We start from the raw sequence: 144,179 nt of genomic DNA, 5'->3' as shown, positions 1-144,179 counted from the left end.
AGCTATAAATATGTCTTTGAATTTTCTTTTCTGGAAGGTCACTTTCCCTGTCCATCCTTTGTAGCATTACCATGCCAAAAAATGGATTGTCAGAAAGGTCAGCCTGTACTGCGTTGGGAAAGCTGTGTTTTAAATCAGAGGCACATGTAGGCCTGTAGCATCAGATGGTCTTTCTGGCTGATTTCTTGAATTCACTTAGCTTTGTTACTTATTATAACTAATAAGCCTTTCAAGTAAAACTGGTCACATACATAATGGCTTCTATGGTCCCTTTCAGTTATAAATATATAATCCTATGAAACACATGAATAGACATCTTCTCTCACATACGTCTCACATGAGTCCATATGTTTTAGTCCGGAATCTTGGGAGGATAGGAGAAGGGGTTACATATATATTTTTTATGTTTGTACACATTTGGATTTATTTATCTGTTGCAGGTTGAAACCCATGACCCTCATGCCCATGCCCAACCTCTACCCCTTACCCGTTGTACTGCAGGCTTTATGAAGGTAGTGACTGTTTTCATTTTGTCCAGTGCCCAGCACAATGCCTGGCACAGAGAAGATGTTTAATAAATTAATGCTATTGAGTGATCGTTATTAGGATATGGTCTTGCTATCCTGGTATTTCTTTATATGTTTCCTTTTCTTCCAGTAATGTTTAATTTCAAGACACATTTTTCAGGATTTGTAGTTTCCATATCTGAAATGGTTCTCAGCATTTGTGCTGCATGAACAGCAGAGTTCTACTGGATTTTGCTATTTGCACATATACGTACAATGAAAAAAAATTCATAAAGAAAATAATAAGTTAATTTGGTATTTTAATAGAATACCAGCTATGAGCACTGGCTTGGCAGCTGTGATTAGATGGCAAGACGTTTGTTGGATTGAAAGTTAATTAGACTCTTAAAATGTTTTGTGTAGCACTTAATGCTGCCAATAATATGTCCTTTGCAGTCATTGCTATACTGGAAGATGGTACAGTCTACAGTTTAAAGGAGTTGTGGGTTGGAGTGTAGAATTATGATGGTTATTATCAAAATGTGTATTTAAAACTTAACAAAACCCAAATAAAATTTTCATTTCCATATACACAGTTGAACAGAAAAAAAAAAAGAGATTTGTGCCTGAAATCACAAATCACTTTGATGTACAACTTGCTTTGCTTTTAAAATTATATAATAAACTCAATGTGTAACTTTCAATGCTGGCCTGCTGGCTTATCAGTTTGCTTTTATTTTAAAATATGCAATAAATTTAACATGTAATTTTTAAAGCTGCTCTGCTGATATGTCATTCTTCTTGTCTTTCCTTCTGTTCTCTTCTGTGCATTTAAAATTCTTCAGTGATTCTTTTTTCTTTCTTTTTTCTCCTTCCTTCCTTCCTTCCTTCCTTCCTTCCTTCCTTCCTTCCTTCCTTCCTTCCTTCTTCCTTCCTTTCTTTTCTCCTTCCTTCCTTTTCTCCTTCCTTCATCTCAGAGTCACTTTAATTTGTATTTCTCTAATTATTAGTGATGTGGAATACATTTCATATGACTGTTAATATTATTGATCCATATAATTGAATTTCATCCTTTGAAAACTACTTATTCATATATCTTGGCCACCTATTTATCGGGGAATGTCTCTTCTTATATATTTGAATCAGTTCCTTGTATGTCTTGAATGTGACACGTTTATTAGAGAAATATGTTGGGAATTTTTTCTGGTCAGCTTTTAATTTTAAATATACTAATTTTATTTATGTAAAACCTGTTAAATTTTATGTAATTAAAATTGCCCATTTTATTTTCAGTGACCCTCTCTATCCCTTGTTTGGTCATCTACTCTTTCCTTGTCAATAATTATGAAAAGCATTTTCTCCCTTGCTAGTTTATTATGCTTTTAAATTTTAATTTATAGAATAAAGCAAGCATTTCTATATCGTAATATAATAAAAATGATTGCACATGGAACTGCAAATCTATTATGTTCAACTTTCTATTCCTTTTAAATATATAATAAAGTTGTTGTGGAAATTTCTTTTTCCTTCCCCCTCCCCTTTTTTCTCATCTCGTCCTGCCCTAAAAATGACAACCATTAGACACAAATGTGTATATATGTAAAATCATTCTAGACATACTTCTGTTTATCAGTTCGTTCTCTGGATATAGATAGCACCTTCCTTCTTATGGCTTTTGTAGTTAATTTGGGTATTTGTAATGGTCAATATGACAGTTGCTCAAAGTTGTTTTTAAAACAATATTGCTGTTACTGTATACAGCATTTTCTTTGCTTTGCTCACTTCACTCCTCATTATTTCATGGAGGTCTAGCCATGTTTTTCCAAGATAAATGAGATCATCATTTCTTATAGCATCACAATTGCATACTACAACTTTTTTATCCATTCCTTAATTGATTGGCATCCCTGAAATTTCGAGTTCTTTGTTGGAACAAAGAGAATTGCTGTAAGTATTTTAGAACATATAGGTTCTTTTCATTTTTTCCCTAGTCAAGTAGTGGTATTGTTGGGTCAAAGGATATAAGGAGTTTAATAATTCTTTGAGCATAATTCCAGATTGTTCTCTAACATGGTTGGATCCATGAATAGTTCCACCAACATTGAATTAGTATCCCCATTTTTTCCATATCTCTTCCAACATTTGTCACTTTCTCAATCAATTATTTTAGCTAATCTAATAGGTATAAAAGGATATCTCAAGGTTTTACTAAAATTTCCATTTCTCTAATCAATAATAATTTAGAGCATTTTTATATAACCGTAAATTGTTTTGATTTCTTTATCTAAAAATTGCCTATTCATATTCTTTGACCATTTAGGAATTACACATTCTTATAGATTTTGCAAAATTCTTTATATATTTGAGATATGACATCTTTATCTGAGAAATTGTCTACAAATTTCCCCCCAAAATTTTGTTTTCTTCTGATCTTGATGACATTTGTTTCATTTGTATAAAACTTTTAAAAATTTAATGTAATTGAAATTGTCCATTTTACACCTCGCTCTGCTATTTCTTGTTTGTTCATAAATTGTTTGCCTATTCATAAGTCTGATAAGTAACATGTTTCATGGTCTTCTGATTTTCTTGTAATACCTCTCTTTACATCATGTATCCATTTTGGCCTTATCTTGGTAAATGGTGTAAGATATTAGACATTATATTTTAACTTCTAAGTCGTGCATCTTTTTGGTGCTTACCTTAGTATACGATGTGGGGTGTTTACGTTTAATGTCAGCCAGGATGCTTTCCAATTCTCCTAGCAGTTTTTTGTGGGATAGTGATTCCTCACCTCAGTACTTGAGGTCTTTTTGGTTTATTAAACATAATATATAAATATAATACAATAAAACATTATATTCGCTTCCTGCCATCTGTTGTATATCTATTTTTTTTTCCATTGACGGACCTCTATTTTAAGTAAAACCAAATCTTTTGGTGGTTACTGCTTTTTTGTGTATATAGCTCATGATCTGCTGTTGTGAGGTCCCTATCTTTACTATTTTTTCATTATTTTCCTTGAGATTCTTGACCTTTTATTACTTATCTTTAGCTCTATAAAGTAATCCTTTGGTAATTTGATTGGTGTGGCACTGAATTAGTAAACTAACATAAGGAGCATCACAATTTTTATTATATTGACATAGCCTGCCCAGGAGATATTAATATTCTCTAATTTAGATCAATCTTTATTTTTGTAAAATATATTTTGTATCTGTAAATCTATTTTGTATGTGTCTTAGTAGGTAGACATCCAAGTAGACTCCATTTTAAATGGAATTTCTCTATCTCTAGAGAGTGTGTGTGTGTGTGTGCGTGCGTGCGTGCGTGTGAGAGAGAGAGAGAGAGAGAGAGAGAGAGAGTTATATAAGATTTTACATTGATTTATTTTACATCTTGCAACCTTGCTGAAATTAATATATCAAATAATTTTTTTTGTTGACTCTCTGGGATTCCCTACATAAACTATCATAATGCCTAAAAAAAGGTGATTGTATTTCTTCTTTGTTTATATTCTCGATTTTTTTTTTGTATAGAGAGCACTTCTATCACCGTGTTAAATAATAATGGTAATAAATAATGTCTTTGCTTTATATCTGATTTAATTGGAAAGGCCTCTAGTCTTTCTCTTTTACATAAAATGTTGACTTAATGTATAATGTTGGGTTTTAGGTAGATCCTACTTACCATATTAAGAAAAAGTCATTTTATTTCTATCCTTTCTAGTATTCTTTTTTTAAAAAAAACCAGAATATTAAATTAGATTCTATCAAGTTTATTTTAGGATCTATTGATTGATATATTATAATTTCTTGATAATATAGCATACAATGTTGTCAGATATCATATGCTGATAATCATGTAGTTAAAATTTTTTTGTTAATATGTTCTATTAGCTTATGGGGAGCTAGGCAATGCAACATATAGAGTGCTGGTCCTGGAGTTAGGAAGACACATCTTCCTGAGTTCAGATCTGTCCTCAGACATTAGCTGAGTGACCCTGGGCAAGTCACTTAATTCTGTTTGTCTTAGTTCCTCTTGTGTAAAATGAGCTAGAGAAGGGGATGGCAAACCATTCTACTGTCTTTGCCAAGAAAACCCCAAATGGGTCATGAAGAGTCAGATGCAACTGCAAAATGACTAAGCAACAGCAAAACTATGTTTATAGTTTTCCTTATACTGAACCAACCTTACATTCCTGATATAAATCCAACCTTATGTTATGGATAATCTATTTGACGTGTTATTGTAGTCTCTTTGCTAATATTTTACTTGATATTTTGAATCACTGTTGCATTCACTGGCATATATAATTGTTATTTCTCTGCTTTGCCCCTTATTTAGGTATCAAGACTATATTTCTATCATAGAAGGATTTTGAAAGTATCTGTTCTCTTCCTATTTTTGCAAGTATTTACATAATTTTGAAATTAATTGTTTTTGGAATGATTGGTAGGCATCACTTCAAATTCCATCTGGTTCTGAGGTTTCTTTTCTCTGTTTTTTTGGAGTGGGGCAATTTATTTATGGCTTGTTAAATTTCTTTTTCTGATGTCAGATTATTTAAATAATCTTTTTTATTCTGTAAATCTGTGTATATTTTTATAAACATTCATCCATTTCACCTGTTATAATTTTTTGCTGACAAATTGCCAAAATATTGTGATTATTTTCTTTATTTCATCTTCAATTATTTTGAATTCTCCTTGAAAATTTTTTATATAAATAATTTAATTTTCTTATCTATTTTAACCAATCTAGTTAACTATTTCCCCCCATCTTATATTCCCCCATCTTTTCCCCCATCTCAGTCATTTTAAATGGAAAAAAGGGTCCTTATTTTATTTACCAATTAATTGTTAAAGTTTTATTAGTTCCTTCTTTGGTTTTCAGAATTTCTATATTGGTATTTAGTTAGGTTTTTTAATGTGCTGATTTTCTATTTTTAAATTGCATGCCCAATTTGTTAATTTTTTTCTGTCTTTTCTTGATAAAAGCATTTAGAGATATGTATTTTCTCCTACATATTTTGAAGGTATAATACAATATGCACACATGACATATACATTTATAATTTAAATACATAGATCATACTATTACATGGCATCTTTAAGAATAATCTAGTTTCCTTCCTTATCTTCTCTTACTGTGTTCATTTTTTACCACTGTCTTGTCTCAAACAATGATTGCTAATACTCCTGATTTTTTTAATTCACTTGAAACATAGTGGATTTTTCTCCAGCTCCTTATTTTAACTTTGTGAGTCTTAATATTTCAAATGTATATTTCTTTACACAATATCATTGAATTCTGCTTTCTCATCCATTTGGATATCTTTTTCTGTTTTATGGGCAAACTCATCTCATTTACATTCATAGTTAAAATGATTAATGCCATACCTCCACCCATCCTATACTATACCTTTTTTTCTCCTTTTATTGAAGATGATGAAAGAGGAGTTTGCTTAACATAATGTAATCCAAGACAGTTCCAAGAGACTTGTGATGGAAAGTGTTAACCACATCCAGAGAAAAGAACTATGGAGTCTGGATGCAGAGCGAAGCACATTATTTTCACTTTTGTTTTTTGTTTCTTATGGTTTTTTCCCACTTATTTTGGCTCTTCTTTCACAACATGACTGATGTGGAAATACGTTTAACATGATTGTACATGTATCACATATCTGATTTCTTGCTGCCTTGGGGAGGGTGGAGGAAAGGAGAAAAATTTGTTACTCAAGCCTTACAAAAATGAATGTTGAAAACTATCTTTACATATAATTAGAAAAAATAAAATACTATTAAGAAAAAGAAAACACTAGTGATCTGTAACTGAAGTGATCTGCTTCCACTTTGTTGAATGTCTTATCTTCTCCTTGCACAGGCTTTTTACTTTTTCTTTATTTCCTTTTAATTCCTAATTTAAATTCCTCCTTCTAATATGAGTCTCTTTTAATTATAGTTATATGATACTTGAAACTTCAGCTAGGGAGGGATTGACTTCAATTTGAGGTAAATTAATACCAAGAATACACAGGAGTTCCATCAGCCATCACCATACCATTCATATATGGAATCATTGATTATAGCAAATGGAGAAGTTTTGAATGCTATGGATAAGTACACTTACCTTGGTAAGGTGCTTTCCAGGGATGTACACATTGATAATGAAGTTGACGCATGCATTGCCAGAGCTAGCTCAGCCTTTGGGAGGAAAGTGTGGGAGAAGAGGTATTACACTGAACACCAGACTGAAAGTCTACAGAACTTTTGTGTTGACCTCGTCAGTGCATGCCTATGAAACCTGGACGGTATACTAATACCATGTCAGAAAACTGAATCACTTCCATTTGAATCATTTTAGGAAGATTCTGAAGATCACTTGGCAGGAGAAGATACCAGACACTGAGGTCCTTTCTTGAACTAAATTGCCGATCATTCAGATTCGACTGCAGAAAGTACAACTCCAATGGGCTGCCCATGTTTTTCCATTGCCAAATGTATACTTGCCCAAATGATTATTTTATCAAGAACTCACACAGTGCAAGCACTCACAAGGTGATCAGAAAAAGAGATACAAGGACACTCTCAAGGTCTCTTTTAAGAATTTTGAAATTGATTTGTGGCATGGAAGATAGTGGTGCAGGATCACCATGAATGGTGTGCCCTTATCAGAGAAGGTATTGTGCTTGATGACCAAGGCAAAATTGAAGTAGCTCAAAAGAAATATGAGATGTACAAATTTAGAGAATCCACCCCAAATATTCACATGGACTATATTTGTGCCTGACTTGAGGTAAAGCATTCTGAGCTTGTATTGGTTTGATCAGCCACAGTCAGACACATTGTGACTTGACTCTAATATAGTGATGTCACTTTAGTCCTCTGAGAAAGGACAGCAACCAACCATATGGTTCTTACTGTTTTTTCCTTTTTGGTTGTTTGTAGTATTTTTTTCCTTTAAATTGGAAGATTTGGATTTTTTCCAATATCCTTTGGACATTTCATTTTGAGGTTTCATTCATGAGGTGGACAGTGGATACTTGCTATTTACACTTTGCCCTCTAGCACTCTATCCACTACACCATCTAGCAGCACAAAAAAGTTTATTATGCACATTTAATTTAGTTATCCTATCTACCTAGCCAATACATAAAATATTTGCATTTAAATGTAGAATTGTGTGGTGAAGGTGTACACATTTAAGAATGCTAAAGTCAAAAGAAGAAAAAGTTGACATCTCTTTGCAATGTTAACCTATCCCTATTTTGTATATTATGCAATAAAGTTGCAGAGTTAGAAAACAAACAATAACTTACATTTCTGCATTAGATGAATCAAAATAGTTATGAAAATCTTAATTTAAAATTTCCTGACTCTTCCGTGTTTAAGTTTACAATATGGACGTTATGTTATTAGGGATCTTATTCTTAATTTCCTGGGATTTGTTAGACAAAGGAGGGACAAAAAAGAATATAACATAAAACTCGGTGTTCTCTGCTGGTTAGGAAGTCTTAATAATTATATAGTCTGGAACAGATATAGATTCAAAACCTTCAAAATAGTTTATTGTGCTTCAACAGTGCTTAAGATGCTTATAACTTTCAAATGCTTTTTTTCCTCTTCAGAGTTGAATAAAACTCAGCCAGCTACACTTGGTTTGAGGTTTTTGAATTCACCTGTTTTGTGAGTTTTGAGAAACACTAAAATGCCTGAGGGGAAACTGGGAAAAAAAGTAATTTTTAGGGATGTTTTGCAAGGTGGAAGTGCCCATCAGGGCAACTGTGCCCATCCTTTGTCCACATTTTTGAAATGTGTGCACTCAAGGTGCCAAAGGCAAAAGATATAAATAACGTACATGTATGTTTCCCTAGAGGTCCAGAGCAAGGGCAGGAAATTATTATGGGGCTGATGGAGAGGCCAGGGAGTGAGTCCTGAATCTAGTCTTTGCCATTAGTAACTGTCTGACATGTATAAAATGCTCTTAATAGTGAGATGCGGTCCACTTTTCACTGCTTGCTCTGTGTTTCTACAACTTGAGTAGTTCGGTTTTTAAGCCAAAACTTTTTTTTTAAAAAAATAAGAATATCAATTCTTTAATAAGAAAGCTTCCATTCAGGGTAAAAGCAAATGGAAATAGAAAAAGAACTCAGAAATGCAAAGATGAATGAAAGTCAGGTTTTATTATTGAAGCACCATTTTATCCTTACCTGTTGTACAAGACTTGCTTTCATAAATACAACAAACATAGAAGTAATAGAATATGAAAATATTTAAGATACTGGCAAGTTTAGCAAATATTTTCTAACCATATTTTCCCAGAGGAATCGCCTGCCAGGATTCTAGGGTATCCTGAAAATATTGGGGTATCTCTTCTTTATGCTATCATCTCAAGCCCCTACTTGTTTTTAAGTGTTTCCCCTCACTGTTTAATCATCAATGAATAGCACACATTTCATTTACAATTAACTTTTACAAAGGATATTTATTTTGAAAATAGAGCAAGAGCACACAAGTCTTTCTCCAGCACTTCAGAGGCACACTCTCACCTCTTCCACCTTGATCTCTGGGCAGAGTGAGCTCAGGCTGAGCACAGTTTCTACATAGCATTAGTCTCACAAAGTTCATGTCCAAATGCAACAATTCTCCTGGATGAGTCCTTGTCTCAGCTACCACTGGACTGGGTATTAGAAGTCATTTCTCCTTTTTGTTTCCCAGGGCATCAATCCCGGGCTAACTGAAAAAAAAAAAAACCCCAAAAACTATAAAGGACTTTATTTCTGGATTCCTGGTTATCCAAATGGCAGGATGACTTGCCCTCCTGATCTTTCTAAATTATCATGAGTTTGCCCAGGTAGAGTACTTCTGGTCTAGTCTTTACAAGACCCTGTATTGATAATGCATTTTTGTTTATTGTTATTGTAATTTTTCTTCTTAATGGGAATATCTTTCCCATCCACGAATTGGAAGCCTGAGTCACATGAGTCAAGTCACAGGGAACAGGAAGGGTTGGAGCAGGAAGGGTTGAATATGAAGAGGCAGAGCTAGAGAGGAAGCTAGTGACAAAGCAATCAGAGCTGGGAAAGGCAGCGACTAGTGTGAGTGGGAGAGCTTGTTTCTGTTTTTAGTTTGCTTGTTTTTGATTTGTGGGAAGCATAACAGAGAGAAGGCTTGGGGATGGTAGTGCCCCCTGTATTGTTATTGTGTATAGATTTTGTTGTTGCTATGATGGATTTGGTTTTCTGATATCTGAATAAATGTTTTGGTTCTGTCTTCCACGTGGAGAGTCTGGTGTGTTTCATGATTCAGAAATGAGCTGGGATATTCATGGCTGCAGTAGGTGCAGCAAATATCACATTGGCACCACAGACCCTGACCAGGTTACTCTATAACCATATTTTCTACCTGTACTTTTTCTCTGGCTTTGATAGGCCTTTCAAGTTCTTACATTTAAATCTACCTGTTTGTAGCTCTTCTACTGATCTTTGTAGTGCCCTGTGGGGGCTAAGAAGAGCAAGATTAATCATTCTCCCATCTGACAGCCTTCAAATACTTGAAGAAAATTAGTATGTCTCCTTCCCCAAGTCTTTCCTTCTTCAAAATCAACACCCCCTAGCCCTCAAATGACTCTTGGATAGTTGTTCCCCAAAGCTGCTCTGGAAATTTTCCAGTTTATCTTTCTAAGAGAGACAAAGATAGAAGTACAATTTGTGTTTATATTGAAGTATGACTTTCTATCTTAGATGGGAAAGGCAGAGTAACATTGATTTAGTTCTTGATAATACTGTTTATGGTGATCTTTCTATAACCTGCCCACTCCCTCTTCCTGTCCTTCCACTAAGTTCCCTGCAATACTCTTGTTCTTGAGCAGAATGAAGGGGAGGATTTAGGTTTATGGTGTGGCAGGTTGTCAACACTCCTTTGCCTCCCTATTTTCCTGTGACACCAAGCTCATTGAGTGGTTATGCATAGCAGGGAAAGGACAAATAGTGGTTGTTCTCTTATAATTCTTCTAATGTCTTTTTCCAAATCTCCAATTTTAGGAGACACAGATAAAGATATTCAGTTTAAAAACACAACTTTAGAAGCAGAATTTATTGGTAACATATTATACTAAATTATATTGTGTATCGTATATATTATATATAATATTACATTATACTAGCAATACAATTTATTAGCTGCATAGTATAGTAGATAGGGACCAGGCCTTGGAGACAGGATGACTGCATTCTAATCCCACTTCTGATATATACTGCTTGTGTGACTGTGGATAAGTCAACCTTTTAATACTCCAGGCAATTCTCCCAAGAATAGAAACTGTGGAGTACTCACTGATTTGCATTGGTAGAGAATGTTTTCTCCTGAGAAGTGAGTTCCTTATAGGTCAGCACCAAAAAAAATTTTATATTGTTATATAAGGATACTGGGTATGTTTATATGCAAGTACATACATATATATTTAAGACTGGATTCACGATTTCAATTGTATAGGGCAAGAAACATCCTTCTACCAATACATATTTCCAAATTTTCTCTAATTTATAGTTTTAGAGAGCTGCCTGGGAATACTCAAAGGCGAAGTCACTTGCTTAGGGTCATACAGATAGTATGTGTCAGAGGTAGGATTTAAAAACAGATTTTCTAGACTCTAAGATCAGCTCTCTATCCATTATTTCAGGGGTAGGGAATTTATGGCCTTCTAGGTCCTTGGGTACAGCCTTTTGACTGAGTTCAAGTTTTACAGAACAAATCCTTTTATTAAGGGAATTTGTTCTGTGAAGTTTGGATTCAGTCAAAGGACCACGCTTGCGGACCTAGAGGGCCATATGTGGTCTCGAGGCAGCAGGTTTCCCACTCTTGCACTATTATAGACTGACACATAATTAATTATGCAATTTATGAATATAATAATTCCCTATAATGATAAAAATTGTCCATAAACATGATTTAATTTATTTTCATATTTTTCCCCTTCTCTTCCACCATCCCAGTTAGGGTGAATAATTTGTAGAAGAGGAATGAAAGACTAACCAATAGACAATGATGGTACATAGTTGTTTGCAAGTTGTCTGACCCATCAGAGAGTGACCAAAGATTTTATTTTTCATTTCTTTGTGTCCCCAGCACTTAACACTATGACTGGTAACAGTAGATGCTTAATATATGTTGATTGATCACATCCTTGGCTAGATGCTCTGTGAGTTTGGTTACAAGGATTACATATAAATAGATATATTTTAGAAGGGAGAGCAAGAAAGAATGCTGATAGAATATTTGTTCTTTGACAGGATTTGTAATACTGCAGAATATTGGAAAATATAAGAATCAAAGGAAGAGATGGGAGGACTAGGGAGTCAAAAGAAGACAGAATGAAGGGATTTAATAATAGAAGCTAAAACCTATTTCCCTTCCTTTTCCACTTTACATGGAAAAAAGTTGAGTCTGTATTTGTTCTTGGAAGAATAGGGAGCCACTGAAGCTTACTGAGTAACAAATTTTCTGCTGTTTGCATGAAAGTTCTGGAAAATGGAATCTTCACTGCAGATAACAGCACCAGTAACCAGAGAAGACCCACTACTTCATCAATGAGTTCCCTTGCAAAAGTGAGGGGGCAATTTGTTCTTCCTGATAATTCTGCCTGTTGACCTTTCTGTGAGCTTGCTAGCCAGGCTACCAATTAGTGCTAATTGCTGTCAACTCTAGTGAAGGATTCTGTGCCAAGCCTCTGTTAAGAAGAGGGCTTATGCCCCTGACGCATCTCATATAGAGGGAATCGGTCAGAAAGGTTGCTTTGGGATAATACAACATTAAGCCTGGTTTTAGAAAAAGGTGACATTACTAAGAGCCGGCATTTTCAGCAGTGTTGTCTCTTTATACTTCAGTCTTGGTCATTGAAATTCATGCATTAAAAAGAAGTTAACGTTTTATTACTTCTTATCAATATCTTATTTGGTTATCAAAGGATGAAAAATTATCCCAGAGCCAGAGCCAATCTAATTATTTCTGGAGCAAAAATACGTGGCCTCTACTCTGTCTGATGAGCAGCAGAAGCTCTTTTTATACAATGACATATTTTTTTAATAGACTTGCTACATATGTTGAAGGTTCCCATAGAAAGTTAAGCAAGTATATGTTTCCTTTAAGAACTTGTAACTTGGTGGCTGAGAAAATGTTCATTGTTTAAAAATGGGTCTTATCTTGTGTCCTTGTAACTTGTCATATTTGCTGTGAACGAATATGATTTCATAGGGAACAGGTGACCATAGTGTCAGATTTTGGAAATGAATACAGAGTTACTTTGTAAAGGAAAAAACTGAAGGTTTTATAATATAGTTGCTTTAATTTTAAAAATTCCACTTGGCGGTTAAACTAAAATATACTGAAAGTAGATAGACTTTTTTATAACAATTGAAATCAACCAAAGGTAAGTAATTTTTATGTTTCAAGCAAATTCTCTCATCTTTCAAATTATTATTTTTAAGTCAGAACCTTTCATTTCAGGAACACTTCAGCTACTTCCACTCCATAATTCCGGGGTTATATCCAGAGTAGGCACATTTCAGGTCTATAGCGGGGAGGGGGCAGTGTTAGCACCATTTTTTAAAGGAGAGTAGCAAACAATTTATAATAGCTTATATTTACAAAGAATTTTAAGGTTTACAGTGTATTTTATGTATATTACCTTATTTGACACTATATACAACAGTTTTTAATTTAAGTGAATTGTATTACCAATACTCATATTAGATTTGGATTACATTTTCCCATAGAAACAATATAATGAGTCATAGTAAGTTTTCTGGGGTAGCTTAAACAAGCCTCTTTAATATCACTATTTTCTTTTACTTGTAATGAAACAGTAATGGAAAACAATGCTGCTACAAAACTAATAATTAAACAAATATAAAAACAATGAAATTGGATGTTATTTAAATTTCTGTTGCCTGATTCTTTGTCAGTTATTTGTTTAGATTAAGCTGTTTCAATGTTATTCCTTATATTCTCATTACTATTCATTCTTCCTCTTTTTAATTTAATTTAATTTAATTTTTTTTACCAAATCTGATGATAATTCTCACAAGACAATCGTCTGACTGTGCCCATGCTGTTGATTCATATCAACTAATTGTATTCAAAATAAAAAGACATGAAACCTCTGTGTAATTTATAAGTCTTTGGCATCTTCTTATACCTTGTCCCCAAATCCCACTTGCCCATGTATTTCTTCGCAGCCTTAATCTTTCTCTACTATTGGATTGAAGTCACCAAGTATCATGGTTTATTTCGATTTAAGATTTATTAGATCCAAGAAACTGTAGAATGTCCAGTGGTCACTCTCTGGTAAACTGTCTTGGCAGACAGGCTAATCCAGGTTGAGGGTAACTATGTTAGTGGGCTGTCTACCCCCAAGCATATGAAGGCTTCTCCCAGAAGAATGGGCAGATGAGAACAATTTGTTTCAATGGTCATGAAGGCAGCTGAAGCAGGCTTAAAGAAAAGCAGGAGCTTGGTCAGACATCAGAGACAGCCCAGGTCCATTGCCAGTTGTCCTCCCACTGGACTTTGATGACTTTGAAAGAGAGAATGAGGCTGATGACTTTGTGCAACTCTGCCTCACAAATCTAATTCACACATGAGTCAAGACATCCTTCTGTGACATCATTGGCCCTCTCCAAAAATAAAGGACGAACAACAGCGACATCTGCAAGTTGGATGTTTCCTTACTCAGGGTATGCCTGTGTTTAGGTAATGCCTTAGAAAATTAATGGTTTAAAACATCAATTTAATTTATAGGGAATTGGTTAAAACTGAAACTATCTTTCTTTATTGTACTTTGTGCTTCCTGAGAACAGGATCCTCACATTTGGCATATTATTTTCTGCTACTTAGAACTTCAAAGTTAAAGCATGATAATCATCAATATTTTCCATCAGTGTCAGACAAAAGAAATTAAAAATTCAATCAATATTTAGCAGACATTTTATGGACTCTTCTGAATTTATTATCACTATTATTGGCTGGAGCTCTCTCCTTTCAAGTAGGATGCAACTATTTATTGATTCCTTAATGGTAATTACTGCCATATTAAGTCATCCGTTACTGGGCATAATTATGTTCGCCATTTGGAGGACCTGTTGCTATGATGCTACTACGGTTGGTGTGTTAGAAGGGACCAAATCTTACCCTTCATGACATCAGGCGCACTCCACTATGGTGCCTCTTTGGGCTCCAGCCCCTTGTTTTCAGTTTTCCTTTGTTGCTCCACTTGGAAAATTCTAAGTCTTTGTCTTTCCAACTTTGAACTACTGCATTTAGGTACATTTCTTAACCACTCATAAGAGGGAGGGGAGACAAGTAGGAGACATTTTTATGTTGACTTCTTTTCCAGCTTTCCATCTCCTCTATCTTTTCCCCTTCTATTTTTCCTAAGTCATTCAAGAGGTTTTTTCTTATCCAGATTTTCAAATGTAAAATTATCAAGAGCTCTGTATTGTTTGTGAAAGGAATGTTATCAGGCATTGTAGCTTTATAAACTGTGTTCAAATAATATCTAGGTATCGATTTCTTCTGTGTCCAGCACAAAGGAACCCCACTCCAGTTAGCTGCAGTTTTTTCTTCTGAAATCTCTTCTTGTTGGAGAAGAGTCTGTTCAAACTCAGTTTTCAAAGGATAGCAGTTATTTTAATAATACCCTGCATTTGTATATCATGTTGAGCTTTTCAAAACAGTTTCACATCCATCCATTCAAAGTGGTATTGACAGACTGATATAAAGATGTTGAAATAACATGCTAGAATCACTGCAATTATCAAAATCATTAGCAGTAAATAATAGCTAAGAAATGCCAGAGCCTGTGGCACTACTGGGCTAGGTGCTTCCCTAACTAGGTGTTTCTGTGACTCAGTTCGTTCCCTGAAAAAGAATGAATTTTTTGAAATTGGATAAATGTCAAGGTTATGGAGCCCTAGGTACTTGGTAGGGGATCATTTTTATTAAAGAATTCCAGAACTCCTTTCACTAAAGATCTTGAAAAAATACTCCAATTATTCAACAAACATTTATTAATGATATGTACTAACCTGTGCCCTAGGTGCCGGTGATACAAAGGCAAAAATGAAATCCCTCAAGGAGCTTACCTTCTATCAGGGGAGGTAACTTGTACATAAATGTTATCTATCTATCTTACAAAGTGGTTTTTTTTTTTGAGGGTGGTATGTTAGTTTCTGGGAGTACGAGGAAAGGCTTCATGTAGAAGTTATCACTTAAGCAGAGTTTTTGAAGGAATCAAAGGATTTTAAGAGGAAGAGGTGAGGTGGAAGTACATTCAAAGATGAATAGAAGAATGGCCATACCTTCACCAGAAGTAGTAAATTTCAGGAAAGGGGTAGGTTTTTGAGGAAAGTTAATGAGTTCAGTTTTGGACATGTCAGATATATTGTTGAGTTACTTAGCCACACTACAAATTTAGTTTTATTTATTTATTTTTCTGTGTGTAGGATTTCCTCTAGGAAGACTTTCCAGGTTAGAACTTAGGAAATCTAATCTAATGCCTGAGATGGTAATAAAACCCAGATTACCCATAGTACCTAGGTCTACCTATAATAAATACATCTGGGATAGACACCATGCATGAACTATAAGCCAGGAACAAAACTGAACAGGAGGAGGAGAATATTTCAGATTATTTTTGGGTGATTGACCCAAAGTTTTCTCTTGAAACAAAGACCTAACTTTTTTGCATTAGTATTATTCCATATAGTTCTGAGTGATAAAGCACCACAGCTGTTAAAGAATTAAAGGACAGGAACACCCTAATGGCAGTGGAAAGTCTCATGATGACGTGAGTAGATTTTAGGATATTACTGAGGAGGATTCTAACAGGAGAAGTGATATAAACAGTGCCATCCTTGAGATGAATAATTGGAATGAAGGTGGGCCAGTCATAAATGATGAGAATAATGGATAACTTGTGTCTGGTTCAAGAGTTCCACTGGTGAAGATAAAATGCCAAGGAAATTAGAACCCAGCTTTTCAGGGGGACAGCCTTTAGACAATTTGTGGGAAGACATGGACAGGATTTGCAAAAAATAATGAATGAATGTGTTACTCTCTACACCATTCAAGGGACTACACACATTGAGGAAATTACAAATCCATTGCAATATCAGAATATTGAAGTATCACAATTTATTAGAGTTGATTAAGGGGATATATGGATAAAAGAAAATAAGTGGACATAATTTGTTTAGATTTTCAAAAATTTTTGTAGAAGTTCTTATAGCAAAGTATATTAAAATTTAACCCATCTAGGAACAGGCACAAGAGGAGGACTATTTTTTTAAAAAAAATCATGAATAAATGTCTAACTTATGAATAGGAAATAAAGGATAGAGATAAACAGGCTGATTGTATGAATGAAAAGATTTAAAATTTAAGTTCTACTAGAAGCAATACAAGAACTATCCTTATTTAAGATTGTAATAAATGACCTAGAAAAGGGAATACACAATCAAATCACTAAGTTTGCAGACAAAAGAAAACTCTTCCAGGTAGTGAATTGTCCAAACCATATGGATAAACTTTGTTAAGCTCTGTGGAGGCTTATAAAGATATAGATCTGACACAAAAATAATAGTAGATAAGTTTCAGAGTGAACAAAAATACAATGGAAAAGTTATTTAAAAAAAACAATGTGATGATGGACTTGAGAAACATTTATGATCATGGAAGGGGAACTGGAAGTCATTGGAGACTCCTGAAAACAATCATTTACCTTCGATTAAGAAGCAAGAAAGATCAACAAAATGCTGCTATCCTCTGAAAGACGATTGGAAACAACATGGAATAGTTTTTCTACTCTGGTGAAAAATTATTAACCACATATCCCTAGAATATGGAGTGTGGTTCTGGTCATCAAAAATGTTATGATAGAATTGAGGGAGTTTAAAAACATTTAAAAAGGGTTGAAAATAGTTTTAGATAAGTATAAACTTAAAAGATGGCTACTTTTCAGGCTGAAAAGACAAAGGCTGAGAAAGGAAAAGACGACAGTATAAATTCCAACATTTAAATGATCCCACTGATTTGTTAAAAAGGTGCAGCAAACTCACTGAAAAAAAATGATCTTCTCTGAATAGAAAATATACCTTTATTTTTACAAAAAAGCATTTTAGATGTTGTAAAAGATTAAAAAAACAAATAAACCAATAAATAAACAAATATATGAGGTCACTGCTAAATTTTTTCAGACTAACCGATCACTTAGGAAAGTGCAGGAAAAAAGGATTGGGAAGTTAAATCTACTTGAACATGAAATTATGTAGCTTTTCTTTTTCCCCTCAGTTCTTCATAGCTAACAATTCTAATCCAGAGTTCAGGGTATTGTAGAAAGATTTTTTTTCTCAGTCTTTATTCTAAACCATCAAACTGCTGCTATTCACAGGAGCAAATTTTAACTATCTTTCTTTTCTATGAACTTAATTCAAAGTTTCAGGTTAGTTGTTTAATTCGTACAACAATCATTTTTGCTTTTGCATACAAAAAAGTCTACTTATAAGAATAACTTGAAGGAGGCATTGAAAGACAGTGGTTGCTGTGAAAAAATCTGAGGGTTTTAGTGGCTTGCAAGTTTAATATGTGTTAGCAGCATTTGTGGCCAACTTAAAAAAATAATACAATTTTTTGCTGTGTTAAGAGGAGGTATAACTTCCAAGAATAGGGAGAGCATATCTCTATTGTGATCTACCCTCATCAAGCCTCTTCTGGAGAATTATGTCCAGTTTTTGACTATACAGTTTAAGAAGGACATTGAAAAGCTGTAGAGTGCTCGAGGGGGAGGCCACTGGTAAGGTAAGTGGCCTTGAATCTAAATCCTATGAGGATTAGTTAAAGGAAATGGACATATTTAGTCTGAATGATAGAAGAACCAGGGGAGAGGGGGCATCAGAGCTCTCTTCATGTGGAGGAGAGATTAAGCTTGACTTGCCTTCAGAGTTCATTCTGTATTGTGTATTTTCTCTATATAGACACACATCCATATAGACACAGATATAGTATATACAGATATGGATACATAGTCCATCCCTGGAAGATAGACATTCATCTACTGTGCATATTTATTTTTAAATGGAGTGGCAGCTAGGTGGTACAGTGGATAGAGCACCAGTGCAGGAGTCAGGAGGATCTGAGTTCAAATCTCACCTCCTACACTTGACACTCACTAGCTGTGTGACATTGGGCAAGTCACTTAACCCTAATTGCCTCATCCTGGGTCATCTCCAGTCATCCCAATGAGTATCTGGTCACTGGATCCAAATGGCTCTGGAGGAGAAGTGAGGCTGGTGACCTGCACAGCCCTTCCTCACTCAAAACAAAGTCAAGTGCAAGTTATGTCATTATTTCTCTGATGACATGGTCTTCTTTGGCAACAAAGGATGAGCACACACACATAAAATCACGAACAGAGTAGATGTTTACAGAAAGTTTTGCCCAGTGCCAAACACAATATCTGGACCTAAGTAGGTACTTAATAAGTGTTTGTTGACTTGTTCATGAAATTCTGGAATATTCGAAATAGACCTCAACCTTGAAAACAAAGAGATATACATTTAGGTGAAGTAAAAGGAAATAATGCTTCCCACAGTGGATAGTGGCATCCTCTAAAATGCTACAAATGGATATATGTAACAGGGAATTTCTCACTTCATCCTGGGAGGTCTCACACAGCATTACATTTAGTTTCATTGCAGGAGAAGGGGAATATAGTCTTGGCTCAAGTCCTTATCTAGTATAGATGCTACTCACAGACTGAGGAAATTACTAGAAATCAAATAAAATATTTAATAGGATTCTATGGGAAAAATTCTTTAAATAGAATTGTTTAGAATCCCTCATAAATTAATAGAAATCAATTCCTTACTTCATAAATCAATGCAAAATAGTCCTTCCTCTACCTTCCACAGATTTCCATGCTAGTGAGGAAGATGAAATAAATCCATGGGGTAGGAAGCACAATTCAGTTCACTCTACAGATATGGTATAGTATAAGCATTTGACATTCTCCCAAGTCTTACTTGTACCAGCAGCCTCAGTCCTTAGAAGGTGACTCTGGCATCTCCTGTCAGGGTAAGCTCTTAGGGGTTTGGGAATATTTTTCTAATGCTATAGCCCATGAGACTCTACCAGTGCACTTGCTCATTGATTAGTAGTTCTTATCAATTAATCTGATAAGATCTAATTAGCTTCTAGAAAAGGGTCTTTACTAAGGTTCATAGTAAGAATTGTGAGTATAAAACATCCTTCCCAAAGTCTTTGACATACTCTCCCACCAGTATGTACAGAGTCCTAGGGAAAGTGAAGTCAAGCTTAGAGATCACAAGTAGTAATGGGATAGCTCACAGCTCCTGAACTTGGTACAGGACCCGGCTCTTAATAAATGTTTATCAGTCAGTTAAAAGTCTTTTTCTCCCCTTCTGGGGGGTACTTATGAAGTGCCCCATAAGAATAGTCTAGTTTATCATTGGATCCTGATGCAAACACTGTTGCCAGTCACTGTTGTTCCAGGGACACTATTAGGGAGCTTTAAAAAGTTTAATCCTCCCATCTCCAACATTCTCATGGTCATCCTCTGGTTAACTAGGGTAGGGATGGAGAACTGAAACTTTTATCTTACCTTTGAAATGATTCCCTCTTGGGTGGTTGACTAGGATGGGTGTCTTTTCTCAGCTGCCAGATGCTTGAATGATTGGATTCTTTGGCTCGCTATTTCATGCAAAATATGCATCAAATTTTTGCATGTTTATGACCAAGTTCTCTTCAACCAATATCAATATACTTTCTGTATGATGTCACTCCATTTTATTCAATATCTTTCAAGGACTTTTAGCATTTAGGGTAAAGCCTTTGATTGATCAGTACAATAGAGTTGCCTGTGCTTTATTCATATCTCGTTCATACCTTTGATTAATTAATTTACTCAATGGAAGTGCTCACACCTGATAACAGTATTTTAGAGTCCACTTTGATAGTTACTTTAAGTCCGGTGGTAGGATCCAATTGGCTCAATCAAACCTCAACCCTTATACTGGATTGATCATGAGTTCAATCCAATGTGATGTTTCTTATTCCATGATATTAGGAGATGGGGAGAAGCGAAAGCATAAAGACATTGGGAAAGGAGACTGAGAAGTATTGGTCAATTAGATAGAAGGAGAACCAGGAGAGAACAATATTACGCTAGTTAAGAGGGATGAAAATATCCAGGAGATTGGGTGGTCAGTAGCACTGAATCCTCCAAAGTTCAAGGAGAATGAAGATTGAGAAAAGATCCTTAAATTTGGCTTTTATGAGGTGTTTGTTACTAAAAAATATTGTTTCAGTAGACTGGTGGGGTTGATTAGCAAGAAGTTGAAGACTGAATATGTATTGAGGATGCTAGCTTGAGGGGATGGCAATATCAAGAGACTATTTTTAAAAATAATGGAAATCTAGACTTTTGGGAGTCAAGATAGCAGAATAAGTAGGAAATACTTGTAACTCTCTTCTATTCATCTCCAAATGATAATATAGTACCCCAAAACAAATCCTAGAAGAGCAGAACCAGCAAAAAGACAGGGTAAAAAGTCTTTTAGCCCAAGAAACTTGGAAGATTTTCAAGAAAGGTCTGTCTCAGGTAAAAAGGGAACACAGTTTAGAACAAGACACCCTCCAGCAAGCCAGCAGAAAGCCCCACTTCAGTAAACCAGTGGTAGATCCTGAGACCCAGTGTGGTAGAGTAGGCAAACACAAACAGCAGAACCCCCCATGTGCCTCAGTGTAGCAGGAGAATGGGCAGACTCCGGCTCTGAGAACAGCCACATGCTTCAGCATAGCACCAGGCACACAGGTAGCTGCCAAGGGCCCCTGCCATGTATTTTAGCATAGCCCCTGGCAAACAGGGAGCAGCCAGTGGCCATACTACCACATACTTCAGTGTAGCTGTGGGGAAGCACAAGAATATGCCACATGCCAGATATCAGCACCAGGTAAGCTGTCAGACACCTATGGCCTCCAGCAGCACGAGTCACACCCCAACTGCACACCCTCAGCACAGCACCAGACACAGTGGTCCCCTATGTGTCTCAGGTGAACATCAGTACAGCACCAGGTAAATAACCAGGGACTGTAGTCTCTGACATGAGACAGTGACAGTGTTGCTTCTACCCTAGGAGCAAAGCTCAAATTTGAAAGAAGGAAAAAACAGATGAGCAAAAAATAACAACAAAATAATCTGACCATAGGGAGTTATGGTGACAGGGAAGATCAAGACATAAACTCAGAAGGGGACAACAGTGTTAAAAAACCTATGGGTAAAACCCCAAAGAAAAAAGAGAAGTGGTCTCAAGCCCAGAAAAACCCATGTAAGAGCTCAAAAAGGAGGTAAAAATAATATAAAAGAAATAGAAGAAAAATTGGGAAAGGAAATGAGAGCGATGCACGAGAATTATGAAAAAAGAGACAACAGTTTAGGAAAAGAAAACTGCTTAAAAAGTAGAACTGGTCAAATGGAAAAGGAAGTACAAAAGCTAACTCAGGAAAACAACTTTTTAAAAGTTAGAATTGGGAAAGAGGAAGCTAATGACTCCATCACATATCAAGAATCAAACAAATTCCAAAGAATGAAAAAGTAGAAGAAAAGGTAAAATACCTCATGGAAAAAAACCAAATGACCTGGAAAATAGATCCAGGACAGACAATGTCAGAATCATTGGTCTATCTGAAAGCTATAATCAAAAGGAGGATTTGAATAGCATCTTTTAAGAAATTTTCTTTTTTTAAAAATTTAAAAAAAAATTTTTTTTAAATTTTCAACATTAATTTCCACAAAATTTTGAGTTCCAAATTTTCTCCCCATCTCTCTCTCAGTGAATTCTTTTGATATTTATTTTGCCTTCTGCTCCTAGAATATCAGGGCAATTTTCCTTGATAATTTCATGAAAGATGGTGTCTAGGCTCTTTTTTTGATCATGGCTTTCAGGTAGTCCCATAATTTTTAAATTGTCTCTCCTGGATGTATTTTCCAGGTCTGTTGTTTTTCCAATGAGATATTTCAAATTATTTTCCTTTTTTCATTCTTTTGGTTTTGTTTTGTGATTTCTTGGTTTCTCGTAAAGTCATTAGCCTCCATCTGTTCCATTCTAATTTTGAAAGAACTATTTTCTTCAGTGAACTTTTGAACCTCCATTTCCATTTGGCTAATTCTGCTTTTTAAAGCCTTCTTCTCCTCATTGGCTTTTTGGACCTCTTTTGCCAGTTGAGTTAGCCTATTTTTAAAGAGGTTATTTTCTTCAGCATTTTTTTGGGTCTCCTTTAGCAGGCTGTTGACTCACTTTTCATGATTTTCTTGCATCTCTCTCATTTCTCTTGCCAATTTTTCCTCCACCTCTCTTACTTGCTTTCAATATCCTTTTTGAGCTCTTCCATGGCCTGGGATTATTGCATATTTATTTTGGAGGTTTTGGATGCAGAAGCCTTGACCTTTATGTCTTCCCCTGATAGTAAACATTATTCTTCCTCATTGAAAAGGATGAGGGAGAATACCTGTTCACCAAGAAAGTAACCTTCTGTAGTCTTATTTTTTCCCTTTTTTTGCACATTTTCCCAACCAGTTACTTGACTTTTGGGTCCTTTGTCAATAGTAGAGTATACTCTGAGGACCTGTAAGTTCTCAGTGCCTCCAAGGTGGCACCATCAAGGGAGAGGAGTTTCCTCCCTGGCCAGACTGGTGACTGAGGTTCAGATCAACTGCTCAATTCCCTCAGAGGTTTTAAGCTGTGGCTTCAACAATGGAAGCTGGCTGCTGCCTTCCATGGATAGCCACTACTGCCTACTGCTGCTGTTGCTGCTGCCACTGCCTGGGGCTGGGGCTAGGGCTAGGGGAGGACCCTGCTCCCTTGTTAGGGAGGTGAAAAAGCTCTCTCACTGACCTTTGAAGCTGCCTCTGGTATTCGTGGATTGAGGGATCTACAAACCTCTGCTGGTGCTAGGGATTCTGCCCCGGGGCCTGCCCTGGTCCTGCTTCTCCTGGCACCACATGGCCAAGCTGGGCTGTGCTTCAATCCGTGTCTGGTGTGACAGATCTTTCCAGTCAGCCTTCCAGGTCATCCTGGGCTGGCAATCTCCTCCACTCTGTTGTTCTGTGGCTTTTGTTGCTCTGGAATTTGTTGAAAGTCTTTCTTTACAGGTATTTTATGGGCTGTGGGGGAAGAGCTAGAGCATGTGCATCTTTCTCCGCTACCATTTTGGCTCTGCCCCCTTTCAAGAAATTTTCAAGGAAAATGCCCTGATATCCTGGAATCAGAGGGCAAATTTGGCATTGAAAGTATCTACTAATCATCTCAGGAAAGAGATCCCAAAATAAAAACTCCAAGGAACATTATAGCCAAATTTAAGAATGATCAGGAGAAGGAAAAATACTGCAAGTGGCCATAAAGAAACAATTCCAATATTGGAGAATCACAGTCAGGATTATGCAGGATTTAGCAGCTGCAAGATTAAAGGAGCAGAGGTCATAGAACATGATAGGCAAAGGAACTGGGACTATAACCAAGAATCACTTACCTATCAAAATTAAGCATAATTCTTCAAGGGAAAAAATAGTCAGTGAAATGGAAGGATTTCAAGCTTTCATAAGGAGAAGAACATAATGGAACAAAAAATTTTTTCTCCAATATCAAGTCCCAAGAGAAGCCTGAAAAGGTAAAAAGAGAAAAGAAAAATATAAGAGATTCAATGGAACTAAATTGTTTATATCCCTATATGAGAAGAGGATACTTGCAGTTCTTAAAAACTGTACCACTAATAGTAGAGCTAGAAGTAATGTACATAGACAGAAGGTATGAGTATAAGGTGAATTTGAAGGAATGAAATAAAAATAAATGAATGAAATAATAAAAAATAAAAAAAAATTAAGGGTTGAGAACAAGGAGTACACTGGGTACAGAAGGAAGGAAGTAAATTGGAGTAAATTATTTCACCATTACAATGGAGAGAAAGATGGGAAGGTGGGCATCACTTGAACCTTACTCTCATCAGTCTTGGCTCAGAGAGGGAATAATATACACAATCAGTTGAATATGGAAATCTATCTTACCTGACAGGAAAGCAGGAAAGGAAGAGATTAAGTTAAAGGGTAGGGGAGGGGAGAAACCTATCAGAAGAGAGGGCAGACTTGGGGAGATGGTAAACATGAACAAAACACTATCAAGCAAGGAAAGAGTGAAAGGAGAGAGCTTCAGTTGAAGAAATGAAAAGCATGGATAGCAATCCTAGTCTCAGACAAAGCAAAAGCAACAAGAGACTTAATTTAAAGATGTAAGGAAGGAAATTACACCTTGCTAAAAGGTACCATAGACAATGAAATAAAAAATATATATGCACCAAGTGGTATAGTGTCCAAATTCCTAGAGGAGAAGTTAAGTGAGTTATAGTTTCACTACCAAACAAGAGATAGAGAGTATTACAAAATGTAAAGTGGATAATTTTTATTGTGTTAAATTAAAAAAAAAACTTTTGCACAAACAAAACCAATGCAAACAATATTAGAAGGAATTCACAAAGCTGGCAAACAATCTTTATAACAAGAATCTCTGATAAAGGCTCCATTTCTCAAATATGTAGAGAACTGAGCCAAATTTTTAAGAATACAAGTCATTCGCCAATTGAAAAATGGTCAAAGGAAATGATCAGTTTTCAGATGAAGAAATTAAAGTATCTATAGGCATATGAAGAAGTGCTCTAAATCACTTTGGATTAGCGAAATGCAAATTAAAACAACTCTGAGGTACCATATCACACCTATCAGATTGGCTAAAATGACAAAAAGGGAAAATGATTTTGGAGAGGATGTGGGAAGATTGTGGCACTAATGCATTGTTGGTGGAGTTGTGAACTCATCCAACCACTCTGGAGAGTAATTTCAATTATGTCCAAAGGGCAACATTTATGCATACTCTATGATCTAATAATATAACTACTAGATCTGTATCTCAAAGAGATTATAAAAAAAGGGAAAAGGACCTACACGTGCAAAAATATTTATAGCAGCCCTTTTTGTGGTGACAAAATATTGTAAACTGAGGGGATACTCATCAAATGGAGAATGGCTGAACAAGCTGTGGTATATGAATGTAAAGAAATGCTATTCCATTAGAAATAATGAACAGGTAGCTGAAAAGACTTATATGAACTGATGCAAAGTGAAATGAGCAGAACTAGGAAAATATTGTACACAGTAACAGCAACATTGTGTGAAATATATATATATATATAAATAATATATATATATAAATAAAATTTAGCTCTTCTCAGCAACACAATAATCCAAGACAATTACAAAGGATTCATGATGGAAAATGCTATCCACAAGCAGATATAGAACTGAGGGACTCTAAAATGTAGATTGAAACATACTTTTTTCACTTTATCCTTTTTTGTGTTTTTTCCTTTTGTTCTGTTATTTCACAACTGTGACTAATATGGAAATATGTTTTACATGATAGTACATGCATAACCTATATCAAATTGCCTTCCATTTAAGGAGAAGGAGAATGGAGGAAAGGAGGGAGAAAAATTAGGTAAAAATCTTTTAAAACTGAGTGCTAAAAATTGTCTTGACATGTAATGAGGAAAAAAATAAAATACTATTTAATAATGGAAATCTGGGCATGTCATGAAATGTAACATGTTACAACAAAGTACTTTAATCACTGTACAAGACTGAGAGCAGGGACAAAGGAAACACTGATATAGTATTGGAGAGTTACTGAGGATGTCAGTGTTGTTTAGTATTACAAGTTTTATATTTCACTAATGCTAATTTAAAGTATAAGAGATGCTAGTTCTGTTATATAGTTTAGTGGCATGATCTAATTTCAAAGAGAAACCCAGGATTGATAAAATTCATTGCAGACAACTACTCTGACCTTTACTTGAATGTAAATATCCATGACTGCTATTAGATTTTTAAAATTTTTGCTCATTAATATTAAGAATATGGAACCTAATAGTTTTCCTCTCAGATGACCAGAAATACCTGTCCCTTAAACTAGTGGGAAAAGAAAGACTATAATTAATGTGATGATTTCAAATTGTATAACACTAATGAGAAAATTCAATTGGGTTCAATTTAATTTAATTCAAAAGACATTAAGCATCTACCCTATGCAAAGAACTGTCCTAGGTACTGGGGATACAAAGCTAAAAACCAAATAGATCTTGCCCTCAAGGAGCTTATATTTGATTCAGTAAATAATTATTAAGTGCCTAACATGTGTGAACATGTAATTGAAATGCCTAAAGGTATTGTGTAAGCAGTTTTTCAAGATTTTAAAACTACTGTAATGGGGAGATGAGTGCATGTTCTGGTAAAGACATTCTAGTATGAAAGGACCAGTACCCAATTGTGTGGCAAAAGTCAGGTGGGATAGGGTAGGAGCCATTGGAATTGTGTAGGAGACTGGGAGAACACAACCCAGTTCTGACTCACTCCCTTCTCCAATAAGCCTGGTATAGTGGAGACAGAACAGCTCACCCACTTTACTTCCTCCCATTCATTCCTTTTCATAGGATGTTCCCATTTTAACTGCTGAAGAAATAAAGGCATCAACTTAACTTACTGTTCTCTTAACCTTGGGAAGAATCAGTGGTTTTTCACTCTAATTTCATGATTTGAGTTTTTGCCTTAATGAAAGAAATATCTTGACCTTTGGCCCATAATAGTCAGTGCAAGAGAAGCTAAGTGATAAGATGCCAAGAGATCTGCCTGCCATTTTGGAATAGGAGAGGATCAGCACAAGTTTTAAAAGAGTTATAGTGGTCCTATAGCTCCAGAAATCTGTGGTGTTTAGGAGTGGATGCTCTATCTGTTCTATAGTTTGAGGTAGGGGCCTAGAAGAAATATGGAGTCCAGTGAGATATGAATAAACTTTTTACCTTGGCATGTTTCATGATTCAGACTCCTTTTGCCCTGGTTCCTCAGTAACACTATAGTGCTTCTCAGAGACATGACTGAAGTTTTCTGAGGCACCTCTAGAACTCCCAACCTGTTTACATGGGGAGCTGTAGGAGATATGCGCGAAGCCCTTGGCTTCATCATGCTCATCTATGGTTGGTGTATGAATTACACAATTGTGTCAGGCTAACGCTGATCTTACTCTAGGAAAATTTCTCTACTTTGTTACTTTCCTGTGATTGTCATTGATTCACATATACAACATATAGTTTAGGACTTTAATCAGAATATGGAAAATAAATAAAGTAAAAAACACCATCACATCCTGTGTAGGTGTTTCCCAAGACTGAACAGTCCTTGTCCAACCAGAAACCTCATCATCAAGAAGGATCAAATCTGGCAGGTTCTCCCCACTTCCTCAAATACTGTCACAGGGGCAAGGAAGGTGTTTGCCTCTGGGGCTTTTCTTTTCATGGAAAAACCTCTCAGAGGGTCAGCGTTAGTGTCCAGTTTGTTGGAGTGAATTAAGAATTGAGAGTATTTCTGCTGGTCTTTCCCTAGGTCAATCCATTATTCCATCAATTGATCGTTAATTCAGTTCCTATTCTGTGCCAGGCTTTGTGGTAGGCATTGGGGATACAGATACAAAGGTTGGAATAATCCCTATTCTCAAGGGGCTTATATTTTTAATTTAAATAAATATGTAGGTACAAAAATGTGTACTATTTAAATATGTGTATAAATATAAACATGTATAAAAACAGGGTTTTATAACCTTTTCTTTTGAACCTTTGACCCCTTTTTGGCAATCTGTGGGTTCCTCAGAATAATATTTTTAAATAATTGAAGGAACTGCTAAATTTCAGTTAGAGATAAATGAAATAAAGTTGTGTTTTTTTTCCATCCAAGTTCACAGACTCTTTCGAAGCATATCCATGACTGCAAGGTTAAGGACCCTAGTCTTAGCTATCATCCCCAAAGATCCACGCAATGAGTAACCCTGTCTTTGGAATCCTTAGGTATCCAGGTGAGCTCTAAGCACATGCTTCTGTACAAACCCTTGTTACAATCAAATTTAATATGAACATCTCATGGCTTCTACATGTAGACTGCATCTGATGCTGATCTCTCTTTAAATGACCCCATTTCCCTATTTCCACTTGCTATGGTATATTACTTCCTTGGTTCTACTGAATTCATTGCTTAACACCTGGATCTACCTTAGATTCCAAAAACATGTAGACAGGCTGTTAAAATCTTAACAAAGGCCATTGGCTGGAGGGTAAGAACAGATTGACTCTGTTCCCATTTTTATTGTTCTCCATATTTGCTTCTAAAACTCTCTCCCATAGATATGCCCCTCAGGTGGTATTAGGGAGAAAAGGAGGAGTGTTACAAACACAAGGCAGAATGTAATGAGGTCCAAACGCAATGTTATAAGTGATGGGTTTCTGGGACAGCCCAAAGTAGAAAGGAAAATTGGAAAATGAAGGTGATGTAAAAATAGATGATATCAACAAAATTTTTAATTTAAATATGCATATATATGTATATATATGTGTGTGTGTATATATATACACACACACACACACACACACACACATATATATATATATATATATATATATATATATATATATATATATATATATATATATATATATATATATATATATAATATCTAGAAGTTAACTTGGTGGGGATCAGGAAAAGCTTCATTAAGGAAGTGGGGCCTCAACTGATTCCTTAAGTATTTAAAAAAAATCATTGATTCTAAATTAGTAATCATTGATAAAAATGCCATCTTCAAATACAAAAAAAAGAGTGAACACAGATAATATATAAAATCATAAATTCTGTTATTTACATTTTGATAGAAACATGTCTATATGTATAAATCTAGATAGAGCTAAATGCATCACATATGTATTTAACTCTCGTTAAGATAGCAAAAATGTCCCCTTTGTTTCCATTTCTCCTTCTGAGCCCTCTTTCTTCTGTATAATTTTCTGGATTTTGTTGGTATTATCAATATCATTACTCACTTATTTTGCAGAGTTCCAGTGAGTGTACTTATGATTCTTTTTCTTTCTTTTTCATTCTGAATCATTTCACATGTCTTTTAGTATTTCTTTGAATTCTCAATTTGCCTTTTCTTATGACGAAATGATATTTTAGTTTTTACATGTACCAAAATTTGTTTCACAATTTTCCAATTCTTTAACACAAGTTGTTTTTGCTTTTATGAAAAAATGTTGCCATGTATATATACACATATGCATATACATATATACATTGCATATTAATAGGTTTTACAGATAGATTCCCTCCCCCCTTTCAATAACATTCTTAGGACTAGGGTTCTTACAGTTCTCATAGTCCTTCAGACCTGTCATAAGTTCCTTCCTTATTTCACCTTTTAAAAAACTTCTTTTCTTCAAATGCTCAGTTTAGGTATTAATTACTTCCTCTATATGGACAGAGGTCATATCTTTGCTAGTTGACCATAATTTTCTTTAAGCCAGGAAATGTGTCATTTTTCATCTTTCTATTCCCAATGCCTAGCGCAGTGCATTCAATGCAGAAGGCACTGAACTCTTTTTTGCCAAACTGAATTGAATGAATATGATAAAATTCCCCAATAGCTACGTGATCTTAAAAATGGTTATTTAGTTGCATCTGACTCTTCGTGACCCCCATTTGGAGTTTTTTGGCAAAGATATTGAAGCCATTTGTCATTTCCTTCTCCAGCTCATTTTACAGATGAGGAAACTGAGGCAAACAGGGTTAAATGACTTGCTGAGGGTCACGGAGCTAATGAGTGTCTGAGGCCAGATTTGAACTCAGGAAGATGAGTGTTCTTGACTCTACACCTGGCATTATATCCACTGCCACCTAGCTGCCCCATCTTGAGAATACTTCTATTGCTATTTCCCCAGGTGTAAGTTTAGACCAAGGGAGACCTTCCTCTACATGTAAAAAAGACTTGGGGGTTTTCGTTGACAGTATTTTCAATATGAGAAACTAGTATGATAAAGAAACTAATCCAGTCACAAGACAGGGACTTGGTCTATGGGTTCATCAGCATAAGGAAGTCCCAGATGAAGAAACTCCTGCTCCCAATCGAGTTTGGCACCTTCTATGTAATTTAGAATCTTAGAAAGTTGTCTAGAATGTTGAGAGATTAAGTGACTTGCTCTGGATCCCAAAGTCGCCATGTGTCAGATCTACGTATCAAACCTGGGTCTCCTGCTCACAGGCTGGCTCTCTATTCATTATTCCATGCTGCCTCTAGTGAAATGGTTCTCAAATATTTTGGCCTCAGGATCTCTTTACATTTTTAAAAATATTGAGGACCCCAATGAGTTTTTGTTTATATATGTCAATATTTACTGTATTAGAAATTAAAACTGATAAATTTAAAAACATTTATTAGTTCATTTAAATATAGCAATAATGAAGCCAATACATGTTAACATAAATAACACATTTTATGAAAAAATAATTATATTTTTCAAAACAAGAAAGTTAGTGAGAAGAGTGGCCTTGTTTTACATATTTTTGCAGATCTCTTAAATGTCTTGCTTAATAGAAGACAGCTGCTTTGTCATAGCTGTTTTTGCATTCAATCTGTTGCAATGTTGTTTTGACTGAAGTGTATGACAAAAATTCCTGCCTTACCCAGATATGCAGTTGAAAATAGTAGTATTTCAATTGACAAATTAACATCTTAATATGACTATGAAAATAGTTTTTACCTCTTGGACTCCCTGCAAGTGTCTTGCTACCTATCTAGGTCCTTGTACCTTACTTTGAGAACCTCTGCTGTTATACAATTAAGGTTGTATTGATTGAAGCATAGTGTTCAAAAGGTTTCAATTCTATTATCTTCTGTTTTGGTCAGAATACAGCTAGTTAAGTAGTTTTTATTTTTGTTTAGTGTTTCAATGAAGTCTGACTCTTTGAGTCCCCATTTGGGATTTTCTTGGAGAGGATACTGGACTGGTTTGCCATGTCCTTCTCCAGCTCATTTTACTGATGAGGAAACTGAGGCAAAAAGGGTTAAGTGATCTGTCCAGGGTCACATCCCTATCTGAGGTCCAAACTGAACTCAGGAAGATGAGTCTTCCTGACTTCAAGACTGGCACTCTCCCTACTTCGTTCCCTAAATTGCCGTTAAGTACTAGACATTCATATATATATATATCTATATACACACACATACACATATATGTTATATGCATATGTATATACGTATGTACATATGTGTGTATATATGTATGTATACACACATATGCACATGCATAATATACATATGTTTAAAAATATATTTAAATTAAAATTTTTGTTGATATCATCTGTTTTACATCACCTTTATTTTCCAACTTTCCTTTCCACTTTGGGTTATCCCAGAAATCCATCAGTTATAACAAAGACAAATGCCATGTTTTCAAAACAATTGAGGCACATCACTTGAAGGAATAACCATGATGGTGAGGGACCTGGGAGCCTTGTCATATAAAGGAAAGTTGAAGGAAGTAGGGATGCTCAGATTGGAAGAGAAATTCAGTGTGGACGTTATAGCTCTCTTATGAGCATTTGAGGGGCTGTTGTGTGAAAAGGATTCATTCTGGGAAGTAGCAGAGGACAAAAGAGGATCAATGGGCAGAAGTGAGAGGGAGGTAGATTTCAGTACCACCTAAGGAAGAAATTCTAACAGTTAGATCGACCAAAGTGGAATGAATTACTTAATGAAGGAGAGGGCTTCTTATCACTGGAACTGTTCAAGCAGAAGATGAATGATAAACTGCCAGAGCGGCAGTGTGCTTTAGCCAAAATTCAATTCATAGCTTCGATAATTTCAGTAACTGTCTTAGGCATTGTCTTAGAAAGTTAACAGTAAAACATCCCCTGCCTTCAAGAGCCCAGGACTTAGACTTGCTATTTATTGTTGGCTGGACCACTAGGAGGTAGCTCAATCTGGGCTAGCTCATCTGAACCTCAGCTTTCTTATGAAGCTTTAGAAATTATAAAGTACTATGTAATTGGGATGGGGACTGTGTTTGTCAATTCATTGGTATAGGGAACATCATAGGGAAGGAAACTCCCTCAAGTAATGCAGGTCAGTACCTACTTTGTAATTTATGGTTTTAGGAAGTTGCCTAGAGCAGAGGTATCAAATGAGCAATCTGCAGACCACATGTAGTCAACTGTGCTCCCCAGTGCCAACTAAACAGGATTAAAATATAGTGTCTGATTTTAATCTATTGATGTATTGATTATATAAAAAACATTTATATATTATACATATTACATTATATATTATACTATACACACACACATACATACATATATATATATATAATATGAGGTTGTTTTACTGTTGTCCTTATATTCACAATACCTAAAAAGGCACCTTGAATATAGTAGGCTCTTATTAAAGTTATTGAATTGAATTTTGGCTATAGCACACTTCTCCTCTGGTGCTTCGTCATTCATCTTCTGCTAGAACGGTAGTATATGTGATTTTCTAAAACAATTTGCAGCCCTCAGAGATCCTTATGTATGGTTTAGTGGTCCCTGCTTCTATTTAAGTTTGGTCTAGAACACTCAGAGATTAAATGACTTGTCCAGGGGTCACTCACCAATGACTCACTTAGTCAAATGAGGGAAATCTTGAACTTGACTTTGAGGCCAGCTCTCTATCCATTATACCATGCTGCCTTCTATGTGAACTATCATTATTTTGCTATAGAAAATATTCCATTTTGAAGTGGAATATTGGCTTTGATGATCTCTAGAGTTATACTTTATACTCCAAAATTTTGATACTCATTTTTCTTATCTTCTCCAATTTTCCTTTGGAACATTGGTTATTATTATTATTATTGATATGTAATAGTAGAAGTTGTTGTCGATGTTGTTGTTAAATATGGGCCGCTGGGTCATGCAGTGGATAGACCATGGCACTTGGAATTAGGAAGATCTGCGTTACAATTCTGCCTTTGACACTTTTAGTAGCTGTGTGACTCTGGGCAAGTCAACTTCATGTGTAAACGACAATAATTATAGCACAGAGAGCTTACCTCCCAGTGTTGTGAGCATCAAATGAGACAGCATATGTCAAGTGTTTTTGAAACTTTAAGGTGCTATATAAATGCTGTCATTTAAAAAAAATAAAACCTAGAAGTTATAGAATAGCTGAACTGATGTGTTTTTGTATGCCTTGTTTAATTAGCTATCTGAGAACTCATTAAAGGAGCTGGGAACATTTAGCCAGGACAAGGGAAGGCAGAACATCATTTTGTTGCTATTGTCCAGTTTGTTCAACTCTCTATGACCATTGGGGGTTTTCTTGGCAAAGATATTGGAGAGGTTTGCCATTTCCTTCTCTAGCTCATTTTACAGATGAGGAACTGAAGCCACAGGGTTAAGTGACTTGCCCAGGGTCACACAACTAGTAAAGGTCTGAGCCTCCATCTGAACTCAGTAAATGAATGGTCCTGACTCCAGCCTCTGTCCATAGCACCAACTAACTGCCCTAGAGCATAGTAGCTATCCTTAAGCATTTGAAGGGGTATCAATCATATGGAAGAGGGATTAGCTTGTTCTATTTGACCTCCAAGGTCAGAAGTAGGAATAATTGTTGGTCACTGAATAGAAGCTGATTTAGGCTTGAAGGAATGAAAAGTTTCTTAATACTTCGAGATATCCAACAGTGGAATGAGAGGTCTTGGGTGGTAGCAGGTTTCTCTTTCCCTGGAAGTCTTAAAACAAAGGCTGGATGATCACTTGTCTAGAATTTGGTAGAGAGGGTTATTTGGGTATATTCAGTATATTAAATAATATCCTTTCCAACTCTTATATTTTATGATATGATATGATATATTATACATATTGTATATATTTATGATTATCTGATATGATGGCAAAGATACTAGCTAGAATTTGTAAGGTTGCACTGAAAATCTTAGACCATAATTTTTATCATTTCATCTATAATCTTCAAAAGACAGAATCAAAAGAGGAAATCTCTTTTCCAGATCAGCATTTTTTTTCTTTTTGTCTTAGTATATAAGTACAAGTAGTCTCTGAATCTTAATACCTAGATATTACAAGTGATGGATACCATAAAGATATTGATGAAATAATTCCACCAAAATACATCTGAAATCTCATAGTATAGCACTTTGCGAGCACTATCATTGTCCACTGGAATAAACTGGATGCATGATATCCTGTACTATCAAGAGTGCTAGTTTGCAATCAGACAACCTGAATTGAAAACCCTGGTTGGTCAGTTTACTTCTTGTGTGACCTTGGACAAATTACTTAACTTCTCTTGTCTTCAGGCTCCTCATCTGTTAAATGAAAGGGAGACACCACCCAGGGCCTCTCATTTCACTGTTGGATAGCTCTAATTTTTAGGAAACTTTTCATTCCTTCACTATACATTGTGAAAGAGCACTATATTTGGAATCAGAAAAGCTGGATTTGAAACTGCTAATTATGACCTGCATAACCTTGGTAAATCACTTCACCTCTCTAGTCTTCAGTGTTTTCATGTAGACAATAAGGAAGTTGGACTTGATCACCAATAGGTTAATTCTAGCTCTAAATATATGATCCTTTAAACGATGATCTCATTGACTCCATGAAAGATTATTATACTGTATGGTGATGTGACAATGAGATGAATAGTAATATATTAGTAGTATATTACTAGTATATTAGTAATGCAAGAAGAATTGTGTAGAACAGGCTTTCTTAAACTAATTTAATCTCAGAAAACCTTTGGGCTTAAAAATATATTGATATAATTCACAAATATGCATGCGTGTGTATGCATATGTGTGTGTATGTGTGTATATGTGTGTATGTGTGTGTGCATGTGTGTGTGTGTGTGTGTGTATGTAGTCTGTGAGTCCTAAATAGCTCCCTTCAAAGAGGGTGTAAAGGATATTTTAAATAAAAATAGAAGAAATAAATCAAGAAAAATTTCTGCCAGTGAAAAGTATCTTAGTGCAAGCCAGAATGGTGTTTGCCTTCTCAAACACTGGGAGATATCGTTGTCTTGTCCTGTGGGCTGGTAGATTGGTGAATTGGTGATAATAATAAAAATCAGTAATAAAAAATAGCACTTACATAGCACTTTAAAGTTTGCAAAGCAAAGGTTATCTCATTTGATCCTCACAATAACCCTGCCAGGTAGCTACTACCCTATTTCACAAATAAGGAAACTGAGGCTAGGAAAGGGTAAGTGACTTGCCCAGGGTCATGCAGTTCATAAGGATATGAGATAGGGTTCTGAATTCAAGTTTTTTAATTGTAGGGTCAGTCCTTTTCCATCTAGGTTAGGTGCCCAGAGGAGGCATTTTTTCAATGGAGACAAAGGGTTTGATACTTTTTGCGTTCAATACGTTGGAGTCCTTCAGCAGTAGTTTTGCTTGTATTCTGTTCTGTTGATCCTCTCTTTCCAGTCATCTTGATAAAACCTTTTCCCCAGGTTTGGCTACATCTGTGCTTTTGACTTACAAATGAGACCTTTGTGTCATCTACCTTATCATTTTTAAATTTTATGCTTCACTATTCCCCGACTCAAACACGCTGCTTTGACCAGCCTGTCCTCCTTGGCCTTTAAGTACATCAATTACATTTCTGCCTCTGAGATTTGCCCATGCCATTTTCTCCATCTGAAATTATTCCACATTCCTTTCCATCTACCCACATCCTACTCATTTTTTATTGCATCTTTGTTTTGTGATGATTTCCTGATGACTTCAGAGTGAGATTTTGCTCCTGCAAATTTGAGGTGTCTAGGTGGTATGATGGATAGAGCAGACAAGGAAGACCTGAGTTCAAATCTGGTCACAAACATGTACCAGCTGTGTGATCCTAGATAAGTCACTTAACACTTATTTGCCTTAGTTGTCTGTCCTTAAATGGGGCACCCTGGAGAAGGAAATGGCAAACTACTTCAATATCTTTGTCAATAAAACCCCACAGACATACATGGGGTCATGTAGAATTGGACACAACCGAACAACAACAAAATGTTGTATTGTAGTTTCACTTATTTTGTGAAACATTTTCCAGTTACATTTTAATCTGATTCCAGCCATATCTGAGTTCAGTCTGTGGCAGGGCTCAGACTTTGACACCGCTAGACTTGCTGTACTTTGTACAGTTAATTAATGTTTTCTGTGAGTAATTTTTGTTTTCTGAACTAGATGACAAATTCCTTAATGATATTAATAATAGCTTATATTTGTATAGCAGGTTATGTAACATTTTATTCATAGTCCTTTAGTGTAAATAGTAGAATTATTATTATCTCCATTTTACAGTAGATAAAACTGATGCCTAGAAGGCTAGGTGATGTGCCATTGAAATACAGCTAGTAACTGTCTGAGTCCTGACTCAAACCCATGTCTTCTGATTGTAGTTCCAGCTCTCTTTTCCTTTTATCATGCCCTCTGGCTAAAGCAAGGAACCTTTTGCTAACCCTTTTTATACACTTAGCACAATTCTTTTCTAATAGGCTCAATTAATATGTTTTTCTTGCATAATGGGTTCAATCTAAATTAAACATTTAATAAGATCATAGACATCCAGAGTGTCAGGGAGAGAGACAAGGAACCTACAGAATAAAATAGAGATGATGACTACGAAGCAGAAATCTTGTAGGGTTTTGAACTGTATCATTTCTGATGTGTAGAATAAGGGGAAATAAAATGATAGGGATGAGGTGATTGGTGTGGAAGGCATGTTTTTCTCAAAAAGTAGGGAAGACATGGGAGATATGAATAGTAATAATACAAGCATCTTTCCCCCTGCCCTCTTGAGAAACAAAATTCTCCTTCTTTCAACATGGCATTTATTTAAAATTCAGAATTCACAACAGGATTTCTTTTACCCCCTACGCAGTGAACCTTGACAGATTTCAAAGGCCTCATATTTATGTGACAGAACACCAAGTCCGGGGCATTCTCAGTGTCTTGCAGCTATCAGTTTTCTTTCCAAGTTAATAGAAACTGATTATGCAACACTATTCTGAAAGGTATTTCTAGGACACTCAAATGTCTGTGGGATGGACCAATCAGATGCAGGATAACATGACAAAAGTTGGAATAGATCATGCTAAACCACTAGTCCAAGAAGAAAGCAGGGCCTGTGGTGAGTTGGCTGAGGTAGAGACACAAGGAAAGGACCTCATTAAAGCAACATGGACATGGGACTTAGATAGAAAATGTCAGCTTCTGTTCATCTGAATGAAGAGAAATTATATTCAGAAGATTGGCTTTTCTTAGAGGTAAGGAAGATGGAATTCAGTCTGATGGGGTCAAAAGCTTGTAGAGATTGCTGAAGTGCCTAAAAGGCTCTCTAAAAACATCTGTTTTCATCCAACAAGTGTTCCATGGATAGTATGCCTCCAGTTACATCAGATGAAAATGTACCCAACTATTTTTTTTCAGTTCTTTAATACCTTCAAATGCTGTATGTTTAACTCATAAGGATTTTTTTTAGTTTTAATGGAAAGTGCTTCTTAATAGATCATTTGGTATATCCCATAATTCTTACTTGAAACAAACTTTTGAAAAATTCAAATAAGCCTTTTAGAACTTCCCACTAGGGAATCCAGTTGCATTGAAAGGTAATATAATTTGTGACACCAAAAGCCCTTTGCAATTCTCTTTAGAAAATATTCTTTCCCTCCTTTGCCTAGGCCTCTTAATTCTCCTCTTGTTCTGCGTTCCTCTGGTCATTTATTATTTAACAGGATGAAATGTTTTTCCTTTGTTCTTCTTTGAGAAATGATATTCTATCATAGTAATTATGCCTTAGGATATTCACCCACTACAAATTACATTCTGTCCAGGCACTCTCACATACAGATAAAGATACATTATTTTTAAAAAGCAAAAACAAAAGGAGGGTAAGCTGACAACAGAAGATCAAGCCTGAACTTAAACTCATTTTAAGTGTCTAAGTTGTGAACCCTTAAACAAGGGCTTTAAAATAATATGAGTGTTAAGAAAAAAAAAAACTTTCATTAAACTGTAAGTCTGTTATTTTTCTCCATTCCCTGCAGCTGTTACTGGGGAAAAAATCCCTCTGAAACTGAGAGATATTAATGATTTGTTCAAGGTCAAAAGTTAGTCATATAGCTATATAATCTCTCAATTATCACTGAATTTATTATAACTGAATTGACCAGATAGCTTATGTGTTCATCAACCCCCATGCAATAAGGCATCCACACACATGAATATACATATACATATTTAAAACTGGTCATTGGGGCAGTTAGGTGGTGCAGTGACTAGAGTGCCAGCCCTGGAGTCAGAAGGACCTGAGTTCAAATCTTGCCTCAGACGTTTGATACTAGCTATGTGACCTTGGGCAAGTCACTTAATCCCAATTGCCTCATCTTCCTCCCTGAAAAAAAAAGAAAAAAAGAAACTGGTCATTGCTGATTTTACTTTGAGAAAACAGATCTCTTTCACTAGTTCAAGGCATTTGACAGAAATTGGCCCTTCATAATCTAATTTAAAAGTATTTAACAATCAAATTGGTCAGTATGATCCACAACAGTGTAGCAATGAATGAGATTTGACGTCTTATGTCACAGAAGCTTAAAGGGAGATTCCTGCCTTGCAGACAAAGTACAGCAAGCACTCTATGGAGTTTCCCCATAAAATGTTTAATGATCTACTTAGTTCATTGTAGATACCATTTATAAGGAATGTCATCATTTATTTTCTATTTGTTTACAAAGTACTAAAGAATCTGTTTTCTATACAGCCTTCCTCAGTAATCGTGACACAATTGGTCAAATATGTCTGTGCTTCAGGACGTAGAAAATGTTTTTACTTCTTCCCATCTTAAAAAAAAAAGAAGAAATGATTATATGATTAGGGTACAAGATAACCAGAAAGGCCTGAGGAAAAAATGGATTTGTTTCAATTCATTTCATTAAGCATTTAAGTGCCTACTGTGTGACAAGCGCAGTTCTAGGTGCTGTTTGGAATTCATTTATTTGCTAATTGTTCTAACTCTCCCTGAGAAGGAAATCAGTACGGCACAATGAGGAGAACACCACTTTTTGATGTTGGCAGATCTGGGTATGAATCCTGCCTCTGATTCTTTGCAAGGTCCTTAGCCTTTCCCAGGCTTTAAGTCTCAGAGAGGCATGGTGTAATAAAGAATACTGGATTTGGAGTCAGACAAACTGGATTCAAACTCTGCTTCTAACACTACTTGTGTGATTTTGGGCAGGTCACTTAAACACTCTGGGCATCAGGTTCCTCTTGATATGTAAAAAAGAAGAGGTTGAAGAAGGTGACCTATAAGATCCTTCCTACCTCTAAATCTGAGATCACATAAAAACTGTGCTTAGTTCCCATGGGGCAAACCACAAAACATCATGTTGTGGTCAAATGGGCAGTGAACAGACTTAGCTTGAAGCTTGGGTTCCAGTCTCAGCTCTGGCAAAAATTGGCTGTGTGACCTTGACAAGTCAATTAACTTTTCTCAGCAACATTTTTTTTTTCAAATAATAACAGCTGATTTGTTGACCTCATGGAGTTATTTTGAGCCTTAAATGAAATAATAGTTGTAGAATTGTTTTGTAAACGATGAAATGCCTTATAAATGTAAAGAGTTATTACTATTTCTTCAGAATGACTCACTGAATTAACATTGGGAAGCTTGTATTTGTAAAAGGTTGTATCTCCTTGAATTAAACCATTGGTGGGGGCAGAATTCAAAATAGAGAAGTGATTTCAAAGTAGACTTTATGTGCTATGAAATTAAAATCTGTTTTAGAGCAAATTGCTTATGTGCTACCTAGTTCATTTTTGTTTTGGCAGGTTTATGATTCATAATCAATTTTCCTTTCCACTATCTAGTTCCATGCCATTAAGACACCCTTTGGGGACTTAGGGGATTGGGTGCGTTGGTTGTACCCTAGGACAGACTTCAGAGACCTCTCCTAGCATGACTTACCACCTTGCTGAGAAATTCAAGAGAGGGAGTTTTTTTATTGCCTTTCTCTGTGTTCCCACCATATTGACTGTGTTAAGTACTAGGGATACAAAGAAAGATAAAGTTATGCTCATTGACTTCCAGGTAGTTCACATTCTAATGGGAGAGACAACTCATGAACAGGTATTTACATGGAAGACATACGATATAAATGGGAGGTAATCTCACAGAGAAGGTGTTGGGGGTGGGGGTCAGAAAGGAGTATAGCAGGGATAGAGACCAGAAAAAGCTTTTGGTAGAAGGTGGGATTTGAGTTGAGTCTTGAAAGAAACCAGGGAAGTCAGGAGGCGGCAGTGAGGATGGAGAGCATTCCAGGCATAAGAGAGAGACGTCCAGTGAAAAAACATTAAGTAGAGAGACAATATCTTATGTGAGAAATAGCAAGTAGGTTGGCGCAGCTGAATCTTAGAGCAGCACATGAAGGGATAAAATATAAGAAGACTGTAAAGGGAGGAAGGGATCAGGTTGTTATGGGCTTTAAAAGTCAAGCAGGATTTTATATTTGATCTTAGAAGTAATGGGGAGACACTGTAATTTTGTGAGTAGGCAGTGAGACAACATGGTCAGACCTGTGCTTTAGGGAGATCCCTTTGGCAGTTGAAGTGAAGATGGGCTATACTGGGGAGAGACTTGAGGCAGGGACATCAACCAGCAGGCTATTGTGATAATCTAGGCATGAGTTGATGAGGACCTACACCAAAGGGTGTGTTGTGTCAGAGGAAATAAGGGGGCATATATGAGAATTGGTACAAAGATAGAAATGACAGGCTTTGCAACAAATTAGTTATAGGGGGTGAGAGTGAGGAATCAAGGGTAACCCCTAGATCAGGGGTAGGGAAACTGTGGCCTTTAGATGACCCTTTAGGTCCTCAAGTGTGGCCCTTTGACTGAATCTGAACTTCACAGAATAAATACCCTTAATAAAAGGATTTGTTCTGGAAAACTTGGACTCAGTTAAACGGCAACGCTTAGGGACCTAGAGGGTCACATGTGGCTTTGAGGCTGCAGGTTCCCCACCCCTGACCTAGATTGTGAATCTGGAAGACTAGGAATATGATGGTGCCCTAAACAGTAACAGGGAAGCTAGGAAGAGGGAAGAAATTGAGGAAAAAGATGAGTTCTTTTTTGGACTTGTTGAGTTTGAGAATTCTTTGGGATGTCCTACTTGAGATGTATGCTCTAATAAATATCTGTTGATGTGAGACTAGAGGTCAAGAGAGAGGTTAGAGCTGGATAAATAGATCTGTGATTCATCTAAAAAGAGATGATAATTGAAGCTATTGAATTTGATGGTATCTCCAAGCAAGACATTTATTAAGCACCTTCTATATACCAGGCATTGTGCTAAGAGCTGAGGATACAAAGAAAGACAAAAAGCAGTCCTTGCTCTCAAGGAACTCACAGCCTAATGGAGGAGATAACAACAACAGCAAAATTATGTCTAAATAAGATATACACAAGATAAATGGGAGATGGTCCATGGAAGGGAGGCACTAGCATTAGGGGCATCAGAATAGGCTTCTTGTACAAGAAGGGATTTTTTTAAAAGGAAGCCATAAGGCAGAAAGGAGGAAGGAGAGATAATAAAGAGGGAGTACAGAAGGAGCCCAGGATAGACCCTTGTGACCTGAATGGAGATCCAGCAAAGGAGAATGAACCAAGGTCCTTTTGGCTCTAAGTTCAGTGTTCTATCTAGTATGTCTGATACCTCATCTTTTTATTTTGCATTTTATTTTTTTCACTTAGTTGGGTCCTCTCTTACAATCATAATGTTAAAGTGGCCATCATAGTCCTGCTGAAATGAGGTATACAATGTTCAAATTATGTCTAGTCTATGGGAAGAGAGGTGGCATAATGTAGTGGATAGTAAGATGCTCTCAAAGCCAGAAAGTCCCATCCATGACATTTGTTGAGATATTTGACTTTAACCTCTCTGTGCTCTAGGCAACTCTTTAAGACAACACATTGGAGAGAAGGTGGTAGAGGGAGTTTCCTCCTCTGACAGATTTTCTACATTAATGAAATAAAATTCCTATCCTCATGAAAAGAATTGAATTTTCACTTAATTTGTAAGCCAATATACTCACTGGGAATCCAGCTAAAGTGTGCAGATAACTGCATCAAGATTTTTACTTTTCGTATATAAAATATACCCATCATATCCTCTTTGTGGAGAAGGATGAAAACTATCTATTGATTAGACTGTGATAGAACACTGGATTTACAGAACCATAGAGCTGGACTGTTAATGCATGTATCTTGGCTAGACACTGACAACGGTCCAGGAACTAGACCAAAATTATGTAGGAGTAACAGAGCAATCTGGATTTTATTTGGGAAATTGTTCTGTGATTTTAGTGACTGCAAACTTCTCCTTCAAAGAAAATTCCATCTTTTTGGAATATTAATGCTATTCTGGTGGTGTCAAATGGCAGGAAAGAATCAAAATTTCACATTGTGCAAAGGGCAGTGGAAAGGCACATGGTGAGCATAACTTGACTGTAGCACATTAGAAATGATGAATTATGTGCATGATGCAGTACACAATCAATCAGAAACATATCTAGAAGAGGTGGTGGACCAGCTCTTTAGTGAGGAGGAGGAGGGATGGAAAACCCTTATGCTATATTGACATCCTCCTAATGTCAGAGATTTTTAGGAAGGTCCTAAGCACATTGGTTGGACCCCTATGTGAAGGATTAATCAGAGGATATGGATAAGAGGAAAACAGGTTAAAAAAACAATAAGTAAGTTGTTATATCTCTTGAGAGAACATCCATATCAATGAACTCATAGCTCCGTTGAAGGATATTGAAGGATATCATCCTCTTTTTAATATATGGAAATATCATTCCCATATAAACCATAAATATTAGCGAATAGTTTTCTATTTCTATTCTCAGTACTTTGGTTCTTGTGATTCTGTCAATAATTTTTTTAGTACTTTCAGCATAATACAATAATTTATGCTCATAAACATAAAACTCTAATTCCTTTTCACTCAATCTGGTTTTGATATTTAGAAAATGGAAAAATGTATTTCACACACAATTAGATGAGAAGACAATGTCAGATTCAATCCATTTATAAGCAAGAAATTATTATAGACATTGCTATAAAGATGCTAATGTTTTTATAGGTTCTAAGAGTTCCCTGGAGACTATTCAATTTTTGTAAATATAAACAGCATGAACTTTTTTTTTTAAGTACATTTAGTCACTTTCCGTAGAGCCATTTTCTGGGGAGTAACTCATCTCTGTCAATACAAAATGTAGGTGAGGAAACAATTAATTTAAATACATTCATAACATAAATAATTTAATCCAATTCTATTGAATGAGCATTTATTAAGCACCTGATACTTTCCAAACGCTGTGCTAGGTGCTAGTGAAACAAAGACAAAAATGAAATCATTGCTGTGTTTAAGTGATTTATATTCTACTGAATATAATCTGTCATTGTATTGACAGATGTATGACTGCCACAACAAAGAAGGCAGTGACTGTATTGGTAAGGCCACATCTGGAATATTGTGCTGAATTTTGGAATGCTGAATTTAAAGGGAGACATACATTGATGAGGCCTTCACAATTCTTGTGACATGAGGGTTAGTCAAAGTCATTGGGAATGGATAGATTAGAGTAAAGAAATGAATTAAGTGGAAGTGAGAGATGAGTTGTAGCTTTTGTCAAATCCTGGAATAAATCAAAACTGTGAACTGAGGAAGAAAGCGTCTTTAATTGAGATAACAGAGTAGCAAACCTGCCACCCTGGAGGATGTCCAGTGAATTTCCCACCAAAGAGATCCATGAAAAAGTATTTACAGTTTTAAGAGGGGAACTGGGAGACAGTATGAGGTAGCAAGACCTGGTCATGAGACATCAGTGGTCCTTGGCAGTCCAAGCAAGGAAAACCACTTCATTCTGGCTATTTTGCATTTCATGCCATGCAGCCTAATGGAAAGGGGCAGGACCTAGATCCATCTTGACCCAGGTTCTTCCACCAGGCAAGATCTCAGGGTGGAGGGACCTGAATTGTGCTTCAGATTAGCCTAATTCAATTGCAAGTTATTTTTTTTCCTTGTTAAATACTTGTTTATTGGAAAAAAAAATGGTCTGAGGAGGGGTTACTAGATTCACCAGAATGCAACAATACCACGCAAATTAGGAGTGATGGGAGAGGTCAGCACAAAGCTCTGGGATTCCTGGACTGTGAGGGATGGCCTGGAGAGTCAGGGCATACCCAGGTGGAAGGCCTTGATTTAAGGCAGTAGGCATGGTTAGAGATAAAGAGAGACTCGGCTGGCTGCAGCTCCTGACTTTCCACTTGGAGTATACTTGCCTTGAGCAGCTTGATTGTTGGCCATGGCCAGCTTAATATATTCCTCTTGGGCAGCCTTGACATTTTCCTTCTTTCCACTTCAGGTCTTGAGGGCAGATGCCTGCAGGGCTAGGCCATAAGAGAAGGTCAGGGCCCATGGCTTGTGCAAGGGGCAGGTACTGATGGCATTGAGGTTGATGGAGGCATCCTCTTCACTCTGACCCCCAGAGAGGAAGGTGATACCAGTGACTGCAGGAGGGACAGTCCAGCAAAGGGCAGTTACAGTTGTCACTGCAGTCTCTTCATGTGAATATTTCCAGGTACAGGCATGGCCAGGGGTGACCTTGTTAGGCTTCAGCAAGGTCCCTTCCAGATAGACTTGGTGATCACTCAGAGCTTTGTAGACAGCAGCTAGGACCTTCTCACTGATGTACTGAGAACACTTCAGATCATATTCTCCATCAGGGAGGATCTCTGACTCCAGGATGGGTACAATGCCATTCTGCTGGCAAATGCTAGCATATCAGGCCAGCGCATTGGCATGCTCCATGATGGCAAGTGGGGAAAGTGTATCATCCGCAATCTTCAATACACAATACCACTTGGCAAAGTCAGCTCCATCCTTCTTATACAGGGCACAGCGCTCACTCAGCCCATCCAGACCTTGGGTGGTAGTCTTGACATTGGTCCCTGCCAGAGGCACTACACCTTTGTCAGCCTTGATGCCCACAATGCCATCCTTATCCTTTATGACTTTGGGGAAGGAATAACCATCATCAGCTCTCTAGTAGAGTGTCTCGTGGAAAAGGATAACACCTCCAATACAGGAGTTCACTTGGTCATCTGCTGTCAGAGGTAACTGCCTATAGAGGTGTCAATTTTCCTCTGTGTTCTCTGTTCCAATGGACTGCAGCTGCTTTGCAATGCTACCATCTGCTGCAAGATTCCCTTACCTGGAGCAACAATTCAATGAGCTATATCAGACGGTTCTTTCTTTTGCTCTGGTATCAGTGCTGGGTATTGGTAAGGCATGTTTTCCTTGGCTATGCTGGTAGTTTCTGGCAGAAAGCAGACCTCTTATGGTCAAGAACAGAACTTCTGCCTCAATTGCAAGTTATGCCATCATCTCCCTGACATCATGGTCTTCTTCAAGAACAAACCACACACACAATCAAGAGTAAATATCTCAAGAGTAGGAAGGCAAGGACATTACTGAAACTCTGATATTGCAAGGAACATTTAAGGGAGTGGCAGTCCACAATACATCTGATATTAACAATTTCTGTCATTATATTAACAATTTTGTCACTGTTCAAATATTTGAACATCTATGATTAGGTCTATGATAAGAGAGATTAGGCCTTCCTTAGAGGGAAGAACTAGGAACAATAAATTGATGGAAGTTAAGAGAGGGCAGATTTCAGATCAATAGAAGGAACACTTGGGGTTGTCCAGAATTGTCAAGATATTGACTATCCACTCTTGGAAATGATCAGCAGAGGCTGAATGAAAACCTGCTAGAGATGTTACAGATGAGATTCTTGTAGGTACAAGAGGTTGGGCTAGATGGTCTCTAAGGTCTTGTCCATCTCTAAGATTCTATGATGCCATGATTCAGGGCCTGATAATCAAATGTCAGCTTTTGCCTCAATAAATCTAGCCTTTGGAATGCTTCAGTTAGAGAAAGGTTTTTCAGGTGCCATTAAAAATGGTGGGTTAGAGGTGGTAAGTAAGAAATCATGAGAATAAAATATCCAAGTCTGTGTTTACATAGGTCTGTGGAATCATTTCTAAAATGATGACAATATACCTTCTAACTTTCATTCAGTGATTTTAATTTTAAAAATCAATAGGACTCAGTTAATGATTAATTGCAAAGTGCTTTGTAATGTGATTGCAAAATGAAATCTCAGTTTTTTGGAGGGTAATATGCTTTGTGGGAGGATCATAAATCTAGAGGTGACAAGAACCTCGGTTCAAACCCTCCCCTTCATTTTATAGGTGAGCAGACTGAGTCCTAGGGAGGTTAAGTGACTTTCCCCAGACCCCAAAGGAAGAATCTGCCTCCAGAGGTAGAATTTGAACCCAGGTGCTCTGATTCCTGAGTCAGCAATCTTCCTGTGCATACTACCTTGATGGCATTTGATTAGGCTATTGACAGGAGAGTGTGATAAATAGGTCATCATACATTTTTTAGGGGATATTAGGTCAGACACGTTACATCTTTGTCTTCCTGTGCCTTTTCAACTCCCTTTTATGTGTTGTCTTCAGCCATTAGAATATAAGCTCTTTGAGGACAGTGACTTTTTTTGGCTTCTGTTTATATTGGAGGGTGATAAGGAGCTTAATAAATGGTTGTTGATTGATTGACTAAATCAATGACTATTTCAGCCAGAATGAAACTGTAGGTACCTATGGTACCTACAGATTGTGGTAAGTTTTCATGAGGGGATGCTTGGAAAGAAATTGGAAATGTGGAGTAAGTAGAAATGGGTAGGATTCAATCCAATTCAATTAATATTGATTAAGTGCCTACTATGAGCCAGGCATTGCTAAAAGCTGGGAATACAAAAGAGGCAAAAGACAGCCTGAGGGAGACAACATGTAAACACACATATATCAAGCAACCTATATTCAGTATAAATAGGAAATAATTGATGAAGAAAGACTCTAAGAATTAAGGGAGGCTTCCTCTAGGAAGTATGATTTTAGTTGGGCCTTAAAGGAAGCCAGGGAGGTCAGTATTTGGAGTGGAGGAAGAAGAGAATTCCAGACATGGTGGACTGCCAGAGACATATTTAATTATTTACATGCTAAGGCTTGTATATCTGTTATCACTTGGAGTCATTTTGGTTTTACATGGACTGAGAGCTTCTTTTCCCCAGCAGCAGCAAGAATTCAAACGAAGTGCCTAAGATGTTAGAGATTCTGTGAAATACAATTCTTCTTAAGAAGAAAGGAGAACCTTGAACAAGGGCAGGAATAATCTTAAATAATTGGCAATTCTTGAAAACCCATTCATTAAGACTCTCGAAAATAAAACCTATTTAGGACCTCTTGAAAATATTCCCAGTCTAGTCTTTTAAAGGCTTTCTGTGGTTATTCATAAATCATTAGAGATAGGAGGCTTAATCTATTTGCTGGCTATAACTGATTAGATATTTTACATGGATTATCAGTGATAAGCAGCTATCCATGGTGCTGCTTGCAATCTCAGTCTTACTTAGTTAATTGATGGCCCATTTGATAACCAGGACTTTGGCATTTCAATTGATTAAAGAAGCAGTACCAAGATTCCTTTGACAAATCAAAAGTAAGAGGGTACCTGCACTGGGGGCACTCATTTTTCTCATGTACACATTCCTCACAAATCCTGCATAATAAATCTCTTAGTTCTTCCTGAAAAGCTGTACACTGTTCCAATTGGCACTCATCACCACAGGAAACTCAGTACTTGCAAGTGTCTCTATTGCTGTTTTCATTTCCTCTTCAGTAATAGAGGCAATCAGTTTCCCATTATCCAGGAGATCCAGTTTTGGCAATTTAATTTTAGCTAGAAATTTCATAATTTCTCTTTTGTCAGCTGCAAACTCTGGGGTAAATATCAGTTTGGAAAAAAGAATTTTAACTTTTTTTTTCTTTTTTTCTTCTCTTTATGCCATTAATATCTAATGGCAAGAGATAAACTCTGGAAAATAACCCTTCCTCATTTAGTTTTTTTTTAATTTTCAGGCTGAAACTATAGGATAATTAATAGGTTGACATAGTCATGAAAATGGGTCAAGACATCAGGATTGATACTCAGAGAAAATGTGCAAAGTACTGTGGATATTTAATGAAAATCCTTGGTCAGCATGGTGGTTTAAAAAAATCATCTAAAGGTCTGGTAGCTTTGAAAGACAAAATCATTCACCTAAGACTTTGCTGTGCTGAGTTCTGGCACTACCTGCTGTATATTATTCTTTTTTTTAAAATTTAATTTAATTTAATTATTATTTTTTTTAATGTTCTACAATCACCAGCATAAAATTAAGATTTTATCCTCCTCACACCTACCCCCCACTACCCCTCTCCCTCCCCACGACAGCATACAATTCTGTATAGGTTCTACTTTCCTATTGAGTACGTTTTCACTATACTCATGCTATGTAGTTGAACTAAAATAAATGGAAGAAATCATATAACAAATCAAAACGTAATACACAAACGCACACACACACACACACACACAAACATGATCTGCTACATTCTGCGAATGACTTCCATATTTCTCTCTCTGAGTGTGGAAGGCATTTTGCCTTAGAAAATCACCTTTGTGATTTTTTTTAATAAGTTCTTGCATTATTACGAAGTTCCAAGTCTACCAGAAAAAACTCTCACACACTGTGGTCGTTGCTGTGCACAAAGTTCTCCTGGTTCTGCTCCTTTTGCTCAGCATCAGGTCATATACGTCCTTCCAGGCCTCTCTGAAGTCTTCTTGTTCATCATTTCTTATGGGACAATAGTACTCCATTACATTCATATACCATAATTTATTCAGCCATTCCCCAATTGATGGGCATTCCTTGACTTCCAGTTTTTGGCAACTACAAAGAGTGCTGCTATAAATATTTTTGTACATGTGGGACCCTTTCCTATTTTTATGATCTCTTGGGGAATACAGTCCTAGTAGCGATATTGCTGGGTCAAAGGGTATGCGCATTTTTGTAGCCCTTTGGGCATAGTTCCAAATTGCTCTCCAGAATGGTTGGATAAGCTCACAGCTCCACCAACAAGGAATTAGTGTTCCAACTCTCCCACATCCTCTCCAGCATTTTCATTTTCTTGTTCTGTCATGTTTGCCAATCTGATAGGTGTGATGTGTTACCTCAGAGTTGTTTTGATTTGCATCTCTCTAATCAATAGTGATTTAGAGCATTTTTTCATATGATTATAGATATTTTTAATTTCTTCCTCTGAAAATTACCTGTTCATATCCTTTGACCATTTATCAATTGGGGATGCTGTATATTTTTTCTTACTCTTCACCAGTTGCAGAATAGGATTTGACTATCATTCTTCCCTCCTTACTTTCCTTCCTCACCCACGCTGCCCACACTCAAATTGGGCATTTGCTGGAGTTTGGGTCAAAGCCTGGCCTTCTTACACTTTTTTAGGATGAGGAAGGGAAGAGCTACTAGTGGCTGATTGCCTCTGGGAACTCTGCCTAGCAGCATGGCATAATGGGAATTTGCCTACCATGCTGCGTGGTAGTAATTTGAGCCTATTGGGAAGTAGGGGTTTCTCTTTCATAGAATTTTGACTCTATGTGTTGATTATAATGAGTTCCTTCATCTTCACATCAGGCATTAGCTGAGGACCTGTTGTGATCAGGGACCTTGGGGGCTGATTTTAAAATATGCTGGGTATCCCTTTATAGTTTATTTAGTGGTATCAAGACTTCTACAGTTCCCAGAAGAGAGTTCTGGTGACTCAGCTAAAATTGCTTATGACTTTTGACAGTTACCTGAGAAGACAGTTACCCTGGGAATAAGAAAGGTGTTTTTATTTATGAAAAGTAGCTGAACAAGTGGAGAAAAAATCCGACTCAACTTTGCTCAAGAGAGAAGCTAAATACGTTTTCCCCCTTCCACCCCCTTCTCCCCACCTCTCCACACCCTGGGCTAATTTGTCTGCAGAGCAGATCAAATGTAGGTTAAATTAATTATGAAACCTGGAGTCTATCCAGTTGTGTAGCAGGTAATTACAAGCTTTGTTTAACTGCGCAGTTCTTTACAGGAGGGCATCTTTAACCTTTGCCATTTGTGCCCAATGGAAGAAGGCTTGGCTCAGCCTTTCATAGTAAGAAATGTACTGTCAAACTAATTGCATCTTAGGAGTTTATTCCAGAACAATTTATTTAAAAGAAAATGTTTGAGTGTGTATATTTGTGGGTGAAAATTACTGAAAGAAATTGGTTTGTGGTTACCAAGGTAAAAGAAGGACACCTGCTTGGCAATAGTTTACTTCACTGTTCAAATTCCATAATCCCACTCTAGGTTTCTAATGTGGATCCTGGAGGTTCATTGTGAAAACATGGGGCAAGGCAAAAAGATAAAGTGAAGCATTAGAAAGAAGTCACATTTTTAAAAGTATGCTGCGTAAATCAGAATGTAAAGCACTATATGTAAAAAATCAATTTGAGGTGGCTTGGTTTATGAATGAGAAACTGAACTGTAATAGAAAGAGCCCTAGACTCACAATCAGGAGACCTCACCTTAGTTCTACCTCTGACATGACTCTCTGTGGGACCTTGAGCGAGTCAATTTATTTCAATTAACCTGTTTTCTGAGGACAGGGATAGTTTTAATTTTTTAATGTTTTTGTCTTTGTATTCCCAGCACCTAGTGTGGTGCCTGACTCAGAGCAAGTAAATATTTAGTCAGTCAGAAAGTCTTTAATAAGAGTTAACTATGTGGTAGGCACTGTACTGAATGCTGAGAGAGTAAATACAAGCATAGAAAGAGAGAGACAGAGAGAGACAGAGATGGAGGGAGAGAGGGAGAGATGGAGAGAGAGAGGGAGAGAGAGAGAGAGAGAGAGAGAGAGAGAGAGAGAGAGAGAGAGAGAGAGAGAGACCGACCATATCTCTCAAAGTGCTTTCTTTTAAATGGGGAAGACAACACACACACACACACACACACACACACACAAGCACACACACACACACACACACACACAAGAAGTTGAAAAGCATGGTGGAGTGGGAGGGGAAGGAAGGGATTGCCTGGTGAGAATTGAAGAGATGTCCAGTTAATCCAGCCTCCACATTTTATAGATGAAGAACTAGGTCCAAAGAAATTGCTAAAAGTCAAAGGTGGTGAGTGAGTAGCTGAGCTGACTTTTAACCCTGGTCCTTTCATGACAAATCCAGGAATCTTTCCATGGTGTTACACTGCTTCCCAAATTCATGTGAGTAAATCTTTATGCTGCATTTGTTGTTGTTGAGTCATTTCAGCAGTGTCCAACTCTCTGTAACCCATTGGGTGTTTTCTTTGTCAAGTTGTTTCCTTCTCCAACTCATTTTATGGATGAAAAACTGAGGCACACAGGGTTAAGTGACTTGCCCAGGGTCACACAACTACTAAGTATCTGGGGCCAGATTTGAACTTAGGTCTTCCTGACCCGAGGAGCAGCACTTTTGCTATGCACCACCTAGTTGCCCCTTTTTTTTCTGGGACTTTTTTCGTAGTACTTGATTGGGCATCAGTATTGACAGTTGTAGCTCTGTTCCCAGGTAGGAACCACCTTAACAAACATACCATGGAAGACAATTCTTTCTTCTGCCACAGAACCCTGGCCAAATCATTTCTAATTTCTGTTTTCCATTAACATTCTACTAGTACATTCAAATATTCAAGCTATTTGGGAGACACTTTTAGAAGGAAAACATAAATCATATTCCAGGAGGACAAAGTGGGGCTTGGCAATTTCCTTTTTTAAATAAATCATTTCCACAGCCTGGGGATGGTAGGTTGCAATGATGAGGAGGAGGGTAAGGATGTGTTTTTCACTTCAGGGGTTTCTGGGATTACTTTTATTATTATTTATTGTTATTATTACTTGGCTAGTTGGCTGTTGCCTTATGCCTCTTTCTTTCCCTGAGTAACCTGTCTAGCTTTTCAGGCACCTCTAACCAACACTCCAGGTCACTGATACCTTGTTGCCTCAGACAAACAGAACCTGAAAAGATCTTAGCTTAAGAAGGCCAAGATCTCTCACTGCGTTGCATCCAAGGCCATTGCCAGTTGTTCATGTCATGCCACTGAATCTCGATGATTCTGGGGGAGAGAGTGAGGCTGATGATTTTGCACAGCCCTGCCTCATTTAAATCCAATTCACTTGCAAGTCAAGACATCACCTTTCCGATGTAATTGGTCGTCTTCAAGAATGAAGAACAAACAACAACCTGTTTGGGTTTTCAGGCATTTCTAAGTAACACTCCAGGTCTTTGGTGCCTTTTATTAATAGGAAATAGATGCTCACATGATTTGAGACTGTGTCTTATCAACTATGTACTGAAGATGAACATGTCCTCATCTCACACTTGAGAGCACAGAATGAACAGTGAGGAAAAGAATGCCAGATAGACTGGGAAATTGGTTTACATGTTGTGTTTTAGACATTTATCAAGAATTTTTGTCCTTGCCTTATCTCCATGGAACTGGATGGAATAGAGAATGAAGGGTTGAAATGGTAGGATAGAGGATTAATCCACCGGTGCCATTATCTTGGAAGACGGTGTGGATTGCTTATTCCCCAGAGAGACATGCATGACCCTGAACTCCTGGAAGAGGCAGAATGGCTGGGGAGGTGAGGATGACCCCTGAAAGATGAAGGCCATGATGGACAGGATTTTGCAGTTGGAATTGGGGTTGGTTTGATTGCTGTAGGAAAATACTAGTGCTCTGATAATACTAGTCCTCAGCCTTAATAAGAACTCTGTGTTTTCCAGAGAATTTTCTGTGAGTTAAAGAATGAAGAATGATGAATAACAATGAATTATTAAGCATCTATTTATATGCCAGTTACTGTGCTAACCTCTGAGAATACAAGTACAAATAAGCAAAATAGTCCCTGACCTCAAAGAGCTTGAGTTTTAATAGGGGAAGGCAATACATAGAAGGGAACTAAAAGTAGGGGGTAGGATGCGTACAGTGTCATGTTGTGGAAATGGACAAGATTAGGCTAAAGATCACCTATTGGAATCCAGGAACTGAACCAGATAGTTTCAGCATGAGGAGGTTGAGGATGAAGCCCTGAGTGGGGGCAACAGGGTCTGGAAACAGCTTGGAAGAGAAAGTATAGTGGAAGGAGTTGGAAATTTGTTCCCCAACTTTGCTTTTTACCAATGTATAGTTCATTCAATTAACACTTCCCTGAGTACCTGTTAGGTTCTTATTAACACTCACAAAACTCACTTCCATTTCTATCTCCTTTAGATTTCCTTCAGAATAAACAAGTAAGTTAGCCTGAGATAATTAATTTTTGGTCAACTGTATACAAAAAGCATTCCATTTCTCTCTTACATACCAAGGGATTTCGTCAGGGTAATTATGTTTAATTAAGGATACATTCAGATAGAGACTGGGATAACAAATTTTGGCTGACAGCATCCCTCTGCAGTGTTTACAAAAACATACTAGTACATATGGTAATTTTCCTCCAATGGTAATTCAACGATGTCCATTAATGTCACTAGTAAAGGGGTTAATATCATATGGATCTCTATATCTCAGGTCCTTGTAATTTGCTGATGCTTGGTCTTCATAAGTTTGAGAAAATCCTATTAACGGTAAAACCAACGAATACACTCGATCTAGTTCACTGCTAAAACATGCTTCTCTGCATGTGAATTCTAGACAATACTGAATTTTCTTTTGTGTTCTACGTCAGCTTCACTTCTAGTCAATACCTGTCAAACCAAATTCATAGCAAAAGGCAAAATAGGCACGCCAAAGCTGTCCAGTGAATAAGTCAAATTGACTTTGCCATTGTCTAAATCTGCAAACACATTTCCGGAACTGAGATGACTTGCGAGTGTGCTCACTTATTAAACTTTGTGGGGAGATGAAAGCCAGCTATAGGGAGACAATGCAGAAGCACTTAACAAAAATAACATTTTACATAAGACACACTCAAGGGAGAAACATGGGTAATAGCTGGAAAAAAGGGAGGCTATTATAGGGGAAGAGGCTTTGAGACTAGTGGGAACTTATACTTTCCCTGTTTTCCCCTGTTCCCTGCTGTCATTAATAATGATGACTCATCTTTATCTAGCATTCCAAGGTTAGGAAAATAGTCTCACAGAAGGTCTCTTAGATAGGCAAAGCAATGTTCAAAGCCCCATTTTGCACTTGAGGAAACTGAGGCCCAAAGTTGTAAGGGGATTAATTGACCATGCTCATACAGTTTGTGAGTGTCAGATGCTAGGTCCAATACTCAAGTCACTACACTGAACTCTACTGCTCCTTGGATATCTATTCCATTTCTGTTTGGGTTTATTTCTCACGTTCAGTTTGAGCTTCCATCCCTGGAATGCTCCCTGCCTCCTCCCTCTCTTTTTGCAGCTCATAGTTCAAACATCACCTTCTGCACTGTCTTTCCTGATGCCCCAACTGCTAGTGGCCAATAACTGTATTTATTCTCTATATTTCTTTTATATTTACTTTCCTATATTGTTTTTTACTACTTCAATAGAATGTAAGCTCCTTGTGAGTAGGAGTTGTTTCATTAAAATATATATATATACCTATTTGTACATATAAATACCTATATACATAGACATATATACACACATATATACACACACATCCCTATTTGTGTCTAATGGTAGCCATCTCTGGAGCATGGGTCAGTGGAGTAAGAAAGAAAAAAAAGAAATTTACATGATAATTTTAGTGTATATTTGAAAGGAATAGCAAGCTGTGCATAGTAGGTTTACAGTTTCATGTGCAACAATTATTTTATTATACCATGGTGTGAAAATACTTGTTTTATTCTATGTATTAAAAATAAAATAAAATAAAAAAACACAAAAAAAGTACTTGAATCCAATGTCAGCACCTAACCCAGTACCTGGCACATGTTAGGTATCTAACAAATTCAAGTTGTTTGATTTTACAAGTATTTTGAACTTTCTTTGCCATCAAGGTATTTCTTTTTAAAAATTTTATTTTTTGATGGTCTTTTAAAAAAATTTCGAATTCCAAATTCTCTCCCTCCCTCCAGCCCCTCCACCACCCATTGGGAAAGCAAGCAAAGGACTGTCTAGTTATTGAAGTTGCATAATCTAGTAGAAAATGTGGTAGACCTAGAACCAGGAGCTCTGGTGTTCACTGACGATAGTACAATGAGCAGCTAGGTAGTTCAGTGGTTAGAGGGTCAGGATTGAAGGCAGGAAGACCTGAGTTCAAATATAGTCATTTGTTTGAGCCTGGACAATTTGTTTAACCCTGTTTGCCTCAGTTTCCTCATTTGTAAAATGAACTGGAGAAGGAAGTGGCAAACTGCGTCTGTATCTTCACCAAGAAAATCTCAGCTAAGGTCAAGAAGAGTCAGTTATGACTAAACAAAAGCGCCACAGAGCATAATGCTGGGGGAACCACTTAACTTCTCAGAATATTAGACTATGTATTTGTAAATGAAGACAATGTTATCGCACAATTCACTTACCAGGCTGCTGTGAGGATAGTGCTGTGTAAACCAGTATTACCACAGTCATTTGGAGACTGGGCACCTGTTCTCCTGCCTACTTTTTGGACTGTGCCAGGGCAGTAACCAGAAAACCTCTGCCAGTGCCTAATTGTAGGCATTATATGATTTGGAATCGTATTGATTCTATCTCTGCAATATATTTTAGATGTCCTTTTATTTCTACTCCAATGACTTTTTTCTGTTTTTAGACCCTCATGGACCCTAGCCTGGACTATTACGGCAGGACTCCCCACCATTAACTTTGTCCCTTTTCAATCCATCCTCTGCACAGCTGCAAATACAATCTCTCTAAAGCGAGTCTGTTATGTCATTCCTCTGCTCCAGAGTCTTCAAGGGTTCTTTATTGACCCTTGGATAAAACACAAACTCCTCAGCTGGGCATTTAAAGCTCTTCATAATCTGCTCTACATGTCCAGGCTTATTTCATGTTACTCTTTCTGTTACAGCCAAGAGATCCTTCTTGCTATTCCAAGAAGGATCTCTTTCTGTTACAGCCAAGAGATCCTTCTTGCTATTCCAAGAATTTGGTATTCCTTCTCTCCTTACCTCAGTGTATTTTCATAGGCTGTCCCCCATATTTGGAATCCATTTCCTCGTCACTTTCATGTCTTAGAATCTCTAACCATCTTCTGGACTTAGCTTAGATGCTACGTTTTATGGGAAGCCTTTCTCAATGCCAGTAATTATAAGTACAGGTGATATTTGTAAAGTACTCAGCATAGTCCCTTCCTCTTTCTTCTCCTAATATCATCATGTACATAGTATATTTCTTTTCACCTGAGTCTTACAACTAGTAAGTACTTAATCCACAAATACTTATTGAATTATCTCATTTGAGCCTTATAATTACACTGGGCTGTAGGTGTTATTAGTATTTATACTTTACAGATGAGGAAACTGAGGCAAACTGAGGGTAAGTGACTTGCTCAGGATCACACAGATAGTAAGTTTCTGATTTGAACTTGAGTCTTCCTGACTGCAAGGAAGTACTTTCAGCACTCTATGCACTGTGCCACCTATCTGCCTCTGGGATTAAGCTTGGTACATCTGTTTTCTTAGGTTTATCATGATTAGGTCATAGAAAAGACAAAAAGACAAAAAAGAAAGAAAGAGAAGCACAAGAGACACTGTAGTTTGATTTACAAGTGAGAATATTGGTCACCCTATTGACTTCTTTTTAGAAAAGAGAATGGTGACAGGCATTTCCTGGTAGTGTCCTATTATATTTGACTATTTCATTTGCCTTGTTCTTAAAAAAATTCAATTTGGTTGTTTTCCAAATGTGTGTATTTAAAAAAATTCCTTATTCAAATTGATATGCTCCTGAATAATTTCCTATGTAAAGTTTCCACTTAGTAAAGTTAGGACCTATATTATAAAGAACAGACCACATTGTGATGCTAACTATTTAAATATATATTTACTTTTTCATCACGATCTTTTGCCCATTTAATTTTCTCTGAGAGATTATTGAGGTCAATTTTTAAATGGGATTCAATGTTTCTGGGGCTCCAGATCATTATAAAAATGTTCAGAGCAGATGCAATCTTGCTTGAGCACAACACCATTTCCCACTAGTAGAGAAGGAAATCTGTATGCTGATATTGTACTGCAAACATTAATTTGATATTATGTAGAAAGTTGATTGATTAATAAATACATAAGCCAGGAAGCCTAATTTAGCTCTTAATTCATTTTTTATTTCACAGGGAGGGAAAAAATTAATCTAGAAGTGTTGATTGATTGAGAGTTCTTATTCTGTTCTGGACAGCAACAGAAAATGAGTACAAACTTGGGACTTTGAAAACTGTGTCATTTACAAAATAAACCTTATCAACCAATTTCATCTCACTGTGATTGATGTTTAGCAAAACAAAGCTGGAAAAATCATGAAACAGATGTGTATATATGATCATTGCAGTAAGTGTCTTTCCACACAATGACAGAGAGGGTATACTCAAGGGAATTCAATAAATTTTTAGTTCAGAGGATTCAGTCAAAGGGTTGCACTTGAGGACCTACAGGGCCACAAGTGACTTCAAGACTGCAGTTTCCCCACCCCTGTCGTAAATTATCTATTTAAGTTAATGATGCTGTTGCCTTCCCAATTACTCAGGCTCAAATCTCAATATCATCTTGGACCCTTAACAGAACATAATATTGCTGAGGGCAAGGACTTTCATTTTTCTAATTGTTTCCCCAGAACCAAGTACGGTACCTAATACATAGTGGGTACTGGATAGATATTTGGTGATTGAATGATTGACTTTTCTCTTTCCCTTATCCCATTCATCTAATTAGCTGTCAAATCCCATGCATCCAGTCTCCAAAATATTTCTTCCATTCATCCCTTCCTTCCTACAATCACTGTAACTATTCTAGTTCAGGCTATTATCTGAGCCTTCTAACTGGTCTTCCTGCCTTCAGTCTATCTCCTGTCTAATCTACTCTTCATTCCACTGTCTAAATAATCTGCCTAATTTATCTTTTTTCTCATTTCATTTTTCTACTCAACAGTTTCCTGGGGGTGTGACTGCTGCACAGGCTACAGCTTCTTGGAGTCACAGGTGAGGGTTGAGTGCTAGACAAACACCAAAGGTGGATGGGCAGTTCTGAAAAGATCTCAGGGAGTCCTCATATCAGAAGTGGTAGTCCACCTGGAACACATCATGTTCCCCAAACCCAGATGGTCTTCCTCTCCCAGTTTAATTTTTTCTTTTGATTAAAGGGGTCATCCCTTGCCAACTTCTTAAAGAGAATGGGTGCTTTCCTCAGAGCCAGGGTCTCCCATTGCATCCTGGGCCATCTCTAGTCATCCTGATGAATATCTGGCTACAGGACCCAGATAGCTCTGAAGGAGAAAGTGACCTTGCACAGCCCTCCCTCACTAAAATCAAAGTCAACTCAAGTCATGTCATCATCTCTCTGATGTCATGGTCCTCTTCAAGAACAAAGGACAAACGTAACAATAAAAATACCCCAAACACTGTTCTAAGCATCAAGGGCACAAAAATATGCAACAACAATCCCTAACCGCAAGGAACTCACATTCTAATGAGGGAGACAACATTTAAATAACTAGATACATGTAAGATAGATTCAGAGTACATGGAAGGTAATCTAGGGGAAGCAACTAGGGTCAAGGGAGACCGAGAAAGCTCTCCTGGCAAAAATCAAATCTAAGATTTGAGATGAGTCTTGAAGGAAGTTAGGAAAATCAGGAGTCAGGAGTGAGGAGGAAAAGTCTTTCAGGCAATGGGGATAGGCATTTGAAAAGGCAGAAAGATGAGAGATGCAATGTTGAGGGCAAAGATCAGCAAGTGAATTAGTAACATTGGAATAGGTTTTAGAAAATCTCTTTGACCTTTGTGTGGAGGATGGATTGAAGTGGGGGGAGACTTGAGGCAACGATAAGATTAGAAAGCTATTATAATAGTTCAGGTGAGAGGTAATTAGGATCCCAACAAGGAAGTGATGAGAATAGCTAGAAGCTAGCTGCATTTATATAGCTTCAATATTTGCTAAGCACTTATCATTTAATTTTTAATTAATTAATTAAATGAATCAAAATATTGTTTAATCTTATCATAATTTAATCTTCACAACAATATTTGAGTGGTATGTGCTATTATTGTTATTTCTTTTTTATAGATGAGGAAACTGAGAAGTGACTTGTTCAGGGTCTAAGTGTTGGAGACAGGATTTGAACTAAGGTCTTTCTGATTCTAAGTCCAAGACTATCTACTGTTCCATAGAGCTGAATCTATAAGGGCATAAGTGAGAGGTGTGAAGGTAAAGATGACAGGTTATGGAAATGGATTGAATATGTGGGATGAGTAGTTAAGGATGATGATGAGTTTGCAAAGTTAGGTGGCTGGAACAATTGCAATGCCCTCAACTTCAAGTAGAGAAGTTGAGAAGTTGGGAAGAATATGGAGGGGAAAGATGATGAGTTCTATTTTAGACATGTAGAGTATGAAATACCTATAGGACACATAATTCAAGATGTCCAATAGATATCTTTTGGTAATATGGAACCGGAATTCAGTAGAGAGACTAAGGCTAGATATATAGGTCTGTGAATCACCTACATAAAGATGACTCAATTCAATTCAATAAACATTTATTAAGTATCGTTTATGTGCCCACTCTTTTGCTAAATTCTGCGGATACAAAAAAGGCAAAAGACAGTCCTTATCATTTTGGAGTTTGTAGTTTAGTAGGGGAAACAAATACAAGCTATGTCCAGGAAAAATAGGAAAAAATCCACAGAGGGACAGTTTTAGAAGTAAGAGCGGTTGGGGAAGGCTTGAATTCATTGAACTCATGGGACCTGAAAAAGATCACCCGTAAGAAAGTATATTGAGGGCTCAGAACAGAGCTTTGGAGGACATCCACCACTGGGGGGTAGGCTCTGAATGAAGTTCCAGTAAAGGAGCCTGAGAAAGACTGTCTGGATAAGGAGGAGAAGAACGCGGAGAGACGTGTCATGAAAACCTGGTATTTGTGTCCCTATGGGGCTGGCTCAGTCATTGGTAACATGGAAGATGCTTCATAAATGCTCATTTATTCATTAAAGATGAACTACTTTCCTTCATTCTGTCTCATTCTGCCCTCTAGTGTCTTTGCTCATTCCACCCATCACAACTGGAAAAGTAGTCCTCTACCATTTCTACCTCTTGAAGTTGCAATCTTTTATTAAGACCCCACTCAAGTGTTATCTCTTACTTGAAGTATTCTCTGAATCCTCCCTGCTCGCCCAGAGACAGATGAGGTCCCTTTCCTCCCATTTCTCATAATACTTTGGACTTCTCTTTGGCACTTATTTTACATTCTCCTATATCATAATTAAACGTGTGTGTGTGTGTGTGTGTGTGTGTGTGTGTGTGTATTTCATCTTATTAAATTGTAAACTCCTTGAGAATAAGATCTGGGTTGTATTTATTTTTGTCCAATACACCATTTTATCCATTTATCATATGCGTTACAACCGAAAAGAAATGTGTATGTAATTTCATCCATCCTCCTCATTTTCCATGTGAGGAAACTCAAAAGAGATAAAATGGCCTAAAGAGATAAAATGACTTGTCCTTGGTCATACAAAAATGTAAAGCAGGAAGAGGTGAAACTTGAACTTAAGACCTTTGACTTCAAATCTAGCATCTTTTTACTGCATTACACTGATTCCCTTACTGTTCAAACCTTAGTTTCCTTATTTTCAAACAGAAATAGTATCTGCTGTGTCAACCTCACAGAAGTTATACAAAGCAGTTTTTAATATATACACGATCTAATGGACAATTATTTTTATTGTGATCCTCTGGGGCTTTTGCTTCTCTGACAATTTTGCAACAGAGCACTCCTTTACATTTGATTACGTACCCTCCCTATTTTTGCTTCCTTTGCTTTTAATGTTCAAGTTTACCAGAAAGTTCCATGGGCAGTTACATTAGTTTTTCTAAATGTGCGGCTCATTTTCCATCTTACTGGAGTCAATCCATGACTGTATAGTTAGAATTCTGGTTTTGACAACTCTCCATAGTTCTTGAGTTATCTTCCTTTTTAGAGTATCTAGTCATGGACTCCTAATTATTATTTCTATGAACAGTTTGAAATCTATTTTCCTTCTTTTCTTAGCCTGTTCCCTGAAGTGAATGATCACTTTTCCCCAGGAATCCTGTTCACAACCCCTTCTTTCTCGTAAGTCAGAATTAAGTTCAGAGTGAGAGTTTCTCATATTGCGTCTCTACTTTCTAAGAGACAACACTTTCAGTAAGGCAGTGTGTGTATTTATATAATGCTCTTTTTTTAAAGCAAAATGAGGCTTCCATCAAATGTCCAAGGAGAGACATGTTAAAATGTTTTCTTTATTAACCATTCTCTATTGGTTTATAGACATCTGAGGCCATCAATACTGTTTCAAAGTCTTTTCTCTGTACTTCCCCCTGTGAATTGTTCATAGCTTTTATCTTCTACATGTCTTCCAGTTTAAAAAAAATAAAACTTAAAAAGTTTTTTTTTCAAATTTTAGTCCTCTTTATCATGGTGGTGAGATTCCTGCCAAACATTCTTTTTGGTTCCTGTGAGATTCAAGCTGTCTCTAGATGGGAGCTCCTTGTCGTGTTAACTTAAGCCATGAACCAGAAAACCAAACAGTGTTCTCAAATACTATTTACATAGCCTATTACTCACCTCTCATTCCTTCCTTTATTTCCCAGAGTTACAGCTTTCAACTGGAAGAATTACCGAGAATGCAGCCTCAGCAAGTCTTTTAGTTTCCTACCTCGGTTTCTAGTCATGAAAACACATTTTAGGTTTCTTGTGCTTACATCATTTTTTTCCACATAAAAAAACTGAAGTTGTTAATGACTGATATGTCTAGATAGTTGTGATAGGCTTTCTGCCACGGCCCAGATGACAACATGCTTTCTGATGATCAATGTCAAATACACACATATACACACATGTATATATGTATGTATGTATGCATGTTTACATGTATGGCTGCCTCAATACCCTCAAGAAAACTTAAATTCTGGTAAAGCTTTCTTATTTTTTCCATGGAACATGGAATGGTATTTCTTTAGAAAATATAATTCAAATTCCACGGGAGGGTCCTTCTTTCTTTTGTACTGCTATAATGGTTAAGAGTTTCTTCCCTTTCTCTGATTCTTCTGTGAGCTTCATTAATTTGTAGTCAGGGAAGGTGTGGTATAATGGAATGAATACTGAATTTGGAGTCTAAGGACTTGGGTTTAATTGACCAATCAGCAATAAGTGCCTGCTACAGATGACCTATGAAACTTAGAGAGAATCATTTAACTTCTCTGATCTGTAAAATAAAGGGATTGGACTGGATGATCTCTACTATTTCTTTCAACTCTGAGTCTTCAGTCCTAAGTCACATTATCTCAGTTTCAGTTTCTTGAGCCAGATGGCCTCTTAAGGTTCCTTACTACACTAAGTTCTATCTTCAACCATTTGGCAACCATTTTGATTCTCCTCTACTTAATAAGAATTTTTTCTTTTTGTTTTCTTTCTCCAATGATTTCTTTGACCTTTCCCATCAATCTGTGTAGTAGAGATAATGTTTCTTAGACTATATATTTCTTTTTGACCTGGAGTCCATTTTGTAACTGACTTGTGATGCAGTTTTAATTTGCTGTGGGAAACTAACTAGCTGGCTTACAGGACTTCTTCTCCACCTCCACCTCACCATGCCTTGGCTTCTCCGACTATCTGATAAGAAACCATCACCTACCCAGTTTTTTGGCTCCCCTAAATGCTCAGAGTCAGAACATTAGGTAAGCTTTTGTTTATCCTGAAGTGGGAAATCAACCCATCAGTGTAGATGAGTGGGGAACATCCTATTAAAAACTCCATTCAAATCCCTAGTCATTGAAGGAATCATTGCCAATCCCTTGACAGCATGGGTATCTCCAATCCTTGCCTGGGGGTCATCTTTTCCTTCTTCCAAGTTTTACGTAATTCATTGAGTAGGATCCCATATCCTTCCTCTCTCTGTCTATCTGTCTCTCTTTCTTCACTTCCGTTTGAGGTTTTACTGCTTGAGCCACTGACCTCTGGTAGCAGTAAGTGTCACTATGCTGCTAACAAAACTTCTTGTAGTAGTGAATCTTGGAGTTAGGTCTTCTTGTTAAAATCTACCCAAATCAGCATTGGATTATCATTACCTCATCTTAGCTTATGAACTGTTGACTATGCTAGAAATAGGATTTTTAGGTTTGATGTCTGTGCTCCAGGGGTGGGGAGCCCTTCCCCTATTGTGGTCAAGATAAGGCTTGAAGGCCTGTCAATAGACAGTAAACCTACTATGTGCCAGTTACTATGCTGAATGCTGGGGATGGGAAGAAAGGAAAAAGCTCAAGGAACTCACAGTCTGATGGGAGGGAAAACATGTAAGCAGCTATGTTCAATCAATACAGGATAAATTTGAGCCTCATTCACTTTTGCTTTAAGTAGGGAGGTTTGCTCGCATTTATATCCACGACAAAATTGGTCAATATAGTCTAATGGGTAGCTAGGTGGTGCAGTAGATAGAGTACCAGGCCTGGAGTTAGGAAGACCCCTCTTCCTGAATTCAAATCTGGCCTCAGACTCTTAGTAGCTATGTGCAAGTCACTTTAGCCTATTTGCCTTAGTTTCTTCTTCTGTAAAATGAACTGGAGAAGGAAATGGCAAACCACTCCAGTATATTTGCCAAGAAAACCCCAAATGGGGTTGCAAAGAGTTAGCCATGACAGAAATAGCTACAAAAAAAAAAACAACCAAGTGCAATGAAGTAGAAAAGTTCCTTTGGTTTGCATCAGCTACCCTAGAAACCTTGTAAGGAAACAGCCAGTTTGCCAACAAGAAACTTCAGGCAATGCTGCCTTTAAGTTCACCTTCTGATTTTCTTTGTGTCCCATCATAACCTACTAGTTGATATTAATAATTAGCATGAACTTGCTTTGCTAAACTCAGCCTTCTGAAGAACCACTAAATTTGCAGCCCCAAACCCCTTACTCTCCTTCTCTTTTGCTATGACCGTGCTAAATATAATCTTTAAATGGAATTAGGTATTGCCTGAAATGATCTTTCCTGTTTTTATGAGAATGTGAGCCCTCTTCTGACTGCCCTTGTTCCTACCCCCCTATCTCCAAACAAATAAAAACAACTTCTATTGAGTGAGGCAGGAAGAGGTAGAGGCTCTTCCTGGATCTCAGATTCTGGAGGGCATCCTTGACATTGAGGAGACCTGACCCCTGTTTGTCCCCTTCTGGAGTGGGGGGAGGGAAGGTGGAAATATTTCCCCATCATGCATCATTTTATGGGATAAGGCTCTTAGCCCTATAGTCCTCAGATAATTGGCATCAATGATTATGATATAGTGAGGATGAGTTATGTGATCGTGACTCTGATCCTTTCTCATGAACTGAAATTATTCCCTGCTGGGTAGAAACTGCTCATTTATCTTGTACGTGACAAAAATCTGCTAAAGCATATGGTTTCACCTTCCTTGCTGCAGAGAATCATTTTAATTGCCAGTTAAAGCTTCTGGGTTACTTTCATTTGCAAGCTCTTTATTAACTGTGATCTATTTCTTTTTAAGCAGATATAAATGAGGTTTGGTGTCACCCTCCCAATTATTAAATTTCACAGTAAGACCCTCAGCCACCTATACTGAAGGGTTTAATGCCCTTGAATAGCGACACATTAAGTGTGGGCCTGTATCCCCATTCCTTTTAATACATTCCTCCTATGTTGGGACATCTCATTTTCCTTCATTAGTCTTTCCAAATAACATCTTCATTCACCTACTTGTTCGATGTTGCAGAATCTAAATGCGGAATAATTATTTACAATGATTTATTCTAGCTCTGCTTCTTTCCTCCACTTTTGATAATAATACTTTACATTTATGAGGGCATGTTGTAGTGGACAGATAAAGAGCCAGCATTAAAGCTAGGAAGAACTGGGTGACAGTCCTACTTCTGATAAAATATGGGCTGTGTGACCCTTGGCAAATCACTTGACCTTTCAGTGTTCTAGACTATAACTTGCAGAGAAGGCACTGATTTAAATTTATAGGGGGAATTTCCTTTCCTGAAGTTCTCTATAGCAATGAAATCATAATTGCAATCTTTATCCTCTTATCTTCTAACTTCCACTTAAATTTTAGAATTTACACAACATTTTTATATGCATAATTTTGCAGTCCAGCAAGCTAGACTACAGAGAATTATTTTCATTTCATACATGTGGCTATCCTTGACTTAATTATGGCAAAATGACTTGCCTAAGATCACACAGTTCATAAGCAGCTCAGGTGGAACTTGAAATCAGCTCTTCTGACTTCTGTTCAATGCTCATTCTACTGCACCATAGTGCCTCTCCTACTCGGATTCGTAAAAGAGTTTGACCTGTTAAGACAATGGGGCAGTCAGGTGGCACTATACACTGAGAGGGTACCAGGTGTGAAGTCAGTAAGACTCATCTTTCTGAGTTCAAATCCAGCCTCATACATTTAATTGCTGTGGGACCCTAGGCAAGTCACTTAACCCTATTTGCCTTAGTTCCTCATCTGTAAAATGAGCTGGAGAAGGAAATGGCAAAGCACTCTAGTAGTATCTTTGCCAAGAAAAACCCAAATGGGGTCATGAAGAGTCAGATATGACTGAACACCAATGAACAACAATAAGATAAAACAACGGCATAATGTATGTCTGTTTTATAACCTCTTACATGTACCTGAATGAGCAACCCATTGAGCAGTCCATCAATACCTACCTGGGACACCTGTGGCAAATAGCCAATGACCTTGATCTAGGGTTGGCAAGAACAAGAAGAGCTGACTGAATCGACTTTGGGAAATTGTACAAGGCTTTTAATGACTCCAGGATTTTTCCTGAAACAAAGGTCTATCCTTTTAACAATTATATTCTTCCCAGAGATACTGTATATCTGCTTATAGAATATAATCACCTCTGAAGAAAATTAGAGGGCCAATCAAAGGGTCTATGGAGAAGTATGTGGTGGACCTGAGCAGATTGCAATATATTACAGACAACTGTGCATTAGAAGTCGCCTAGGGGAAGTCATTGGAGAGTTGTATGGCTGAAAGAGATGAGCTGATTGTAGAACAAGAGCAAGGGTTAACTATTAGACAGGCCATAAGCTCGGTCACTAGCTACCCGATGTCAAGAGAGTTTGATGGGAGTCCTTAGAATGTTAGGTGAACTTTCTGCAGGACATGGGCAAGTTGCTTAGGGTGTGCAAAGCATGGTTTAGATCTACTGCGCTGCAGGAGGTGCCTACAATGGTAAGATTATGGAACCACTGAAGGATGGAGGAATTGTGGCAAAGAGAAACAATGGCACATTTTGTTTGGTGTAGACATAAAAGCATTTAAAACCCCTTAGAACTATTCCTTTTCTGACTATGTCCTAGTCACAGGGAGCAGGAATTTAAATTCTAATTTTGGTTTCATTTATTACTTGCTATTTTGAATTAGTGGTATTCCTTTTGCTTTAGCTCACACAAGTGTTAAAGAAATCTGTTGTCTCATGGGGATGTTTGGTTTATTCAGGATTTAAGTAAGCAGATGTCTTCTGCATCCTTTACAACCCTTGACTCTTTTCAATAAGTTTCTGGAAGGTGTGGGCTGTTTCCTTTTTGCCTTTGTATCTTAGCACCAGTACAGACAGATGGAAGGATAAAGAATTTAAGTACTCACTGTGTGCCACGTATTGTGCCTAAGGTATTTTTGCTGAGCAGTCATGTTAGTCCTCCATGAGCCCATTTGGGGTTTTCTTGGCAAAAACACTGGAGTGGTTTGCCATTTCCTTCTCCAGCTCATTTTACAGAGGAGGAACTGAGGCTAATGGGGTTAAGGGACTTGGGTAGGGTCACACAGCTAGCAAGTTTCTGAAGCAAGGTTTGAAATCTAGGGATTTGAAGGGAGGTCTTCCTAACTCCAGGCCTGGTGCTCTGTCTTCTGTGCTACCTAGCTGCCCAACGAACACATAGTAGTAACATTAATAAATACTTGTTGAATCAAATTTGCACATACTACCAAAGTTCCATTATTTCTCTCACTGGAAAATTTTTCCATATAGCTTCTTTAGAAATCAAGTTATATCTCCCCCAGCATCCCTGGGGAAAGATGTACAATGAATGAATTTTCCATATATTAAATATGTACCTTTCTAAAGGCCAGGAGGCTTGGGTTCAAATTGTAGCTCTGATACTTATTAGTGGCATGCCTATCAACAAGGAATTTCAGGAACTTGAGCCTCAGTTTCCTTATCTGTAAAATAGGAATAATACTATTGATATTACTTTATATCATAAGACCCATATGAACAAAGTACTTTGTAAACATTAAAGGGCCCTATAAATGTAAGTTCTTATTTTAATGATCATAGAATTCCAGAACCAGTAAATATTTTAGAGATTTTGATGAAAACTTTTCTAAAATATTTCCCATCATTTACTGTCTTAGTCAACAGTATGCTGAAACAATTTAACCTTTACATGTGTACACAGATGTGTAACGCATACCTATGGCTCCAAAGGGACTGACATCATACAATTAAAAGAAAAGATACATAAAGGTACAATGGGATACAACACTATAACTCTTTATTAGAATGGCTAGACTATCATTTCACATACTGTGAGAGTTGGGAAGGACCTTAGAGATGATCTAGTCCAATCCTCTTATTTCTCTCATTTTACAGATAAGAAAACTGAGGCTAAGGGATATGAAATGACTTGCATGCCTAATGTCATACAACAGGATGGTAGAGATGGGACAGCAAACAAGATCTCTTGAATCTGGGATCAGGGACCATGTCTTAATTTTCTTCATGTCTGCTCTAGCACTTAGAACAGTGCTTAGCATATAATACATGCCTAAGGTGTGGTTGTTGAATGAGCAGATGAATGCATGAATTCAGCCTATATACATTGTGAATTTTTTTGGTTTTCTAAGTTTTCCTTTTCCTTATTTTCTGACTCTTGTAACTTCCTACATCTCCCATATGCATGAAAAGCAGCAGGAAGAGAAAATTACATGCAATTTTAGCAGACACTATGGTGGGAAGAAAAGAAAATTATTGGATCAAGTCAGATTTTAAGATTAACTATGGATTTTAATTATATAGACTATTCTTACTCCCTAAAAACATGTAACTCTGGATTTCATCCTGGGCACATGTAGCATTATGTATGGCATCTGTCTTTACATCCCCCAAACACAGCCTAGGTATCTGTGCCTTCACTCTCTCTAGCATATGTGGCGCTAGACCAGTTGGTGACAAGCTGTTGCTAAGATGTCTTCCTTCCATAGTGACTGGTGGGAAGTTGTCTTCTTGCTACATTGTGGGAAAGAGTTGAGAAAGGGTTTCTGGGTAAATATTAAGAAGTAATGCTAAAAAAAAGTTAGTGAAAACTTTTTTCCCTTACTTTTATCCAGCTGTCATACCCTTTACAAAAATGTTCTTAAAAGGTATAATAAAATCAAAGGCAAAGGCCCATGATACACTTAAGCACTTAGCCTTGAGCAGTGAGCATGATGACCTTCTCAAATCCAATAAACAGTAGCTCTATGACTATTTTATTACATGCTGTGATGTTCACAATCACAAGTGGTACCCTGAACTTTAAACTCCCCCTCCTTTCTTTTTTGGTTTTCAAAGTTATGAGTCAGTGAACTTGGAGGGACTCACCTGAAAGAAGGCTGCTGTAACCTGTTCTCGAGTGGTTACCTTTGCACGGTATGCTGAACAGAAGTGAAACTCACTGCATCAACTGAATAGCCTTTCACTGTAACTTACAGAGAAGTGAAGGGAGGTGAAAAAAACATAATATAGAAAAGAAACATTTAAATGGATGTTCTGACTTATTCAGCCACTTATTTAATTTCATGGTGGTGTGAAGACTCAGACATTGCAAAAGTCTGATTTCTATCCCCAAAATTAGATTATGAGACCTTGCAGATGATTTCTCTTGTTTTTCTGGAGCATGTATGTAGTAAACATTAGTTCTAGCATGTCATTTAGTTACTTCTAATGGAAAATATTTTATGAATCATTTGTGGTAACAAATAGAGAAGAATGAGCAAAATCAACTTTTACCTAATTATGAAACTGATATTTTTAAACACATCTTAAAAAGCTAAAATAATGTTTGCTTGACATTTGTTGAACTGAGTTGAGCTGAAAAGTTGAATCATCTGGTTCCAGGGATGTGTATGTTATGGTCCATATCAGGCATTCAATCAATAAATGTTTGTTGAATGCCATGTGCTCAGTGGATGAAACCTATGAATGGAACGATCAGGCCTATTCAAATTTTTTGGGGAAAAAATTAAAGCCAAACCATTAGGATTAGGATTACTGACTTTGACTATGGTGTAAATGTTGTTGTTCAGTCATTTTCAGTCATGTCTGACTATGACTCCTTGGCAAAGATACTGGCGTGGTTTGCCATTTCCTTCTCCAGCTAATTTTGCAGATGAGGAAACTGAGAAAAATAGGGTTTAGTGACTTGCCAAGGGTCACACAGCAGGTAAATGTCTGAGACCAGATTAGAACTCAGGGAGATGAGTCTTCCTGACTCCAGGCCCACCATTCTGTGCACTATGGAGTGACCTAGTTGCCCAAAAGTGTAAGTAACACTAGACTAAGAGGAGACTTGACTGACATTAACTAGCAAGGTGAATGATCAAAGCACTTCTGGTTCAGTTACCTCACCTAGAAAATGAGGGATTCACTGGATGGTATCTAACTGTGGATATCTTACAAGTTTTGTCTCTTATCTCCTTTCCTTCTGTGCTCTTTGTTTTTTATACACCATGCCTGGGAAATCTTTGTAAGGTTGCATGACCGCTGACCCACTCCCACAATCTGTGATGCAAGAATACCCAAAAGAAAAGAGAGGAAGGTAGGAGAAGGATTTTGTCAAGGGTCCTGTTGTTGCTGATCCAATGAGAGAGGTCTCATCATCCAGCCCTAGGTACTCTATGTACCCAAGGCCTCAGCAAACTTACAGACTATTCTTATTCCTTTCCCAGGTTCACCCACAACATGGAGACACAGAAATATACAGGAAAAGTCATTCAAGAATCAAGCTAAGTTTCACCTGACTGGCCTGCCCTCCATTCTGTGAATTTGCACTTCTATAGCCAACAGGTCAGAAGCTTGGGCTATTCCTTCCTCTCCCTGGGAGGGAAGATATTGTTTCTTTTGAAATTCTTAATTAATTTATTTGTTTTCAGTTTTCAACAATCACTTCCATATTTTAAATTTTCTCCCCCTACCTCCTCCCTCCCTCCCTGAGATGGTGTGCAATCTTATATAGGTTCTACACATACATTCTTATTAAACACATTTTCACATTAGTCATGTTGCATAGAAGAATTAAAATGAATGGGAGAAACCATGAGAAAAACCAAACCAAACCAAACCAAAACATAACAACAGAGAAAATAATCTGCTTCATTCTGCTTTCTGATTCCATAGTTCTTTCTCTGGATGTGGATGGCACTTTGCATCAAGAGTCCTTTGGAAATTGCTGTGAAGAGCTAAGTCTATCAGAAGCAATCCTTGTAAACTGTGGCTTTTACTCTGTTTAATGTTTTCCTGGTTCTAGTCATTTCACTCACCATCCGTTCATGTAACTCTTTCCGGGTTTTTCTGGAGTCCACCTATTTGTCATTTTTAATAGCACAATAGTATTCCGTTACATTCAGATACCACAACTTGCTCAACCATTCTGAAATTGATAGGCATTCCCTTGATTTCCAGAGCTGCCATAAATATTTTTGTACGTGTCCTTTTCCTATTTTTATAATCTCTTTGGGACACAGCCCTAGAAAGAGTATTTTTGAGTCAAAGGGCATGCACATTTTTATAGCCCTTTGGGCATAGTTCCAAATTGCTCTCCAGAATGGTTGGATAAGCTCCCAGCTCCACCAACAATGAATTAGTGTTCCAACTCTCCTACATCTTCTCCAACATTTGTCGTCTTCCTGTTTTGTCATGTTTATCAATCTGATTGGTGTGACGTGGTACCTCAGAGTTGTTTTGATTTGCATTTCTCTGATCTATAGGGAGTTAGAGCATTTTTTCATATCACTATAGATATCTTTAATATCTTCTTCTGAAAACTGCCTGTTCATATCCTTTGACCATTTATCAATTGGGAAATGGCTTGTATTCTTGTAAATTTGACTTAGTTCTGAGAGGGAAGGTATTACCTAGCCTCCCTACATGTAATTGGGGGCAATTAGTTTAAACCTTCAAAGACAGGAATCTCACCCCTCTCCATAGGAGTGCAGAATGGTCAACAGTGTATGTTCGGTAAGCTGCTGTAGGATCACCACCCTCCTCAGTGTCTTTGGAATAACTGAAGATATGTATTATCAGCAAGGTGGATAGAGCACTGCACCTGGAAAAGACTTGAATTCAAATCCGGTCTCAGATACTTATTAGTTGTGTCACTGCTGCCTGCCTTAATTTCCTCATCTGTAAGATGGGGATAATACTACGACCTACATCCCAGGGTTGGTGTGAGGATAAAATGAGATAATATTTGTAAAGCACTTTGCAAACTTTGAAGTATCACATAAAAGTGTTTACATAACTCTCTTCCTTGAATGGATGAATGAGTGAAAAAGCATTTAGTAAGTGCTTATAGACACAGTGCTAAGGGCTAAGGATAGAAATAGAAAAGAGAGACAGCCCATGCCCTCAAGAAATTTACAATCTAATAGGGTCAAAACACATAAGGAAGTCACTTCTCAAAGGTATTAGGGTTAGTCCAATAATTCCTGCTACTTTTTTTGTTTCAAAGTTAGAGTTCTGATATGAGGGATGCATTGCCAGTTCTTGAAGTGGTATGCTGGAACAGGCTTAAACTGACCAAAGAGATCCCATTGCTAAATAAAGAAAATGGCCATTTATACCTAGGAAATTGGCCAACATTACAAATCAGGGCTTAATTTGTTGTTTTGCTGACTTTTTAGACTTTAGAAAATGATGCGATAAAAGGTTAATAATGCAGATTAAACTCATAAGTATGTACTGGGTACTTTCTTTTTCATTCTGGACAGCTAGTTAAATATTTACTATCACATCAGTATCTCTATTTTTCAAATGGAAGCCTGAAATTCAAGTTCTTATTTCCTGCATGATTCTCTTTGTCATCACCCTTAGGACTTCTTTTCCCAGCATTGTTATGCTCAGGATGATGCTGGTCAACTCTATCACACTTTGGTATTTCATTGAGGTCTTGGCACATTGTAGTCTCTTCCCACAGGTGATTGAGAGTCTGCTACAATGGTGGAGTTGGGCATGGGATGATCTTGAACTTTTGAAAATCTGAATGGGGGAGATTTCCCACTGTATAGTTGAGATGACAGTAGTACTGCTTACCCCACAATCTAAGATACCCAGGAGTACCATACCATAAATATGAGCCTTTGTAGACTCATTTTTAGGCCTCTGGCTACCGCTATTGGTCATGTCTCCCTTCTTTCCTGCCTCCCCAGGGATTTCCGTATTTTATCTTGACCTCGGGACCACAGGCAATGCTATCAAAAGTAGAACCTAGGGCTTTTCATCTTAAACACAGGCTAAATAGTGTTTCTAACTCTGAGAAATCTTTTGATAACTGACCCCTAGTTGCATAGACTCAGAGATAGGCTCTTTTGCTTTTTTTTTCCTCCTGAGACTCTTGGGGTTAAGTGACTTGCCCAGGATCTTTACAGCTGCTAAGTGTGTCAAGCATCTGAAGCTAGATTTGAACTCAGGTCCTTCTGACTTCAGGGTCGGTGGTCTATCTACTGTACCACCTAGCTGCCCCATATTTTGCTTATTCATCTTCACTTTTCTTGGTCTCTTTTTATCCTTCTCTGTCTCTCTCCTGAAAAGTCTATTTTGCTTCTGACCACTTCCTTAATCTATTCTTCTCTTATCTCTTTCCCCCTTCCTTAGTCCCTTTTCCTCCTACTTTCCTGTTGGGTAAGATGCATTTTACATATTCTATATGTGTAACTCTTCTTGCTCTTAACCTCACCCCCTATTTTTTGACTTTTAAGCAACCATTTAACTGTACACGCACATGCACACACATGTATATGTGTGCATCTGTTCAGTCTTTCAAATTATCTGGAAAGAGATGATTTCCTAAAAGCTGCCCATTTAACTCTTCTTGAAAAATCTATATTAAGGTATCTCAAAGCACTTACAGCCTAAAGAAATAACTAATAATAATATTTATATAGCACTTTATTTTATAAAATGCTTTACAAATTGTTGAGTTGTTTCAGTTGTAGCCAACTCTTCATGACCCCATTTGGAGTTTTCATGGCAAAGATACTAGAATGGTTTGCCATTTTCTTCTCCAGCTCATTTTACAAATGGGGAAACTGTGGCAAACAGGGTTAAGTGACTTGCCCAGGTTCACACAGCTAATTAGTGTCTGAGCCTAGATTTGAACTCAGGTCTTCCTTACTCCAGGCTTGGCACTCTATCCACTGTGCCACCTAGCTGGCCTGATTTATAAATACTGTATCATTTTATTCTAACAATAATGTTGCAAGATCTCTGTAGAGGGTACTTTTACTATCCTTATTTTACAGATGAGGAAACTGAGGTAGACAGAGGCTATGTGGTACTCAGGATCACATAGCTAGTGAGTATCTGAGACTAGATTAAACATAGGCCTTCCTGACTCCATATCTAATACTTTTAGCCTCTGTTTCACCTAGCTGCGAAGTGCCACTCACCCAGCAGAATTCTTTTATATTAGTGACCTCTTAATTTTTTTCAGCTTTATTGATAACTTTTTCATATTCATTTCTAAATATTCCACTCTGACCCTCTCCTCCCCAGGAAAGTTTCCTTTGTACCAAAAATTGAAACCTGTATGCACTGACTGTTCATCAGCCCCAAAGGACACATCGCATTTGACAGCATGTACAACATTCTGCTTCTAGTACCCCCCATGTCTGCAATGAAAAGAAGTGACTTTTCTCATTTCTTCCCTAGAACCCAGTTTGGTAAGTAAAATGAGCCAGGATTCTCTATTGTTTTGCTCTTCTTTCCAATTTTATTGCTATAATCTTAGTGATGCCTTTATAATATGAATACATAACAACAGTATTTATTTTCCCAAGATGGTAGCCTTTAGTGACAAGTAACTGTTTTAAAACCTTGGTTCTTTCTCTAATAAAGGGCTTTCCTTCTCCCTTAGAGGATCTCTCTAATTCAATGCATACCCTTCAGCTGCCATTTTCAAACATAGGCTATTCTCACAGGCTTATCAACAAACGTTTTGACTCTAAATCTTAGAAACCAGCTCATATGGGTCTAGGAAGTCCAGTGTCTATTCCTGGTATGACAAGAATGTTGGGTGGGGAGACAACAGCAATTTCAAGAAGTATTAATATCACGTGTAGAGACATTATAGAAATGTGTATGGGGCATTTGTCATACAGAAGGGATAACACTTGTGGCCCTGCAGCTCCCCAAGCACTTACATGACCCCTATCAAACTTCTAGGAACATAAAGTTCCATAAGGCTTAGGATGATGTTCCCATCAGAATTCTATGACTGATGACAGGCAAAGTCCTATAACCTTTGGCACAGGCCAAAGAGAACACAGGAAGGCCCAGAAGGTGTTGTCAAGGACACAAGTTTTGCTGACCTTGTGAGATAGTTATCGTCATCAAACCCTTTTGTAAGTTCAGGGCCCAAGACCTTAGCAACAGAAAAGGGAGCAAAAATAAAAACATAGAGGGAAAGATACCTACATAAACAGAAAACACAGAGTATTACTCCTTTACCATTTTAAGGTCTCACTTGGCTGCCTGTTTTCCATTCTGTCACATTCATTATAATAACCACTTCTAAGCATAAATTCTGAGTTAGGGTAACCATCCCCAAGGCCTGGGCTTTCTCTGCTTTTATATGTTGTATACTGGAAGCTCTCAGAGTGGGAGAGAGTTTGATGTCTCTTGGGAGAGCTATAGGGAATAGTGTTTGACACTGATTTCAGTAATAATCTCAGCCCTTTGCACTATTTCAGTGATTAGCTCTGGAGAGGTTATCTATCTGACCTCTGCCAGCTTTTCAACTGCCTGATCTATACCTCTGCCAGTGCTCCATACATTTACCACAGCATTCTCATAATCAGTATATCCAAAACAGAATTCAACAGTGTTCAAATCCCACTATCTGCGTAACCTTGGACAATTCACTTAACCTCTCTAGTTTCTTCATCTAGAAAACAAGGTTCCTTTCAGTTCTAGAGGTATGATTTTTCCTCTAAAACATGTTCCTTCTTCCTTACTTCCCAATTTCTTTTTCTTTCTAATTTATTTTCCCACAGTTACATGTAAAAGCAATTTTCCAATTCCTTTTCCTGTCACAGCCCTTTTCTATCACCCAAACTCAAGTCTATATTTATCTTTGACTCTTTCCAATCTATATTTATCTTAGCCTCAACCATCACCTCAAGCAAATTGTCAGGTCCTGCTCTTTGTATTTATTCTTTTCTTTCCAGGTAGCCTGTGATCACTCTGTTTTGGGCCCAAATTTACCTCTTGCCTGGACTACTATTACAACACTTCTTAACCCCATCCTTTACCCAACTGCCAAATGATCTTACTAATATATCAATCAGTCTGATCCCATACTCCCTTGCTCAAAAACAACATGTGGCTCCCAGTTAGCTACTGAAAAGAACACAGACTCCTTATCCTTGCATTCAAAGTTCATCCTGGGCTCCAGTCTCCCTTTCTAGTCTGATTTCAGGGAACTTTTCACCAACTCTAGGCTTCAGCCATGACTACTTGTTTCTTAAGTTCACCTTATATGTACTGTTTTTCGTGCCTGGAACTTACATTTCCCCTCCCCCTGGCCACATTCTATTTTCATATTTAGGAGTCATTTTCCTCCTACAAGACTCATATCAACATCTGCTTCTTCTGTTTTGTCTTTTTCTGATCTTTCTGGTTAGAAATTATTCTTCTGTCTTTGTATTGATTGTATTTTTTGCTTAATTTCTCCCATACATTTACTTATTCTTCCAAAAGTATTTTATTTAACTGTCTATATCTTCTTTTCCCCATTTCTGGATTCTAAGTTTCTCAAGTACAGGGATGTGTTTTTTTTGTTTGTTTTGCTTTTTTCCTTTGTGTACCTGGTATTTATCATAATGCCCTGCATATGTTAATTGCTTAAAAAAAGTTGATTTACTATAATCACTAAATTCCCTTCCTCAAAAATGCTCTGATTCTCAGGAATATCAACATCCTCTTGCCTATCAGCAAATAGGTCAGTTTCCATATAACAGAGTTGATGTCAATCAACAAGCAATTTCTAAGCATCTTTTTTGTGCCAGGTTCTATACGAGTTTTTGGGAAAACCAAGACAAAAATAAAGCAGTTCTATCCCTCAAGGTTCTTATATTCTATAGGTTCAGAAAACTCACATATATACAAAGTAATAGAAATATATGTAGAAAATGTATATAATTAAAAATAAATGTAATTTATTTGTAAGTCTATGACCTCAAAAGATGCAGTCATTACTGTTTTAATTCAATCATGTTCTAGTTGTGTTCTATTGATTCATTCAATATTTTTATTTCTGCAAAGTGCAATTGTCCTAAAGGTCAGTTACTGAGTTCATGGGATCACTCTCACTCTTAAAGTTGAAAGAAGGACCAGTCGGAGGTTTCCAGGATGCTACTCTTCATATCAGTTATGGTTACTACTACGTACAAGTTTCTAGGTTCCATAGTGAAGAGCATTTTCTTATTATTGACATACAAACCATACATATTTTTGAAGTCGTATGTCCTAGTGATTTCTCCAGGTAGTACTCCTTACGTATCACTTTATAGCTCACCTGAGAATTATAGCCTGCTGTAGTAGGAAGGGTTATGAGGAGCATCTAGCCTAAATATTCTTGTTTTATAGATGACGAAACTTAGCCTCTAGCCACACAGGAAGTTTGTGGCAGAATCAGGAATCAGACTTGAGTGTCCTTGATTTCTGATCTAATGGTGATTAAATTAGACCATGCTGTTTCCTTAGCCATGTTATCTATAGGTTATCTATAACCTGTTAAACACATGGACAAAATAAGGACAATCTTTCTTAAACTAAAGTTTTAACCTTTAATAGGACATTAGAATGAGATGATTTAAATTCAAGTATTTTGCTTTGCCCTACTCCACTACTCTATGTTGTCAGGGGATATTGGCTTAGGAGAGCTGATTGTTAAAATTTCAGTGTGAGCATTTATATCTTGGAGATTGTAAATGCTACAGATCGGGGCTTGATTTATTCTTTTATTGATTTTCTAGACTTAAGAAAGTGATGGAAAAAATATCAATAATGCAGATTCATCTTAAAAATGTGTGATGCATGCATTCTTTTCCCCTTAGAGAACCAGTTATTAAACATCATCATGCTACTGCATATAATCTTCTCTGTAAAAATTCTGTTTGGTGTTTATAGGTTCAACAGATTTAGAGCTAGAAGAACCATGTAGTAGAATCTCCTAATTTTTACAAGTGAGGGAACTGAGGCAGAAGCTAAGTGACTTACCCAATATATAATCTTCTATGTAAAAACTCTGTTTGGTGTTTATAGGTTCAACAGATTTAGAGCTAGAAGAATCATGTAGTAGAATCTCCTAATTTTTACAAGTGAGAGAACTGAGGCAGAAGCTAAGTGACTTACCCAATATATAATCTTCTATGTAAAAATTCCGTTTGGCGTTTATAGGTTCAACAGATTTAGAGCTAGAAGAATCATGTAGTAGAATCTCCTAATTTTTACAAGTGAGGGAACTGAGGCAGAAGCTAAGTGACTTACCCAAGGTCATTCAGTACATGAGAGGTAGAATTTGAACTCAGGTCCTCTGAATCCAGAGTCAGTACTCTTCTCCTTATAGACTACACTTCTTCAATTTTATATTAGGCATACTTCCTTCTCTCCCCCCACTTTCCACCCCCATCAACCTAGGAGAGCCATTCACTTGGCATTCTCCTCAATGTTAGGATTAATTTTTCCACGTAAACAGTGTCATCTGTGATAGGAAGCTAGGTTGGCAGGGCCTCCAAATTCTATTTGTAACGCTGACTATGTGAATTTGAACAAATCACTTCATCTTCAGTTTCAGGCTCCATTGACTACATCCAGCCCCCTACACCAGCTGTCTGTCTTCATCTACTGCTAGCCTGCAAATTGAGGTGGGTGGGCAGGAAGGAGAGGGTGGGGAGTCTATGAATCACCACCAATTATAAAAATCATGCTTAAGTGCTATAGCTGGCGAGAAGGAAATAGCGTCTAATAGTAAGAATATCTTCAAGTTGGGAGGAGAGCCAAATAAGAAAACAACACTGATGCACCTGAGGGGAAATGATTCCAGAGTAAGCTCTCTAATGAGCATCAGTGTGAAGAATCTTTTTTTTTAAACCTTGATAATGTAAAACATAACCCCCCTTCCCCCACTGGATGCTTTTCCAAAGGAATTCAATTTGCCCAGGTATGATTTCACTTTCTAACATATTTTTCTTTTTTTTCCATTACTGTCTAATTCCCCTGACCAAATAGTAATTTGAACCTCATTATCTGCTGAACTAGGGTAAATCAACTACCTTCTGGGAGTAGGATATTCACCTGTTGCCTCTTTAGGCATCTAATGATTCTCCTACCTTGTCTGGGAGGAGTGTGGAATAATACTAGCTAACCTCTTTAACTCATTCAATTCTCATAGCAACCCTGTAAGGTAAGTGCTTTTATTATGTGCATTTTACAGACGGTGAGAAGGCTGAGAGGCAGCTAGGTGGCCCAGTGGATGGAGAGGCCCCAAGTTCAAATCCTTTCTCAGATACTTAACTAGTCATGTTACCCTGGGCAAGCCACTCAACTTTTATCAATATCACTTTCCTCATCTATAAAAGGGGATAATAATAGCCTACGTTAAAAGATAATTGTAAATCACTTTGTAAATCTTAACTAACTATAAAAATGCTAGTTATTATTACTGGAATAAGGAAGCTAGGTGGCACAGTATATGGATTACCAGGCCTGGAGTCAGGAAGACTCCTCTTCTTGAGTTCAAATCTGGCCTTAGATACTTACTGGATATGTGATCCTGGACAAGTTATTTAACCTTGTTTGCCTCAGTTTCTTCACCTGTAAAATGAGCTGGAGAAGGAAATGGCAAACCACTCTAGTATCTCTGCCAAGAAAACCCCAAATGAGGTCATGAAGAGTGTGTGTCTGTTCATCCTTCATTGCCGAAGAAGACCATACCATCAGAGAAATAATGACATGATTGCACTTGACTTTGTTTTGAGTGAGGGAGGGCTGTGCAGGTCACCAGCCTCACTTCTCCTCCAGAGCCATCTGAATCCAGTGACCAGATATTCATCAGGATGACTGGACATGACCCAGGATGAGGCAATTGGGGTTAAGTGACTTGCCCAAGGTCACACAGCTAGTGAGTGTCAAGTGTCTAAGGTGAGATTTGTACTCAGGTCTTCCTGACTCTTGCGCTGGTGCTCTATCTACTGTACCACCTAGTTGCCCCTTCATTAAGAGTAGGACATGCCTGAAAAACAACTGATTTCTGTAATGAAAAATAAAGGGACTTTTCCAGAGTCACATAGTTACTCAGTGAAGCAGGATTCAATGGCAGTTCTATCCTAAATACAAATTTAGCACTCTGTCTTCTATGGAATACAACCTCTTTTGCTGACATATTTTAAAACTATGTTTGGGTATGCTTAGGCAAAAATTATTCTAATGACCAGTTTCAGCTGGAATGGAGTGGAGAGGAATTTCACCCTTCATATCTATGTGGTGAATGAACCTGGAAGTACCCATTCCTATTGGCCCTATTTATAGTAATAAAAATATCCCATTGAAAACTTCTTGGAAGCACTCCAACTGAAAGGTCTAGTTGGATCCATTTTCTTCTTGTTGTTCATTGTTTCAGTTATGTACCACTCTCCATGATCCCATTTAGGTTTTTCTTGGCAAAGATACTGGAGCAATTTTTCATTTCCTTCTCCAGCTTTTATAGATGAGTAAACTGAGGCAAACAGCATCAGGTAACTTGCTCAGTCAAGCAGCTTCTAAGTGTTTGAGAACAGTTTTGAACTCAAGAGGATGAGTCTTTCTGACTTTAGACCTGGCACTCTATCCACTGCATCATTTTTGTCACTAAATAACTAAACAGAAGGTTGAAAAATGACAAATCAGGTAGGTAATCTGCTTTTGAAATATCTGATTTGCCTTATTATAGGTCAAATATGATTGTATAAGCCTGAAGTTCCTACTCCTCTCTCTTCTACCTGCCTTAATTTTAGATCAGAAATGAAAGCTTATGACTTTTTTTTAACTGTAGACACAATCAAACAAAAGAAATTAAAAACTCATTTGTTACCATTTAGTTCATGCAAATCTTAAGTGTTTTTATGTAAACCGCTCTGAGCCATGTACTGGTGATATAATCTTATGACAAAAGACCATAAACAGATGTTCAGAGGATATTCAGCGGCATTAGGTTTCCAGAAAATGTGCTTAATATGCCTGGTTCTAGCATAAACACACCTTTTGATTACTCTGAGTGGATGATAGGTCAAAATTTCAAGGTCTGTCTAAAGTATGCATTACCTTGAGCACCTGTCATTAGCTAATTATAATGATTGACCTTGAAAGAACTGGGAGTTGATCACATGAATGGCAATTCAGCAATAGACTCTGTTACTAATATAGTCTAAAATGGAGAGAGAAGCATTAGGGATTAACAGTGGGTTATATTTCATGTACAAGGATGATATCCATATTGGGAATCAGTTGGTGGCAGGACAGGCTAGAGGGGGAACCATCAGGATCAGGAAACTAACCTGGAGTAGTGTAAGTGATCAAGGAGAGACCCATGTTGGGAGATGGTAGGAAGATGTATGGGTGATAATCAATTAAACATTTTTAAAATGCTCAGAGAAAAAAAAAAGCAGAAGAGGACATAAACAAAGAGAATACTTTTGCTACTATTTTATTTGATTTGTACTTCAAAAAGCTATACATGAAAGTTCATTTTTTCTTACATAATCTTCTTGTTCCTTTTGTATGCCAAACTGTCTGCATTTATTGATGATTGTTAAATTTATAATAAAAAAAGATGAAAGAAAAAGTTGGTGCAGGAGGTAAAGGAACAAGGTATTCTAATATCAGGCAATAAGAACAGTCAGATCAACAGATAGTGGCAGGGTGGGAGCAGAGGTCTCTAGGAGAGGAGTTAACGGTCCAGCCAGATGGATGAAGTAAAGCAGGAGAGTGTGGTAATGGAAAGTTGTTACAGACCTAGATAGGCAAGAGCTTGACATGAAGAAGGTATGACAGCAAGAAATGGGAGTCTAGACATAGGGACTATAGTCCCAGGGACTGTCCCAAGGACAAGTCTTTATTCCTGGGCTGGAGCAGTCAAAGAAAAGTGGGAATGTAGGCTTATTAGCAAAATAAATGGTTCTGGGACAGGGTCTCCTACTCGTTCGATTGTGTCTGACTCTGTATGACCTCATTTGGAATTTTTCTTGGCAAAGATACTGGAGTTGTTTTGTCATTTCTTTCTTTAACTCATTTACAGAAGAGGAGCTGAGGCAAATAGCGTTAGGTGACTTGTCCAGGGTCACACATCTAGTAGGTGTCTGAGTCTGGATTTGAACTCAAGAAAAGGAGTCTTCCTGCTTCTAAGTCCATTGCTCTGTCTACTGCACCACTCAGCTGCTCTGGAGTAGGTTTTAGGGTCTTCAAGATAGTGAATAAGGAATGATGGTACAATGTCGAACATGAAGATTCAATAGACAAGAGAAAATCCAGTTCCTAGAAAGAAAGTACAAAATCTGAGTGGAAACAGTAGCGGGGGCCACATGATGTTGAGGCATTTTGCTCTAATCTCCATTTCCTCTGTTTCCTTCATCTGTAGGCTTGTTTGGTTCCAGAACTAAGGTAGGACTATTTGGCTTTTAGGTGAGGGTGAATAGGCCCCATATGAAAAGAATTTCATTAAAGTAAACCAGAAGATGGAAAAAGAGCTCATTACAGATGTTTTGTTATTGATTTACTGGAAATAAGGGTATGTACTTTATATTGCTTTCCTCGGTGGTGACTGACTTACAATGACTCATTCCCAGGATCTCTTGGACAGTTCCTTTAATGACAATTCATGTGTGTTGCAAGATTATTGGCAGGGTTTGGGAGAGTGTTTGCTTGTACTTTGTCTATGGGAAGTAAATCAATCTGTACAGTTGAATTTGACAAATTATTAGGGGCCTATTATGGGCTTATTATGTGGTTAGTGACCCAAGTTGAACAACATCATATCTATTCTCAAGGAATTTACAATCTAGGATGGATACTACACAGCCAACAACTAGTTTACTTGCTAAACTATACCCTTTAAACTGCATGGTGCATCCTAAAATCAATTCAGCGATGGAAAAGGCTGAGTCAGGAGGTACTGAGTTTCTCTGCTAGGGACATTTTGAAGGAACAATAGTGCATGTGTGACCACTTGTTGGGACTGTCAGAGTGGGAATTCTTTTTCAGGAACAGGTTGAACTAAGAGGACTACTTTCAACTTTGAAATCCCTGTTTTCCCTGTTATTTGAGGAGAGAATGATCCTTTTCAGTTAAGTGCCATCAAGGAACGTTTCCTGGAGGAGGTGGTATCTAACTCAGGTCTTGTAGGAAAAGGAGGATTTTAACAGGTGTCAGTGCAGAGTGTGTGAATTTAAGGAACAAAAGATGACATGAGCAATGTGTGGAAATGATAGAGAGCAAAATAAATTTGAGAACTACAAATAGTCTGATTGGGCTGAAGCTTAATGTGCATGAAGTGGAGTGATATGATGGGTCTGAAGGAGTCGTTAGACCTTAAATTTGGGAAGTACCTTAAATACTGGGTTAATGAGTTTGTATATTTTTATTTAGGCAATAGAGAGTCATTGCTAGTTATTCAGCAGGACACTGACCTGATCAGATTTCAGTATAATTATTTTCGCAAATATGGATGGGGGAAAAGAATGGAGGGAGAGAGACATTAACGGAACTATGAGATCAATTTCATTAAACAGAGTATTAAGCACCTACTATGTGCTAGGTACTATGCTATGTTCCAGAGGTATAAAGACCACACTAAAGCAATTCCTATGCCCAAGAAACTTACATTCTACTGTGATAAGGGTCTGAAACAGGTCGTGGGCTGTGTTTGGGGTTTGGAGGATAGTGACAAATACTATGGAGATAGAATTAGCAGGATTTGGCACCAAGGTGTTAAAGGTAGAGAGCGGTTAGGGTCATAGGTGGTCCTAAGGGTTTGAACCTGGGTGACCAGTTAGATGCTCCTGCCTTCAAGAGAAATAAGAAAGTTGAGAGGTGGCTGTGTGGGTTTGAGAATGACTTCAGTTTGGGATGTGTTGAATCTGAGGTGCTTGTAAGATGCAGATAGACATGCCTAGCTTACATTTGTAAATAGGGGACTCAGGTTTTGGAAGGCATCTGCATAGAATGACAATTGAAGCTGTAGGAGCAGGTAAGGACAAGATGTAAAGGTGAGGAACAGATGAGGATTGCCAGGGAGAATAGTACACCAAGGATAGTGAAGCTGAGGGGAGTGGGAAGAAAATAAACCATCAAAGGAAACTGAGAAGAAGAGGTTAAATGACTAAGAGGAGAACTAGGAGAGATGTAGCAAGAAGGAAGGGATGCCTTCAATGTCTCATGTTACAGAAAGGTCAAGGATGGTGAGGACTGAGAAACGGCCATTAGACTTCTCAATTGAGAGTCATTATTAATCTTGGAGAGACCAAATTCAGGATATTAGTGAGGAAGAAAACTAGATTGCAAAGGTTTAGGAATGAATGGGTGATAAGGAAAAAGCAATTATTTATTTTGGAAGGAGAACTTTTGATTTCAGTTTCCTACTGAGGAAACATCCTCTACCAGTACAAATATTAGCTAATCAGTAAGCATTTATGAAGGACCTACTATGTACCAGAACTGTACTAAGTTCTGGGATACAAAAAGGAGCAAAAAATTAGTCCCAGCCCTCATGGAGCTTATTATATAGTGAGGGAAACAACATGTCTACAAATATATACAATGCAAGCTATATACAGGATAAATAGGAAGTAATTAACAAAGGGAAGACATTAGCCTTAAGAGGGGTTGGGGAAGGTTTCCAGATACATTACCTACTGTGCAATTTGTACTCAAAGAGAGTTTCTGGGGACAGTGAAAGGTTGACTTATTTGTTCAAAGCCAGTGTATGTTCCTGAGTGTGCAGGATTTGGATCTGGAACTTCCTTTCTCTAAGGCTAGCTGTCTGCCCACTTTGACAAGCTGCTGCTGATTTATGAGCATGGACTATTGTCTAGAAATTTAGTTTTGAAAGTGAGGATAGATAGGAAAATAACTTGAGGCTACAGCAGGGTCAAGGGATGACAGGCATTTAGTCTACCAGGCAGTCTCATTTAGATCATGCTCCAATTCAGCTTTCATGTTAAATGATAACTTCTGACTGAAATGAAACAAATTCTGACTGAACTAAGCCACAAATTATATATCCTAAGCCAATTCAACAAGTGTTTATCAAGCACCTCTCTTGTGTAGAGCACTTGAAAAATAAACTCCGCCTGAATTTGAGATTAATTCTTTGTTATAAACATATGTCATGAGCTTTGGTTAGTTACCAGTTTGTCTCAACTTTCATTTCTTCATTTTAGAAGTGAGGAATGGACAAGAATCCTAAGTTTAAAAATATTTCCTTATGTTTAACAAAAAAAAAAAAATGAAAAAAATGAATTAAGTAGAAGACCCTTACCCTGTCCACAAGATTTCATTCCCCTTTATAGGAAAACTCAATGTGTGGAATTTTCTTTAACGATCTTTCAAAGTACTTGATCATCTATAGGTATGCTTTCCTAGAAGCTCTCAAAAGTGGCTGGCAGTAGAAATAGGAACCCAGGTCATCTACTTGACTCAACTACATGCAAAATTGCCAACTGTGCTCACAGTAAGGTGTTTGGGATCCAAGTACCTTAGAGAGATCATACGATTCCACCTTCCTCTCTCTGTTAGACTATTTGTAAGAAGGGATTTTTTAGCTATTGTAAATTCTGTAGCAGAATATAAAGTGATGCATGAATATGTAATTGCAGTCATCATCAGTTTATATCCCCTTCTTCAGAAAGTATCATTTTATTCATTGAGGGGACAATGAAGGGGTGATCAGAAATCGTTTGAGGTAAAAGGCATTTCATACATCAACAGATTAATCTTAGACCTTTTCCTTCCATTTGCTTTTCCTTCTGCCTCCTCCAGTAAAAATTAAAATAGTTTCTACATATCTGCTTTCACTTTACAAACATTGTGCTTGTTTCTGTCTGTTCCACCCCTGAGCTCCCCCACCCTGCTCCCATCATGCCTACCAGTTGAAAGCAATCTTTGCCTCTTTGCTTTCACCATATCTTGTTGCCTAGACTTCTCTTATGCATCTAACTCTCCTTTATATTTATATTTTTCTCCTTTCATTTTTTGTTATAGGGGAATTCGTTTAGATGAGGAGGGGATGGTATTAGGAAATTCTGGTGATAGAAAAACAAAATATATTAATAAAATTATTAAAAGAACCAAGCAGATATAGATATCAAATAGATCTTTCAAGCCCTTGCTCATACGTTACCTCCTTCCTGAATTTTCCCTGATCTCTCTAGGGAGAGAGGCACTGCTCTGTGGTGGAACCAGCCCTGGTCTCAGGGTTAGATACTCTAGGTTTAAGTGCCCATTCAGCCTCTTACTAGCCATATTAATTCTTTATGCCCTAGTCTATAAAATGGACGCTGTAATAACATTTACACCCTAGAGTTACAAGAAATGCTATCTGTGAGTTATTATTCTTGATCTCCTCTGCTGGACCCTTTTCTGCTGCCATACCTTAAGTATGGCATTCTTCTTACCTGAAGCCTTCTTTCATTATTTTCCAATTACATTTTAATCTAGCATAGGCTATTCTTGGGAGTTTTATAGACCACTTACCCCAGGCAGCCGGGAGTCTGAAGCCTCTGGTCTAGTATTAGATCAGGAGTCTGGAAGAACTGGGTTCAGATGCCCACTAAGGGCCACTTAACAGCATTATAATTATGGACAAGTCACTTAACGTGGCCGAGCCTTAGTTTCTTTACCTGTAAAAAGGGTGTGAGTAATAATGAATGCAGTATCTATCTCTTAGGATAATTGCCAGATTTAAATTATGTGAAGTATATAAAACACTGCAAACTCTAAAGTTCTATAGAAATGCCAATTTTTATTCCTTCTCTGTGCATAGGGATTAGCCTTTTATTGGGGGTCAAGTGGGGTAGGAAGGAGGGGAGAGATGTTACACATGTTGTCAGAACTGAAGGCTTTTGCAACTAAGAAAATAAGAATTTTAGTACTTTCCTGGAACTGTTGGGTAAAAGCTTCCTACTTAGGTCTCACAGTACAAGCTAGTAAATAGTTTCTTGCTCAGTGTTTTCTGTTGTAACTGTTGCTTAGGAAAGTAGGGTTATATTGCGTGTAAGTGAAGAATGAGTAATAGATGCCCTTGTGAATAACATATTAGTGGTTGTATAATATATAATAATCTTTACATGGAGACTGCTTTACTATAAAAACAATCATCTCTGTACAAATTGTCTCAATAGTTTTATTGTGATTGCTTCAGATCAAGGATCAAATTTAGTTACACAAGTGGCTGGTAAGAAAGGTACTTGTTACTACATGGGCAGTGGCTTGCCAAATCTTGATTTTTTCCAGCTATGCTTCTGTGGCTGATGATGGCTATTTTAAGAAAGTATGCAGATATTAAAAGAAACAGATAGCAGGGAAATGATGCCCATTTCCTTTTCTTGGGAGTGGGGAGGTTGATGACAGAGTCCTGCATTATATATAATTATGTCTGGGGAAAATTATCAAATCATGATGATTTTTGTGTTTTCATTGGAAAAGCCACAGGCATAGAAAATTTCAGAGTAATTTATAAGCAGTTTTCACATTATGCATTACTCAGAGGAAATGGCTCTTAGATGCCGGAGACATAACCACAGTGGGGCAATGGAGATTCTTCATAGAATTTAGAGAGTGACAAACAGCATTGGGCTGGGCAGGCTTCTAATCTCCCTGACTGGCAAATCGTTGTTCCTGTTGAAGTCTCTTCAGAAGCTTAGAAGCTTCATGGTATCCTGAGGCACACTTCCATGCCTCGTGGTACAACCTAGATGCCCTTTCCCCCTTCCGTCATGGTCTTCCCATCCTGCACTGCTACTTTGCCCAGATAAAAAAATTGCTAGTTATGGCTCAGTTCATTGCAAATGAGCCTGAACCATTCTTCATTTCCTACATGTTGCCCTTGGTTCTTAGCTAATGGTGTGCAAAGCAATAGATCAGTTTTAGAAAAGGACTAATGTAAAATTAGTGATGTATGAGCTTTATTTCTGATTGTCTCAGTCTTATTGGCAGCTAGGTAGTACAGTGGAAAGAACTCTGGACATGGGATCAGGAAGACCTGAGTTCAAGTCTGGCCTCAGACACTTAGTAGCTGAGTCATCTTGGGCATATCTCTTAATTGCTCCCTGCCTCAGTTTCTTTAACTGTGAAATGGGGATATTACCTACCACCCTGATGTTATTGAAAGGATAAAGTGAGGTAATATTGATTGGTAAAGTGATTTGCAAAACTTAAAATTATATAAATACTAACTACTATTGTTAGTGAATTTGACCATGATATGAAATCAATTTTTTTACTTTACTTTTTTTACTTTGGAAGTTTCTCTTCTTCCTTTTATCCTTTATAGTAGTTTACATACTTCACATATAGAGTAACTTGCACGTAGTTTGATGAGTTGAATTCCTATGTTCAAAAAGAAGTTTTCATTAAACATTCTACTATGCATAAAATACCAGTAATAGACAAAATGAACAATTGTCCCTGTTTTTCAGGAGCTAAATTCAAGAGTTGAATTGGAACCCATTTCAACTTCCTGGGGAGAGTCAATTGTTAAATTTTCAGTGGAAATCAGCAGATGCTACAAATCAGAGCTTAATTTATTGTTCTCTTGGTTATCTAGACTCAAGAAAGTGGTAGAGAAAATGTTAATAATGCATATAAAACTTAAAATTGTGTCATGAATGTTTTCCCCCAGAGAGGTAGTTGTTATTCACCAGTGCACCACTGAACACTTATATTGTACTGAAGAGATGTATTTACATGAATCAATAACATATAATTCCAGGAGCTATGAACATGAGGAAAAGCTTCCTATATGAGATGGCCCATGACCTTGAAAGAGTATAAGAATTCTCAGAAGTAGAATTTATTCCAGGCAAGAGGGCCAGCCTGTGTAATGGCATGGAGGTGGGAGATGGTATAATGGATTTGGGTAACAGCCAGCAGGCTAATTTGGTTAGAAGAAGGTCATACTCTGGAATAAGCCTGGAAAACATAGAGATAGTCTGGAGATAGTTTGTGAAGGTCTTTAAATACCAAACCAAGGAGCTGTAATTTTGTCCTAGAGGCAAAAAGGAACCCTAAAGCTTCTTAGGCAGGAAATGGTATGAGCTTTCAAAAGATCACTTTGCTTGCTGTATGGAGGATGAATTGAAGAGGTGACAGACATATAGGAAAGAGACAAATTAGGAGGGTGATACAGTCATCCAGATGAGGGGTGATAAGGGCCTAACTAGAGTGGTGATCACATACGTGAAGAGATGAATAGACGGGAGATATGCTGTGGAGGTTGAATTGGTAAGACTTCCCAATTAACTGGTTATGGGGGGAGGTGAGGGAAAATTATAATTTTGAGGATCACATGGAGGTTGTGAATCTGAGTAACAGCAAAGGAGCACAGAATTAGAATTTGATAATTGGAAGGGACCTTCCCAACCCAACCCAAAGGGATCCCCTCTACAACAAACTCAAGAATGTGGTTATCCAGCTTCTACTTGAAGACCTCCAAGTAGGGAGAGTTCATCACTTCTAGGGGCAAGTCATTTAATTTCTAGACATCCATAATTGTTAAGAAGTGTTTTCTGATATTAATTCCAAATTGACCACTTTGCAATTTCATTCCATTGCTCCTGGTTTGGTTCTCTGGGCCCAAACAGAACAAGTTTAATTCCCCCTCTATATGACAGGCCTTCAAATACTTGAATACACCATGTGAATGTTACCATGACTCTTCTTTTGTCGAGGTAAAATGTACTGTTCCTCAAGGAACTTCCATGGACTCATGGGACTCTACCATCCTGGTTGCACTCCTCTGAAAACTCCAGCTCATCAATATCCAGCTTAAGCTGTAAGAGTCCCAGAACTGAAGACAGCACTGCAAATGAGGTTTGATGAAGGCAGGATACAATGGGATATTTATTCCCCTATTTCTATTTCTTTTAATGCATCCCAAGAATTCATTTGCATTTCTAGCTCTCACATAATACTACTAATTCTTACTGAGCTTTCAGTTCACTAAAATACCCAGATCCTTTTCATAACAACTACTCTCTGTCTCCCCTATCTTATGTGTGTGAATGTTATTTTTTGCGCGCAAGTGTGGCTTTACATTTGTCATATTGAATTTCCTCTCTTATTAGATTTAGCTCAGTGTTCTAACCTGTCAAGATCCTTTTGTCATCTAGTGAGTTAGTTATCTCTCCCAGCTTTATGTCATCTGAATATTTGACGAATGTATCATTTATGCCTTTATCCGTGACAGTGACAAAGACATTGTGAATTGATAAGATGCCTACATCAGACACAGATTCATGGAGAGGAAGGCAGGTGTAGGCAGGGGAAATAAGAAACTTTTTCTTTTGCACATGTTGAGTTTGAGATGCCTTCAGGACAACAGGTGTAGCTGTCCACTAAGCAATGGAACTGGTGAAACTGATGAGAGAATGGAGGCTAGATAGGAAGGCATCTGCATAGAGTTGATGATAACAATAAGTATAATTTTTATGAGATCACTAAGAAAAAAAATGACTAGAGAAGACGGCCCAACACTGCCTAAGCCTAAAACAGAGTGGTTAAGACAGGTAGGAGATAAACTAGGGCAGAGCAGTATCAAAAGACACAAGACAGGAGGAGATAGTGCCCAGGAACAGGTAATAGTCATCAGGGTCAGATACTACAAAGACATCAGGAAAGATGGAGAGTGAAAACAGATCCCTTTGATAACCTTGGTAAGCACAGTTTTAGTGTGTGGAACCATAGGGTTGGATGTTAGAGGAAAGAAGAAAGCAGCCAGTTTGTATAGACAATTGTTTTTCTAGGATTTGACTGTGAAAGGCATGAATAATATGGAACAGTGTCTTAAAGGGGAAGAAGGCCCAAGTGGAATCTTTTAAAGTATCAGAGGCACCTGAGCATGTTTGTGGGCATCAGGGAAGGAGTCATAGACAAGGAGAAGTTAAAGACTAGGAAAGAGAAGTCATTGAAGGAAATAAGATTCTAGAAGAGATAGAGATGAATCAAAGACAGAAGTAGAGGGGTTGGCATTAACCAGGAGAAAAGCCACCTTTTTTCTCAGAGATGACAAGAAATGCTAAGAGGTGACCATGCTGAGGGGGTGTTTAGGTGTAGAATAGAGAAAAATGAAGTAATATTTGATGGCCTCTGATTTTTCTGCAAAGCATTATAAGGAAGCTCATTTCTCAGCGGATGTGGGAGACCTGAGAGAAAGTAAGAATAGCCTGTGTGGGTAGCGTGATCGTCAGTCTGGGAGGAATCAAAGTGCTGCTGTTTCAGAGTAATAGCTCTATGGAGAGTAGATTAAGTCAATTTTTAGTAGATTCAGTCAGAATGATTCCTTAAGCACCATTCAATGCACATGATCAGAAACAGTTAGATGGTATGGGTAGCCCAGGGTTGGGGTTTGGCAAAGCATAAGTGGCAACAGGACAATGGGCCAAGAGATTCAAGGTTAGAGGTCATTGTGTAATTGAACTGATTGACTATGACTAGCGTAGAGTTAGGGATATTGACGTCCTAGGAAAGCAAGAAGTGATAGAGTGACAGGTGGTGATAATGAGGATGCACAATAGATTTAGGAAAGAGGGAGAGGTGGAAAGATAAAAGATTGTTGTCAGAAAGAGGAATTTCAGAATTCTGAATCATGGAGGCAGAACAGCTTTCAGTGATGGTAAGATCAAGGATATGATATGCTTCTGAGGTAGAATGAAGACACAGGTCAAAAGTCTGAGGGTCTGGCCCTGGGTCTAATCCTAGACATGCTCTAGAGACCTGATGTTCCTGATGTTTGAGGTTCTAGTGCTCATCAGGGACCTGAAAATGAGAAGATTTGTGTCTGAAGAACTGATCCTGGGAGGTATCAGGTCAAGATAATGCTGTCTGGTTGGGTACAGGTGGTAGCTGATCACCAGCCTAGTTGTGATTGACCATCTCTGGTTTCAAGAAGGGGCAAAAGTGAAAAGATTCAAATGCTCCAGATACTAGACTTTTTGCCAACAAGAGAATCACAGAGTTTCATTAATAATGATGGTTTTCTTTCTTCCTTTTCTCTTCCTTACTTTGCTTATACTCGTGCCTTGGACAGACCCTCTTTCTCCCAGAAATGTTATAGCTTTGAGAGTCACTGCTACTTCTGTCAGGTTGCTGGTAATGGGACACTGTGCAAGGGCAGAGCAGTAGTAGATTCCATGGTAGTAGTTTCCCATTGTGTAGAGTGAGTCTCTAAATGTAGTCCCTGAAGTTAAGCCATTGAAGTTCTGGGCTGACTGGTGGTTGCTTTGGCATCCTTCCCATGAATTAAGGCAGGTTATCAGGAGACTTTGGAACAATAGATTAGGGCTGGAGGGGAGAAGGCCTCCAAATCTAATGTCTGAATGGGGTGCAGGCTAAAAAAAATAGGAGAGTAAGAAGTTTGCATATATCTGATTCAAACGTTAATGGATGTTGCCCATCTAAAAGATGCTGCTCCTTGCTGAGCATTTACTGAGTACGTGAATTCAAGCTGTATAGATTGATGCATGACTGGCAGTGCCTTCCAAGCTGATTGCATGCATGGCCTGTCCTTTGGATAGCAAATGCGCCTAATGGCTGCAGGGCACACTGTTAATGTGAGGCCCTGTCTTTTAACTGTCTGATGAACTGATGGTTTTGCTCCAAAGAAGCCATTCTGGGTTGGAATTCTTCATGTCAGAATTACAGCTGTCTGTGGCTTTGCTGTCTCTTACCCTGTGTGGTTACCAACATCAATATTACCATGGCTTATTATTCTCCAATGTGCTTTTAAAGCATCCATTCTAATTGACTTGTACTCCTGCATCCGTCTTCAATTTGTAACACCTGGTGACATCCCTTTTCATCATGGGACCAACTCAGGGCCCCAAGATGCCACAAGCACAGCTAGAGTGTCTGTAGATTGACGACGCCTCTAAGCCTGATTTATGGGGTCCTTACCCTGTCTGTGCCAAGTTCAGGATCTGAATTCTTGTTGCATTTATTGTCAGTACCCAACAGGGTGGCCCTCAATCATTTTCTGATTGTTTTCTGTGTTTCCAGTTTTCATATTTTCTTCTTAACTAAAATACACATTTGTTGAATGCAGGGGCTAAACTTATACCTTTTTCACAAGCCTGCCCTCTCCCTCCCACCCCCCAGGTCTTAGCATGTTCTGAGTCCTCAACAAACATTTGGAGGATTAATACACATTCCCTAAAATGAAAACAGTGTCTTTTGTCTCCCTGTAATACAACACCTAGGTTCTTCCTCTAGCCTCCTTGCCTCTTTAAAATACCCAGTAGGGCTGGGAATAGGAAACATGATGGAATGGATCAAATTCCTTTTTATTTTCTTTTTCTTTTTCTAACCTAATTACTAGTTAAGAATTTTAAGTGCCTTGTAAATTCCCAAATATGCATTTATTGCTGAACACAAATGAATATAAGTGCTAGTTTGGACATGAGGATGATTCTGTTTAAATGCTTCTCAGCACCGTTAGTAGTGCCCAGGAAGGAACACTATATATGCCTTTGTCTTTGTACAGCTGCCACCAATGGGGCTATCAGTTAATCTTTTGATCAAAGTCACCTTGGTTGGACTGATAGGACAAAATTAAGAATATCACTTTATTTTATTCTGCCATGTAAATTGCTCTCTGATGAGTATGGTATTTTGTTATCAACAGTGGAAGCAGCAGACCAAATGTTTGGGCACCTATGTGACACAGTGGATAGAGCTCTGGGCCTGGAGTCAGGAAGTACTGAGTTCAAATTTGGCCTTAACTGTATGTCTCTGGGCAAGTCACTTAACCTCTGTCTGCCTCAGTTTCCTCATCTGTAAAATGGGGATAATAATAGCACCTACCTTATAGGATTATTCTGAGGATCAAATGTGATGAGCACAGTGCCATGAACATAGTGAGTGCTATAAAAATGTTAGCTAGCTATTGTTACTACTACTACTACTACTACTACTACTACTACTACTACTACTACTGAAGTAGTAGTAAAGCCTTGTGGATCATGGAACATCAATACAGATTAATGCTGATGGGGGAACTTCTCTTATTCTTGGACCATGGCTCATTTAAGGATGTGCAGACTGTCCCTTTGGGGTAGCAGCAGCTGACCCCAGTGTTTGTATTGGTAGCAAAGGACAGACTGGATGCAAATTCATCAAGTTTAAGGGTCTTCAGCAAGCCATGAATGGGACAAAAAAAGAACTTTTAGCAACTAGCTGCTGTGAGTTAACCCTTTGCCATTGTGGACTATCTGAGCCTGAGACTACTTTTCCCTGGCCTCTGGGTATACTTGTGGGACAGTGTGTCACCAGCTTCTTGGGTGGGTGGGTAGGGGATGTTTTGTACCAATTGTTCTCATTGTACATCTTAGCAAATATCCCTTTGTAAAAGCTATAAAGCTTAATGAATAAACTGATTTTTAACTGACAATCTTGGAAAGGTGAAGCATATTAGTGAAGGTTTGAGCTGATGGCATTGGAGAATCACCCCAGTTGTACCCCTAGATCCTGAAAGGAAAATGTAGCCTTACTGTGGGACCAGATGCTCATGTGTGGTAATAGGAACTGAATTAGAATCCCCAGAATTTCTCTCGGTCACACTTGTCTCATGTCCAACCCAGCCTGCTGCCTTCTGGGATATTATCTCTCTTGGAAAGAGTAAGTCCAGTAGACAAGTGTCCAAACTTTTACTTTTATTTCTTCTTTACTCATAGAATTACTACTGAGGGACCTCAGTTATCCTGTCCATCCCAGTGCAACTTTATCTGAGATCACATACCTGTCAGTTGTTCTCCAGTCTCTGCTTGAAGGCTTGAAAGGAGGAAGAATTTCCATCATAATCCATTCCACTTTGGGACGTCTCTAATTGTTAGAAGGCTTTTTTCCCCCTGACATCAGATCTCAATTTACCTCTTCTGCTTCTTCCCATTTCTATGCGTTCTGATCTCTGATGGTCAAACAGAATGTCTAATCCCTCTCTGATTACAATGCTTCAAATACTTGAAAAGAGTTATTGTGTCTATTCTGAATCTTTTTTTTTCCAGAGTGAAATCCTGTTCCTTCATCTGACCTCCACATGACATGGACTTGTGATCTTCAGGATAGGCATCTACTGAAGATGTAAAAAACACTTTGCAAAATTTAAAGTGCTAAGTAAATGTGACCTATGATTATGATTGTCATGATTTTTATAGTAATGCTATTTATATGCTTTGTTTCCTTATTGGGTGGAACTAGAATCTATGCAGAATTGGTTAAAATTGACATGGGAACTGCCCTCCAAGGACTTCCAGTGGAAAAAGACAACCTACTCCTTGATGCAGTGATAGCCATTTATAATATGTAGTAGAAATAGGAATTTTGCTTAGACAGAAATCAGCAAAAGAACTTTCAAAATAGAGCTTCTGGTTTTGTCATTTCACAGTAACTGTGATCAGTTCTAAGAATAGGAGGGACAGAAGTCTGTGTCACAAGTTCTTTTAAATGGGGAAGGCTTTGTGGATTTGTTCGATGATTGGGTTGTTGTAGTAGACCCCTAATTGGTTTCTCTGCCTTAAATCCCTCTGTTCTCCAATCCAGCCTTCATTCAGCTGTTAAAGTGATAATTATTAAATGGGAGGTCTGACCATGTCATTCCCCTGCTCAGTAAATTCCTATTACCGCTAGCATCAAATATAGACTCCACTGTTTCAGACCCTTTACAACCTGGCTTCGAGTTACCCCTCCAGGTTTTTGCACATTACTCCTCTTCATAAACTGACCTTCTTACTATTCTTTGCACTTGCAATTCAATCTTTGTTTTCTGTTCCTTTGCGCAGGTTCTCTTCCATACTTGGGATATGTTACCTCCTTGACCCTACCTTTTAGAATCTCTGTTTTTCTTTAAAGTCCAGCTCAGATGCCACTTCCTACATCAGGACCTTACTGTTGCCTCCAGTCCTACTTCCTTCCCTCTCCCCAAATTGCCTTGTATAGCATGCATATGTAAAGCATGTGTATACTTTCTGTAGATTTATAGGATTACATGTTTTCTTCCCCAATAAAATGAAAGCTACACTAGAGCAAAGATTCTTTTTTTTGTTTTGTTTTGTATCTCCGGCGCCTCGTGTAGTAGAGCTTGGCATGTAGCAGGTACGTAACAAGTGATTGTTAATTCATTGCTGCCTAAGTTCAGGGAGTTTTGATGAAGCTGATATAGAGAGCGCTCTAAATGCCCAGAGGAAGTATAGAGCAGAAAACCTAAAAGGTATCTTAAGTAGGGATTTTATCTGTGGGTGGTACTTAGTACTAAGTGTCAATAACTTTATGTGAACTGGATTAAGGGACTGAAGGTCCACAGTTCTATCAAAGATTAGAGAATCCTGGGATGGAGTCTGGAGGGTACAGAAGTTTGGTGAGCTGTGAGCAAATTTGTGTAGATTCAACATGAGTAGTATACATTGAATTTTCATTTTCATTTTCACTCTTTTAAGGAGATGACTGATGGATTCTTTTTTTTTCCACTTTACCATCTAGTTATAAAAGATCTGGGCAATTTTATGATTTCTTAAGTTATAATTTCCAGGTTCTTTTCTTTTCTTTCTTTCTTTTTGGTCACGGCTTTCAAGAAATCTGATGATTCCTAAAAGCTCTTTTATTGACCTATTTTCCAAGTCAGTTTTTAAATAACACTTTATAGTTTCGTTCATTTTTCCATCTTTTGATTTTTTTGAATATTTCTTGTTGTCTCATGGAATTTTTAACTTCTAGTGGTTTTTTTCCCCATTCAGATTTTCAAGGGTAAAGTTTTGATATCCTGCACTAAGCAGTTAGTCCTCCTTCCAAGATATTTCTACAAGACTTTCAGTTATTCGGGGCGGAGCCAAGATGGCGGAGTAGAAAGACGCACATACACATAGCTCTGAACCCACAACCCATAGAATGGCTACAGGGAAGTAACTCACGGCGAATTCCGCACCCAGAGGCCACGGAACATTGGAGCGAGGGAGATTTCTGTTCCAGAGAGACCTGCAAACCTCTCGCGGGGGGTCCTTCGCACTGCGGACTGGGCGCCGGGACTGGGAGCTGAGTGCAGCCCTGCCGCGGCCGCGGCACCGAGAGGAAAAGATCCGAGCAGGCTTCACAGACAGGATCTCCAGCGGCCACGCGGGTCCCTCCACCCACAGAGGGATCTGCAAACCTCTCGCAAAAGGTCCGTCGCGCTGCAGACACAAAGCCCAGCCCAGACCTGCTGCGGCCACGGCTGCGGCACCGAGAGAAACAGATCCGAGCAGGCTTCAGGGACGGGATCTCCAGCGGCCGCACAAGTCCCTCCACCCACAGGTGACAGGGGTGGGTGAGAGAGTCTCTTTGGCGGGTCGAGAGGGGAGTGGGGTGCCCCCATAATTCAGACCCCCCCCCGGGAGGTAGAAGCTGAGAGGCGGCTGCAGACAGGGGCTCCCCAAGCCGGCGGGAGCCTGAATCTATTGCGGAAGGTCTGCGCATAAAGCCCCTGAGGGAACTGAGCCTGAGAGGTGGCCCTGCCCCGACCTCAGCACCAGAACATAATCTCATACTGAATAGCAGCCCTGCCCCCGCCAAAAGCCCTGAGGCTGGAAGCAGCATTTGAATCTCAGACCACAAACACGGGCTGGGAGGATCAGGAGGTGAGGTGGGTGTGAGGAAAATATTCAGAGGTCAAGTCACTGGCTGGGAAAATGCCCAGAAAAGGGAAAAGAAATAAGACTATAGAAGGTTACTTTCTTGGCGAACAGGCATTTCCTCCCTTCCTTTCTGATGAGGAAGAACAATGCTTACCATCAGGCAAAGACACAGAAATCAAGGCTTCTGTGTCCCAGCCCACCCAATGGGCTCAGGCCATGGAAGAGCTCAAAAAGAATTTTGAAAATCAAGTTAGAGAGGTGGAGGAAAAGCTGGGAAGAGAAATGAGAGACATGAAGTCAAAGCATGAACAGCAGATCAGCTCCCTGCTAAGGGAGACCCAAAAAAATGTTGAAGAAATTAACACCTTAAAAACTAGCCTAACTCAATTGGCAAAAGAGGTTCAAAAAGCCAATGAGGAGAAGAATGCTTTCAAAAGCAGAATTAGCCAAATGGAAAAGGAGATTCAAAAGCTCACTGAAGAAAATAGTTCTTTCAAAATTAGAATGGCACAGATGGAGGCTAATGACTTTATGAGAAACCAAGAAATCACAAAACAAAACCAAAAGAATGAAAAAATGGAAGATAATGTGAAATATCTCATTGGAAAAACAACAGACCTGGAAAATAGATCCAGGAGAGACAATTTAAAAATTATGGGACTACCTGAAAGCCATGATCAAAAGAAGAGCCTAGACATCATCCTTCATGAAATTATCAAGGAAAACTGCCCTGAGATTCTAGAACCAGAGGGCAAAATAAATATTCAAGGAATCCACAGAACACCGCCTGAAAGAGATCCAAAAAGAGAAACTCCTAGGAACATTGTGGCCAAATTCCAGAGTTCCCAGGTCAAGGAGAAAATACTGCAGGCAGCTAGAAAGAAACAATACAAGTATTGTGGAAATACAATCAGGATAACACAAGATCTAGCAGCCTCTACATTAAGGGATCGAAGGGCATGGAACAGTATATTCCAGAAGTCAAAGGAACTAGGACTAAAACCAAGAATCACCTACCCAGCAAAACTGACTATAATACTTCAGGGGAAAAAATGGTCTTTCAATGAAATAGAGGATTTTCAAGTATTCTTGATGAAAAGACCAGAGCTGAAAAGAAAATTTGACTTTCAAACACAAGAATGAAGAGAACCATGAAAAGGTGAACAGCAAAGTGAAGTCATAAGGGACTTACTAAAGCTGAACTGTTTACATTCCTACATGGAAAGACAATATTTGTAACTCTTGAAACATTTCAGTATCTGGGTACTGGGTGGGATTACACATGCACACACGCTCACATACATAGAGACAGAGTGCACAGAGTGAATTGAATAGGTTGGGATCATATCTTTAAAACAAAATGAAATCAAGCAGTGAGAGAGAAATATATTGGGAAGAGAAAGGGAGAAATTGAATGGGGCAAATTATCTCTCATAAAAGAGGCAATCAAAAGACTCATTAGTGGAGGGATAAAGAGGGGAGGTGAGAGAAAAACATGAAGTCTACTCTCATCACATTCCACTAAAGAAAAGAATAAAGTGCACACTCATTTTGGTAGGAAAACCTATCTCACAATACAGGAAAGTGGGGGATAAGGGGACAAGCAGGGTGGGGGGGATGATAGAAGGCAGGGCATGAGGAGGAGAGTGCAATTTGAGGTCGACACTCATGGGGAGGGATAGGATCAAAAGAGAATAGAAGTAATGGGGGACAGGATAGGATGGAGGGAAATATAGTTAGTCCTATACAACACAACTATTATGGAAGTCATTTGCAAAACTACACAGATATGGCCTATATTGAATTGCTTGCCTTCCAAAGGGAAGGGGTGGGGAGGGAGGGAGGAAGAGAAGTTGGAACTCAAAGTGTTAGGATCAACTGTCGAGTAATGTTCTTGCCACTAGGAAATAAGAAAAACAGGTAAAGGGGTATAGAAAGCTATCTGCCCCTACAGGACAAAAGAGAAGATGGAGACAAGGGCAGAGAGGGATGATAGAAGAGAGAGCAGATTGGTCATAGGGGCAATTAGAATGCTTGGTGTTTGGGGGGGGAGGGGATAAAAGGGGAGAAAATTTGTAACCCAAAATTTTGTGAAAATGAATGTTAAAAGTTAAATAAATAAATTTAATAATAAAAAAAAAAAAAAGACTTTCAGTTATTCTCCAATTCTTTTCTCCAGCATTCTCATGTCATTTATAAAACTATTTTGAATTCTTAAAAACTCCTTCATTTCTTTTAGGAATTTTAGTTGACCTCTGTGCTTGGCTACATTTTTCTTTTGTCTTTGCTTTTTAGATGTTTCAGAGTTGTTCTCTTTTGGGTTTGTATCTTGGGCATCCCTGGCACCATAATAGCTGTTATGGGAGTCTTTTTGTTTGTTCATTCTTCCAGTCTTGCTTTATTATTAGGGCCAGGCTTTATGCACTTCTGGAGGGAAAATTAAGCACTTACTTAATCATGTTTGTATTATCTGTCTTCATATAGCTGCTTGTTCTGGGCATGGAGTGCTAGGATCCTCAAAGATTTCAGGGTTGGCTTAGACCAAGGACCTTCAAACTTTCAGTATTCTCTGATCCAAGTCTGATTGCTGTCCTCCTCCCCTGAGACTTGCTAATTCCTCACTTCTATATGTATATGAATTACATAACTGTAAGCTTGCTCCTGGGTGGAGCTTCAGTGAAATTCTTGGCCCTACCTTCTCTCTCCATTAGCTAACTGGAAAGCTGTGCAGATTCAGTTTGAGAAAACTACAAAGTCTCCCTTGGTTTAAGCTCCTTTTTGTGATCAGTTGGCTCCAGACCTCAGACTAGGCTGTGGGTTAGAGCCACACAACACCTGCTCACTTCTGTTACTGTTCCTAGCCCAGTTGACAGAGTTAGGTTTGAAGTAGTTTCTTCTCCTTTAGTTTAGCTGCCCATAGGTGCAGATTCTCTCTTTAGTGCACAAGGGATCACTGAGGTCAGAGGGAGAGCGCTGCTTATTAGTTCTAGTGCCTGATTCCTTCACAGTCAGGCTAGTCCTTTTGGGATCTGGGACTGCTCCTGGCCCTACTACTATACAGCCTAATGGCCCAGTTCAGCCCTTGAACTCTAAGACTGTGTATTTTGCTTTCCTGGCTAGATCCAATCTCAAGTGCCCACAGAAAAAACAGCTCATTATGTTTTTTCTTTGGATTTCCCAATCACAACTCTATCTAATACACTTTCTGGGTTTTTGACAGACTAATTGTTGAGGAGAGTTGGCCTGTAAAGCTTCCTTTTGCTCCACCATTTGCTGGTCTCCAGATTCAGAAATAACATTGAAATTGGTGGGGAAAGGAAAGTTTAAATAGGTTGAACTGTTTAAAGGAGGGACTTGAAGTTAAGATAAGGACTTCTAAACTACCATGAGTGATGCTGGGAAAGAATTATTTCTAATTTTAGGAAAGAAATATGGCCCCATTGGTGGAGTGCAGTTACGTCAGTATCATCAAATTCTAGACCCACCTGGAAAATGACCAAGATTTACGATAAGAATTCAGGGTCAGAATATAGAAGTAAGAGATCCCAGTAAGGTTCTAGAGGAAGAAACTGCAGAATTTAGAAATTGGCTCAGCGTAAAAAGCAAAGCAGAGAGGAAAATGTCATTTTAGTAGTCAAAGTTGGAATCATCATCCCTGTTAACCAAGAATTTTTCTTCTCTTTTGTGAAGAGAAAATTAAAAACACGTTAAAAACCCCTGTGTTTCTACCCTTGGCGGGCATTCTGGAACATGGTGAGAAAAAGACTTAGCATGAAGCTATATCAGCTTGCTGTGTCAGGTTTAGAACAAATTTAGTCAATTTGGGGCAGAGAGCAAGAGCCAGATAACTTGAGATTCTTTATAGGCTCGTTTCTATGTTTCATTAACCTTTAGCATAGTTTTCACATTCCTGGACATGCTTAATATTTAACATGCCTCTGCCTTTCTTAATCTTGTGAGATATCAGACTCCTGAGGCTGATCAGATAAACTTTTTAAGCCCATGTCAGGTGAGATTATTTATCCAATCACAAAGCACTCATCTCTAATGATAGCAATCAAAATGCTGATTCAGAGTCCTTAACCAAAAAGCTAACATCCTTTACTCTCACCAGAGAATGATAATGGAAAAAAGGGGGAGAAGTACATAAAGAAAATAAGCCAGCAAGAGAAAGAGTTAATCAAGGTGAAAAGGTATTTTGTCTCATCTCATACTTAGAAAAAGTATACTTCCCCTACCTTAGAAGACCAGCTCTGGGACTCTAAGACTTTGACTGGAAGGGCACAGATCAAAAAAAAATATATCTGCCTCCTACCATCTTTAGTCCAAGAATTAAAGTGTTTCTGGGAATAGCCTGTAGTTTGGGATCTAGTCCAGGAAATAGCCTCAGTACCTTGGAGTTATAGTTTGTTTTAGAAATCTAAGTTTAATCCTGGAGCATATCTGAAGTTCCATGTCATTCCTAAAACTGTTCTACACTGTAGTCCTGGATTGATCCTATCCCTATCCCCACTGTAGAATGATCCCCTTAAACAACAGACTTCCTAAGTTTTTAAAGGTGTAACTTTAATATATGAGTAGTTATCAGATTACATGAGAGCAAAATGTGAATAATGAGCACCGTTGAGCAGATCTTTTCTGTAACCCAGCAAGGACTGGTCTCAAGGATAAGAACTGTCATTTCATTGGAATAAGGATTTCCCTGGGAAGTAGTTTCCTGTACTAAAACAGGTTTACACCTTTTCTGAAACTCAGTCTTCTAGAGCACTTAGTAGTTAAGGGACTTGCCTAGAATGACATAGCCCATAAGTCTTCCTGAGTTGGAGGCCGTATCTCTATCCACTATCTCTCTTCTGTAATTACATATGTAGATGAGGTAACAAGTGATGTGATTTAAGGATACATGAGGAAAAAAATCTCTGCTTCAATGTCTGTTCCACACTGCTTGAAATCCCATCCATTACATATTAATTTTTAGGAAAAGGTAAGTTTAATATAAATAAATATAACTTTAAAAAGTTAATCTGACACAGATTTAATAGAATACATAATCGTTATCATGTTGTGTTGAAAGTAAACAAATTAGTAAAGAAGGCCAAGAAGGCCCACTGACAGACTTCACCTATTTCACCATTCTGCCTAGGACCAGCTCTCCTATACTGATCTCACTCCGTAGCTCAAGGAACGACCTCAGTAATTCTGTTGAGGCACAATCATTGATCCTTCCAGTACTTTTTTTTTATAACCATATTCACATTCCTGGAAATAACATGAGACGTAGACTTCCTCCTTTTGTTGGCATAGAATGTTTCTTAAAGTTATAGGAATAATAATTGCCATTTATATTGGGCTTTAGTATTTGCAAAGTCTTTAATTTTTTATTGCTTTGTGGTTGGTTTTATTTTCATATACATTATTGGAACTGTGTGTTTGGTTTCCTGCCTCTGCTTACTTCACTTTATGTCAGCTCCTGTAAGACTTTTCATGCTTCTGTATGCTCATCATGGTCATTGTTTCTTCCAGCACAGTAATATTCCATTACATTCATGCACTACAATTTGTTTAACCATTCCCCAGTGGAACTGAGAAATTAATGGATATATATTTTGTTTCCATTTCTTTGTAACCACAAAAAGTGGTACTCTAAATATTACAGTGACCATGGTCTAAACGTTACAGTGACCTTCTTTGTGTTCACCTCCTTGGGATATATGGCTGGCAGTAGAATCTGTGGGTCAAGAGGTGTGGATAGCTTAACTACTTTATTTGCATAATTCCAAATTGCTTTCTGAAATGGTTGTGCTAATTCATAGCTCCACAAAATACAGATGTGCTTATCTTTCTGCAACCCCTTCAACACGGGCTATCTCTGCCTTTTGTCATCCTTGCCAATTTGCTAGATCTAAGGCCAAAGTTAAGGACTGTTTTGATTTTATATTTCTTTTGCATTATTGATCTGAATCACTTTCCTATAATTGTTAATACTTTGCTTTTCTCCTTTTGAAAACTATTTGTTCACATCCTTTGACCACTTATTTATTGTGGGAATGGCTTTTGGTTGTGTGTGTGTGTGTGTGTGTGTGTGTGTGTGTGTGTGTGTGTGTGATTTGTCTGTACCTTAGATGCCAAACTCTTATGTAAAAATGTGATAAAAATTATTTCCCCTAGTTCATCACTTCCCTTTTATCTTAGATATGTTGATTTTGTTTGCTCAAAATCTTTTTAATTTTTTGTACTCAAAATGGTTAATCTTGTCTTTCATAATTAATTCTATATTATACCTTGTGTGGTTAAGAATATATTTTCTACTCAAAGCTGTAAAAGTTACATGACTTTTTTTATTAATAGTATAATCATTAATAATCAAGTCATGTATCTATTTTAAATTTATCATGAAATATGGTCTGATGCTTAAGCATCTTCCAGATTGCTTTCTTGTTTTCCTAGCAGTTTTTATCAAATAAGGAGTTCTTTCCCAATTAATTTGTTTTAGTGTTTGCTAAACTCAGGTCTGTCTTTACCCCATGTCCACTGTTCCATCCTCTATGTCTTTCTTCCTCTCTAATAAATGTATTTTCAACATTATAAAATTGTGATATCATGGTACTAGAAGGTGACTTTCTTGTGGGTACTTGAATAACATCCTTAGTCATAGAGAAGATTACCTCCAATGACCTAAAAGACCCTGGAGAAATATTCAGAGATGATAAACTGAAAGCATTAGAATCAAGATATATTAATCATCTTTGCCATATAAATGCTTTGAAAGTTGAGGTGATATTGCCCCATGGACTAGAAATGAGAACTTAATGTGACATTCAATGAGGGACATATGTTAAAACAAGAAGAGATTGCAGTCTATTCTTGAGGATAAGAAGATAATGCAGATAGGTCCCAGGAATAATAGTATCTACCACCTAGGTTACATGGTAGGTAGGGGGACTAGTCACAGATTTTAGGCTAGAATAAAAAGAAACCAAGCTTTGATTCAGGATAGAACCAGCCTTAATAAATAGGTAGCGGAAATCACTTGGAAAAATCAATTTGGATAAAGAAAATTAGTTTAGGGGTAAAGGCAGGATTTTCAGAGAGAGTCAGTCAACCTATAAAGTATAAAGGAAATACTCTCGAAAATCTAGACAAGATGACCTGCTGCGGAGGGAACTAATCACTTTGCTCAGATAAGAAAGTGCCTTCCTCAGACAGAGCTCCATGCAAAGACTAAGGATAAGAAGAGCAACCAGACAGCATAGAGTATTATAAAATGACTATAACTGGCATTGTTCCATGGTGGTGACTTTTGCATTTATTAAACTGATAGTTTGAGTCAATATCTTTGCTTTTGTCTATTTCCCCCATTTCATCAGAGCTGACAGTTTCTTAAAAAGGTTTGGTTTTTACATAAGTATCTTCATATAGTGTCATCTCTAGTCATGTTATCTGGTGGTTACCTTGACCTTTGCTCTGACCAGTCAATGATCTGACTGCACAGATACAGCTGATGCTGAAATGACTGTTGTATCTTTAACAAGTTGTTTCCTGTCTGTTAAGATAGAAGCAATAAAGTGTAATTGCCTTAGTGTGAGAACTCTGTGCTCTACAACTTTATTTCTAGGCTTCTGTTATTTCTTTTTTCCCCCCTTAGCAACATAGCAAAGTCTCCTTTGAAAAAATCCCAACCTTTCCAGTTGCCCTAAAGGACAAACTGTTCTTCAACAACATCCAAGAAAAAACAAAACAAACCAATGAGTTCCATTAGTGACTAGGCATGGTTAAAACAATAATTGTCCCTAATTCCTTGGATGAGGCTGTGATGATGAGGGTAATAGATGAAAACTCAAGGTAGAAATATCTGGGAGTCAGATGTCATTACTTATTTCTATCCACCTAAGGGTTTTCCTTCCTGGAGTTTGAAGCTATAGATTGCTTTGCATAAATTATATTTATAGCCTCATTTTCAGAAATAGCCTGAGGAAGGAGAGACCTTGGAGTCAAGGTCATTCTCCTTGGGACAGCTAAGGAGACATGGACACACCTTATAGGCAACTATGCCCACATTCCTTCCCTGAACTATATTTATACACCTAGAATATATTTCCTGTAGTAGACTTTAAAATTTGAGTCCTGCTTTTTATGCCTAGGATACTCCTGTCCCAAAGCCTACCCAAACTGTAAGTCCCAACTCACTGTAACCTCATTAATGAAGTCTTCCCTGAATATATAACCATTCTCCTCTTAGACTTTACATAGCACTGTATTTGTGGTTTTACTCACCACTCATTTTGTATTACTGCTATTTGTATCTGTGCCATCTCATCCACTAAATTATGTGCTATTTAATATTCATATCTTCCCAAATGCCTAGCACAGTTCTCTGAAAGGATTAGGGACTTAATAAATGTTTGTAACTGAAGGTAGAAGTTATTCTCCAAGGTGTATTACATTGAACACAACAGACACTCAAGAAATAATTGCTGGTTGAATGAATAAGTGAATTTAGCTAGAACTGAACAGATTTGCAAATATGGTAATAATAACAGCTTTTATATAGTGCTTTAAGACTAATAAAGCGATTTGTAAATATCACATTTTATTCTCACAAAAACCTTGGAAGGCTGTAATCTCTGTTTTACAGCTGAGGAAACAGAGGAAAGCAGAAGTTAAGTGACTTGACCAAGATCATATAACTAGTAAGTCCAAGGAAGGATTTGAACACAGTTTTCCTGACTCCAAATAATGAAGACGATGATGATGATACTAGCTAGCATTTATATAGAGCTTACTATGTTCCAGGCACTATGCTAAGTACTTTACAAATATAATCTTATTTGATCCTCAAAACAACCCTGGGAGATGGGTGCTATTATTATTCCCATTTTACAGTTAAGGAAACTGAGACAAACAGAAGTTAAGTAACTTTCCCAGGGTTGCTTAGTTAGTAAGTATCTGAGGAGGAATCTAAATTCAGGTCTTCTGACTCTAGGTCCAGAGTTTTACCCATCCATATACCACACAGGAGAGTAGAATGGGGTGATTGTAATTTACCTCATCAAATTCTTCCAGAAATTAGATTTCTTAAGTCAATGATAGTAAATGGGATAGAATGAAATGGTGAGTGGTGAAGATACACAAATAAAAGTCTTCTTCTGAACAGTCCATATATAAAAAGGGTTTCATCAGGAGTTTTAGGTACTAAAAGGCATTGCTATTCACAAAGAGGGTGAACATTATTTGTATCTTTAAAATGTAAATTCACTTCTTTCCTTCCTTCCTTCCTTCCTTCCTTCCTTCCTTCCTTCCTTCCTTCCTTCCTTCCTTCCTTCCTTCCTTTCTTCCCTCGCTCCTTCCCTCCTTCGCTCCTTCCGTCCTTCCTCTCTCCTCCTTTTGATTGGGGCACGATTGAAGGAACAAGTGAAATTGCATTCTGGAAACTTATACCACAAAATGCAGATTCATTTGGTTCCTAATGATACTTGAGGCACTTTGAGTAGAGGCCATGGACTGTAAGTCTGCCACCTGAGAACCTTAAGAAGCCACATGATATAGTAGAGGGAACACTAGATTCGGGGTAAGGAAGAACCAGTGGAACTTGTTTACTAGTTGTGTGACCTTGAGCAAGTCATTCAGTTTCCTTGAGCCTTATCTATAAAATGAAAAAGTTGGACTTGGCTTCTGAAGCTGTGATTAGCCTGACTGGCAGCTCATTATTGGAAACTTCTAAGGATTTAGAATGGGAACAGATCATAGGGATCACGTGGTTCAAACTCCTAATTTCTCCAATGATGAAAATGGGACCTTTCTGGGTTTCATTTTCATTGTTTGTAAAAATGAGGTAGTGCAAAATAGAAAGAGGTTTTGAACCTATGCTTTCTGGATCTAAAGCCAGTGCCCAAGCGTTGATGAATTTTTTGTCATATAAACTGCAGAAGAGAGTCAACTAACGTATGGAAAGAGGTTTTTAACCTATATTGGCAGAAAGAGCCTATACCAGGGTTTGAGAACTTGTGGCCTTAAGGCCACATGAGGCCCTCTAGATCCTCGAGTGTGGCCCTTTGATTGAATTCAAGCTTCACAGAACATATCCACTTAATGAAAATACAATGGAAATAATAAAAACATAAAAGGAGATCTTTTTGTTAAGGGGATTTTGTCTGTGAAGTTTGAATTCAGTCAAACAGCTATATCTGAGGATCTAGAGGACCTCATGTGGCCTCAAGGTCATAGACTCCCTGCCCTGGTCTCTACCAATAAAATTATCGGTTGCCACCAAGGAGGGTTTATTAAGACAAAAATATTCTTGTTGAGTATTCTCCAACAATAATAACACGAAGCCACATTTAAAAAATAAATTCCTGCTGTCTGTAGAGAAAATAGAGAGGTGGCAGGCACAATGTAGTGGTTTGATAGCACATTTGAGAATGTAGAATGAACAACATGCATTTATTAAGTGCTTACTATATGCTGAGCATGTTACTAAGCAACAGAGATACAAATATGAAAGTGAGACATCACCTTTGTGGTGCTCACATTTCAGTGAGGCAGGGAGAAGAACATATGGGGTAGTGGTACCCAGGGAAGGGATTTTGGTCTAGGAAGTCACAGGAATTGTGAGTGGAGGTGTAAGGAGACCTAATTTCAAGTACATCCTTTGACACTGAAAGCTGTGTGATCTGACACCAATTATTGAACCTCTAAGTGCTCCAGGTAAATCTCTACATGTATATATGTATATATACACACACACACATACACACACATATATATATACATGTATGAATATAATTATTGTATATATAAAGTTATATGTTTTTATATATGTTATAGAGAAGCTGAATATGTAAATAAATAAATGAAGTTTCCTTATGAGGAGTTTTCAACATCACTGAAGTTACAGCTTTGGACTATTTACAAAACACTGTGCTAAATGTTACTACAGAGACAAATAGATGTGGTCTATATAGAGTTTATAATCTAGGGAGCTGAGTTTATATAGTAAGATAGGAGAGAGGAATGCAAAACAACACATATGCCATTAGCTTTAAAATAAAATGTGTTAACACATGTTCACTTGGTCCTAGGGAGTAGATCTAGACTAGAGAGATTCTAGGTGTTTATTTCCAAAGGGGAGTCATGCCAAGTCTGACTTGGAAATAATCATCCTCCATCCAAGAAATATTAGTGAAATGTTGGAAATTTCAGGGCTATTACAGGGTTTGGGAAGGATCTGAAGCCACAGATCAGTTTTAGAGCCTCCCTGATTTCCTTAGAAATTGGCCAAATCAGACTCAGACAGCTGTCAAACTTTGGGGATGGATTAAATGGGCAAGAGTTCTATAAATGGATATTTGATTAAATATTATTTCATGTGAGAATGGCATATATGCATATTGTGTATAGGAATTTCTGTCTGACTTAATAAGTGATTATCCTAATAACCTACTATGTGCTAGGCACTCTGTTGAAAAAGTCTATGTTTAGAGAGATTTGGACCACAAGACTGAAAATAAGAAGTGGAATGTACTTTAAAAAATTATATTAGAATGAAAAACATGGTTAGCATCATTAGTATCTAATATAAATTATTAGCATGTGGCAAAATGAGAAAATTAATTTGGTTCAGTTTTCATGTATAGAAGAAACTAGAGAAAGCTTTTTTTAAAGAATCTTATCTTTAAAGGAATTTTATCTCTTTTTAATCAGAACTAGTTTTCTGACTTCTAAAATGTCAATTTCCCATAGTTATTTAATGTTTTCCCCGAAGATATGAAAATCTAGTGGTTTCCTTCTTGAGATCCCACCACCATCTTGTTCTGTTTCTGCCCTTTCATGCCAAAGGGAGCTCATTTCTGTCTCTCTCCACTATACTTTGCTGCTAACGGGTAGTTTCATAGAGGTGGGTAGAAGATTTCCCACAGGGTCAGAGGAAGTCCAGAGCAGTAGCGGTACACTGGTGTTGAAACCTGTGGGATATTGCTAGTTATCATTTCATAGCTTTTCCCTTTCCACCCCAGGATAGGGATCTAGTCTTTAATTTATTTTTATTGTCCACAGAGCTTATTACAGCACCTTAGGGCCTTACATAGTAGGCACTCAATAATTATTATTTGTTGATTGCTTAATTAATTAAAACCAGATCAGGCCCCACAGTTTACCTTTCCTGGCAAACCACATTAGAGGTGTTTTAATGGAAAGAAATTAGATTCCTGTGGGCCAGTCCTTATAGTTGGAAATTGACAAGAGAAACAATTTATCCTTTTGGGGATAATAACTAGCTATCTGAAATGGTGAAGGTATGTTACTCCTTCAGCATGGATTGCTAACAGAGAAAAAAAGGTCTTTATCTTATCTTTTAATTAAGCTGGATCTGCCAGCAATTATCTGTAACAGATATTAGGACTCTTGAGGCCAGCTTTATTGAGACATGGAAATATTTGTTGAGTTGTTGAATCAATAACACCATGTAATGTCTGGTTAGTTGTCTGGTGTTTCTCTATTGCTGCTAAGTATCGCTGGGTGATTGTTTAATTTGGTGGAATTGAACTTTACATATTTCAAACCTAAGTCCCAGAGGAAATGGGTTTAACATCCCAAGGATCCAAGCACAGTGAATTGCACTCATTAAACACTTAATAAATTTTCATTGAATTAAAAAAATTGAATAGCACTTAGTTTACCTGAACCAGAATAGGAGAATCATCAAATTTCAAGTCATTTATGATAATTTGCACCCGAACAAGAATGTCCTCAAGGTGACGTAGTGGATAAGGCCCCAGGCCCCGAGTTAAAAAACCCTGAGTTCATATGCCTAAAGGGCTACAAAAATGTGCATACCCTTTGACCCAGCAATACCACTTCTAGGGTTGTATCCCAAAGAAATCATAAAAATGTGAAAAGGTTCCACATGTACAAAAATATTTATAGCAGCTCTTTTTGTTGTGAAATCAGGGGAATGCCCATCAATTGGGGAATGGCTGAGCAAGTTGTGATATATGAATGTAATGGAATATTATTGTTCAATAAGAAATGATGAACAGGCAGATTTCAGAAATACCAGGATAGACTTATATGAACTGACGCTAAGTGAGCAGAACCAGGAGAACATTATACACAGTTAACAGTTACAGTGTACGAGGACTGCTTTTGATAGACTTAGTCCTCCACAGGAAGGCAAGGACCTAAAATATTTCCAAAGGACTCATGATGTAAAGCGCCATCCACATCCAGAGAAACAACTATAGAGTTGGACTGAAGAATGAAACAGACTATGTTCTCTTTTGTTATGTTGGGTTTTGTTTAGTTTTATCCATGCTTTCTCCCATTCATTTTAATTCTATGCAACATGACTAATGTGAAAATGTGCTCGTTAAAAATGTACGTGTAGAGCTCATATAAGATTGCATGCCATCATAGGGAGGGAGGAGGGGGAAGGAGGGAAATTTAAAGCTTATGGAAGTATTGTTGAAAATTGAAAACAAATAAATAAATAAATTTGAGAAAAAGTGCCTCTTTAAAAAAAGCCCCGAGTTCAAATCTAACCTCAGGCACTTGTTACCTGTATATGACTGGACTAGTCAGTTAATCTCTGTTTGCCTCATCTGTAAAATGGGAATAATAGTACGATCAATATTCCAGGGTTATTGTGAAGATCAAATGAGATAATAATTCTAAAGCATTTAGCACAATACCTGGAATATAGGAAGCAGTATATAAATACCAGCTGTTATCATTATTGCTAATTATTAATCTAGCCTTTGTGTAAAGATCTTCAGGGCAGCTAGGTGGCAGAGTAGATAGAATGCCACACCCGGAATTCAAATTCAAATCTGGCCTCAGATACTTTCTAGTTTGTGCCTCTGGGTAAGTCACTTCACTGTTTGCCTCACTTCCTCATCTGTAAAATGAGCTGGGAAAAAAATGTCAAACCACTCCAGTATCTCTGCCAAGTAAAGCTCAGCTGAGGTCACAAAGAGTCAGATATGACTGAAAAACAACTCAGCAACAAAGAAGATTTGTGAGGAAGGAGAATTCATCACTGCCTGTTTCCAAAGAAGCCTTTTGGATATCACTCATTGTTAGGAAGTTTTTCCTTATTGAGTCTAAATCTGTCTCTTTGCAATTTGTACACCTGATCCCTAGTTCTACTTTTTAGGGGCAAGTTGAACACATCCAACGATTCTGCCATATGTCAGTCCATTAAATATTTGAAGCTAATTACCACAGCCCACAAACTACTCGTTTGTTCAGTTTAAATATCCCCAGTTCCTTCAACCAGTCCTCACATGGCATGATCTTGAAGTCTGTCACCAACTTGGTTTCATCTTTCTTCATACTCTTGTCAAAATCTTGTCTAAAATATGAAGCCTAGGAAGTGAGACTGATGACTTTGTGCAACTCTGTCTCATTTAAATCTAACTCACCCAAGAATCAAGTCATCGCCCAGTGAGGTCACTCATCCTCTTCAAAAATGAAGGACAAACAACAGCAATTTCCCAGTGGTTATAAAACCATTATTCAAAGTTTGTTGGGTCTGACCATTCAACTAAATCTGAATTTTCACCCTTCCATTTTTTTAAGTTCTCTCTGTTTTATCCATGAAAATAGCATTCATCTTTCTCTATTGAGCAAAAGAGGACTTGTGACCAATAACTCCCTAAATCAGCAAACATTCTATAATGCAGAATTAATGGTAGAACTTCCTTCTCCTTTGCTCGAGATTACTGCCTAAGCTTTAGAGAGCTCTACATTTTAAGAGTAACCTGTGACAATAATCTTTTTCATACCTGAACTTAACAAGTCAATGCAAATATTAATGGTCAAAATGGCATCAAGCTCAAATAACTGGAATCCCTACTACAGATATCTCATCTGTCTTAGTCCTGCTTAATAGATGAAAGTGGCCCCTACCTTCATACTATCAGGGACTTCACTTTTAAACTTGATAAAATTGGCATACTCCTTAACCCTCAGCTTCTTTGGACTTTGAGCCTTTATGTATAGGATAATAAATTTAGAGTTGGAAGACACTTCAGAGGGCTTCTAGTTCAATCTTCTCATTTTACAGGTAAGAAAACCAAGGCAAAGATTTGTAAAGTGACTTGCCCAAGGTCACACAAGACCAAGAACTAGCAGTTGAAGACATTGTTTTGTTTTCTCCCTGAATCCAGAATATGAATGTCACACAGTATTGCTGCTTTTAATTTATTTTCTGGAGAAGAATACTGCAGACAGTGACAACACATTGTGTTAGCTGCCCAGCTGAAATGCTAACAAAGGCTCTTCTCTGCTGGAGCGGGAGAGTGGAAACATTAATTCTGTTTTCCTCAGCATTTGTAGCACGTCTGTCACCTTAGTACACTGATGATTTATGTAAAAGCCCCTGTGTTGTTTCTCATAACATAACAAAACTTTCAAACTGAAACTAAAATGGAGAGAAATAGCAAGGACCCTACCTAGTAAGACAGAGAGAGAACACAGAGCCTACTCTCAGCCTCCTGCTAAATGAGATTTCTTTTTTTAAATAAAGGGTCTATACTAAGCTTTCAAAAAGAAGACAAAAATATGTTCTGCAGGGCCCATTTACTGTTTACAAGCCAAATAACTAAAGCCTCTGATTCGCTATAAATGTATGTACATATGTATATATGTATATACATATATATAAATATGTGTGTATATGTACATATATATATATATATATATACATACATACACATATTTGTCAGTATTTCTTGGAAATAGCCCCATGGAGAGGACAGAGAATCAAAAGTTTAATTAAAAAAAGAGAAATAAAGCATGCTCCCCTGAAAATGTTCCCTTAGGAACATCAGATATGTGACCTGAAAAGGGAATTTCTCAGATAGGAAAGTAATCTTACAGATTATACATTTCATTGTATTGAAAAAGAAACAGGTTCCCCCTACAAGTGAATTGCTTTAGACAAGGTCCCACAGCCAGTTAGTGTCTGAGCCAAAGGCAAATATGGCTCCTGTGATTCATAGTGGTCATTATCTGTGCTTCACTCTCTGAGATAATGCCTGATAAAGACTTCCTAAGTGCTGTCACAGTCAGGCTTCTCTAAAGACTTTCTCTGGTAGCTTATAGAACCTAAAGCCAACCTGATTAGCCCCAAATATTTATTGATTCCTAAGAAATATCTCTTTTCCTTAAAGTTTGTGGGTTACTACAAAAGAGTTTTCATAGCATACAGATTTTAAAATTGAATCCTGGTGAATGTTCATTCAGTCAATGAATATTTAATTGCCTACTTCAGGGACCAGCTCTAGTTGTCCTGGCCTAGATCTTGCCTCTGGACCCAGATGACTCCAGAGGAGAAAGCGAGGCTAGTGATTTTGTGAAGTCCTTCCTCACTTAAATCCAATTCATTTGCAAGTCATGGCATCACCTTCCTGATGTCATGGTCCTCTTCCAGAATGAAGGACAAACAATTGCCTACTTTGTACAAGGCACTGTGTTTGACGTTAGGATTACGATAACTGAAATGACCCAGCAATACCACTTCTAGGTTTGTATCCCAAAGAAATCTTAAAAATGGGAAAAGGACCCATATATACAAAAATATTTATAGCATCTCTTTTTGTGGTGGCAAAGAATTGGAAATTCGGGGGATGCCCATCAACTGGGGAATGGCTGAACAAACTGTGGTATGTGAATGTAATGGAATATTATTGTTCCATAAGAAATGATGAGCAGGCACACTTTAGAAAAACGTGGGAAGACTTACATGAACTGATACCAAGTGAAATGAGCAGAACCAGGAGAACATTGTACATAGTAACAGCAAATAACTTCAATAGACTCGGCTCTTCTCAGCATTGCAAAGATTTAAGACAGCTCCAAAAGACTCATGTTGGAAAACGATGTTGACATCCAGGAAAAAGAACTGTAGAGTCTGAACGCAGATTGAAGCATACTATTGGCTCTCTTTTTTGTTTCTTTTTTCTTGTAGTTTCTCCCATTAGTTCTAATTCTTCTTTACAATATGACTAATGTGAAAATGCTTAATATGAATGCATATGTTTATCCTATATTAGATTGCAAACCATTTTGGGGAAGAGGGAGGGAGAAAATTTAGAACTCAAAGCCTTATAGAAGTGAAGGTTGAAAACTTAAAATAAATAAAAAAATAACAAAACTGAAATGAAAATAACTCATGCCCTCTAGGGGGTTTACATTCTACTGTCCTAGATGAGCAAATGCATGGTAATTTGAGGAAGAATAAAGCACTAACAACTGGTCAGATCATGGCAGACTTTAGAAAGGAAATAGGACTATGTGATGATCAAATGGACATAGACTCTAGCACTCAGCTAAAGTAGAAGAAGAAACTTGAGTATAATGGGAAAGGTACCGGCTCTACATTTAACTGATCTGATTTCAAATTTTAGCTCAGTCATTTTCTACCTGTGTGACTCTGAGTAAGTCAATTAATCTTTCAGAGCCTCAATTTCCTGATTTGTAAAATGAGGGGGTTGAACTAAGTGGCTTCTAGGGTTTCTCTCAGCTCTGCATCTGTGATCTGGGTACCAAATTGAAACAATAACACTGAATCTCAGAGAGCATGCATGTTCATAGAATCCTAGCCCCAACCCTCACCTAAAATACTTGATCTTTCTCTAAGTCAGTGTCACTGTAGAATCACAAAATATTAGAACTGCAAAGGAATCAATGACAGGATTTTAGAACCTGGAGGGATCTAGAGAATTTTCATTCCCAACCTTTCCCAGCCATTCATTTGATAGATAGGGCAACTGATGTCTAGAAAGAGATAACTTGTTTAAGTTGACTCAGCTAGTGAGTGGCAGAGCTGGGACCTGAACCACTTCTTTGCTCTCATTGTTCAGTGCTCTTTCTACTACACCCCAGTGTGTTCTTCACAAACATTTGCTTAAGGCTCTATTAAGATATGTGGAATTCTTGGGAAAATGCATTTGCAAATGCATTAACGTGTGATGTGAAACTGAGGTTCATGTCATTTGTTTAGATCTACAAAGAACATACAGTCTTTGATTTGTTGGTTTTAAAATTTGACAGCCAAGAAGTTTTGCCTCACACCCAGCAATTTACCAATGTGATGGCAGTAATCAACGTCAGATTGGTTGTGGGAAAATAGATATACTGGTGCATTATTGGTAGAGCTGTAACTAAATACAATCATTTTGGTAGTCAATTTAGAATTATGCAAATAAAGTGACTAAAATGTCGATATCTTTTGATCCAGAGATTTGAGTGTGAGGAATATACCTCAAGAAGGTTATTGATAAGAAGAAAGACCCTGTTATACCTCAGAATATTTATAGCAGTGTTTTGTGGTGGTAAGCGTTGGAAACAAAGTTGAGGAATGGCTAACATACTATTATTATGCTACAAGAAACAATAAATTATGTTGAATATAGAGAAGCATAGACTTACATGATCTAATATACACAATTATTCCACAATGTAAGTGGAACAAAACAATCATAAAAAATCCAAAGTGAATTCTGCGAAATTACAAAGAATAATAGCATTGTTGAATTGTATCCTTTCTTTGTGACCTTTCTTGGTGCCTTCTTGGCAAAGATACTGGAGTGGTTTGCCATTTCTTCCTACAGTTCATTTGACAGATTAGGAAACTGAGGCAGACTGGTTAAGTGACTTGCCCAGGGTCACACAGCTATTAAGTGTCTGAGGCCCGATTTGAACTTAGGAAGATGAATCTTTCTGACTTCAGGTCAGGTACTCCATCCACTGAAACCCCTGCCTGCGTGGGTACCAAAGGAGAAATATGAAAAGAGATCTCCCTGTTCCTGCCGACTCCAGTCCTGTGGAGAGATGGGAGGTCCATGAGTGTGGAACACTGGATATATTTTGGAGACTTTTTTTTTTAGTATATTAATTGGTTTTTCCTTTTTTTCTCTTTTCCCCGTTTTTTTTCTCTCTTTAGGAATATCATTTGTTTCATGGGATAGCTTTTCTGAGAAGGAAAGGGAAAGGAATACTAGGAGAAATTCTGGGAAGTAAAAAAAAGTCAAGCATTTATTTTAAAAGCTTAAGTTTGAATATTGCTAAAATGGTAATTTCGTGATTTCTTTTTCATCTGTTCTAATGCCGATTGAAATCTTCATAAAAAATGTACAGCAAGGAGTGTTCAGATCCATGAAGCATGTTAAAGATTGAAAAGGAATGGGAAGAACCACTGTGAATCTTTGCCAAGACTTAACGAATCTTTAAACTATAGTGTAGACAAAGGTTCTCTAAATTTGGGTGCCTCATCAGTTCTGATTGTCAAACAGTAACAACCCCAACCACAAACACAACAACCACCAAACAACCACCACCCATCTCCATACCCTGCTTTCTTAGCACTTTGCTCAGTACTGTTCTAAGTTATTTCCCCAAACCCTCCATTTCAATGGGAGGAGTCTTTATCTGACTGGATCTATTTCCTTCCTAAAACTGATTTGTAAGAAGCAGACTGGTACAATGGAAGATGGTGGTATACGGTAGAAAGAAGCTTGGATCTGGGGTTAGAAAATTTACATTGAAATCCCAACTTTGCCACTTACTAGTTGCGTCCTTGGATAAGAGAGAGAATTCCATATCTGGAAGGGACCCATATAGTCCAACCCCCTCATTTTACAGGTGGGGAAATGGAGTCCCAAGATCACATAACTAGTTAGTAGTTGAGCCATATTTCAAAACCCATTTGGCTCTAAACCCATTCCCCTTTGTGGTTGGGCTTCAGTTTCAGTATCCAGTGAGTGGAACGTATTAAATGATCTCCAGCACACATCCTGAATCTGTGATACTGAATTATTATTTCCTATATAGAGCATTGTTTCAATTTGATAGTTTTGACATGAGCATTTCCCTTTCTAGCCTTTGAAACCTACTGCACTTTAGAAAACTTTCAGTGTCCAGTTGTTTCAGTTGTGTCTCTTTCTCTTTATGACCTTCCTTGGGGTTTTCTTGGTAAAAATACTGGAGTGGTTTGTCATTTCCTTTTCCAGATCATTTTACATGTGAGGAAACTGAAGCAAATAGGGCTATGTGACTTGCCCAGGGTCACATAACTAGTACGTGTCTGAAACCAGATTAGAACTCCAGAATAAGAATCTTCTTGACTCCTGACCTGGTGCTTTATCCACTGGACCATCTATAAAACCAGGTAAAATGTAGGAGATGGATAGATTCTCTCATCTTGCTCCTTTAGCATTCCTTAAATAATGTAGTAAGAGGATTCTAACTCAGTGGTTCAATGTCCCTTCTTTAATCAAAAGCCTGATTCTGGTTTCCTTATTTCATAATTAGAGACAATGAGATCTGATAGGAAAGGGGTGACATGGACAGAACTACTACCGATGGAAATTTATGGGAGTGGATTATACTTCCTATAGCCAAGAAACAATTCACCTTTAGCTTGTAGCTGGGATGAATTTATCGCTTGTTATAGATATGCTAGTGATGTGTTGACTGATGATAAAATCATCTACATCAGAGGCTGCATCACAGACTTCTTACAGGCCAAAAGGCTGAAGATCCCTGATTCTTTGTTTTTACTTCCTCTAATAATGTAATTTACAACCCTTCTATGGGTTAGATGGTTTGATTACTTAGTATGGCTAAAAAAAACAACCAGTGGTCAATTTTCTGGTGGTGAACCTTTCTAAACTGACTTAGGTAGTCTTTAGATAATAGATACAGCTTGTCATTGGGTTTCTGCTCTAAGCTTTTTCATCTTGGAAGGTCACTTCGGAATTTGTACATCACATGCAAAGCCTTTGAGAATCCAGCGTCATCATGAAGAGCACGAGGATGAAGTTGATAGCCATTTAGCATTTATATAGTCCATTAAGATTTTTTTTTTACCTTTGTTATCTCATTGGATCCTCATAACAATCCTATCAGGTAGGTGCTACTAGCATCCCCATTTTACAGATGAGAAAAGTGAAGGTGGGAGAAGTTAAGTGGCATATGCAGGGTCACACAGCTATTAAATATGGAGCAGAATTCAAACTCAGGTCTTCCTGATTCCAGGTATAGCTTATTATCTACTATCTCATTTAGCTACCAGGTATTTGAGTAGGAATTTAGTGGCAGGAAGACTACATAATACAACTATAACTGCCTTCATAGGGTCTGTCAAAAGTGATCTACACGATGATCATGTGATCTAGTTAAGTTCTCAGTGGCTAAAGCAGAGAGTAAGGTAAATTACTAATGAAAAGAGTTGGATTTCGGTGAGGCAGAGGCAAGGCAAGGCAATGATAACCCATGGGTAAGCCATGAAAACTGTGCCCCTTGGAATTTTCTCATCCACTGGAGGCTTTGAGTCTTTACCCTAATGTGCAGCTTGACTGTAAGCAAAAAAAATGCCTACGTGCTTTGGAGAGGGGGAATTTCTAGCACCAAAAACTGTGTGTGCTTATAAAAGGAGTTTTTGACAAGTGCCCAGTGCTACATGAAGTAGGGGTGCTGTGTTTTCACTTTATATTCCCAGATTTAACACTATGCATGGAGCATAGTTGGTACCTAACAAATGACTTTTTTTTTAAAAAAATTGAATTTATTAGAATGGCCCAATTATGACTTCTTTCTTTTTCTTTGGATTCATTTCTTAGGCATTTATTTACCTTGCCTAGAAATGGTTTGCCTCAGTGACCTAGCTCTTGCCCAGGCTATTGCGGATCCTTTGTTTTAGTAGAGATGTCAGTTTTAGTTTGGTGCTTAAAGAAAAGGTCTTTTCAGCCTGTATAGACATCATCCAGTTTAGGGTCAGACTAAGTATTTTTCTCCACATCTTTGGATATGATTTTAGTAACCTGACTAAAAACAGGTAACAGTCAAGAGCTTTATTTAATTCTTTCACCATTTTAGTGTGTTGCTTGCCTTTCACTCACTCCCAACCTGCTTTCCTTCCTTTTTGCTCCCCAGAACAGTATATTATTGGAAAATGGCATGGTCTTGGAGTGAGGTTAAAGCCATACATTTTACATTTACTCTGGATGAGCAGTTGAATAATTGAATATCTTTTAACACATGGAGTTAATTGTAAGGCTTCTTGGGAAGAGGACTGTTATTTCTAGCAGGGCTTTTGGGTTTGAAATCAGTATTTCTGTCACCACCAATACCCCTGTTAAACAGAAACACCAACCACGGCACACTACAAAGACATGGCAGGGCTCCAAGCTCTCTATTTCCCACAAACACACAGCTGAGAATGTTAAAAAAAAAAAAGGGGGGGGGAGGTCTGGTTAGTGTTTGTTTCACCTCAGAAGGCCTCACTAGCATCCTCAGAATTCGAAAGGCCAGTGATACCCCTAGAAAATCACTGGTGGATTCTACAGTCACTGTGCCGTCATCTACCACTTTACTTTTTGCTTTGTCCAATAGGACAAAGGATTTGCCAACAAAGCACATCAAAGGATGATGACCAAGTTGTAGACAGTTGGCACTCCCTTCCCTCACTCAAAGAGAGCTCAGGAGCCTTTTGTTCAAATTCAGAGAAGTAAAAATTTTCCTCTTCAACACCTCATTGATGTGATATGAAAACCAGATGGGGTTCCATGCACTGCCTGTTTGCTACTGTCTGATGTGAATGATCAGAGTTGAACACATCTGGGTAACAACACCAGGGAACACCATAGTCCTTCATTTTTCCCACCCGATTGCAATGGAATACTCCTTTCATATCCTGAATCCTTCTCCATTCCATTTTCCAAAGTACCTAAGTATTAAAACAGGCATTTGTAAACTTCTCTGTCTAGTTTGCTCATTAGCTGACAGAAATTGGACAGCTAGGGAAAACCCAGGTTTCTGCCCCTCCCAGCTTTAAACAGGTACTTTCCCCCCTCACAACTATTAGCTGACTGAACTCTAGCTGTGAGATAAAACTCCTATTGAGAACTCTGGAGTATATAACTCCCTTGGGTACTTTTATGAGTTACATCATTTACCATCACACATCACATTTACATAGTGCGATGTTTGCTTAAAAAATTAATTTCCTTAGTAGCTTTCCATAACATTTTCATTAAGTATTTCCAAATTTTGGAGGTATAGAAGCATTTCGTAGCTTGCATATTAGTCACTCAGTGAGTAGGTAGCAGAGCTAAAAACAATTTTTGTTTGCTTGTGCTTTTCTGAAACAATCATAGAATCCTCACCATAGGCTTATTCTGAGACTGGAACCTGGTAACTTCATCACCAAACTAACGCTGAATGGAAAATATTAATAATAAATACTCTCATTTGCATAACGTTCTAAGATTTGCAGCACACTTAATAAACATTACTTTGTTTGATACTAAGAACCACCTTGAGAGCTAGATTACATAGTGTGTGTCTCATTCATGATCTGAACTTAGACCTTCCAGACTCCAAGTATAAGGTCTATTCATTTGATCTCCCAGAACAGTTGGATTGATCAGACTAGTGATTTCATAGCCATCCTTTAAAGTTGACTCTTTTATAGGACAAAGAGTCCGAAACAATAGTACAGACCCCAAAAGGCTTATGTTTTTTATTTGCTTAAATTACTACTACTCAGAATAGTTGGATCAATTAATCAGTTAATCAAAAGACATTCATTAAACACAGTCTAAATGCCAATGGCAGTCACTGAGTTAGATACTGGAGAGACAATGAGATCTGATAGGAAAGGGGTGACATGGACAGAACTACTACCGATGAAAATAATGCAGCTTTAGCAGGGTCACAGAAAAATTAGAATGTTGGCAAATACTGTAGTACCTTGGCCATGTAACTGGCAATAAGAATAGGAAATGAGAGAATATTTGAATTTTTTTTTGAAAATAAGTTATATTGACAATGAAATGGATAATAATTTCTAGTAATTTTCTGCTGATGTTAAAATTAAAGCCTGATTGATGTGCATTCTGTTTTGTAACATTTTGTTTGTCCTAAGTAAGTATTCTGTTCCCTGCAGTATGCCAATGCAATTGGATATTTGGCAATATCAAATAGAAATTTAACATAAGGGTCCTGAAAGTATCCCTTAGGGCAAACATAGTAGAAACTTAAAGCTAGAAGGGACTTAAGGAAGCAGCTAGTCTAGTATACACATAATACTAATGTGGAAGCTAAGGACCAGGATGCTTAATCCATTTGTATCTAGTCATACAGATAGTAGCAGAGCCAAAGTTAGAATCCAAGTCAGTGCTTATTCCTCTATAACATGTTATAATTATAGTCATATGCACGTATTAAATATTTAACATTAATATTGCTCTTTATGATGTATTAGTAATTTCTTTGGCTAAAGTTTGCAGTTATTAATCAACTAATAAGTATTTATTATGATAGTTTTATGGGAGTACAAATAAAGTGTAAGATGCCCCCAAAGTTGGGCACTTCCAGAGGGCCTGATAGCTTATTTGAAAATTTAATCATATTCAAAACATCTATATGCAACTGGACACATGCTATTGATTTGACATCAAATATATTTGAAAACCATCAGACACTTGGCTAATGGTAAAAATTAACCAGCTAATGATTGGAGTAACTGCTTTTTCTGCTATCATTTTGGTCATTTGCTGACAATCTTGGTTATTGTTCAGATGACATCCTGCCTGACGGAAAGAATTAAGATACCGGGACAATTTCTCTAAGGAGTCCTCTAAGGAAAAAAAAATGTCTAACTTGTGTATTTTATTCTTATGATTTAGATGTAGGGCTGCCTGAAGCAAGAAACTGAACTGGATGTTCTCTGGAGACCCCTTTCAGACTAGTGATTTTTGGAGCAATTGTTTTAAATTGGTTGTTTTATAGGACAAACAGTGTGAAATAACTGTACAACCAAAAAAGCTCTTTTTTGCTTAAGTTACAGAACACATTATTGCCTTGGAAAGATAAGTCATGAAGAGCAGGATTTTAAAAAAAAACAATTTTGTCACTGAATATTTTGAGTTTATTGAAAACCATCTGGCATCCTTCTTCCCCCTGCGCAGTTCCTATAGATACTATTAGGAATGACATATGTGATGGAAAGTAGTAAAAGACCATAAACCACTGCTTAAATGAATACCTCAAATCATAATGTTTTGTAATTGGTTATCATTTCTACAGCTTATCTGATCTCAGGAATCTAAGGAGAGATATAGCCGCAACCGTAGGAAATGATGCACATGGGCATTTTCTAGCTTGGTTAAGTTCTTTTGGTATGAGACTAAACATTTATTGTGCACCTCTCTTTCTGGACTCTGTGTTTCCTACTGTAACATTCTAGGGGTGAGAACACTTGCCTAATATCACTCATGGTGGTAGATTGGGCCCCAGAGGGGTGACTGCTACAGCTTGCTGTAGCTGGTGGTAACATTTTCAGAGGCTATGTTCTTAAATCTGGCTCACATGCTCTCACTGGTGTAATTCCCCTTAAAGATCACCCAGGAACAGTAAACTCAAATGTGGTTGGTGTTTATCCTTCCTGCTCCAAAGGACCACTGACATCAGGACCTGACTTGCGGGTGAATTGGATTTAAATGAGGCTCAGTCCATTAGCAAAGGCATTGACTCAAATAGCATAATAAGAAGGGTAGTTTCAAGGCATTTCAACACCAGGGTTGCACTGTCACTCCAAAACTACACACAGTCCACTGAAGGATGAATGGGTGTGAATAGTGGTGAGAAATAGTGAGAAAAATAGTGTGAGAGATCACATCTTGTGGGCCTCAGTGTCTTCTCTTTCTCTTAAGGATCCTCACAAATTGCTGTAGGGACATGGTTTGGTGATAATGCATTGCTCTACTGCTCAGTTAAGCTGTGTCTTTGCAAGATAGGTGGCTTATTTAGGTTTGTTCTTCATAATCTTCAATATCTTGGCTGGATGGGTCAGTCTGTTGCTAAACTGAGTAAAGTAGGTGACTTTATGGCCATGCTGGCTCTTCCATGAACTTAGCTACTGTTGTCCTGGATTGAGGTGGGTGTTCTCACTCTGGCCAGCTGCTGGTCAGTGACAGGCAAGCTAATCTGCCACCATGTCTGCCGGACAATGGTAAATTGACTGAATCAATTCTGGGTAGTTTCTGGTAGACAGTGCTGGGAAGACTGCTCTGCTGTTGGGCTACTTATGCCAGAGTGGGCTGGGAACATTTTTCACTTGCTGGGGACTTCTCAAGGCAGTGTTTCTGTCAAAAGGGTTGATCCATTGAACTACCTGGGTTCACTTTTAGATGGCAAGCAGTGGTCTTTTTTTTCTCCACCTCTAGTTACTAGGTAGGCTGGGTGGCACTGTCCTTTCTTCAGGTGTAGTATTCCAGTGCTCTTTTTCCCCAGATAGAATGGTACAGTGCTCTCTCATCTCAAGAATGAATCAGTTCAGAATCAGCAGAATCCTCTTCCCTTTGACTGCCCTAGAGCTTCAGATCTTTCCAGGCAGAAAGGAGGAGGACCAGTCTCAACCTTGTAGCAATCCTTCTTGGATCCGAAGATCTTTCCTTCACCTATTCCACAATACCATGGGCAATTAGTGACAAAAAATTATTTATTAAGCACTCAATATATGTTAAACATTGAGAATACAATACAAGCAAAAAGAGAGATAGTTCCTACACTTAAGGAAAGGAGAAGAAAACACATAAAAGGGAGCTAAAAAGAGATGTCTAGTGACTGAACCTTGCATGGAGGCATGATAAAGTCCTGTGAAGAGGAGTCAGCAGTGCATCCTGGAGAGGAATGAAGAAATGATTGATCTAGGCCTCCTCCTTAAATTGGAAGCTCTAGGAGGAACCAGCCTCCTATCAGAAGATGAGGTCTCAGGGATGGAGTGTACTTCTATTGTGAGGAGTAGTCTTAGGAGAGAGCAGGCTTCCTAGCTGAAGAGTCTCTCTGGTCATAGAAAGGGAAAGTCCTGTGGAAAGGTCAGTGAATTTGGTCAGTTCCATCTACCATACTTCTTTGGAATCTTAAATGGCTAGATGTACACACACAGCTTCGCAGTAGGCAGACTTCTTCTTTGGGCTGAAATAGGTTTGTTGTGGCTCATTTTCCAAATAAAGGCATAATTAATGGTTAAACTACTTTGCAAATAAACCATATTTACAGAGGGAAATTTCAATTAATATCATTAATTATACTTATTACTTAAGATTTTTATTTACCATGAAATCATATTAATGTTAAAAAATTACTTTGCTAAGCAGTACAAGTTTTAATACATTTTTTCAGGTTTTCTCACTGTTTACTTTTAGTTAATGGGACATGTTACATTTCTTGTTAGCAATCAGTTTATCATACTCCAGATTCATGTTTGAAATCGATTTCTTTAGCAAACTGTAAACTAACCTTAGTAGCTTTCTCATTTTCTGAATTTACTTTCCTGAAAAGCTATTGATCCCTACTGAGATTTTTCAACAATTTGTACGCTTTGTTTTTTGTTGGTGTCCTAAGTCAGGATGTTTTGTTTTGAAATGGCGGCAAAGATTGTATTCCTTCGAAAGGGCTCTTACTTCTCAGCAAACAAGGCACAACATTTTGTCTTTTGTCTAAGTAAACATATATCTGGATTCACTCTGGATTAAACACTCTGTGTTCTGATTTGATCTTCCATTTCATTTTATCACCCATTTTACCAATTCACCCCAAAAACTCTAATGTTAGAACTAAAAAATCTCCGCAACAACTGTTCACATAGAAAGAAACACCAAACTGAATCTTTGACCTTGGAGAGAATGCCAGGCACTCATGTAAGTTGGAGGGCAGCTGAGCAGTGAGAGAAGGGAAGAAGCCCTCATGTTGTTACTGTTTATCTCATAGTGGGCATCAACTGCGTCAGGATGTGGCTGCACTCACTTCGTCCCTGTTCAGTGCCAGTAACAACCGAAAACACAGTGAAAAGACACAGCTCTTGCTCCTCTCAGACTGGAGACAGACTAATGAAGGTTGGTTGCTGTGGGTCACATAAAAACAAGAGAAAGTGTTCAGTGGCAACCAATTCACCAAGTTACATGATAGCCGCAGTAGTGACTAGTGGAAGGCCAGTTAAACAGGCATGACAAAGCACTTGTTACATCTTTACTTTCTTTTATATCCTCTACATTTTTCTCAGGTCACCTGAAATCCTTTGGCAGGCCGTATGTGGTGCGGGCCTGCCATATTCTGTGCCCTGGAGTAATTGGGCAGCTAAGTGGCAGAGTGGACAGAGCCCTAGCTCTCAAGTCAGGAGGACTCATCTTTTTGAGTTCAATTCCAGCCTCAGAAACTTACTATCTATGTGACCTTGGGCAAGTCACTTAATTCTGTTTGCTTCAGTTTCCTCATCTGTAAAATGAGCTAGAGGAGGAAATGGCAAAACATTCCAGTATTTGCTAAGAAAACCCTAAATGGAGTCAGAAAGACTTGAATATGATTGAACAACAACTATTTTGTATCTGGAGGTTCTTGCCTTTGCATTTTAATATCTCTGTCTTTTACTTCCTCCAGACCTTCAGCTTTTACAGTAGTCTCTCTGAGACTCCTACTCTTAGAACCATTATATTTCAAATGCCTTTAAAATAATTTTATTTATTACACATAGGATATTACAACTTGAGAACAAGTGTGAGCAGTTAGCTGAAGTTTTTCAAGCCTTGGGTCCTACCACAGAGTCTGTGACTATATTTTTCCTTCCATATACCAGTGCCTTTGTATTACAAGGTACTTCTGCTCTGCTGCTTCTTTTGATAACCTCGAGCTGGGATTTATTTAGTTCTGATTATTTAAGAATTTTTTTAGAGACAAATAATCCTTAAAGAACCTTTTTCTTATTCTCTTCCCCCTTTAGGGGTGAGTGCTGAGGTTCTAAGTAGACAATTCTGCTAGCCAGAGTGCTGTTGAACAGTGTCATTGCCTATTAGTTTCATTCATGGCACTTTGGGGACATCCATCCAAGATATGTTTGTGACAAGTGCCTGATTTACATTCTTAGTGGTGGTTCTGCGCTCTGTTAATTCATTCTTATTTCCCCTCTCTGTTTTCTCGTAGCCAGTGAAATCTACCAGGAGATCATTAGGCAGGGTTAGGGGTTAGATGTGAAGCTGCAGTTTAGAGATTTTTAGAATGAGAATGAAATTGCCTTGGATGTTGGAAGGCATCTTAGATATGCACTCAAACACCTGCTGTAGGAGTTACCAAGCTTAAGTTCCCTGAGAGCCCAAGGAGAATGTCACTCACTAAGTGGGTCTCCAAGACTGGGAAAGAGCAGGGGTGGGGTGGGGTAGGGGGGTGCAATAAATAAATTGAGTAACCATACTTAAAGGGAAAGAAATTTTTTTAATTAGAGCACTAAGGAAGATGGATTGAGCTGGAAGCACCTTCAGTTTCCTGTGGTATAGACTGGACTTTTATAGCTTTTAAGGCTAGTTTAGAGTACACAGCCAATCAGCTGCATTCTGAGGCAGAAAAGAAATGGGAAAGTTTGAGAACTTCAGGAGTTGATAAAGATTAGTTTTGTTTGAGAGGGAAGATACATTTTTCTCTAGTTCGTCATTTCTAAGGTCATTGAGGCGTCCTTAAAGATGGAATCAGTCCGACTTCACCTGTTTGTTTGTTGCCAGTAAGGAGGAGAATAAGCTACAACCTTAATAATCAATAGTCAATGAACATCTATTAAATACTTAGCTTATTATGGGTTAGATATTGTGTTGAGTTCTAGAAGTCTGAGGGTCTGTACTGACGTAATCCTATAGCTTTGTTTCTTTATCTGGGGAGAATATGTTTTCCCCAAACTCATAGTACTCACGTTTGTCACATACCTTCTTTGTCATGTACCTCGATATAATTAACATCTTTAATTTCACCTCTACAGTTAAAATCACTAAGTCTTTCATTTTTGACAAAGAATGACAACAAGGGATAAAGGATGGGACTTGGCACTCAGACACAGGAAGGTCTGCTGTATCTTGGGCAACTCATTTAACTTCTCTGTGCCTCAGTTTCTTCATCTGTAAAATGAAAGGATTGGACTCAATGGTTTCTGAGACCTTTTCCAGTTCTAAATCTACGAACCTATGATCCTATTTTTCTCTCAAGAAACAAAAAGTGCATGTATAATAATTTCCCATAATACCTTCATGTTAAAACTTGCCCTGAAAAAAATTCCCTTATCTTTAGACTCTAGATAGATGGTTTATTTCTGGATCTCAGAGGGATTTGGATCGATGTTTGAAAATTGCTAGATTAAGGTTCAACTCTGAGTCTCACAATTACTGAAACTCCCTGGATTTGACCTTGAATCTTAAGGTTCTCAGGACGCAGGATGAACCATGAACACAGTTCAGAGACAGAGGATGCTGCCAGTGTCCCTCAAGAATATCTATTCAGAGATAGACAGGACTGTGAAGTAAAAAAGGGTTATTAGCTAGCTGGGATGTTTCTTTGCATTTTCCCTGGGCACAAACAGTGTTAATTCTTTTTGCTTCCAACTCAAGCCCCCTCAGTTATTGGGGACACTCAGTTCTGACTGCCCAGAATTTTCAACCTTTGCTAGGAGTGAAGGGGAAAAGAGAAAAGGAAAGAGAGATACATAGACGTTGAACTCAATTCAGTCAATCAATAATCATTGATTAAATGCCTATGATATGCCAGGTCTTGTGTTGGGTGATAGGGATACAAATACAAAAAAAGAAACAGTTTCTGCTCTCAAAGAGCTTACATTCTATCAGAGAAGCAACATAGATACTCATCTGGAAGGAGAAACAGCAGAAAGCCCTCTTGTGCCATTTCTGCCTCCGTGGCTGTCACAATTTCTGCTTCACTGGGGAATGACACAGATCTGGAAGCTGAGACAACAATGAATGATCTGTAGACGTTAGGCCTCACTTTAATCTTACTGCACTTTGCCCACTTATTACAGGGAAGGAAGAATAAAGAAATTATTCATGGGAGGGAGGGGGATTAGTCCTATGAATTCATTGGTATGTGGCTACTATTATTACTACTACTGTTACTACTACTACTACTACTACTACTACTACTACTACTACTACTACTACTACTACTACCACTACTACTAGCTAATACAATGCTTTAGGGTTTACAAAGAAATTATTCACTAAGAACAGACATTTCCTGCATCCCTGTTTTTTCTCAGATTCCATTTTCAAATTTTTATACCACCAGACTTTGCCCAACACCAGACTTCTTCTGATGGCCTCTTATCCATCTACCTGGATTTAAATACTAAATAGTAATTGTTTCTCTTTTACCCAGGAACCCTGAAGGTCTTCTCCTCCCAGTTTGATTTTTTTTTTATTAAAGGGGCCATCCCTTGAGTAACTACTTAAAGAGACCTATTCATTGAATGGGTGTATCTCACTCAAAGTGAGAATGTGATAAGACCTTAGCCTGAAAGGGCCAGGGTCTCCCATTGCATCCTGGGCCATCTCCAGTCATCCTGATTAATATCAGGCCACTGGATCCAGATGAAAGTGAGGTTGGTGACCTCCTTCTTCACTCAAATCAAAGTCAACTGCAAGTCATGTCATCATCTTGATGTTGTGGTCCTCTTTGAGAACAAGGACAGACACAACAACAACAGCAACCTAGTATTCTAAAACTGCTCACCTAATGATGCTGATTGGTAGGTATATGTTCTGATGACATACTAACTCAGGGAAGCTGTGTAAATAGTCTCATTTCTGGCCAAGGGGACTATCTGTGGGTGGTACTAGTGATCTAGATGGGCTTGTCTCCAAGAAAGGCCCTGATAACTCATTTCATCTTGAAGTTCTGAATAAATAGACTCCACACTTCCTCTGGGTAACTGAGACCTATGTGGCCATGAAACAAGACATTCGAAGAAAGGTTTCCTCATTTGTGAAAGGGCAAAGAGTGATAGTGCTACCTCTACCCCTCAGGGATGCTCAAAGGATCAGTGAGATAAATCACTAAGTGAAATTGCTTGGAAATCCTCAGATGAAACATGCCAGTCAGCAAAGAACACCATAATTAGTACACACTGAAACCCGTATTCCCAGTCTTTAAGCTAACAACCAAAGCTGATAATTCAGCTCAGGAGGCCTGAATTTCATAATGATACTCTAGAGAGAAAGAAATGGAAGTAATGCAGTGCCAAAAATGATTTACTGGCTGAAAAATATAGGAAAATTATTTTTGGCTCTGATCGTTTGACTGTGTCTATCCTTAAGAACGGGGATAGTCAGTTATTATTGGTTGACAGGAAGAAGCAGTAACAAGTTGCTGAATTTACAAGTTGGTTCTTTCTAAATTACACAGCAGAGGGAACTGAAAGAATTTTCCCAATACTCAGTCTTGAAACTTGGATGCTTGTTATGTATGCTGGGAAAAGTGGAGGAAATGAGCTACTTTTTTAGGCTCAGGTTCAGGAAGGGGATCAAACCAAACTATGAAGGTAATGTCTGATTGAAAAGTTAGACATAGTCCCTTGCCACCCTCAGAAATGTCATTTGTGTATGTTTGGGTTTTGACCAAATTCTCTACTTATAGCAGTCTAGTGTTCCTATACTTGGGTCAGATCCTGCCCATATGAAAGAGCTATTCTCCCCAATTTAAACACTCAACATTTTTGGGAGGTATCAGACCTGTGATTTCATTGGTGAAAAGATAATAATAATTATACTTAATATTTATAGCATGCTTTAGGGTTTGCAAAGCACTTTGCAGACGTTCATTTATTTGTGTCTCAAAGCAAGCCTGTGAGGTATTCAGCGAACAGTCAACATGTATTTATTAAGATCCATGTGGCAGACATTGTGCTAAGCCCTGACAGGTGTCAGTGTTATTTCCAATACACACATGATGAAGCTGTGACTCAGAGAATCAAAATGTTTCACTCAGGGTCACACAGCTAGTAAATATTAGAGGTGAGATTTGGACTTAGGTCTTCCTGACTCCAAGTTTATCACTCTACTAATCCACGTGGAGGGAACTCTCAACAAGGAAATTCCCTCTTCCAACCCAGATCATCAACTGGTTGGCAGTTTGTAATCTCAGAGAGTTGCCTGGTGGCCCTGAGAGATTTTTGTTTTCTTTTTATAAAAGGAGAGTTGTTAGAATCTTCCTTGTTTTTCCTAAGAGAATACGGTGGAATTTGCATCAACGCAAAGATTTCATGGCCAAATTCTAAAAGTTATCTGCTGAAGCAAATTGTTTCAATCTGAATTCAGTTGGAAGAGAAAGCATGAAGAATTTTTTTTAAAAAGAACCTCAATATCATGAGACTTAATGTTGTTATTGATACCATGTTACTTAATGGTATCTATGAAATCATTGTTGGAAGGATCTTGATAAGTGGGAAATCTATGGTCATTGGAGCTTTTTGATTCTACTGTACCAAAGTTACCTTGATTTGAGCAAGTTCTTAGGTGATCTAATATCACAACTAGTTATATGTTTGAAAATTTGGTTGATATCAGATAATTGACTGAAGCAATAATAGTTATAAAGACATAGATCCTGAGTTAATGGAAAACCATTTGGGGTAGAAGAAAATGAGGCATGGAGAGGTCAAATCACTTAAAGTCACAAACTATAGTAACAGAGGTAGGATTTGAGCCCAGGTCCTCTGATCCTAAAGCCAATGTTCTTTCCACTTTCTCAGACTGATGCTGTCCAGTTGACTAGTAAGGGATTATCAGTCTGTCTCAGATCAGTTCCATCTATGACACCTTCATCACTATGTTGAACTAAAATCACAGAGTAGGCCACTTAGATCGCCTACCTTGCTGGGTTGCTCTAGTTCTGAATAGTAGTGAAGGAGAATTTTTTTTTAAAGGATAATCAATCCACAACTAAGAAGACAATTGAGCCAAGAACAAGACCCAATAGAAGCATAGCAGCATACCTAGGCTCTTTCTGTAGAATGAACTGAGGAGGGCATCTGCAAAAAAACTTATACAGAATAGCCTATTGTAGACAAAGAGTACTGGATTTCAAGTTAGAGGATCTAGTTTTAAGTTCAGATTCCCTCACATTTCAAATAACAGGGCTGGATTGATTATATGACCTCTAATGTTACTCTAAGCAACGTATTTCATGAAATGGTCCTTGATTTGGGAATCCAGGGATGTGGGGTCTTGCCCCAATATCTATTAATATAATTTGGGTGGGATTGGACAAATTTTTTTCATTTCTCCGTGTTTTTAGCTTTTACTGTAAAATGAGGGGATTAATTAGGGTCATAGGACCACAGATTTATAGTTGGAAGGGACAGGAAGGATCATCTAGTACAATTTTACAGATGAAGAGACAGGCCCAGCCAGGTTAAGTGACTTTCCTGGTCACACAGATATTAAGGGATAGAACTGGAATTTGAACCTAGGTCTTCTCAAATAAAATTGAGTGCTCTTTTGAATGTAGTATAATGTCTCCAGTTCTGAAATTGTATGTTCACAGTAGTAATATATGTTCTTAAGCTTTACCTAATTCTCCAGTCATGCTGTGGAACATCAAGCTTATCTCACTACAGTTCAAAGTACAAATGATGATTATTCCTGCCTCCAGGCCTTTGCTAACATCATTCCCTTATCACAGAATGCTGTCACTTCTTTTCTATGCCCATCAAAATACTTCTTAATCTTCAAGGCATGTCTTCAATAAATTCTGTCCCAACTACTCTAACCCTTTGAAACTCTTTTGTACTCAGAGAATTTTTTATCATAATTTATCTATTATGACATTTACCTATATCCACCCCAGTGAGGATCTTGTATTGTTTTTAAATTTTTTATTATATTAATTTATTATTATATTAATTTTGTTATTAATTAATTTTATTACATTATCATTTTAATTTATTATACAAATATTTATTTTTATATGCTGTTTTTATAATAATAAACACTATCATATTAATTTTAAATTTGAAGTTGGATATGCCATTTCTCCCAAACTAGACTGAGCACCATTCAATTCAATTAACATTTATTAAGTTCTCAGTATGAGTAAGAATTGTGCTTGGGCTGAGATGCAGAGATAATGATAAACCCAAATCTGCCTGCCAAGCACTTATGTTCTACTGACGGTTCTGGAGTGGAGAGACCTGGGGATAAATTTTTGTGTCCCACGTGTGGCAATCCCAGACTATGTACATTCTGCTGAATGAATTGTGTTTGTCCTTTGTTGGTGAAGAAGACCATGCCATCAGAGAAATGATGACATGACTTGCCCTTGACTTTATTTTGAGTGAGGGAGGGCTGTGCAGGTCACCAGTCTCACTTCTCCTCCAGACCTAATATTCCTCAGGATGACTGGAGATAACCCAGGATGCACTGGGAGACCTTGGGCTCTTTAGGCCAAAGTCTTTGCAGGTGCTCATTTAGGGTGAGGCAATGCCCATTCATTGAATAGGCCTGTTTAAGAAGTAGCCAGGGCATGGCCCCTTTAATGAGGTTAAGAAAAAGAAAGAAATCAGGCTGGGTGGGAAACAGCAACAGTTACTAATCACTGTGAAGCTAGGAGGGTCCAGAGGAGCCCTCAGGCAGGGCCCCAGTGGAGTCCCAGTTTCAGAGTGCAGTAGGTTTAAAGTTTTGGGAGAGGACAGGACAGGGGACAGGAGAGAGCAGAGGAGAGGGGAAAGGAAGGGAAATAGGAGAGGAGCCAGTAAAACCTAAGTCAACTGGGCATCTTTTGGCTATCCAAGTTTACCTTCCTTTGGAGAGGAGAAGGAAGGGGAGGGGGAGACAGACAGGACAGGAGGAGGTGAGTTACCCAACTGGCATTCAGCCAGATGCATCTACTCACAGGACTGTGTTTGTCCTTCACTGTCAAAGAAGACCATGCCATCAGAGAAAGGATGACATGACTTGCACTTGACTCTGGAGGAGAAGTGAGGCTGGTGACTTGCACAGCCCTCCCTCACTCAAAACAAAGCTGAATGAATGAGTGACAGAATGATTGACGAGTAGAAAGAACTTGGGCAAACAAAATCTATTCCAACCAAAATCCACTCTTAAATAAGAAGACTTTCTAAATGTTCATTAATGCCTCCCCTCTGTTAATCATCTCCAACTTAATCTGGATGTATCTACATCGTACATAGTTGTTGGCTTGTCATCTTTCCCTCTTATACTGGGAGTTCCTGAAAAGCAGGAACTGTTTTTTTGTATACCTGTCACATCCCACAGTGCCTAGCACATAGTAGGCACTTAATAAATGCTTTGTTAATTTGACAGTTAACTGCTTTTTATCCCGTATTGCCTTTCTCTCTCTTGGATCACAGCTAGGTAGCAGGTTTCTGAGAAGAAGATTACCTAAAAGTATCAGAGGGAACTGTGACTTCCTTGAGGCTTTGAGAGGCTCTTTCCCATCCAGCAACTTCTCTAAAAGGACAGGTCTATCACCTCTGTGCTAGAATCTCACTTGTAGCCTGAGCTTCCTCCCCTTGGATCTATACCTTGGCTTTATTGACTTATTTATTTATTGGATAGCCAGATGGCATAATGGATAGAGTTCTGAATTTGGAATCAGGAAGACTTGAGTTCAAATTTGACTTCAGATACTGAGTGGTATATAGTAAGTGCTTAATAAGTGCTTGTTGTCTTGCCCCCTACTGAAACAACATGATGCCTTATTATAGTCTTTAGGTTTCATTTTCAAGGTCTTAATAATTTCCAAGGTGGATATTAGAAGATTTACAGCTCATTCAAGATGAATATGACACTTCTCCATTTCATACTTTGTTATTGTGGCAAACAAATCACAGAATGAATGAAATTTGTCTTTTTGGTTCTTTGCCCATCTGCTAATAGAGGTAGCTAGGTGTTCAATAGGTAGAGCTCTGGGCCTAGAATCAGGTAAACCTGAATTCAAGTCTGACCTCAGATAACATGCTTACTCTGTGAACCTGGCTGGGCAACTGCCTCAGTTTCTGTAACTAAAAAATGGGGGTGATAATATAATAATATTTCTACTTCCCAGGGTTGTTGCAAAGATCAAATGAGATAATTATTATAAAGTGCTTAGCATAGTGCCTGAAACATAGCAACTTCTTAATAAATGCTTCTTTATTTTTTTCCTTCATTCCTACTACATTTAATTAAGAATAGTAAAAGATGAGGAGGCTCGCATCAGGACCTGAAGGCAGGAAGATTCATCTTCCTGAGTTCAATCTGGCCTCAGACATTTACTAGCTGTGTACCCATGGACAAGTCACTTAACTCTGTTTGCCTCAGTTTTCTCATCTGTAAAATGAGTTGGAGAAGGAAGTGGCAAACCACTCTAATATCTTTGTCAAGAAAAAGCCAAATGGGGTCACAAAGAGTTGGACACATCTGAGAAGACTCAACAACAAAAATAAAAGGTCAGGGAGAGAAACGAATGGAGGAAAATCAAAAAAGGCCAGGATTAGTCACTAGATGTATGATCTATTCAAAAGAAGCTTGTGATTGATTATATATAAAGACATAATTGTAAAAGAAGAATGCATAACTGGGTGGTACTGGTGACAGAAGAAACTTCCTAGTGGGTGTCACTCAGAGAACTGTGAAATTAAGAACAAGAGTTGCCCACTGGGATGGGCTGTCCTGGGAGCAGCCAAAAGCATTAAACAAATGAGGCACGGTATACATAGACTCATCTTTTCAGACACAATTAAGTGGATTTGAAATAGCAGCACCTTGAAATGCGAACATCACAAGTAAGTAAAAGATTGCAAACTCAAAAGATAATCCTAATGGATTCCAAGCTATGATACTTTTTCAGTTTTGTTGAAGGGAAAAATAGTATCATAAATTTTATCACCTCCGTTTTCTTTCCAGGGATTTGTTATACATGTATCTTTATATAGAAAATGTGCTGTGACTGAACGTTTATTGAGATAAATAGAGTACTATTCTCAAGGGTAAAAATGTGAGACTCAGATATTTGATGTCCAGGGACCAGATATAAGCGAAGAATCATGTAAACCAAGGCTCAGTTATTACCAAGTAGCAATCAGGCAGAGATCAGATGTAGGATGTATAGGCAAGTTCCAAGAAAATGGGTCTGCAGTTTGAGAAGCTATGTGTTTAGGTATAGTTAAGATCAGGCAACCATCTAAGGAAGTAGGCATTGATGAGGCAGAGCTCATTCAAAGGGTATGACTCTCCATTCTGACTCCCTTGGTTCAATGATCATGGTGCTGCATAGGGCTAACCCCTCTTGCTTTGAGGTCTTATTTGAACTTCAATTATAGATAATTCCCAACAATAGTAGTCATTCCACAATTGGTCCCCCATGCCTGAAACTCTCTCTTCTAACTACTGACCTCTCTTGGCTTCCTTTTAGTCTCAACTAAAATCCCACCTTCTCCCGGAAGCCTTTCCCTATCCCCTCCATAATTTCAGTGCCTTCCATATTGCCCATTTTTCCTGTATGTAGCTTGTTTAGCATATTTTTGTTTGAATGTTGCCTCCTTTAGACTATAAGCTCTTTGAGGGCAGGGATTGTCTGTTGCCTCTTTTTATATTCCCAGAGCTTAATGCAGTGCCTGGGCACATAATAAGTGATGAATAAATGTTCATTGATTAATTGAAATACACACATACACATATAGATATGTATACCTACATATGCATACATATCTACCTGTGTGTATATGTGTATATAGGCATATTTAGTAGAGTTTACAGAGTACATGGAATTTATTTGAAGATACTTTCAAGCTTCCCAAGCTTCAGATTCCTCCTTTAGTGAAAAAAAAAAAAAACAACTTATTTCTTTATTTCAAATGAATTGCTGAGATATCTGGAGTCAGGTTGGGGTGGCACAGACTTTTACCTTATAAACTCCCCGTGCTTGAAAAAACTTTCTCAAAAATCTGTTGATAAATTCTTATTTATAGTTGAACTTTGCCAGGGGTTTGAATACTTGTACTCTGGATACTTGAATTCTGCAATCAGTGTATCAGTGTAGCCCTTCAATCCAAGCTGGTTTGGGATATCTGATCTGATGGCAGGTTGAAGAGTTTTCATTTCCTGTGTCTTGATTATCCTGATAGTAGGATCTCTCTGCCCATGTGTTATGGAGTGTAGTTATATCAGAAGTTGCTCTTTAATTTCTATGACATTCAGTCATACATCTTTACTTCCCAGAACCTTGTCTTGGGATAATATAAATGTCAAATTTGGTTCGGTTAAGAAGCACCATTGGTTGTATTTACTATGACTCTACAATCTACAACTTGCTATTCATTTCATTTAATTCTCCCTTATATCCCAGTTATTTTGTGTCTAACAATTATATTTATGAACTCAAGTGGTTTATAGTTTAATATGTCTATATTTGTCCTTATATCTAATGTCATTTATATAGGGTAGCTAGGTGTCCCAGTGGAGCATGAACTCAGGAAGACTTGAATTCAAATCCAGTTTTAGAGACTTATTGTCTGTGTGATCCTGGGCAAGTCACTTAACCTGTTTACCACAGTTTTTTTTTTTCAACTTTAAAATAGGGATAATAACAGCACTTGCCTTGTAGGGTTATTGTGTAGATCAAATGAGATTGTATTTGTGAAACACTTTATACAGCACCTGGAACATAGTAGACTTTATATAAATACTTATTTCCTTCCTTCCTCCCTCCCTCCCTTCCTTCCTATCTCCTTCCCTTCACATTAAAGCTCCTTGAGAGTAGGGTCTTCACCTACTCTAGTTCTGTATTCTCCTTGCCTAGGAACAGACATTGTCCAGAGAAGGCATCTACTAAATGTTTTTGACTTAAGCATCTTAAAGAACCTTTTGTGGAAGGTCAGAATTAAGTCAGACAGAAACAAAGCTCAGTTCCTAAGAACTGGTGGGGAGCTCCCCTCAGGTGACTTATCTGGGTCACAGGCCCAAGTCTTGTGAGATTGCCATCTGGAGTGGAGAAGTATCTGTAGGGAGCTACAGAGACTAACTGCCTGCCTCTTAGTGAGTGAGTTAGATCCATGAGAATATACTAGAAGGACTCAACAAGGGTTGTTGAATGGGTCTTGGAAAGCTATGGGAGTAGTATTCAGTAAAAAATACTGCTCAGTTTGTGACTCCCAAGTGTCCTGTTTGTGTCAAGAACATCTTATAGTTGACAAGCGGCATAGGTGGACAGGGTCTGGCAAAATGGCTTCTCTGTTCATAAAAGATGAAGGGTGAAGAAGCAAGACCCTCGTCTAGAGACAGTATAGCAGGCAGAAATATGAGCAGTAATACAAGTAATGTGGCTAACAGCAGCAGAGCCAGAAACAGACACCAGCCTAGACAGTGAGATGGCTACCGTCAGCAGTGAAAATGAAGCTTATTGGGAGGGCCCCAAGGATCAGAGGAAGGAAAAAGGACTATGGCTTGGTACTTGCCTCAGTGAAGATGCTGTGAGATGGTAACAACAAAGGTATGAGATATGGTATGACTGGTGATCTTGCACACTTAGGTCAGTTGGCATAAGCCAACTCCATGATAGGGATCTTCTCCTGGATTGCTGCATGGAAGGGAGAGTCCTCTCTACAGAGACTACAGGGGCTGTCCTATAGCCCCTCACGGATTTCCTCAGACTGTAGAGAGGAGTAAGTTTCATAGGACTGTGCTCAATAAAATCAGCACTTAATTTGAATGCTAAGGTCTCAAGTTTTCCATCTGTACCAGACCAGATAAACAATCCTTTTCGGACACCCCTAAACTGTAGTGTTGAGACAGATGGTGCCACTCTGAAATATGAGGAACAATGCAATTACCAGGCTATTGATTCTGTTTATGGAATTTAAATTTGTGTACAACAATGGACTGTGCCAGAGATAACTGTGCTTTGAATCTCAGAACTTCATTAATTTTCTTAGTGTTAGGTGAAGAAGAGACAGGGAGGGATCTTATTTGTTAAATGGTTGGGCTCCCCACCAGCTGTCAGGAGTACAATGGGCCTGTGTTCAGAGCTCTCTATTTTGCATGCATCAAAATGTCAGCAGAATCTCTGTAAAAGATTTATAGAATGCTAGCTCACTGACATTGATAGGCTCCCAAATAGTCATTTTAAAGCACAGGCTGCTCAGTTCCCAGGATGGAAGTGATACTCAATGGCTAATTACCAGTACTTGAGAGAAGAGTTCCATAGCCTTCATTTGTCCAGCTCTCCATGATTCCTTTTTCATTGCCAGAAGGGGTTTTATTTGGGTCTCAGTAACAGAAAAGGACAAATAGGCCTTCAACATGACAACTTTTTTATTGGTGGGGAAAAAGAAAAACAAAATTCTGGGCAAAACCTCATGCTGCTGCATGCAATTTTAGGAATTCACCAGTAATGAAGACATTAACATTGAACCACATGTCCTCCTCAAATGGGTCACACACATGTAACAGATTTAGCTATGAATAGTCGTTAATATCTCAGTTACAGTTAGATCATTAGTTTGGGCATAGGGGTTGTGGGAATGGGCCACAGGACAGAAAGTTTAATCAAGGAAGGGAAAGGTCAGGAACATAGAGTTGGAGAATAAGGAGATTGTCAGTGGGGAATGAGATGGGGTGTATGGCATTAAGGTTTGGATACTTGGGAAGGGATCCCTGAAAGGAGGCAAAAGGGTATTGAAAAGAGAGGTCAGAGGGCAATGAAGACAAACTATGCCTGCTTCAGGCTTAAGACCACCCTAGGAGTTTATGGAGCAGGGTAGGCCCGTGGAAGGAGAGGTAGGAAAGAAAGAATTGTCCAAGGATTTTTTTTTTTTAACTTGCCTCTGATCTTGTTTGATTGAGCTCAGGTTTTTTTTTTTTCCTGTTTGTATTCCCATCATTTAGCACAGTGCCCGGCACAAAGCAAGTCCTTAAGAAATACTTATTAATTGATTGATCAATATGAGAGAGTAGCTGTGTAGTTCCTGATTTGAACTCTCCTGGAAACAAATGTTGTCTTTTCAGGACAAAGTGTAGATTCTTTGAATTGGAACGACTTTATATTTTGGCTTGAGTCTATACTGTTTTTGTCTTGTAGAGACAGAGGGGGAGTGAGGTGGCATAGTAGATAGATGGCTTGGCCTGAAATGAGGAAAACTTAACTTCGTGTATTCAAACACTTACTAGCTTGTGTGACCCTGGGCAAGTCACTTAACCATGTTTGCCTCAGTTCCTTATCTGTAAAGTAAGATAGAGAAGGAAAAGACAAACCACTGTAGAATTTCTGCCAAGAAAATCCCGAATAGGGTCATGGAGAGTCTGATAGTACTGAAAAATGATTTAATAACCACAAAAAGCAGGGACAGAATCTGAGTTCCTATTTTAAAAAATACAACCCAAGAAGACTTCATAATTCTTGACTATTCACTGTATCAGCCACTGGTGATATCTGAGGTTCCTGAACATTATAATGATCATGCATTTGGAGTCAGAAGACCAGCTCTGTCATATATTGGCTGTGTTACTTTAGATACGTCATTAACTTTTCACTTTTAGTTTTCTCATCTAAAAAATGGAGATGATACTGGCACTGTCTGCTTACCATTTCACCAGTCTCTGTGTAGTATAGCCTTAAAGTGAAAACAAAGAAAGAATAGACAGGAAGGAACGGGACCAATGCTACCAGTGTATGGGACAATGTTCCACATTTCTCACCCTATCGTTGCCTTCTGTGCTTCTTCTCCTGAGGTACTGAATGTTGCTGAAGGAAACAATGAATCACACTGACTGTATCCACTACAAATTTACATTCTCTATCCTCAATTGGGTTACTGCAACACAATATTTTTATTTTCCTTTGCCTGGTTCCCTATCTCCCAGCCCACTGTTTCAAACCTCTTCTTTCCTCAGGTTCTCAACAAGTATCTCCTTCTACCTTTTTTGTTACAGTAAATGGCCTCCCTTCCTACTCAGCTGAGAAGTGGAAGTCACACATCCTGAACCTGATCTTTTCCCATTTCTGCATCTCTTTAGGTCTTTAGACTCATCTGCTTCTTAACTTTTGTCTGAGATGGTATAGTTGTCCTCCTCCTTGCCAAAGTTGTCCCTTACACTGGTCCCATCTCCTCTTGGCTCTACTTTCTTTGATTTTACCTCTTGTCTCTTTCAGGATCTTGCTTCTTTGATGGTCCCCTCTCTCTTTCATCATCATCTACTTTTCTACTGAGGATTAACATGCTAGGGTCTCCCCTTTTCTTAACAAAACAAAACAAAACAAAAGAATCCTTTCAGTTGATCCTGTCATCTCCTGAAGCTCTCGGCTTCAGTTAACAATACTTCAGTTTTCAATGTGCTATTTGAAGAAATGGAAAGAATACTGAAGAAAAAGAAATGGGAAAGAGGAGCTAAATCAGACAAATTCACAAAGAAGACATATGGATAAACCACTATACTGAATAAGGAGGACTTGGGTTTGAATACTGCCTCAGTCACTTAATATTCATTTCTCTGGGCAAGGTAATTAAACTTTCTTTGCTTTAGTTCCCACATCTGTAAAATGAGGGGATTAGATTTGATAGCTGTTAGCATTTTTTTTCCAGTTCTAGATCTATGATTCTATGAGTCTGTACCGGTGGAGGGGACTCAATTTTAGAAGTATTAGGGGATAATTTTCAGGATATCTGAAAGTCAAGAAGATACTGTAAAGCTGGGGATGGAAAATCACAGATGCTATTTTTTTATCCCAAAAAGAGATGATTGAGAGGACATTAATAACTCTCCTTTCATTCTTCTCTCCATAAAATCTTTATGATGATGATCTAATCATATCTCAAAGGCAGCATGAAAATGTTGAAAGTGCTAGATTTGGAATAAGGGAATCTGGATTTGAATCACATCCCTGCTGCTAGTTTGGACCTTGAGCAAGTCAATTGACTTCCTTGGGCCTCAGTATCCTCATCTGTAAAATGAAGAAGCTAGATTAGAAGACATAAAAAGTCTTTCTTTCCCACCTCTCAGTCTAGGATCCTATAATTCTTATAGAATCAAAGAATTTGAGAAAAAGTAAGTGATCTAAGGAACCATTTAATCCAATCCATATACAAAGGACGGTCCAATACCATTACAACATACCAAACAAGGGGTCATCCAGGATCTTCCTAAAGACGTCCATTGAAGGAAGACCCACTCCTTCTTGAGGTAACCCATTCCAGTTTTGGACAGCTTGAATGATTAATAAGTGTTTTCCTAACATTAAGCCTAGATATGCCTGTATTTGTCTTCCTCTTTTCTGCAATGCTGCTGTGAAGAATAGTTTATATTTGTTACTGTTATTTCCTTGTCACATGCTTCTCCTCAATAACTTCCAGTCTAGCATCTGCTTCTACAACTCTCTGGAGTAAGCCCTTTCCAATGACATGTTCATGTCACCCATTTGGACTTGGCAAAGATACTGGAGTGGTTTGCCATTTCCTTCTCTAGCTCATTTTATAGATAAGGAACTGAGGCAAACAGTATTAAATGACTTGCCCAGGGTCTCACAGTTAGTAAGTGTTTGAGACCAGATTTGAACTCAAGAAGATGAGTCTATCAAGAAGACAGAGTGCTACACTATCCACTGGTTCACCTAGCTGCCCCAGGATGTGACTTACTAAATCCTTTGATCTTTTCTCAGTCCTCAGTCTCCTTACATAATTTTACCAATGTTTACCTATCCCTCATTCAGGAAATTCTCTTTTCTACTGATTTCTAAGGCAATTCTTTCTTCTGATTCTTCTATCTAATGTTAAACTTTCTTGACTTCCTATTCTGCTTTTCATGCTTCTCTTTCATCCCTCTCATTTCTCTTCCCAGTTTTTCCTCCACCTCTCTAACTTGATTTTCAAAATTCTTTTTGAGCTCTTCCATGGCCTGAGCCCATTGGGTGGGCTGGGGCACAGAATCCTTGATTTCTGTGTCTTTGCCTGATGGTAAACATTGTTCTTCCTCATCAGAAAGGAAGGGAGGAAGTGTCTTTTCTCCGAGAAAGTACCCTTCAATAGTTTTATTTCTTTTCCCTTTTCTGGGCATTCTCCCCAGCCAGTGGCTTGACCTCTGAATATTCTCCTCACACCCACCTCGCCTCCTGGTCCTCCCAGCCAGCATCTGGGGACTGAGATTCAAATGCTGCTTCCCGCCTTAGGGCTTTTGACCCTTCTGTGGGTGGAGGGACCTGCATGGCCGCTGGAGATCCCGTCTCCGTAGCCCGCTGGGATCTTTTCCTCACGGTGTCACGGCCGCTGCAGGGCTGCACTTCTATCTAACATTAGATAGAAGAATCAGAAGAAAGAATTGCCTTAGAAATCAGTAGAAAAGAGAATTTCCTGAACATGTCATTGGAAAGGGCTTACTCCAGAGAGCTGTAGAAGCAGATGCTAGACTGGGAATAGGGCTGCTATTCAGTGTGAGAATTAAGTTCAGATGGTCAGGTCAGGGCAGGGCCGCCTCTCAGGCACGGTTCCCTCAGGGGGTTTATGCACAGACCTTCCACAATGGATCCAGGCTCCCGCCCACTTGGGGAGCCCCTGTCTGCAGCCGCCTCTCAGCTTCTATCTCCCCGGGGGGGCCCAAGCCATGGGGGCACCCCACTCCCCTCTCGACCCTCCAAAGAGACTCTCTCACCGACCCTCGTCACCTGTGGGGGGGCTTGTGCCGCCGCTGGAGATCTCATCCCTGAAGCCTGCTCGGATCTGTACCTCTCGGAGCCCCGGCCGCCGCAGGTCTGGGCTGGGCTCCGCGTCTGCAACGCGACAGACCTTTTGCGAGAGGTTTGCAGGTCCTTCTGTGGGTGGAGGGACCTGCATGGCCGCTGGAGATCCCCTCCGTAGCCCGCTCGGATCTTTTCCTCACGGTGTCACGGCCGCTGCAGGGCTGCACTCAGCTCCCAGTCCCGGCGCCCAGTCCACAGCGTGAAGGATCCCCCGCGAGAGGTTTGCAGGTCCCTCCGGAACAGAAATCTCCCTCGCTCCAATATTCTGTGGCCTCTGGGTGCAGAATTCACAGTGAGTTGGTCCCCTGTAGCCGTTCTGTGGGTTGTGGGTTCGGAGCTATGTGTATGTGCATCTTTCTACTCCGCCATCTTGGCTCCGCCCCACTTGACTTCCTATTCTGACTCCTCCTTTCCAACCCTTGAAATAAGATTTTCCCTAAGAACTTGTCCTTTATCCTCCTTTTTTCTCCATCTCTCCAGTCTCTTCTTTAATGATCTCATCTGTTTCTAGGATTTCAATGATCACCTTAATGTATATCACTTCCAAAAAATATATATGTCTATACACACATATGCATCTATATACATGCATATATATATACACATTATAGATATAGTTATATATGTAACTATAGTTTTATGCATATGCATATATATATACATACAATGTGGTCATAGATTATACATGTGAATACATATGGATAATACATATACATATACTTACCCAAATATGTAGGTGTATATGGATAGTC

The 144,179-nt window shown here is 38.0% G+C and overlaps 1 long non-coding RNA gene and 1 pseudogene across 3 annotated transcripts; one reads left to right on the top strand and one right to left on the bottom strand.

Annotated features, from left to right (window-relative positions):
• The first annotated feature begins 37,631 nt into the window (after window positions 1-37,631).
• Window positions 37,632-96,292, top strand: LOC140512694 (uncharacterized). Of its 3 annotated transcripts, none has more exons than XR_011969881.1 (5): window positions 37,632-37,812; window positions 70,702-70,819; window positions 74,525-74,691; window positions 78,822-78,897; window positions 95,278-96,292. It is a non-coding gene; the product is annotated as an uncharacterized lncRNA (long non-coding RNA). The 3 variants fall into 3 exon arrangements; XR_011969882.1 differs by lacking the exon at window positions 78,822-78,897 and having other exon boundaries at window positions 37,633-37,812; window positions 95,278-95,353; window positions 96,052-96,292; XR_011969880.1 differs by lacking the exon at window positions 78,822-78,897 and having other exon boundaries at window positions 37,634-37,812.
• LOC140510850 (fructose-bisphosphate aldolase A pseudogene) lies at window positions 44,730-45,899 on the bottom strand (annotated as a pseudogene).
• Window positions 96,293-144,179: the final 47,887 nt, after the last annotated feature.

Source organism: Notamacropus eugenii, chromosome 6 (assembly GCF_028372415.1).
Source record: "Notamacropus eugenii isolate mMacEug1 chromosome 6, mMacEug1.pri_v2, whole genome shotgun sequence".
Classification (NCBI taxonomy): domain Eukaryota; kingdom Metazoa; phylum Chordata; class Mammalia; order Diprotodontia; family Macropodidae; genus Notamacropus; species Notamacropus eugenii.
The sequence above is the reverse complement of the archived record's forward strand: the minus strand, read 5'-3'. Positions and strand labels throughout refer to the sequence as shown.